Source organism: Haliotis rufescens, unplaced genomic scaffold, assembly GCF_023055435.1.
Source record: "Haliotis rufescens isolate VD_foot unplaced genomic scaffold, xgHalRufe1.0.p SCAF_8, whole genome shotgun sequence".
Lineage (NCBI taxonomy): Eukaryota > Metazoa > Mollusca > Gastropoda > Lepetellida > Haliotidae > Haliotis > Haliotis rufescens.
The window spans coordinates 42,635,042-42,757,379 of NW_025964372.1; the positions used below are offsets into that span (position 1 = coordinate 42,635,042).

At 40.8% G+C, this 122,338-nt stretch overlaps 4 protein-coding genes and 1 pseudogene across 7 annotated transcripts in view; 3 read left to right on the forward strand and 2 right to left on the reverse strand.

The window, feature by feature from the left end:
* Positions 1–64, forward strand: part of LOC124114979 — an 8,850-nt gene extending 8,786 nt beyond the window's left edge. Inside the window, exon 3 of the mRNA XM_046475749.2 lies at positions 1–64. This exon is cut by the window's left edge and continues 728 nt beyond it. The gene's annotated coding sequence lies outside the window, so the exon portion shown is untranslated.
* Positions 65–9,231: 9,167 nt separating this feature from the next.
* Positions 9,232–30,730, reverse strand: LOC124114981 (dual specificity mitogen-activated protein kinase kinase 7-like). 2 transcript variants are annotated; one of them, XM_046475750.2, is made up of 14 exons: positions 30,555–30,730; positions 25,763–25,861; positions 23,603–23,714; positions 22,689–22,818; positions 21,856–21,969; positions 21,047–21,166; positions 19,956–20,063; positions 19,435–19,486; positions 18,645–18,772; positions 16,875–16,955; positions 16,020–16,162; positions 15,485–15,530; positions 12,743–12,850; positions 9,232–10,892 (listed from the first exon to the last, which is right to left on the reverse strand). In XM_046475750.2, the coding sequence occupies exons 1-13, from the start codon at positions 30,685–30,687 to the stop codon at positions 12,755–12,757; spliced, it is 1,362 nt and encodes a 453-aa protein (XP_046331706.1). In that variant the 5' UTR covers positions 30,688–30,730; the 3' UTR covers positions 9,232–10,892; positions 12,743–12,754. The 2 variants fall into 2 exon arrangements, with proteins under 2 accessions (XP_046331706.1, XP_046331707.1); XM_046475751.2 differs by lacking the exon at positions 25,763–25,861.
* A 179-nt stretch (positions 30,731–30,909) lies between these two features.
* Positions 30,910–56,768, forward strand: LOC124114982 (folylpolyglutamate synthase, mitochondrial-like). Of its 3 annotated transcripts, none has more exons than XM_046475755.2 (13): positions 30,910–31,088; positions 36,812–36,943; positions 40,372–40,490; positions 42,933–43,062; positions 45,243–45,485; positions 45,937–46,014; positions 47,906–48,050; positions 49,528–49,629; positions 50,426–50,523; positions 52,160–52,215; positions 52,999–53,074; positions 53,694–53,763; positions 55,868–56,768. In XM_046475755.2, exons 1-13 carry the CDS (start codon positions 30,996–30,998, stop codon positions 56,311–56,313), a joined length of 1,788 nt encoding a protein of 595 aa, XP_046331711.2. In that variant the 5' UTR covers positions 30,910–30,995; the 3' UTR covers positions 56,314–56,768. The 3 variants fall into 3 exon arrangements, with proteins under 3 accessions (XP_046331711.2, XP_046331708.2, XP_046331710.2); XM_046475752.2 differs by lacking the exon at positions 30,910–31,088 and adding an exon at positions 31,211–31,465; XM_046475754.2 differs by lacking the exon at positions 30,910–31,088 and adding an exon at positions 31,211–31,465 and having other exon boundaries at positions 52,163–52,215.
* A 7,803-nt stretch (positions 56,769–64,571) lies between these two features.
* On the reverse strand, positions 64,572–67,008 carry LOC124114983 (annotated as a pseudogene).
* Positions 67,009–74,195: 7,187 nt separating this feature from the next.
* LOC124114949 (folylpolyglutamate synthase, mitochondrial-like) lies at positions 74,196–96,678 on the forward strand. The gene is made up of 13 exons (XM_048389649.1): positions 74,196–74,431; positions 78,958–79,089; positions 79,861–79,979; positions 81,634–81,763; positions 83,279–83,521; positions 83,809–83,886; positions 85,424–85,562; positions 87,227–87,328; positions 87,486–87,583; positions 89,498–89,550; positions 93,011–93,086; positions 93,717–93,786; positions 94,718–96,678. The coding sequence occupies exons 1-7, from the start codon at positions 74,384–74,386 to the stop codon at positions 85,541–85,543; spliced, it is 870 nt and encodes a 289-aa protein (XP_048245606.1). The 5' UTR covers positions 74,196–74,383; the 3' UTR covers positions 85,544–85,562; positions 87,227–87,328; positions 87,486–87,583; positions 89,498–89,550; positions 93,011–93,086; positions 93,717–93,786; positions 94,718–96,678.
* The last annotated feature ends 25,660 nt before the right edge of the window (positions 96,679–122,338 follow it).

Sequence of the window (122,338 nt, forward strand, 5' to 3'; positions counted from 1 at the left end):
AATATTAGCCCCAGAGTTGCTGGCGTCAGTGAAATATTTTGAAATAAACAACACAATACCATCAGGAATGGTTCAGCGCCATTTTGAATGGACACGCATCTTGAATGTATGATGAATATAGGGATTTATCTAGGATTGCAAACTGAGTGCCTTTGGAAGGGGAATTGGGGAAATATTGTGATATTGTTGAAACTGATTTTTTTAATGTTCTTATTTTGTGTGAATTCTGAGGAATTGGGAAATATTATTTCAAATTGGGAATTTTTACTGTCATTTGTTGCAGATTTGGTAACAAATATGAACCCCTGAAGAGATCTAGATAAATCCCAGAAACCAATTAAGTGAGTGAGTGAGTTGGGTTTAACGCCGCTTTTAACAGTATTCCAGTTATATGAAGGCGTGTCAGATTAATGTGGGAGGAAAGCCCGAAGTGATGCAGGCCTCAGACGTTTACCACTTCGGTGAAACCCACGAGCACAGATATGGTGCTGCCAAACCTAGAAACATAATCAAGGCGAACCGGGATTCGAACCCACAATCATAGGTTTCTGGCGTGCCCAAGGGACCAAACTCTGCACAGCAAATTGTAGTGCCTTAGACGATTAGGCCACCCATACCCCTGAAACCCATAAGGAACAGATGGCATTCTCTGTTATGCATATTCGGCTGATGTCAGTCCGTTAACCCTTTTGTCCTTGAGAATGTTGGAAACATCAAACATTATCAAGAAGTAGTAAAGATGTCTGATCTATACATTGGGGGGAAAAGATCACTCTGTCTTTATCAAAATGACATCACAGTCATGTAGATATTTCCAAAACAATAAATGGAAGCTCAGGACATATATAAATTTTATTTTTATTTTTTTAGGTCTATGTCTGTCTGTTGATTATGTTGATGTTGTAATTCTCCTGCTCAGTACACCAGGAACTATCAGGGATTTAGCTCAATGTTACAATATACTTTTTTCTATTCTTTGTGTGTCAAGGTAGTACTATTATGAGCGTAAGTTGACAACCTTGGTTCTCAGGCGTTGATGTTTGGTCTCAGATTCTGTGCAAATTTTAATGCTTATTTCCTATCCAGGGCCCGTTCCACAAAGCAATCTTAGCGCTGAGACTGTCGTAAGTCTATGTTAAAATATGGGACTTACGATCACCATAGTGCTACAGCTGTCGTAAGTCTATGTTAAAATATGGGACTTACGATCACCATAGTGCTACAGCTGTCGTAAGTCTATGTTAAAATATGGGACTTACGATCACCATAGTGCTACGACTGTCGTACGTCTATGTTAAGGTGTGGGAGTTACGATCACCTGAGTTCTACAGCTGTCGTACGTCTATGTTAAAGTATGGGAGTTACGGTCACTTTAGTGCTGCGGCTGTCGTAAGTCTATGTTAAGGTATGGGAGTTACGATCACTTGAGTGCTACAACTGTCGTATGTCTATGTTAAGGTATGGGAGTTATGATCACCTTAGTGCTACGACTGTCGTACGTCTATGTTAAAGTATGGGGGTTACGATCACTTGAGTGCTACAACTGTCGTATGTCTATGTTAAGGTATGGGAGTTATGATCACCTTAGTGCTACGACTGTCGTACGTCTATGTTAAAGTATGGGAGTTACGGTCACCTTAGTGCTGCAGCTGTCGTAAGTCTATGTTAAAGTTAGGAGTTACGATCACTTGAGTGCTACGACTGTTGTAATTCTATGTTAAAGTATGAGAGCTACAATCTTCTTAGCGCTATGATTGCTTTGTGGAACGGGGCCCAGGGATGCAAATTGACACCAGCACGGTAGCCACGATCTGTTTCTCTGGTTTTCAAGGTATCAAGAGCAGGTAGAATTCCAGCGATTTTAGGGGGTTGCTGTGATAATGTTAAACATACTCCAAGTGCCTTTTTGTTTTATATTAGTTGTGTTACAAAACTTTTGGCGTAAAATTCAATGAAGTTGGCCAAAGTTTTTTTTCCCTTCAAATCGATTGACAAAACAGGGGAAGGGTGAAGTGACATTTCTCTTCTCCCCTGTATCCATGACTACACATTGGCTGCATCTACCCAGCTGCCTTTGACATAATTACAGGATCTACATGTACAATCAGTATCACTCATTGTCAAACACCATAGCACCCAGTATATCGCAATATGCATCGCAGTATCTCAGTTTTGTTGCAGTACACTTTGGGGCCATTACACAGGCCTAGGCATTCATCATTTAAAGGATTGAATGTGGAGTTTTTTTGTTTCTTCGAGGTTTGAATCTAAAACCCAATGTGCATACTGTATGAATCTGCACAGTATAATAACAGTGATAAATGAAATGATATGATACCCTGGATAGATGAGGATGCTTGAAGCAGAGTTCACAGTTTTCCACTGCCACTTAGTTATTTTATGGCTTACAATATCAAGGATAGAGTGGCTAGACAAAAAACACAAATATAACTAGTTATATAATAATTCCTAATTGGAACTTTTCACTTGCATCGGTAGAATCAGAAAAACGAAAAGTTATAAAAGTTTACAGTAAAGATAAGATATTTTGGGGATGACAACTTCTTTATTTTATTACGATGCAATGTGTGGTATAGATGCTTATACCGTTGTCACTCTTGCTTGCATGCAAAGTTTCAATGCGCTGCGACATCTTTCACATCCGAGTCGCATTTGAGTGCCAGGGGTTGGACTTAGGCGCATTTTCGACCAAAAATGTCAAATCATCGTAGGAGTCTCAGACTTTGCAGGACGACTCCTTAGGTCACATGGAGCACCCTGAAGCGAAATTTTTTCGATTTGGAGCCAATGATGCCTTTAGTTTATTCATCAACCTCTTAAAATGCCAATCAAACAGTTTATAAAAGTGTATCCTGAGCATCTCCTGTCTTCAGATACCTTCGTCCTTCATGTCATGGACGACATCAAATGATGGCCATTAATACATTCATTGATTTTGTGAATTTAAACATCTTTTTTGTTTCTTTATTTTGTAATTTTTCACCTTGTTCTGCCTGGAAATTCATTTTTTAAAGACATTTCCAGAGGACTAATGTGAACCTTCTTTCACTAGCCCTCAGAGTTGTCATCCTGATTGAATGAGACAGACGTGTTACTGTTTTTGTTTATTTGTTGTTTAAAGCCGAACTCAGAAATATTCCAGCTATATGACGGCAGTCTGCAAATAGTCGTGTCTGGAACAGACAATCCTGTGATTGACATTATGAGCATCGATCTATGCAATTGGGATATGATGACATGCATCAACCAAGTCAGCGAGTCTGACCACCAGATCCTGTTAATCTACTGACCTATTCTTCACGGGTCTGTGTTTACATTTTCTATCACCTTTTTTCAGTTCCAGTTTATTGTAAAATTGAAGCATTGCTAAAATTCAGGTCAGACAAATAAGTCATTAATTAGGAAAGATTTGGTCAAAAATCTCACGAGATGTCTAAAGCTGGCTTGATAATTTTGACAATTTTTGATGTAATTCAACCACATTTGGTATTCGAAAAGTCTGTTGCCAGAAGAGGTGAAGGTCAATTGCCTGTCCAACGACTCAGTGTCAAGTAAGGCAGACGTAACAGGCTTGTATTGGCGTATCCCGATAAAGCTGATCAATGTTGATTCTTCAACCATATGCAATTTGTGTTAAAGTTGTCAGTGCCAAGCTGACACAAGAGCACATGCACAAAATAATGACAAGAACTTTGACTAATATTTATGGATTCCAAGTAAATTTAATTTTTTAATAAGTTTGTTTTGTTTTGGTTTTTGTAGGGGAGGGGTGTTAACGGATTTTCATAGCGAAAGTTTGGTCAGTTGGTCAGTTGTTGTTTTTTCAAATACATTGTACAGGAATTGTTTTATTATCTAAATTTTGAGGTGATAAAAAACAAACAGTATTATGAATTAAAATCTGACCGTGGCATGTCATTGTCATTTTTAATGTCTGAGCAATCTTTTCCATGGTGGTTTAAAAAAATCCTTGTCATTCTAATATTTTTGTTCTGACTTTTTTAGGTCAGCAGATCTGCAAACGAAGCAAATAAAATAGGAAGGTCAGTTCATGATTGGTCAGTAATTACAATGAGGTCATAGGTCATTTTAGATTGCTCTGTCACATATATACTTAATTAATATGTTGTTGTGGTCTATCTATTTGAAGAGTTCTTTTGAAAAATTCTTCGTTGCAAAAATAGTTTAGTTTATTAGCGCCATCATCATGATCATTGTTGAATTCATCAAATCGAAATGATTGCCCCCTTTGGGATTCTGTGTTTTATCTGCTGCCCAACATCATACTCTTATGTTGAAAGACCATGTAGTTAGTGGAGGTGAGGTGAAATGGGGTTTACTGTGGCATCCAAGATTATTGCACTTATATAACGACGTGCATGCATGTGTGTGGCTGTTTGTACTAGTCCGGACTGATGCCAATTTATAGTGCTAGCACACTGAAATACCATGCCGCAGTTTAACATGAATATCCCACTCAGACACAGTATACAGACTCCGAGCCAACTAGTCCTTGTTTTAGTCCCTTATGCCGAGCGCCAGACAGGGTGACAAAAAGTACCATCTTTTATTAAGTTTTAACGTCTTTTGGTATGACGCGGCTGGGACCCCAGACTTTCCGCTCTCCAGGCGGACTCTCTACCAGTAGACCACGAGAGGAGGAACTATTTAATGGATCTGGTGTTCATTTTTCATGATTTGGTCAACTGTGTCACCATACCCCGACTGCATGGGATGTGGCTCATAATATCAATCACTGGTTTGTCTGGTCAGATTTGAATATTTACAGGCCGCTGTAATACAGAGATGACGCCGCTGTAATACAGAGATGACGACACGTATACAACCGAAATAATGTGCTTGTTACATTCTGGAAGTAAAGTTGGTTACTTGCTTTGTTGTTTAACGAGGCACTCAGCAATATTCCAGCTATATGATGGCGGTCTGTAAATAATCGAGTCTGGACCAGACAACCCAGTGATTAATATCATGATTATCGATCTAGGCACTTGGGATCGATGACATGCATCAACCAAGTCAGCGAGCCTGACCACCCGATCCCGTTGGTCACCTTTTACGGCAAGCATGGGTTGCTGAAGACCTATTCTACCCCGGTTCTTCACTGGTTGGAAGTAAAGTGATGCACCTACAGTGAAACCCTATTTGACCAGATCCTGGTTGTCTGGGAACCCATGATTGGATACTCTCGGAATCTATTCTTAATCTCTATCACTACTGTAGTTCAGTATTCCTCGAGCACGGAAATGATGTTTGTTTTAGTGTGTAACCCCCACACTTAGCAATATTCCAGCTACAGGACGGTGATCTGTAAATAATCAAGTCCAGACCAGACGATCCAGTGATTGATAACATGGGCATTATCCACGCGATTGGGATACGATGACATGCATTAACCAAGTCGGTGAGTGAGCCTGATCACCCAATCCTGTTAATCGCCTATTACGACAAGCAGTCACCTTTTACAGCAAGCATCGGCTGCTGAAGACCTACTCTAACCCGGATCTTCACAGGTCCATGGTATTTAACACAACAGACAATTCACCTGAGAGTGTTTGTTTCTGTATGACATGCTTATTGAAGAACTTATTGATTAGGTATTTTCTGTAAGATATCCTCACCCAGATAGGTAAGTAGTCACATTGGTTCCTGGGCACCTGGCTATGTTTACAACTGTTATCATTACAACTGTATGGACCAGTGAAGATCCGGGTTAGGATAGGTCTTCAGCAACCCATGCTTGGCGTAAGAGGCGACCAACAGGATCGGTGGTCAGGCTCGCTGACATGGTTGATGCATGTCTTTGTAACCCAATTGTCTGGTCCAGATTGGCTGAGAGGCGACTGACAGGATCGGGTGGTCAGGCTCACTGACTTGGTTGATGCATGTCATTGTATATCCATGCCCATGATATCAATCACTGGATCGTCTGGTCCAGATTTGATTACTGGTATTTACAGACTGCCGTCATATAGATGGAATATTGCCAGTACGGAGTTAGACAACAAACAAACCACAACTGTTGACAACACATCCATATTGAACCCATCATTCTTCCAGAGAGCACCTTTGCTACATTGTACTTTCCATCAGTGAGATTTCATTTTGAACTTTTCACAATGGGTTTCTGAGATTACTGTTGACTCTACAGTTTGTAATAAAAAAATTGTATTCATAAACCATATTGTTGGCCTTTGTAATATTTTAATATGTATTTTTTCTGTTTTTGTGTTTTAAATTATTGGCAGTTCTGTTGTCAAGCCAAGCAGTTTATTATTAAATTTGTATTGTACACACCGAATCATCACTTTGTTATTCAATCACATACGCAATTGAATCCTATTTTTTCAATAAACATGCTTCTGTCTGAGCGGTGGGTTGGCCATGTGGTTAAAGTGTTCACTTGTCATGCTGCAAGTCTGGGTTCAACTCCCCGCCTGGATGAAGAGTGAAGACAACTTCTGGTATTCCCCGTCATGATATTGCCAGAGGTGAGGTGAAATTGGGTTTAACGTCGCGTCCAAGATTATTGCACTTATATAGCGACGTGCATGCACGTGTATGTGTGTGTGTGGCTGCTTGTACTAGTCCGGACTGATGCCGATTTATAGTGCTAGCTCACTGAGATACCATGCCGCTGTTTAACATGAATACCTCACTCAGACACAGTATACTGACTCCGAGCCGACCAGTCCTTGTTTTAGCCCCTTAATGCCGAGCGCCAGACAGGGTAACAACAAGTACAATCTTTTAACGTCTTTTTCTATGACGCGGCCCGGGATCGAACCCTGGACCTTCCGCTCTCCGGGCGGACGCTCTACCACAAGACCACGGAGGCGGTCTGATATTGCCAGAATGTTGCTAAAAGCAATGTAAAACTGTACTCACCCACTCGGGCTGACGCGAGAAGCCTCTTCTCCGACTCTTTGAGGTACTTCTCCCATGGGGATGCCAGGATAGAATTGGTCACCAGCAGCCTCAAGCTCATGAATTTTGTTTGTTTGTTTGTTGTCAAAAACCGAGACCACATGTGTCATTGAGCATTCAGCACTAAACACACTGGTATTATGAATCGTTATTGAATCATGTACATGTTTTGATTGTTTGTTGTTTAACGCCGCATTCAGCAATATTCCAGCTATATGACGGTGGTCTGTAAATAATCGAGCCCGTACCAGACAATCCAGTGATTGACATTTTGAGCATTTATCCACGCAACTGGGATACGATGACATGCATCAACCAAGTCAGTGAGCCCGACCACCCGATCCCGCTAGTCGCCTCTTATGACAAGACCCGCGAAGATCCGGGTAGAGAATAGGTCTTCATTAACTCATGCTTGCCGTAACAGGCGACTTGTTGTAAGAGGCGACTAAGGGGATCGGGCAGTCAGGTTCGCCGACTCGGTTGATACGTGTCATCGTATCCCAAATGCGTGGATCGATACTAATGATGTCAATCACTGGATTGTCTGATCCGGACTGAATTATTTACAGACCGCCATCATATAGCTGCAATTTTGCGGAGTGTGGTGTTAAACAACAAACAAACACAAACGGGGGACACAAAAAATAGGTGTCGCACATCGCAGCATCGAACCCAAGCCATCATCAGCATGACGTGTGATCACTAACCCCCTGGCTACCCCACCACCCCTCCTTAATAAAGAACAAAGCCAATGCCACTTTTGATATCAATTTAATCATACAGCAACGTATATGACAATAGGTCTACTGTGTGTCCACTTGCACTCACAAACATTCCCAGCCTATACACAAGTATGTACACTCAACATGTCACACAACCGGAGATCCACTCCGCTTCTCTCACAATGCTAAAGTTCACTCTAAATGCATTAAGATGAATTGGTCTGTTTTGGCCTGGTGTGTATGTAACGAACATCTGTGATCAACAAACTAAGGAAACGGGCTTCTCTGTGACATTATCAACATGTGATGGACATTTTGTTCAGCAAAACTGGGACACCAATAGGTTCCAAATTTGTGGAGATCTTCAGTGAGATCAACATACCATTCAGACACTTAGCCATCAAACAATCAGTTACAGTACAGAGAGTCAGTGGTTCTACGCCGCTTTTAGCAATATTCCAGCAATATCACGGCAGGGGACACCAGAAAATGGGCTTCACACATTGTACCCATGTAGGGAATCGGAACCCGGGTCTTCAGCGTGACGAGCGAATGCTGTAACCACTAGGCTACCCCACCGCCCACACATATTTTGAGAGTTTGGTCTTGATACAAAACACCATACAATATTAGGAACTTGACATGCTGAGTCAATGATTCCTATACTGCATCTCCAATGGTAAGGGGCAAGTTATATGGGTCAACACCACATTAGGTCTTTTACTGGTAGTCCATGTAGAGAGAGTGCTTCAGAAAATGACGGACAACTTTAGTGTTGTACAATGTCAACAAACATGTTTTCAGATCTGAGTGAGTGAGTGAGTGAGTATGGTTTTACGCCGCTTTTAGCAATATTCCAGCAATATCACGGCCGGCGACACCAGAAATGGGTTTCACACATTGTACCCATGTCGGGAATCGAACTCGGGTCTTCGGTGTGACGAGCGAACGCTTTAACCACTAGGCTACCCGACGCCCCTTCAGATCGTGAGTATTCTGGGCCTCTAATAAGACCCACACTAAGAATAATGTTCTTTATCTCTTCACTGGATCATCAAGGGTCATTCATCTTACCGTAGTTGACGTTTGCATTAAGCCTGAGGTATCCTCTCCTACCATGGAATGCAGACAGCATCCATTCACAGAAACTAGGACTGGGACGGGTAACTGTGTCGGGTGGGTACTGAGTAGGACCCGGGTACCCACAGAACTACCCGGACCCGTGGTTAGTCACGTGATATATTGTTTAATGACAAAAATTATGCACCCATTCCATCTGACTTTTCATATGGTTGAATAAAGATATGAACTTAAACTTCAATGTATGCATGACCAGATTGTTTAATACATGTGTCTCAATACGTTTTGCCAGGGTTATGGTAAAGAAATTCCCAATCGGACATTTTGTACCTATCTCTTGAGGCCTACAGCGGGTACCCGGGTAGGGTTGGGTAGTAGGGGTTGGGTAGTAGGGGGTGGGAACCCGGGTAGTAAATCAGGACTCGTCCCAGCCCTAACAGAAACAGCTGACAATGTTATGTTGTTTGTGTTGAACTTGTGTCAGGTAATGCCACAACTGACTTTGACCACATCTAAAGTTTGTATACCAGCATTCACAGGTTTTCATTCATCCATCGGCAGTGATCGAAGAGCAATTGAGGGGTTCATGTCATAACCCCAATGTTGACTGTTCGCGAATAGGGGGTCTCTAGGTTAAAACACTGTAGCAAACCCCCATGTCCCTCATGTAGATGGTGATTGGTTGGTAAACTATTAATGTAAATCGAGGGCTGGTAATTTGAAATCAGACTTTCCAAAGTATCATCATGTGAAATTCCTGCCGAAAAGAAACCTTCACTGTTTTCACCTACAGAAGGTAGAATGTCTCTTTGGTAATATTCATTACCAGTATATATATGAAATGTTAAGTGATATCAGAGCAACTGTTACAATATGATGACAGTGGTGTTTCAACAGGAATAGTATTTGCTTCACACATGTGATGGACCTTGCGTTTCCCTGTTCTCATGATCCCCACGAGTGAGTGAGTGAGTGAGTATAGTTTTACGCCGCTTTTAGCAATATTCCAGCAATATCACGGCGGGGGACACCAGAAATGGGCTTCACACATTGTACCCATGTCGGGAATCGAACCCGGGTCTTCGGCGTGACGAGCGAACGCTTTAACCACTAGGCTACCCGACCGCCCCGATCCCCACGAGTGTTTCTGTTGATGCAGGTAACCATCAGACCTATCAGCACATTATAATATCACTGAAGATGAAGCAAGCCCTTCAGTATGACAAGGTGGAATTGTTTCCAACAAGTCTCCATCATGACTGAAATTGTAAATAGTGGACAGCTGTCAGGGATTTATCTTGTCAAACTAAATGCGCCAAACTCAGATATTTTAAAAAGTTCCTTTTTACTTACTTACATTTGCTGCAGACTTTGGGCAGACTCGGGGCAGATTTGGGGCTGAATATCTGCCTCCAAGTCTATGGTGTCCCATGTTTAGTTTAATAAATTTCTGTGCTATTGTATTAAATATCTAAAATCTCACTACTTAGGGCAAATCCGATGTTTGTTTTTTGTTTGATATGAAGATTGTCAGGTTTTGTGCCCCAAGACATGGCTGGTTGTATAAAAGAAACAAAAAAATCCTTTTGAAAAATGTTTTTGAAGATGCAAATGCAGTGTGATGCTATCGTTATAGCTGTACATCTTACGTTCATCTTTCTGTCCCACTTCAGTATCAAACACTCACAGCTTGTGCCTCCAGGATTACCAACTGGTAACAGTCAGTACAAACCAGTTTAATGCTGAAGTAACCAACAGCAACACCCGAAAAGCAGCAAAACCGGTTCCAGTTCAGTCGTATCCGTTACAAACCAGTTCAATCTACTTATGTATCAGATCGAGTGAAATGGGCTTGGACATACAATTGAGGTGGTTTCTCTCATTCATCCACATGTTAAATTGCTCCGACAATCTCTCACTCACTCACTCAGTCTACCCTCCTCACGCTCCCCCACTCAGCACAGGTTACAACGCGTATAGTTCTGAGCCAGGTCTGATGATGGTACAGGTACACCGACTGTCTTCACCGCCCGTCTGACAGGCCGCTGTTGGCGGTCTAACTAGACGGTGGACGTCGGGAGGTGGTCGTCACAGACATCTGCAGCCGACCGTATCATTTGAGAACTGCAAGACAACATATAATGTTAGTAGTGTTTTAAGCCGCTTTTGGCAATATTTCAGCAATATAAGTGAGTGAGTGAGTTGGGTTTAACGCCACTTTTAACAGTATTCCAGTCAAATCACGGCGTGTCAGCTTAATGTGGGAGGAAAGCCCCAAGTGATGCAGGTCTCAGACGTATACCACTTCAGTGAAACCCACAAGCACGGGTATGGTGCTGACAAACCTAGAAACATAATCGGGGCGAACCGGGATTCGAACCCACAATCATAGGTTTCTGGCTTGCCCAAGGGACGCAACTCTGCACAGCGAATCGCGGCACCTTAGACGACTGGGCCACCCGTGCCCCCGTCAGCAATATAAAGAGAGGGAACATCAGAAACAAGCTTCACACATTGTACCCATGTGGGGAATTGAATCCGAGTGAACACTTTAAATGTAAGGCTATCCCACCGCCAGAAATATGTAGCAGGATACTGTATTGCTGTTGTCTTTGTGTTCACTGCACTCAGGAAAATTCCAGACATATGACAACGTTCTGTAAATAATCTAGTCTGGACCAGACAATCCAGCGAATGACATCATGAGCATCAATCTACGCAACTGGGATATGATGACATGCATCAACCAAGTCAGCAAGCCTCTTACAGCAAGCATGGGTTTGCCCCAGGGTACTCTGCACAGCGGATTTTGTCCCGTTAGGTGACTAGTTACATTAGTGAATAGTAAATTCATACTGAGTCGCCAACCAGGAATAGTGTCAATCAGTGATATCCGGACAATCGTCAAGTGTAAATTCTCTATGCATTGATACATTGTGGAATCATGCATTCAAACGTTAAAGTGCAAGTATTCATGATAGAAAACATATGATGTCCGAAAACCTATGATCCGATGAAAACAGTATTGTGTCATGAATAATAATAAAGGCAAACATATGATGCTGAAAGCTCTGATCGAAAACAGGACAATCCGCGACGTTTGTCCGAAAACACGATAATATTTTGCGAAGGATTTTTTTAAAATCTTTGATTAAATTTTTATACAGAGGATGATATTTTCCCTAGGACTACTGTTTTACAATCTCATTAAAATCAGATCTTAGTTCTCGCTATGCTCAACAAAGATCTGAGGACATCCCATTAAGGGGCACGTCAGAACGACCTTTCATCCAACCAATCAGAGCGTCGCTTACCAGATCATGAAAGTGACAGTCGGAATGTGTTTTCTTATCATGCAACCACGAAATATTTAACATGGGGTATTCCGAACGACAGTTACGGGTATCATGATTATATCCATACAATCTAGGCCATATATAAGCCATTCCAGAATGTTCTTATCAGTTTTATTTTGTTTAATCGAGAATACGTCAAAATATGTGTCGAAGCGTAGTCACCAGTTTGAAACTAGTGTCGTAAAGCTCAAGAAAGCTGCCTTCTGATTGGCTACTGTCGATTTCTTGTCAGTCACTTCATTGGTCGGTCAAAATTTGCTAAAGGTCGTTATGACGTGACCTGTAATGGGATGTCCTCAGATCTTTGTTTAGCGGTACCGAAAACTAATCTGATTTTAATGAGATTGACTGTTTTAAAAGATGTGATTTTCCACGTTTCCGTGGAGATTTCACATCCCTGCAAACTATGAAATGCTAACCTCAAATTATGGCAATTGGTAACATCTGGAAAATCACCAGGTGTACATATTCTATGCATGGATACATTGGTCAATTCATGATGTCAAAATTCCATACTGACACTATGACATTTGAAGAGATCCATGTTTGCATATCTAAACTGAGTGATTCCTAGCATGCTAACGATGTATATCAATTGTGTCTATCCTTCAGACTCACCCGACACAGGTGTCATGACGCCTTCGTCTCAATGAGTTTAGATATTCCTATGTACCACGATGCTACGTCTACATGTTCCTTCTCGTATCTCTTGATGAATGGATGCTCCTGGGGATCAAACAAAACATTCAAAATTCTAGTGGTAGAAATGTGAGTGAGTGAGTATGGATTTACGCCGCTTTTAGCAATATTCCAACAAGATCACAGTAGGGGACATCAGAAATGGGCTTCACACATTGTACCCATGTGGAGATTCGAACCCGGGCCTGCGGCGTGACGAGTGAAAGCTTTAACCACTAGGCTACACCACCGCCCCAGCAGTAGAAGACTTTTGATAAACATACTCATACAAGATACTTTCATTGGTTGAAGGTGCCACAAAACATTTCTTATTGTCACAGTCAACAATGTACCACCGGTCAGAGCTACACTGCACCATCCTACAGTGTAACACTGTGTTATCAATGTTACTGCCATATCGCACGATCTCACAGTGTAATGCTGTTTTCAGCAATGGTTACGACTATATAACACCATCCTACAGTGTAATGCTGTTGTCAGCAATGTTACAGCTATATTGCACAATCCGACAGTGTAACGCTGTTGTCAGCAATCATATGACTATATCACACCATCCTACAGCGTAACGCTGTTTTCAGTAATGATACAACTATACCGCATCATCTCATACTCTAAAACTGTGTCATCAATGTTACTGCCATACCGCACGATCCCACAGTGTCATGCTGTTTTCAGCAATGGTTACGACTATATAACACCATCCTACAGTGTAATGCTGTTGTCAGCAATGTTACAGCTATATTGCACAATCCGACAGTGTAACGCTGTTGTCAGCAATCATATGACTATAACACACCATCCTACAGTGTAACGCTGTTTTCAGTAATGATACAACTATACCGCATCATCTCATACTCTAAAACTGTGTCATCAATGTTACTGCCATACCGCATGATCTCACAGTGTAATGCTGTTTTCAGCAATGGTTACGACTATATAACACCATCCTACAGTGTAACACTGCTGTCAGCAATGTTACAGCTATATTGCACAATCTCACAGTATAATGCTGTTGTCAGCAATGTTACAGCCATGTCGCACCATCTCACAGTGTAACACTGTTGTCAGCAATGACATGACAATATCACACCATCCTGCATGGTAACACTGTTGTCAGCAATGATATGACTATATCACACCATCCTGCATGGTAACACTGTTGTCAGCAATGACATGACAATATCACACCATCCTGCATGGTAACACTGTTGTCAGCAATGATATGACAATATCACACCATCCTGCATGGTAACACTGTTGTTAGCAATGACATGACAATATCACACCATCCTGCATGGTAACACTGTTGTCAGCAATGATATGACTATATCACACCATCCTGCATGGTAACACTGTTGTCAGCAATGATATGACAATATCACACCATCCTGCATGGTAACACTGTTGTCAGCAATGATATGACAATATCACACCATCCTGCATGGTAACACTGTTGTTAGCAATGATATGACTATATCACACCATCCTGCATGGTAACACTGTTGTCAGCAATGATATGACTATATCACACCATCCTGCATGGTAACACTGTTGTCAGCAATGATATGACAATATCACACCATCCTGCATGGTAACAATGTTGTCAGCAATGACATGACTATATCACACCATCCTGCATGGTAACAATGTTGTCAGCAATGACATGACTATATCACACCATCCTGCATGGCAACACTGTTTTCAGCAATGACATGACAATTTCACACCATCCTGCATGGTAACACTGTTGTCAGCAATGACATGACAATATCACACCATCCTGCATGGTAACACTGTTGTTAGCAATGATATGACTATATCACACCATCCTGCATGGTAACACTGTTGTCAGCAATGACATGACAATATCACACCATCCTGCATGGTAACACTGTTGTCAGCAATGATATGACAATATCACACCATCCTGCATGGTAACACTGTTGTCAGCAATGATATGACTATATCACACCATCCTGCATGGTAACACTGTTGTCAGCAATAATATGACAATATCACACCATCCTGCATGGTAACACTGTTGTCAAGAATGCGACAGCAATACCACACCATTATGCAATAGTTGGCATGCATTCACAATAATCTTATCACTAAAGCCTTCCTAAGACATAATGTATCAACAAAGTATTTTTCAAATCTCAAAATGCAATCTGGCTTCTGTTCTACCCAGAATATTAATTGGCATTTTGTTGTTTGTTAGGTGAGGTGAAATGGTGAGGCTTAACGTCACATTCAAGATATTTTTTATTTGTTGAAAGTTGGGACTGGCAAAAATAAGGGGGACTGGTAATTTTTAGAGTTGCCAGTTCACAAGGACTGGTAGTTTCACAAGCCGGCGGGAACACTGATTGTACTAATCCACACTAATGCTTGTTTTATCCCACAGAGATACCATGGTACAGTTTAACATGAATACCCCACTCAGACACAGCATACAAACTCCTGGCCAGCCAATCCATGTCTTATTCCCTCAATGCTGAGCGCAAAGCAGTATAACAGCAAGTACCATCTTAAAATGTCTTTTGGTATGATGCAGCTCGGGATCGAACCACCAACCATAAACTCTCTTCTGCATGTTCCCCATGCAATCCAAATTAAAGGTAATAATCATGATAATCAAGGGCTGCAGCATGAACTTACCAATAACTTCTTATACTTTGGCCTTTTCTTGTAATCTTTCGTCAAACTGGAAAATTGAAAAAAAAAATCAGCTGCATGAACATTTTACCAGTTAGCATGGTTAGATATAATTGACATGTCAATAAATTAAATCATAACGTGTATTCATTGTATCACTATTATTTTCACTGCGTTGCAGAAGTTTGACAAACCTAACTGGCAGGTGTTCTTGCCCCAGTATGTAGACATGGAACAGGAACAATAATCTCAAAATGCCTGACATTTTGTTTTTTAAAATTTTAAATCCACACTCAGCAAGATTCCAGCAATATGATGTCTGTCTGCAAGTAATCAGGTCTGGACCAGACAATCCAGTGATCCATTAATATCTACCCAGTTGGGATACGATGACATGCATCAGCCAAGTCAGCAAGCCTGACCACCCACCCGATCTCGTTAGTCGCCTCTCACCAAAAAGCCTGAGTTGCCGAAGACCTATTCTAACCCGGATCATAATGATAACTAAATGCCTATCAAAAACACATAGAAAACTGACCAGTCTCGGACAAAGGAGCAGAAGTCGAGTGAGAAACTCTCTCCGGGTGGGAGGAGAGGCGGGTCCTCTTGCAGGACCTTGGTGAGAACTTCAAAATCTGTCTTACAGTCTTTGTACGGGAACTCCCCTGTCGCAAGCTCCACCTGGAAGACCGTGTACAAGTGAGTGAGTGAATGAGTATGGTTTTACGCCACTTTTAACAATATTCCAGCAATATCACTGCGGGGGACGCCAGAAATGGCCTTCACACATTGTACCCATGCAGGGATTCGAACCCGGGTCTTCGGCGTGACGAGCAAACACTTTAACCACTAGGCCACCCACAATAATGGGAAGATTTCCATCTTATTCATTGACCCAGAAGCAGTGACATATCATTAGACAGAACGCACATGGGCTCTGGTCTGATCATTCATAAGATATATTGACTTTTGTAAAAACCTAAGTTGAAACAACAGAACAACTGTTCTTGAAATGTGAAGTTTGCAATGTTACTTGGAAATATATTGAAAAATATCACTGGAAATTCCCTTATCAAAGCAAAATATCCAATTTTGTAGATATATAAAAGTACAACATTACACTGTCAATGTCAATATTCTCTACAGAAAAAACAAAAAACATTAAAAAAAGAGGTTTTGCCCTATTTTGAGAAAATCAAAAGAGAAATTGTTTAGGTCACTGTAGGTATGTGTTTCAGTTTTATACCATCCAAATCACATACACACCAACAAAATGTGACAAAAATTCCAGTTCCTGAATTCTCACAAAAGCATGACACGGGGGATAACTGATTCAAATTATAGACAACACTGATTTTCTAGCAACATTCAAGAAACTGGTTCTTCAAATTACCAGTGATATTCCCAGGCTCCAGACATCAGCTCGAATATCATAATCAGGACAGGCAGGATCTGGTGGGTCAATTCTCTCAGGCTGAAAAAGAAAAACATAAACATGTACATATAAGGCTAAAAATAATAATAATCTTGGTTCTCAGGCACCGCCCACATCATCCTAAAGTCTGCCGCAAGTTTAGTTTTTATTTCCATTCACCCCCCAAAAATAAAAAAATTCTAATACTTAGAAGCAATGCGATCCAATGGAGCACACAGTTACTTCCCTTTACATGTGCACCAATGTACTGAACATGTCCTGTAATGGTCATGGTTGCAATAGGAGTTTGTATGCTTGTTTATGTAGATAGGCCCTTTCCCAGGTTGACGGTACACAACTGTTTATCTGGTGACATACTAGTTTGAAGCAAATAAAAACAAAAACATCACCCGCCCGCACTATATTTTCAAAAGTCATTGCCTGAGAACTAATTCTTTTATTTTTTTAAAGCCTAATATTGAGAACTCTGAGAACACTAATGGCTACTTCACCCTGGCAACATAGGTCTTCTATATTCCGGCTATAGGATGGTGGTATGTAAACGATCAAGGTTGGGCCAGACAATCCAGTGATTGATACTATGAGCAACGATCCACACTGTTGACAATGTTTGAGGTACGATGACACGCCATAAATCATGTTACCGAGCCTGACCACCCGATCAATAAGGTCGCCTCTTACGACCAGCATATGTTGCAAGGGACCTATTGTTACCCAAAATTCACACAGGTTCCCAATGTAGTCACTCTCTGACAAGCAGTAGGGTGCTGGCGTCACATTCTCCACGGGTATTGTTATGAGTGTATCATTAGGCCACACTCTTTTTTTAATTGATCTACGCATCCAGCAAAGGCAAATTTTGTTGAAATGGAAAGAAATTTAATTCAGAATTTGCTCTTTTTTTCATCCCCCTACTAAGCTGATGGCATATTGCAACCAAAAAATATTTTCTGAAAAGAATCTACTGAAATTGACATATATTAAACATGGGAATCAAAAGAAAGTTTTTTAGTCGTTCCTGAAATTGATAGGATGCATAGATGCACAACTTTATTCCCGCTTGATTCGTCAGGTTTGCATTGCTTAAATCAACAGCTGTGTGGCAGGCTCTTCTCATACATAAAACCATTTTTATACCAGCCAACCCGTAGTGAAGTAGAAAACCACAAAAACAAATGTATTCCCTTTTTTTCCCCACCTACCGACAGGTCTTATCCTGTAAAAATCTGTAAAGCAAATAAAAAAGAAAGTGTGGCCTCACAGCACTACATGTTAATAGACCTAAGGCCACTTTTCACACAGAACTGAAGGTAAAATATTGTATTCTGTCTTCATACAAGGATGGATTTTCTTGTAACATAGTCCCAGTGTCACTGTTGAAATCACAATGACGAGGCTAAATATGGTGCCTAAAGATCACACTTGGTAATCAAATTTTTTAACAAATATAGCTTGTGACCTTATTTATTATATCATACCGTCATGTCAGAATGATAAGATCTGATTGGTCCATGTGATCTTGATAAAATACAATGTATCCCGCCTTGGAGGGAAATAATATATTCACTGGACAAACATATGGCCAGTAATAACCATATCAACACACGTAATGCACAATATAATTCACAAAACAATCCTGGGGATTCACAAGTTAAAAAGGATTATCAAACACAATGAAAAAGGAAACTTGTACATGAGTGCCCCTTTCTTCATGTCTAACCAACTCACTGCCATATATGCAGCACAGCCTGCTGTGCGAGTCTTGGCCTTCGAGTCCACCAGTCTACCACTGATGCCGAAATCACACAACTTCACGGATCCATTCTCATCCAACAGAATATTGGATGGTTTCACATCTGAAATAATAAAAAATCGACACAATTAAACTTCAAGACAAGAATTGATTCATCTTTACTTTATACATTTGTATATCCTGTTTTCTCCGTCCATCACCCGTGAATAGAGGGCCAACAGCCAATGAGAGGTGTAGTAATGAACAGTGATGAAGCAGCTCTATTTTCCGTCAGGTAATGCAACAATACAGTATATACCTCGGATTTCATTCAAATCAGATCTAAGTGCTTGCTATCACGACTCAAGGATGTGAGGACATCCCATTGCAGGTCATGTCGGAACAACCGCACACTAACTTTGACCAACCAACGAAATGACTAAGAGGGAGTGAAATCAGCCAATCAGAAAGCAGCTTTCTTGACCTTCATGGACTAATTTCAAAATGGAAACATCCATTCCAGGCTACGCTTTGAAAAATATTTTGACAAAGTTCTCGATTCAAAATTTGTAAACTGAACAAAAGAACAATCTGGAATATCTAATAGATGGCCAAGATTGTCTGGCAGTGCTTCCCACGGGAATCAAACACGGGTCTTCGGCATGACGAGCAAACACTTTAACCACAAGGCTACCCTACCGCCCCAGAATATGAACAGATAAAGAAACATAAATAGACATCAAGTAGAACTCAAAGACATAGCAACCGTCCATCATCCATGCTTACCTCTATGTATCACACCATGATTTTCTTTTAAGTAATGTAATGCCCTGACAATCTGTGGAAAGAGAAAACAAATATTAGTACCAAAACTATAAATATCTTACTGTATCAAAAACAGTCAACATTTGCAAAGACATAATGTTCTAAAAGACAAGTAAAACATCATTATGATCAGCTTGATTTAACAATGTTGGTAATGGATAATTCTGATTTGGGGATGAGTGGGTTTTACGCCGCTTTTAGCAATATTCAAGCCATGCATGGCTCAGGGCTGCGTTCGGGTGGACTGTTTTTTATTCTCTGGGAACACAGTTCAGGTAGTTTCCACTACCTTTCAGAGTGAGTGAGTATGGTTTTACGCCACTTTTAGCAATATTCCAGCAATATCACAGCGGGGAACACCAGAAATGGGCTTCACACATTGTACCCATGTCGGGAATTGAATCTAACTTTCGGAATTGAGATGAGATAAGCAAAAGGTATGAATCAGCATGAGGTGATGTAATGTTTGTCAAGTTACTCACTGCCACTGCCATTTTCCCCAGGATTTTTTCTGGAATTGATTTCCTTGTTCGTTTTAACAGTTTATCTAGACAGGTGGACATAAGCTCCATACAGATCCATACTTCGCTCTGAAAACAAAAATAGACATAACTAATTCTATATCATAACTGATGATAATAACTTATTAAGGCGATCTCATTAACGTAATCTCAAGTGACCTTGACCTTTAACAGCAGTCTGCTACAAATTAATCACACGAGTGAGCTTGTCTTATCGCAGCTGTGAACAGTATTCAGGCATGTCAAAGCATTTCAGCTAAGATTGAAGGGCTGGGACGGGTAACTCGGGTACTCAGGTTGGTTGGGTCCTGAATAGGACCCGGGTACCCACAGGACTACCCGGACCCGTGGTTAGTCATGTGACATATTGTTTAAAGACAAAAACTCACTATAGCTCAGTGTGACACTACATGTTGCTTATGTTTGCATCTCTTTCTGACGATACACACATTCCTTTTTGACTTGCATATGTTTGAGTAAAGATAACGCTTCGGTCAACTTCGTGAACGCATGATCTGATCATTTGATACATGTATCTAAACAGTTTTGGCCAGGGCTGCGGTAAAACAATTCCCAATCAGACAACTCCCAACTCTTGAGACCTGCAGTGTGTACCCAGTTAGGTTCGGGTAATAGGGGGTCGGATACCCGGGTAGTAAATTTGGACTCGTCCCATTCCTATTGGACTGTAAGAAAAGTCTGAAGTTATGCAGGTTTTTGACATTTGAAACCCACGTTCAAAAGTTTCTTGCAAGCCTTGGGAGAGGGTTAGAAATTACACTTGGTTAATGTCAACTTATTGAGATGTCAAGGTCTTAAAATGAGTGAGGGAGTGAGTATGGTTTTACGTCGCTTTTAGCAATATTCGAGCAATATCACGGAGGAGGGACACCAGAAATGGGCTTCACACATTGTACCCATGTCGGGAATCGAACCCGGGTCTTCGGCGTGACGAGCGAACGCTTTAACCACTAGGCTACCCGACCGCCCCAAAGGTATTAAAAAACCCACGAGGTTGTGGAGACCTGCCAGGACAGTGCTGGAAGACTCACCGAGGTGATGAATGTTCCTAGACACTGGACAATGTAGGGACAGTCGTGACTCTTCAACACAACATCCAGGTCCATGATGATACGTTTGTTCTCCTCCTTGTTGCCAGATCTTCTCATTTGCTGAAAACATATGGTGCGAGTCATAGCTCTTTTCATGCATATCACTCATTGATACATGAATGTCAAAGAAATATACATATCTTATAATATTCTCTGATGTTTGTTGTTTAACCCCATACTCAGCAATATTCCACGAGCACAGGTATGGTGCTGACAAACCTAGAAAACTTAATCAGGGCGAACTGGGATTCCAGCCCACAACCAAAGGCTTCTGGGGTGCCAAAGGGACGCAACTCTGCACAGCGAATTGCAGCGTCTTAGACGACCTGGCCACCCGTGCCCCCCAACAACCTGTATATAATTGAGTCTGAAACGGACAATCCAGTGACTGACATCATGTGCATCAATCTACACAATTGAGATCCAATGACAGTGAGATTCAAAAACATACAACTATGTCTTTAAGCCTTCTCCTCTTAACTGGTACTGTTAGTGAAACACAAACCAACTTCACAAAACTAAAACACTTTAATAACTTTGACTGAGAGCATTTTAATTTTAACTTCGGAATTTTTAAAGATATTTGCAGCAGATATGGGGCCAAATATCGGTATCTAGGAACGTCAAGATATAAACAGTGTTTAATGTCTTGTAGATGCCCTCAAGGCCAGAGAACGAAGACCTTGTGTTAAGTACTAGGTATACATAATTCCAGATAGTAGCTCTGGCAAAATGTGGATGACCCTGACCTTGACAGCCATGGGGTGCTGCGTAAGCTTGTGCCTCATCCTCACGACTTGGCCGCAGGTGCCGTGACCCAGTTCACCCAAGGGCTCCATGTCACTAATATCAGTTGGGTATTTCTGAAAAACAATTCATAATATCAATACTGACCCAAATCTACCACAATGGCAAAAGCATTACAATACAAGGGTAACGCTATTTTTCAGGGATTTTATCATTTGCAGAAGCCCGAGGTCATCCATTAACTCCCCGACGAAAGTTCCAAAGACCTTGTGAATTACAAAAGTGTGTGAATACATTGCTTAGCGTCAAATCAGCAATCTTACAGATATTCGTGAAGATATGAATTAGGGAAGAAATCTTATTATCGTATTTTAGTTGCAAATTCGTAACAAATACGAAAGAATGAGGAATGCATGAACAATAGCCATGTTGTAAAAAATGTTATATTTGGGATAACACTTTCTCAGTAAAGTACAGATTCTATGTCCTTTTTTTTGGGGGGGGAGGGGAAGGTTTGAGTTCCATCCGGGATTAGAACCACCATTGCCAGAGTGAGGCACCTAGTCGACAATCGACAACTCACAGAGTGGAAGCCATGGAAGCTTGGTGGCTGCGATCACTGACTTTAAATGCTGGTGATTAGGTGCCTCACTCTGGCAGTGTGGGTTCCAATCCCGGATGGGACTCAAACCCCCTCTAAAAATAGAGTACTACAATCTGTACTTTGATAAGAAAGTGTTATCCCAAATATAACATTTGTTACATTTGACCACTTTCTAAATGGCACTGTGTGTTTAATAGCCATGTTGAAAACGTGCAGCATCAGCGGACTCACGTTTCCGTTAATGGAGAGGATCCCAGACTGCTTCATGATTTCTTCATACTTCTGATCAATCTCCCCGCTGTCTGGTGCCTTGTGTTGCCCTCGTTGACAATCCAACTGCATGCCCGGGCGGCGCCGACCACTGAACAAGGAAATGGACACAAAAAGACATGTCACGTTTTTGTCAACTATGCACCTGTATGCATAAGAGTGAGTGAGTATGGTTTTACGCCGCTTTTAGCAATATTCCAGCAATATCACGGCAGGGGGACACCAGAAATGGGCTTCACACATTGTACCCATGTCGGTAATCGAACCCGGGTCTTCAGCGTGACGAGCGAACGCTTTAACCACTAGGCTACTCGACCGCCCCTGTATGCATAAGACAACCTCTTGGTACTAATGTGAAGAGAATGCAATTGTTTGTTGGTTTCAACAGTTTCAGTCATATCTTGACATAAAGTTCAACTTTGAAGGAAAGGTCAAACTGACCCATACGGCACCTAGTGTTGGAGACTGGTTGTAAAATCATTATTAAAGATTGGAATAATACAATACAATATAATGAGTGAGTGAGTTTGGTTTAACGCCGCTTTTAACAGTATTCCAGTTATATCACGGCATGTCAGCTTAATGTGGGAGGAAAGCCCGAAGTGATACAGGTCTCAGACGTTTACCACTTAGGTGAAACCCACGAGCACAGGTATGGTGCTGACAAACCTAGAAACATAATTGGGGCGAACTGGGATTCGAACCAACAATCATAGGTTTCTGGCGTGCCCAAGGGACGCAACTCTGCACAGCGAATCGCGGCGCCTTAGACGACTGGGCCACCCGTGCCCCCTACAATATAATGAATCCGTCTGAACTCCAATGGCATTCAACATGTACATGTGGCTGCACATCAACCTTAATTTAATCCTCACCTTTCCTGTGGAAATCTGTGACAATCAAGCTGCATTTCCGGGCGTCGCCGACCCGACGAGGGGGCGGAGCTTGACCGAGAACTGGTCCCGCTTTCCCCATGACTCCCTAATGCTGCAATGTTAACATTGATAAATACCTGATCTTGACCATGTTGAAGGAGAATAGTATCTAGGCTGGAGTGCTCTCTGCAGGCAGTTTGGGAAAAGTTGTTCAAAATCGGAAGTTGGGAATTCCAAGGTATTTCAACATTGTATATGATGCAAGAAAATATAACTGAGCATTAGGCCTCCTTCCTTCTTGGTCTTACAACCATACTGACAGGAATTGTTAAACTTTGGAAATCGAAACTGAATTTGCTGCAGCCTTGGAGCATACTATCTGCCTAGATAAATCCCTGAATTAACAATTTAGTTAAAAGACAGCATATTCATATCATATTTAAAATTGTCGGAGTATCATAAATGGGATGGCATGAATATATGCAAACTGCAATCTACCTAAACTTCAACTTAAAAGTAAGCCTAAATCTCAATGAATGGTCAATGGGTGTTATGTGGCAGTGTATATCATAACTACATTTCTGATGATTATTGTGGTGATTTAAATGAGGTGCTTGTAAACGTCTTAGCTTATTGCTAGTGTGGCAAAACTCCTTTTTGCAGCCCACAGCAGCTCACAAAACAGAGTGACCTCCCTTAGTTGCTTATTGTCCAAACTCGGTCCCAGTGCTTGACACCTTCAATAGCCTACCAATATGGAGCTCCGGTGTGAGCAGGATTGACTGGTCCCTTGTTTACAGTTGTTGACAGACTACATGGTTCAAGACCCCTCTTGAAATCTCTGGAAGGTTGGCTATACCTATGTTAGAGCCAAACGCGGTTGATTCAAGGCCTTTCATCTATGACCTGACTTACCTATTTGCCCAATGTAGAGAGCATACCTATCAGGAAAGTACCATTTTTGCTGCTGCCATGATGCGGTCATTGTATCATATGCCTTGACCATTGTATTGTCCTTAATGACTGTAAACCAAATCCTGTGTATTTCAATATAATTTGTTGACTGTTCATTGATCTTGTGTGGTTATTTACTGATTTCATAATTTTATTCTGTATACATGTACTGATTTTTCTGGGTTAACTTTCGCATTTCAATTGGCCAATCGACACAAGCAATGTGGCATGTGTAGAATAAATGTGTCAACACTAACAGCCATGACATGCATAGTTTCCTGGGTGGCATACAAGATGCAGAGATGGAAAGCCAGTTTATCAGATGAAGTTATAGACAGTGTCAAGTTGAGTAGTGAGGTATAGTTATGTAATTCATGCTGCCATGCTTTCAAGACAAGATTTCACTTGCAAATGAAATCTTTCATCTGATTAGTCGAGTCTCGTGTTAATTTCAGAAAAAGATAAATAGATTTTTCTATTCAATGACTTCGGTGGTGCTAGTTCAAGCATTCTTCCAATTCACGTAAAAATTCCAGTTGTCTTTTCTGATTAAAAAGTCACAAGATAAGTCATGAGAGGGAAACCTCTAAGGTAGTCTTACATGCTTCGTAACCATGGTAACCATGCAGTCAGCTCACCATCTCAAGTCTGTTAAGAACCATTTTTCGTGGGACACCTCAGTGTTAAAGTAAAACATACTTAATATGATTGTTCTACACAAAGGAGCATTGTAAGTATGTCTAAATATTTCATGTCATCATGACTCCTTCAATGGTTGTCTCCTACCACTGGAGTGAGTGAGTGAGTATGGCTCTACGCCGCTTTTAGCAATATTCCAGCAATATTACGGCGGGGGACACCAGAAATGGGCTTCAAACATTGTACCCATGTAGGGAATCGCACCCGGGTCTTTGACTTTGACAAGTGAACACTTTTACCACTAGGCTACCCCACTGGCCCCTACAACTGGAAATGGTTATCTAAACACTGGAAATATCTCACTAGCATCAAGAACAACCCGTTCAACCATGTGCACATACACTACCACCACATATTACAAATAATCGCAAAATATTCTCAGTCCATCTTTTCAAAATAGTTTAAGCAAACAACGTAACCATCCAAACAAAACACTAATAAGCTAAACAAGCATACTCAATTCATTTTTGAGTGAAAAAAATATATTAAAATGTCATTTTTTCCTACTTTCGTTTCTGGGGACCCGAAACCTGGAGACATCCCATAGGAAAGGTGAGTTGTTATCACAGGAGTTGTGATGATAGTAATCATTCCAGCTTGGGACGACTGGCAAACACAAGACAAGGAAATAAATGTTAGGCTGAAAACAAAGGTTGTGGTTTCAGTTCTAGAGAGTGAGTGTCTGTGGAGCTTCATGCTGCTATTAGCCATTCCAGCCATTTGCAAGAGGGGCAACACCAGACATTGGATTGCACACATGATGCAGAGCTCCAAATAAGCTTTTGGTGTTGTGGGTATTTTACCCATGCATTTTAAAATCATTGGGTATCAGTAATTCTATCTGGGTATTCAAATTTCTGTTACCCACTAGTTTTTACACATGTGGGTATTTAAGTTAAATATTTAAAAACACTATTTATCTAGTCCCTGCAAACTGGTGTCGTGTGGGTTCGAGAGCTTTATAGGACTCAAACATACCACGATACTTCCACAAGAAAGTGTGATGGGAAATGATCATGATGTAACTGTCATCGTGGAGTTTGGCAAGGTTGACGGAATGCCCGTTTATAATTTCAAAATAAGTTGCTGATTTGCTAATCGAATACGCAGGGTTACTTCACAATATTTTGATGATACGCACAAGTTTTATTTTTGTAGCGTATCTGTAATGTTCGTTGCGTATTTGATACGCTTGGATTTTATTTTACTGCGTATTTCTGCATTTCTGATGCGCATTTTACGCAGATACGCTGCTTATCTGGAGCTCTGATGATGAGAATCAAAACCAGATGTTCGGCCATTGTATTATTGGTTACTACCCACCAACCCTTGGTCAAATGCCAGACTCACAAGTTTAGGATATATACTGAATAAAGTTAGGGATCGTATTTTGGGAAATAAATTTTTGTAGTGAAGACTGAGCATTGTGGGGACAAGTTGCTACCCCGGATCCCCACGGGGCTAACAACCAATGGGGTGGGGGACACGTTGCTACCCTGGGTCCCCACGGGGCTAACAAGCAATGGGGTGGGGGACATGTTGCTACCCCCGATCCCTACAGGGCTGAAAAAGCAACGGGGTTGGGGGACACATTCTAGACTATCCTGGGTCCCCACGGGGCTGACAAGCAACAGGGTCAGGGGACACATTCTACCCCAGGTCCTCACAGGGTTCAAAAGCATGAAAACATAGTCAGAGGTTGGCACAAAGAAATCAGGGGTTGGTCTGGTAGGCAATATGATAAAAACCACAACATTTCTTTTATGTCTGAGCATCGAATCAACATGCTACAGCTTATCAAATGTTGGGCAATGATAAATCAGTTTCCTGTCAACGCAAAAAGATCATTTATGTGACATGTTTACAAAACATACATGTCAAATGACATCATATAATCACAATCCCTAGAAAACAATCGGAATAACTGTTTAACATGAGTCTTGTCAACAAACTCTTTCAAAATATTTCATTTTCAGTCCAGTTACATCTTCCTGAGGTAAGGGAGTTAACAGATTGTAAAAGTCCAGTTCCCATCCTTGCCGAACTAGGCTGGTATTATAGAGTTATATTTTGGCTGTACTAATGTGTCTATGCATATTCCAGTCAAAATCGCATAACGGAATCGATATACGGTTCGGAAACTGCCATGCAGATTTCGGTCGCTTACAGGATTTGCAAATCATGTGTACCTCAAACTCAGTGTCAACAGATATTTTCCAAATCGTTTCATGTTTTTAATCACGGTGCTCTCGTGATTTGATGCGAAGACCCGTTTTATTACAATATAGATTTGATTATCGTTCTACTCGTCTTGACTGGGCGCCGCTATTTTGTTTGAAGCAAATGTAAGCTATTTGAGAGGTGGAATCGGATTGGTCAGTAGGCATGGTAGGAAGGACATAGAAGGGACATAACTCGTAATAGCCACTGATTGCCTAGAAAATCCAGCCTAGTTCGGCAAGGGTGGAAACTGAACTTTAACAGTCAGTGAACGGACTTGCCTCTGGAAGATGATCCAGTTACCATGGTTACTGGTTTATCATACACCCATACTGTAAATATAAGACATAATATACTGCTTAGGCCTTTTATTTTTTATTGGTTGATTGACAAAACATTTCGCCAAAAATTCTTCAAAATAAGAGGTCGAAAAATACAAAAACTTCCAGATTAGCATCGCTACTTATGAATGAAAAACAAACAAGTTAAAAATGGTAAGATACAGTAAGTTATTTGTTTTTTGGGGGGTAGAATAAAGATTATTATATGTACGTGCCACCATTTCTTCAGACAGCGGTGATAAAATCTTGTGGGAAATTTTTTTGTCAAGTCATTTTATTTTGGTTCTAATTTCAGGTTCTTTTTGTTGGTCAGTCCGTAAACCAACTAAACAAAAACATAAGGCCTTAAAAAATCATTAGCTTCACAAAAAGCATGAACAATGGGTTCATTATAATATATGATCCAAATCAAAACAAAATGTTTCACTCAATCATCATCACATCATGACGATAATATGGCGTTAACTTACCAAGCTTCTATGATTTGTATGTATCACACAACAGCGGTAGAAACTAACATTTTTAGTCCACTAGTCCTTATAATGATAATATATAGCAAAATCCTTAAAAATGGCAAATATCTACTAGTCCTTATGATACCTTAACTATTGGGCAGTTGGGCAAGGACTATAGGACTAGTGCCAATTTCTAACCCTGCATATCACGACACTCCCTAAAAAATTCATTCTAAATGAGACAAACTACAGATTGATATTACAGAGCTCCAGATAAGCTTTTGGTGTCGTGGGTATTTTACACATGCATCTTAAAATCATTGGGTATCAGTAATTCTATCTGGGTATTCAAATTTCTGTTACCTACAAGTTTTTACACATTTGGGTATTTAAGTTAAATATTTAAAAACACTATTCATCTAGTACCTGCACACTGGTGTCGTGTGGGTTCGAGAGCTTTATAGGACTAAAAAATATGATACTTCCACAAGAGAGTGTGATGGCAAATGATCATGATGTAACTGTCATCGTGGAGTTTGGCAAGCTTGACGGAATGTCTGTTTATAATTTCAAAATAAGTTGCTGATTTGCTAATCAAATATGCAGGGTTACTTCACAATATTTTGATGAAACACACAAGTTTTATTTTTGTAGCGTATCTGTAATGTTCGTTGCGTATTTGATACGCTTGGATTTTATTTTACTGCATATTTCTGCATTTCTGATGCGCATTTTATGCAGATACGCAGCTTATCTGGAGCTCTGACACCATGTACACGACTAGTGCCAATTTCTAATGCTGTAGAACCAGCACATAAATATTTGATAAAGTATCAACAATGATCAAATCAAACTGACAGATCAATTTGACATGTGTAAGTAAATAATCGCATAGCACTGTTAGGTGTCAATGGCAGCATACTTCATGCAGTGGAATACTTGCATGCTTGTTTATACATATGACAGAAGGTTGATGAAGATTATGAAGCTGTAACATTCTTCCTAAAATGTCTCAGCATGTCTATAGTGTTTCTGTTTACCGCCATTTACTTACTGGTAAAATAGGCCATGAACCCTATCGGTCCAAAAATATTGAATGTACCAGTATTGCAAGTGCTGCTGTAACCGTTCTAGTGTACCGGTAAATATATAATTTGACTGAAACACTGTGGTGATTCACTATCATAAAAAAACATGAATTCTGAATGTCAGAAAGTTAAAGATTGATACCACCACAGAATGGCCAAGTATCATCTGGGATTTATTGACCGTTTGTTCCAAGAAAATGTTGTATTGGATTCCTTGGCTTCTTTTTGCGAATGGCCCACATTTATTTCATGAATAAGCCAAAAGGACCCTACCATTCTGGAAACCGGACTGTCATCATTGGTCACTGGCCAACATTTTAAAATATACGAAATGAACATAGTGAAGACTCAGTTTATCAAAGCAAGGAACTAGTCGTTCATGATGGGGAGGGGGAGGTGTAAGGGGGAATCAGGGAAGAGTCAACAAAAATATGAGGGTCATAAAAAGTAATGTACATGTTCGGGGAGGGTCATGACAAATATGTACAAGGACATGGAGAGGGTCAACCAAAGTATGAAAAGCATTAGGGGAGGGTCATTATTTTCTGTACTTTAGTGCATCAATGGGCTTCACACATTGTACCCACGTCGGGAATCGAACCCGGGTCTTCGGCGTGATGAGCGAACGCTTTAACCACTAGGCCACTAGGGGTGTGGGGGTGCACACCCCCTTTTTATTTCGAAAAAATCTTTATTTATGTATAAATTACCAATAGATCTTAGTTGTGCACCCACCCTTTCCAAAAAAGCTGTATCCGCCCATGGTCTGTGTATAAGTAAATGTACAAATGTTTTATAGACATGGGTTATCAGTATTGTTTGACAAGACCAAACAACTTTGTATTTTTAAATTCTGGTATGTAAACAACTGCTCAATGTTGTGAATGTCCGGAAATATCTAATATTTTCACAGTCTAAACTATGACAGTCCCAGAGAAAGATTTAAGATTAAGCCTAGAGATCACAGGTAAGAAAAGACAGCATACAGATTCAAATGAGTTATTTCATTCAGATAAATAGAAAAACGATTAACCAAAAGAAATATAGCAGTATTTGCTACCGTGTGAACATACTGTCACGAATTCATGTGATGCGACAGTTTTGGCCCTGAAAATGTCAAAACAGCAAATTAGAGATTCACAATCTACACCAGAACGCTTGCTTGTTTATTCAACCCACTGGCCATCAAACTTACTTGGCCGTCTGGGGCCCGGGGATCCTGACTGCAACGGTCTACCTCTTCTGTCATTTTCATGCAATCTGTTCTCTAATGTTAGCTTTTTCTCCAAGTCGTTCAGTTTTTGAGTCAACGATTTCTTAGACGACATGTTGGATTCTAAGATCACATGATCGAAATATGCTTAGTGCGTGGTGGAGCTACGCCCGAATTGTAGTTTCGTAGCATCATGAAGAACAAGAAATTATCTCGTATCAAACAATGCATATTATATATGTTATGTTAAAGATTGGGAAAATTGCACCACATTTTTCTTCTATTACGAAACCCATTTTAAATTAACTTTACTTACGTATCCATATAAATAATGAACAGATTCGGTTGTGTATCATTTGCGCACTATGGCCGCACGTGGGAGACTGGGAAATCCAGTAGAATGTAAACATTGAATGGTTTGCAATGAAACGTATGGTTTCTTTAATAACATTCAGTAGAAGAGTTATGACATCGGCAGGAACAAGTACACTCGAGTCCAAAATGCACTCATACAAGGTGAGGCACTGTTTCGTTCTGACGATCAGCCTTGACATTTGCCAACGCGCGTAAATGTCCCTTTGAGCAGGTACTTGTCGGTCACATGATTTTATCACGTGATCAGTTGACCTGACACACGTGTTGACCTAAATGTTGTCGCTGCCGACAATGAGATGGCAGTGTTACGATTTACTGGCACTTTAGTTATGCTGCATATTGAAGTATGAAGTAAACAAACAAAGAACAACCGTTCTTTATGACTAACGAACGCGAGAAAAGAGGAGGGTAGGATGACAGCATGTTTTCACGTTCTGAGGAGATTTACTGTAATGCCAAGTCGGAAGAGCAGTCGCGCAAGCATGGTGAAAACCATTGCAATCAGATGCGTTTGGCAGGTGTGTTATATGATATGTTTTTCTCAGTAATGAGCAAATATTTATTTGAGATATATCTGGACGTTACAAATATAATTGTCACTTTCATTTGAAGTTTTATCCATTGGTCAATATTTGTTACTTACGATATGTAATGTGCCTAGCAGACGCCATATCGGGACTTTAAATCGTCTCTAGCAGACACCAAAAATGCATCTATGCACAACATGTTTATTTACCCAAATCACAACAATAACACTAACATTGTTATGTAACCGCCCCATAATTAATCATGATTGTTTAGTCTGAAAATGATTTTTCTCCTGGTCAGACCAATAGACTTGCATTAGGACCTGATGTACAACTTACTAGTTACTATAAGATATAAGATAAGTCTGCTATTTTATCCACAAGCTCCAAGCCCTCTTTAGTAAAATGTCTGATGGTCTCGTAAGATCAACTTGTGGTAGTAATAGTCCATATACAAAACTAACATCTCTGAAAAATAATGCCAAATTACAAGTTCAGTCAAATATACTTAAATGGGGTTTTTTGGCTCAGACTGTACATTTACTCTTTTAGAACAAAATATGATGTTGAGGGTAGATAAATGTTTTTAAACATATATTACCATAATTACTTTTATATTTATTTGTTGTGTGACTGGGATTGAAAAAATAAGGTGCGGTTGGGTTGCCTACTGGTTAAAGCGTTCGCTCATCACAGCAAGACCCGGGTTAGAATCCCAACATGGGTACAATGTGTGAAGCCCATTTCTGGTGTCCCCCGCTGTGATATTGCTGGACTATATTGATAAAAGCAGCGTAAAACCATACTCACTCACTCACTGAAGAAAATAAATGTTAATCCAGCCCAGCCCTTGATAAACTACTTACTCCACCTTTGTCAAAGGATTGATTAAACTGCCTGGCATTGTATGTTATAATATTCAGAAACAAGTCCTCGTTTAAAGTCTTTGAAGTGCATTTAGACGTGATACATACAGATGGGTATTGGAGGTTTAAAGTGAATCACAATATTTTGCAATGTACAAGGCCGTATTGCAATACTTATCACAATATATTGTATAATTCTAAATTTTTAATTCAGAAGCAATCTGATAAATTAAGGTGTGAACTGAAGTTCACAAATGGAACAAACAAGATGCTGGTACAACATGATGTTTTCTCATTCAATAAATATGCCACTATCTTTGGGCCCCGGATGCTTGCTCCTGTGCAGCGAAGGCATTTGGCAAGTATATAACATTAAACACATGATCAAATTCCAAATTTGAATTCACCCAATATATCGAGCATGACAAAATTATATTGTGATATCTATTGTGGAAAGAATGAACCTCAATTTACCAGTAATACTTCACACATTTAGTGATACACATAAGGAAGAGAATTTATGGATATCATGCAACTTCTTTATTATCACAAGGTTTCGGGGTATATACTTACTCCGTCACAGGTTAATAATGTGAAACAGGCTTCCATTTGTCCATTGCCATTTTCAGTGTTAATTACCCCCTGCCTTCCGTTTGCCCGTTATCCATTGCCAATTACCAATTAGTGATAATTGAAGTCCTGGCTTCCAGTTGTTTTATCGCTATCACCAATCAGACAGGGCTAATTAACTGTTATGGGTTGGCTTCGATATGTCGGTTGCCAATCACCTATCCACCCCAATTAAAGGGGCACTAATCTCTGGCTTCTTCTCGGCTGTCTGACACGGGCCACTAGGGTTTACTAGCTGCAGTGAGTCGATTTGCTCGCAAACACACTGAGCATGACAAGAGACTGGGCTACCGTCTACAAGGACAGCTAAATAAACTTGGAGGCAATATTTGTTTTACGCATTTTTGAACACTGATTGGTTACCGTGATCTATGAAGATTTCAACAAAGGTGGATGTTAATTAATTTCCTTAGCCTATACAAACAGACAAAAAGAACGACAGAAGCTCATCTGATGTCATTATTTGGAAATACCCCTGATGGTTATAGTTTAATAATCAAAATAAGTTTCCCTGCAGTGAAAGCATTTTCGGATAATACGATTACTACTCCCTTGTTGTCATCCATGTTTTCTGGTATGACCCTACACTTGTGTATTTGTCGTCATTCACTTGATGCTCAGTTGATGAATTTACCATGATTACAGGTATAATTAGTGGTAGCACCACTCAGGTTACCTGATAAAGGTTCCCATTTAGCCTTTCTTGTGTCTGGGTTAATTATTCAATCTGAATCCAGGTTTGAAGTGAGGTGAAATGTGTGTTATGTAAAATCGATAATCAAGATCTATATATTGTCTTACATCGCTAAGTGCATCAAATCATGTGAGCACCTTGATTAAAAACATGAAAAGATTTAGAAAATATCTGTTGACAACGAGTTAGCGGTGCACATGCTTAGCGAATCCTGCAATCGACTGAAATCTGCATGACAGTTTACGAACAGGATTTCGATTTCGGAGCACAATTTGGATTGGACTATGCATAGACTCGTTAGTCCAGCCAATACCAGCCTAGTTTGGCAAGGGTGGAAACTGGACTTTTATAGTCAGTTAACTCACTTGCCTCGGGAAGATGTGGGACTCCTACAAATAAATGTTGTGAATCCCCTGGACCCCCAAAATGAATAACCCAAGTCCCAAGGTAAAACCCTGCAACTCATTGTCATTATGTGATAACTCCTCCAAACTTGAGAAAGTAAATTTTTGTACTATATTTCAAAGATTATGTCTACAATACATTACTTTTGGGACTGGCCATTTTTTGGTAGGGGAGGGGGGGGCGGGGGAGGGTGATAATAATTACCCTCCCCTATTCATGCTATTGCTTGTCATATTTTTGGAGGGCGGTTGGATAGCCTAGTGGTTAAAGCGTTCACTTGTCACGCCAAAAATTCCTGGTTCAAATCCTGACATGGGTATAATGTGTGAAGCCCATTTCTGGTGGTGTCCCCTGCCATAATATTGCTGGAATATTGCTTAAAGCGGCGTAAAACCATACTCACTCACTCACTCACTCACTCACTCACTCACTCACTCACTCACTCACTCACTCATATTTTTGGATGACCCTCCTTGGAAAGACAAAATAACAGAAGAAAAGAACTCTATATTTCATTATAAAATTATTTTTAAAATATTTTTTCCATGAACCTTCCCAAATATGTGTATTATTTTTTATGACCCTCCCCAAGAGACTGTCCAATTTTATAGTGACTCTCCCCTGAGTCCCGCTGCTCCATCCACTACTGTAATAAATGACCGGTCCCTTTGTTGACATGTCTGTGCTAGAAACTAAGTCTGTGGCATCTAGCACACAATAAACAAACTAAAAACAAACAGGCCTTGCCACTGCTGTCATGGGCTGATAAGCATGCCTCTGTGAGTGTGATAGCTTACTCTGGCCGTTGTCTTACGACGTACATTGATAATGCTCCCGATAACACTACCGTACTTACCCTTTATCAGCGTCACATAGCCTGATTTACCAGAATCACTGTTGACAGCTGAACGAGACATTAATTGATTTGGTAGTTACCATAGTGACTTCCCAAATAACTGTTACTCGTGATTGTAGGGTCTTTCAGTGGATTTTAGTGGATTTTCATTTCAAGAAATAAAATCCAGTTGAAGAAACTGGCATGCATTTATTTGGGTAACTACAACACTACAGCTAGAGTATTGTGTACATTATGCTAGTGCATGATTGCTTCATGCAGAGGTCACAGTGGATGTTGTTGGTGACAAGATGAGTAGCCGATTTCAGGTGTGTTCTCTATTTTTTCAATAGGCCATGATAGATTCCGGGGTAGAATAGGTCTTCAGCAACCCAAGTTTGTCGTAAAAGGCAATCGGGTGGTCAGGCTCGCTGACTTGGTTGATGCATGCCATCGATCCCAATTGCATGGGTCAATGCTCATGATGTCAATTACTGGGTTGTCTGGTCCAGACTCGATTATTTTACAGACCGCCGTCATATAGCTGGAATATTGCTGAGTGCGGCGTTAAACAACAAACAAACAAAATCATTAGGCCATGATAGATTGGTTATTAGATTTACGCACATATGGAGAAAATTATGCCTTTCTTAACTCTTCTTACTTTGTAGACCATGACTACGAGGAGTCTGATGTGGAGTGGATCTCCATCATCTCATCCTTGTTGTAAGGGCTTGGGTTACAGCACGTCATTGTTGGTCTTGACCCGTGAAGATCCGGGTTAGAATCGGCCTTCAGCAACCTACGCTTGCCGTAAAAGGCGACTGTGCTTGTCATAAGAGGCGACTAACGTGATCGGGTGGTCAGGTTGCTGACTTGGTTGATGCATGTCATCATATCCCAATTGCGTGGGTCAATGCTCATGATGTCAATCACTGGATTGTCTGGTTCAGACTCGATTATTTACATATCTCCGCCAAAAAGTTGGAATATTGATGAGTGTGGCGTTAAACCACAAACATTGTTGGTCTTGACTTTTTTAGACACTTTCAGTTCTGTTTCTTTGTAAAATCTAGTAACTTATCACAATTATTGTGAACCCAAATGTACTTCTTGACAGAATAGTAGTATATTAGTAGTGTGCAGATTGGCACAGAACTATATGTTTATTTGTATGTTTGAAGTCTCTAAAACTCCCAAAACCCAAGGGGCAGTCAGGTAGTCTAGTGGTTAAAGCGTTCGCTCATCAAGCCGAAGAACCAGGTTCGATCCCTGACATGGGTACAATGTGTGAAGCCCATTTCTGGTGTCTTTCTGTCCGTCTGTCCGCTTTTCAAACATGCCAAAGGGGACAGATTCTCTCAATAACTATTTGAGTTAGAGAAATGAAATTTTACACACTGATACACACTTAAAGAAGTTCAAAAATTTTGGTGTCTTAAATTTCTTTTTTGTAGAGCTATAGCCCTTGCTCCGTACTTTTCGACTTAGTGTGTACTACCCTTTCTCAGAAACTACTGAATGAAAGTTTGCATGCTTTTATAAGAGATACTTTGGTGTCATAAATTATTTTTTTACAGTTCTAGCCCTTGCTCCGTGCTTTTTAACTAAGTGCATAGTTTCTGCAATGGGGACAACCCTTTCTACCGAGGTTACATGAATGGGACACCTTACGTTAAACATAAGATGGCTGTAAGGAACAAGTCTGAACATTTTGATAAATTATATTTAAAAATTGAAATGTCTCGTTTATTTATATTTAATCGCACAGAAATCTGTAAAGTTGCACACAAAAGAAGTCTCTCATGATCTGATGGATTTGGGTTAAACTACATTTTATAAACAACATATTCAGCGTTGTCCTAGAAATAGTTCTTCTCTTGTTATTTATTTGTCTTAATTTGCAGGATGCCATCCAGACATTGAATACCCTTCAGTCAAATGCTGAGACGCTGGCCAAAATTGCCAGCACCCGGGATTCCAGGCGCCATCTGAACATACCGCACATGATAAACTACTTGAAACGATGTGATATAGAGGTAAGACATACCACTCATGATAAACTACTTTATCTTACCTCCATGTGAGAAAGTTGACATCTGATTGGGGGGATACATTTCTGAGTGGGACAATAAATTCCTTATACCCCGCCACAAAGAAAACAGGCTGTGCATGAATTTCTGAGCGGGACAGTAAACACTCAGGACAGTGTCAGGACAGTTTACATGTCCATGAAAGTCATGTGACACTGCACAACATGCACAAGTTAATCCCAGCTCACTCGAACAATTGTTGTCTATCTATTTTCAATTTGTTTTGATTCTTTTATAGTATCAAATTGAAACATGTCCGCAAGATATATTTGATGTAGCAGTATCAGTTGGGGTATATGTATGGTACACAGGGTATATGTGGTTTATTCACTGTGCAGAGTTGCGTCCCTTAGAGGTGCAGAAACCTATGATCCTGGAATCACATCACAGATTTGCCCGTATTTCTAGGTTTATCAGTGCCATGCCCATGCTCATGGGTTTCACCAAAGTGGTAAACATCTAAGATCTGCATCACTTTGGACATTCCTGCCACATCAAGCGAAGGCACCATGGCATGACCCAGTTCAGTCAGTTTGATCATGTTAATATCTGTCAAGGGGCGATCAGGGAGCCTATTGGTTAAAGCGTGTGCTCGTCACGCCGAAGACCCGCGTTCAATTCCTGACATGGGTACAATGTGTGAAGACCATTTCTGGTGTCCCCTGCCATGATATTGCTGGAATATTGCTAAAAGCGTTGTTAAGTCAAACTCACTCACTAATATCAGTCTATAGTATGTATTTGATGTGACTGTCGGACTGACATTCACCTGCTGGTAACTTGCAACACCAAACCTTCACACCAGCTTGCACACTGTGCTGGTTGGAGTATTCTACTCAAAAGAAGTTAAAGAACACCTGATTTTTTAATATGACTATGGTTAATATGTCATGAATTATTAACAATAGTCATGAAAAAAATCAGGAGTTCTCTAACTTCTTTTGAGTTGTATATATAACATGTATAATGGCAATCATTTTTATTTTCTTAGCTTTGCAGAGTTCTATTCAGAATACTGTTTTGGGTGTGGGCGCAGACTCTTTTTTTAAAAAATCTGTGAAGACATATAATTGCCACACGAAGGGCATTTGGCTTGTCACAGAATGGCATGAGTGGCCTTGAGGGGATTACAAGCTTGTTACATCAGATTGGAATAATGGAACAGGAGAAACATCAATAAATATGGAAATGGGCGTACACAGGGCCTTAGATTTTGTTAATGCATCCTATCAGTCAGCTCTAGGTTTCATGTTTTTTCAAACTTAGGGTCTGTTAGAAATAATTATTTTAGAACTTTCTTCAGAATTGTGCTGAGCAGATGCACTGGGCCCCGTTCCTCAACATGCTCAAAGCGATCTTAGCGCTAAGGTGATCGTAAGTACCATACTTTAACATAGGCTTACGATCATTGTAGATGAACGGGGCCCTGGACCAGACCACCTTGTTTCACGTTGACCCTAGCACTACTGCTAACGTAACTCCTGTACTCCAACATACACTTACGACAGTCGTAGCTTTATGATTGCTATGTCAGTTTTACCGCTGGCTTTTGAAACTACTGGCAACTCTAAAACTTGTTGACATGGTACTTCCGGTGTTACGCGCTCACAGTAATGTCTGTGTTGAGGGAAAACACATCCAAACTCTTCAACCCTGTGTATAAGACGACCCCCTTGAAAAAACCCTAATTGTAAGTACCAAAAACTCGCCTTTTACAAAGCGATATACCATGTATACGGTACCAGTCCCCCCTAATATTTTAGGACAATTTCATTTCTATACTTCTTTCAACATCATGTTCAATGCAATGACGTCATCTCTGAAGTAACTATGTTAGATCTACACATCATTCACACAAAGTTTACTCACAATGTTTTCCTCTTTTTTTTTTCAATATTTCAAGATGAAGTAGCTACAAATATAATTTTAACCTTGAAGCAAAGTGAAATGTTATTTCCTTGCACTAAAAATAGACAAAGGGGAATCCCTGACAACAGACAAGCTGAATTCATTCGAAAAATATATAAATATCTCTGTTTTCTTCAAGACCAAAGATTTATAAGGTATTTTATTTGCCGGTTCACTGGGACTTTCAGTCACATGAATTACCAGCCCAAGCCCAATTTTACTGGTAAAAAAAATGGTAATTACCGGTAACCGGGAACACTGTGTGTCAAACCAGATCTCGAGTACTGACAGCCTTATCTGTTACATAGGTAAGTCAATGTGTCATCTGAGGCGCCGCGATTCGCTGTGCAGAGTTGCGTCCCTTGGGCATGCCAGAAACCTATTATTGTGGGTTCGAATCCCAGTTCGCCCCAATTATGTTTCTAGGTTTGTCAGCACCATACCCGTGCTCGTGGGTTTCACCGAAGTGGTAAACGTCTGAGACCTGCATCACTTCGGGCTTTCCTCCCACATTAAGCTGACACGCCGTGATATAACTGGAATAATGTTAAAAGTGGCGTTAAACCCATCTCACTCACTCACTCAATGTGTCTTGTGAACTCAAGAACGAATTTATCAATTCAAAACTTTGATGTCAAGTAGAAAAAGTGATTCCCAAAGTTTTTAGATTTATCACGGCTCAAGTATTGTGATATGTACGGTACCGGTATGTGTGGGGTTATCATGACCCACCTCTGAACATGTCGACTGTACGGTGGTGTAATACATGTTGCAATGCTGAAGCTTATCTTTCTGCTCTGTGTTGCTAGGGGCTGACTTACAATGCTGATGTGTTCTTATCTCACAGTTCTATTATAAAACAATACTTTATCATCAGACACACCTCTTGGACATTTTTGTCTGGGATATCAAACTACCTGAGTGGCTGTCCTAACTTAGAATTTCTTTATAGGTCTTATTTCATAAATTCAGAGGTTTTGTAGGATTGCATTCAGTGTGATCTTTTGCTATTTTTTGGACAGTAAAATACTTATTACCGTATTCGACGTAATAAGCGCCCAAGGCGATATTTGCTAAAATATTGGCTAGTGAACAAATCAAAATTAGCTCACCTTCCGATTGATCAATGTACACAAGACTTATTTATTCGTGTATAATACGCTCTCGTGTGTTATATGCACCCTTAATTTTGGGCAATTAAATTCTGGAAAATATATCTGTTATGTATGATACGCACATACTTTTCTTTTGTATCATTTCAGGCTGTCAGCATAAACCACAAAATTTACGATCTTTCAACTCTGTTTTTGTTCTCATCACAATTATATTCTGATAAGATCCCACTATTTCCAATTTTGAGAGCGTCCTGGGCGCTTATTACATCAAATACGGTAACTTAGAAACACTAAAACATAAGTATAATAACGTTGTGTATGTACTCCATTGTTAAATGTTTTTATGCTTAGGTTCCTGACCTTGAAAAACTGTCGGTTATTCATATCAGTGGCACAAAAGGCAAAGGGTCAACCAGTGCATTCTGCGAGAGCATTCTTCGTCACCATGGTTACAAGACAGGCATGTTCAGGTAATTATTCTGTTTACATGAGTGTTCAAATGACAGTTCAGATCAGAAATTTAGTCAGTATAGAACTTTCAAATCTTTCACGAAGATTTGCCTCTATCTCCACTGTGGGTTGGGATCGGGTGGTCAGGCTCGCTGACTTGTTTGATGCATGACATCGATCCCAATTGTGTGTATCGATGCTCATGATATTAATCACTGTATTGTCTGGTCCAGTCTCGATTATTTACAGACCGCCGTCATATAGCTGGAACATTGCAGAGTGCTGTCTTAAACAACAAACCAACCAAATTGTATTGTACTTGTATGTATCAGGTGGTTGGACTTGGGGGTTTGATCTGTCTCAAATCAAACCTTTTATTTGAATACAATACCCCTCTGAATGAAGATCTGAGGACACCCTCATAGAATGTCACATCAGGTGAACCCCGAACCAACTTCGACTGCCCAGTTTAACTCTTTCAACACCGTAGGCCGGTTATCCGGCCAAGAAGCATCGAGTCCCCAGACACCGCAGTCCGGTTATCCGGCCAAGCCGTAGTCACGTCAAAATAGTATATATTTTTATGGACCTACCTGTAATGTCATTCATTTATTAAATCTATCACATTTCACAATGTCTGAAATACATATTCCATTTCAATATAACATTTTTTATCGTTAAATTAAAAAATTATTCACTATTTCTCGCGATGTTATTGAAAATAAAATTCTCGGACACACATTTCGACAACGGGTCCACATCGAACACGTCAAAGAGGAAAATAAAGACGTTTTAAACAAATCTTTAAATATATTATACAAAGTAATAAATAAAATCAACAAAAATATATCTAAAAGTAATCAAACTTACATCTAAGTTATTATTTCCATCTTTTCGTGCGATCGCGTGTAATGTAAGTCAAATGACATCTCGGCTTTCGTCGCCTTGAATTCCCGGCTCGGACACGATGTTTAATGCAAAAATATATGCATAAAAAATCTTTGTCACAGCTCGTAACCTAGCACGATACATTCACGATGTTCCATATTTTTAATATATATCGTGATTTCCTGCTCAAAACGTTCAGAATAACACGATTTAACAAAATTCTTTCGCAAACTTCTGTAATTTATCGAACACGAGCTTGGTATCACAGCTGTAATTTGATTGGCTGCCTTAGGTCATTTGCTCAAAATTGACCAATCACGAAACTTGTAGCAGATTTCAGCAAGAAAGCGTCATTAGAAACCAATTTTAATCCAATGAAATCGCTTGTTATAACTATGAAAAAAAAACAGTCGATGTTACGAGCGTGTAGATGAAGGAATAAGCTTTCCAGCGATGTGTCATATGCCATTCTTCGACGAACGTGTTATTCATACGAAACCTCGAAAACGGGGGTATTTCTTCATTTTACTGAGCGGACAGTCGCTGTTATCGGGAAATGGGTGATGACAGAAACTATTTATAATTCTTTTTAAAATGATTTTCCAATTACGTAAACAATGAAAATAAAACAGAAATAGGTACGTGGATATTATGAAATCATATATTTGCCGAAAATCGTCAAGTTTTCGCTTCCTTGGTCCTTAATCTGGATGTTAACAACGTGTTAGCATACATTTTTTATTTACAACGAATTTTATTAAGTTGTAAATGCATTATTTTAAATAATTTGAAACATATAACTTTCATATTTATAAACCATAGGATCAGACCTTTCAAATGGTGTATAACATGTAGTAGCAAATATATTTTACAAGCAGGTATTTTCTTTGATAAATGTTGGCTTCATCTATCACACAAGAGTCTCTGGGAACTCGGTGTCCCAGCAGTAAACACTTCTGGTTGACTGGTGTTGAAAGAGTTAAGGGAAGAATGCATGGGTTCTTGAAGCAGCCCAGTTTAAGCCTTCCAGTATGGTTCAGGGTGGTTGGGCGGCCAAGTGGTTATAGTGTTCATGCAGAAGGCCCGGGTTTGATTCCTCACATTGGTACAATGTGTGAAGCCCCTTTCTGCTGTTTCCTGCTGGAACATTGCTGGAACATTGCTAAACATGAAAAGCGATACACTCACTCTCACTCACTCACTCACTCACTCACTCACTCACTCACTCACTCACTCACTCACTCACTCACTCACTCACTCACTCACTCACTCACTCACTCACTCGGACTGCCTCCGTGGTCTAGTAGTAGAGCGTCCGCTCGGAGAGCGGTAGGTCCGGGGTTCGATCCCCGGCCGCGTCATACCAAAAGACGTTAAAACATGGTACTTGCGGTATGCTAGCACTATAAATCGGCATCAGTCCGGACTAGTACAAACAGCCACATCCACGTCGCTATATAAGTGCAATAACCTTGGACACGCCGTTAAACCCAATTTCACCTCACTCACTCACTCACTCACTCACTCACTCACTAAGGTAATCTCAGATGTGATTAGTTTTGCCATGGTTTCAGCTCTCCCCACCTGGTGACTGTGAATGAGAGGTTCCGCCTGAATGGGAGGCCGGTTGCTAAGGACTTGTTCAGCCAATACTTCTGGGAAGTGTACAATAAGCTGGAAGCCACCAAGTACCAAGTTAAAGGCGTAAGTCAGAGCACAAGATAAGCTGTGTGTTTGCCGTTTTCCTGAGGTGACAACATGGCAACTGCTATGCAGATTTTGGTGGTTGATTGCAGGATTTGCAAAATGTGTACCGTCCTCTGGGCATCGACAGATATTTCCCAAATCTTTTCATGTATTTAATCAGCTTGTTAAATAGATTTGATGCACTTCGGATGTAAGACTCATTCGATTACAATGTGTATCTTGATTATCGATCAGATCGTCTGACTGGGTACCGCTATTTTGTTTGAAGGGAGATCAAGTGATATGAGGGGTGGAATGTGATTAGTCAATAGGATGGGCATAGAAGGGACATAACTCTTAACAGCCACTGGTAGCACCTCGATTGGGTCACTAAATTCCAGCCTCGTTTGATAAGGTTGGAAACTAGACTTTTATGGTTTGTTAACTCTTTCAACACCGCAGACTACGAAACCGGCCACGACATCATGTGTTCCCAGACACCGCAGGCCGTAGCCACATCAAAATAATATATGATTTTATTAACCTACCTGTCATATCATTAATTTATTAATTCAATGACTTTTCACAATGTCTGAAAAATACATATTTCAATTCAATTTAACATATTTTGTCGACATATTTATAATTTATTAACTATTTCCCGCAATGTTGTTGAAAAAAATAATCTGGGACACATGCTTCTACAACAGGTCCATATCAAACATGTCAAAGAGCAAAACGAAGACATTTCAAGCAAATCTTTACATAAGTTATATCTAGTAATAAATAAAATCAACAAATATAAATGTAAAAGTTGTCTAAGCTACTATTTCCATCTTTTCCTGTGATTGCGTGCAATGTAAGTCAAATGATGTCTCGGATTTTGTTGCCTCAATTTTTTTGCTCAGTCGCAATGTTTAATTCAATAATGTTCGCGTGAGAAATTCAGGGTTGTAGCCTAGTACGATATGTTAACAAAGTTTTCAATGTACATCACAAGTTCCTGCTTAAAACGTTCAGAATAGCATGATTTAACCAAAACCTTTCGTCTAAATCTGAAATTTATCATATATCCATTGCCATAATTTGATTGGCTGCTTGAATTTGACCAGTCACGATCCTTGTAGCAGATTACAACGAAAAAAGGGGCATTAGCAACCGATTTCTATCAAATAGTATTGCACGTTACAACTATGAAAATACTCCAGGGGAGGTTACTACAATATTATTGATGTTCAAAGCTTTCTAATGACGCCGAACATCAATGAATCGTTGCACGTTATTCATACAAAGCTTAGAAAATGGAGGTATTTCCCAGGATTTTCTCATATTACTGTAGGGGGCACGGGTGGCCCAGTCGTCTAAGGCGCCGCGATTCGCTGTGCAGAGTCGCGTCCCTTAGGCAGGCCTGAAACCTATGATTGTGGGTTCGAATCCCGGTTTGCCCCAATTATGTTTCTAGGTTTGTCAGCACCATACCCGTGCTCGTGGGTTTCACCGAAGTGGTAAATGTCTGAGACCTGCATCACTTCGGGCTTTCCTCCCACATTAAGCTGACACGCTGTGATGTGACTGGAATACTGTTAAAAGCGGCGTTAAACCAGACTCACTCACTCACTCACTCACTCACTCACTCACTCACTCACTCACTCACTCACTCACTCACTCACTCACTCACTCACTCACTCACTCATATTACTATGCTAAGAGCCACTGTTAGCAGGACATGGGTCATGACAGATAATATTTTTTTTAATTTTTCATGTAATTTTCTGATTACATAAACAATGAAAGTGAAAAAGAGATAGTGTATAACATGTAGTAGCAAGATGTTTTACAAGCAGATAATTTCTTTGATAAATGTAGGCTTCATCTATCATCCTCAGTCTCTGGTAACTCAATGTCACAGCAGTAAAAGCTTCTGTTTGACTGGTGTTAAGAGTTGTCTCCCTTGTGTGTTTGCATAAAATAGCAATATGTTGCTATCCATTAGCATTTTAGAATTGCTATTGTTTTCTATTCCCAACATTAATTTTTATTGTGACTCAAACAAATTGAAAGTTTTAAGGAGTTTTTAAAGAATGAAAACAAGCCTTCATTCCTAGACAAGCATGATAGTACAGATAATGGTTCTCGGTAACATGACAATTGTGAAAGTCAATTCAATTTTTATCACCTTTGCCTCATGTTCCCTGTAGGATCCTGATGCCCGTGAGATGCCAGCGTACTTCTCCTTCCTCACCGTCATGGCTTGCCACATGTTCCTCGAGGAAGACGTTGACGTGGCCATCTTTGAAGTTGGCATCGGTGGAGAATATGATTCTACCAATTTCCTCCAGGCCCCAGTTGTGTGTGGAGTTACCTCCCTTGGATTAGATCACACATCAGTCCTCGGAGACACAATAGACAAGATTGCTTGGCAGAAAGCAGGGATTTTCAAAGTAATAATGAATGAATGTATGCTTTAACATTTAAATTGAAAAGTCAGTTGACAGATATACTAAACTTGTTTACTTTGGGGTAGATATTTGTGAAGTGTCTTTGTGAAAGGATTTTCACATGCCAGACTGATCTTGTGGATTTGTATGGTGAGGATGAAGTGAGGTCAAACGAAGACATAGAAATGTTGTGTAATTTTAGGTTGATTTCTTTCAGAAAATGTTTGAAAAAAATCAAATCATTCTGTTAAAAAAAAATGTCGGATTTTTTGCTCTGTTTCTTGCTGAAACAAGAAACGAATTCATCTGGATGTATTGAAATTTTTAACTGAGAACGTCACAATGGAGCATGGAAGATCACACTGATCTCTGTTTGATGACTTGATTCTGTAATTCATAACGTTTACAATAATTTTAAGACTAACTGTTACATTCTTTGTTTCTATGGTTACAGCGTAATGTTCCTGCAGTCACAGTTCCCCAACCAGCAGCAGCCATGAATGTGCTTCTCAACAGAACGAAAGAGAAGGGGGTACGTCAAGTGTGCCATGGATGATTATTTATGCCCCCCACAGCAAAACTTCCTGAGGCAAGAGAGTTGACTGATTTTTAAAGCCCATTTTCCACCCTTGCCAATTAAACTAGGCTGAAAATTTCTGGGCTCAATGGTAGCGCAACCATTGGCTATTACAAATTATGTCCCTTCCATGTCCCTATGACCAATCAGATTCCACCTCTCATATCCTTTGCTCTTGCAACCCATGAAGATCCGGGTTAGAATAGGTCTTCAGCAACCCATGCTTGCCGTAAAAGGCAACTATGCTTGTTGTAAAAGGCAACTCATGGGATCGGGTGGTCAGGCTCGCTGACTTGGTTGATGCATCTCATCGATCCCAATTGCGGGGATTGATGCTCATGATATCAGTCACTGGATTGTCTGGTCCAGACTCAATTATTTACAGACCACCGTCATATAGCTAGAATATTGCTGATTGTGGCATTAAACAACAAACCAACCAACCAAATCTTGCTCTTGCTTCAAACAGAATGGTGGAGTCGAGACGTTTTTTCGATAATAAAGATCTTTGTTTAATAAAACAGGTTTTACCTCACAAAGTGCATCAAATCACTTGAGCACCTTTATTAAAAACAGGAAAAGATTTAGAAAATATCTGTCAAAACCCAGTTCACTGTACACATGCTCTGCAAATCCAGCAATCGAAAGAATTTGGCAAGGCTGTTGCCATGTTGTATATGAACCAGATGCCAATTTCGTTACGGGATTTTGATTGGACTGTAAAGACTCATTCGTCCACCCTAAATACAACTCCATAATTCCAGCCAAGTCTGGCAAGGGTATGTACAGGACTTTTATAGTCGGTTAACTCGCTTGCCTCGGGAAGATGCCCATAGCCACACTAGAACTCTTTTAGGCTTAGTTTAGATACCACAGTTGGTGTTAGTGTCTCCAGAACGTCTGCATGCATTTGGTTCATTTTTGGTGCGGGGCGTTCGGGTAGCCTAGTGGTTAAAGCGTTGGCTCGTCACGCCGAAGACCCGGGTTCGATTCCCGACATGGGTACAATGTGTGAAGCCCATTTCTGGTGTCCCCCGCCGTGATATTGCTGGAATATTGCTAAAAGCGGCGTAAAACCTCACTCACTCACTCATTCACTCATTTTTGGTGCCATGGTGTCTTGAGGGTTGTTGCAGACCCCAGGTGATAGTATTATCCATGACTTTATTTTCAAGTTAGGTCAAAGACCTTTGCATACAAAACGAGATACAAATACACACATTCTTCAGATGCCGTATCAAATTGGAGAAAATGACTGGGCTTTTTAACTCTTGCCTAAATAATGACAACATGTAGGCAAACTGACAACAACAACAAATATCTTCTACTTCCTTAGAGAGTTGTCAGATCATTGACCTGGGTGATTACTGGTGTTGCTGGGGGCACGGGTGGCCCAGTCGTCTAAGGCGCCGCGATTCGCTGTGCAGAGTCGCGTCCCTTGGGCACGCCAGAAACCTATGATTGTGGGTTCGAATCCCAGTTTGCCCGAATTATGTTTCTAGGTTTGTCAGCACCATACCTGTGCTCGTGGGTTTCAGCGAGACGTCTAAGACCTGCATCACTTCGGGCTTTCCTCCAACATTCAGCTGACACGCCGTGATATAACTGAAATACTGTTAAAAGCGGCGTTAAACCCAACTCACTCACTCACTCACTGGTGTTGTTTCGTCCTACCTTGATTATTGCAGGCAGCCATGTTGTTGTGGAATTTTCAGTATTCTAAATTCATGCTAGTCTGCTAGCCCGAAGCCTTTTCTATATGCACTTTCTTTAAGTGCTGATTGTTAGCTGTAAGATTAGTAGTGAGTCCTAGGTAATGATCTCTACCAGTTCTTTTCGACTGCAGGCTAGTCTGTACGTGACGCCGTCCCTGGACTCGTACACCAGTGGCAGGGAGCCCGTCCACCTCGGTATTGCTGGCAACATGCAGCAGTTTAATGCCACCCTAGCAATGCAGCTCTGTCGGATATGGATGGACAACCACAAGAAAGGTACAGCTGAATCCAGTGTGCCCCATTGGGTTTCAAAACAGAATGTGTCCCCACAACTTCATGTGACCGGAGATGTAATGTTTCCTCAGCCCCCAGTGGGTTGGGTCCTGGCGTAGAATGGGTCCTCAAACCCCATGGGACCAGGTTAAGAATGTGTCCCCAGTATCCCATGTGACTGGGGGTAGAATGTGTCCCCAGCACCCCTTGAGACTGGGGGTAGAATATGTTCCCAGCACCCCTTGGGACTGGGGGTAGAATATGTCCCCAGTATCCCATGTGACTGGGCGTAGAATGTGTCCCCAGCACTCCTTGGGACTTGGGGTAGAATGTGTCCCCAGAACCCCTTGGGACTGGAGGTAGAATGTGTCCCCAGAACCCCTTGAGACTAGGGGTAGAATGTGTCCCCAGAACCCCTTGAGACTGGGGGTAGAATGTGTCCCCAGAACCCCTTGGGACTGGGGGTAGAATGTGTCCCCAGAACCCCTTGAGACTGGGGGTAGAATGTGTCCCCAGAACCCCTTGGGACTGGGGGTAGAATGTGTCCCCAGAACCCCTTGAGACTGGGGGTAGAATGTGTCCCCAGAACCCCTTGGGACTGGAGGTAGAATGTGTCCCCAGAACCCCTTGAGACTGGGGGTAGAATGTGTCCCCAGAACCCCTTGGGACTGGGGGTAGAATGTGTCCCCAGCACCCCTTGAGACTGGGGGTAGAATGTGTCCCCAGAACCCCTTGAGACTGGGGGTAGAATGTGTCCCCAGCACCCCTTGGGACTGGGGGTAGAATGTGTCCCCAGAACCCCTTGGGACTGGGGGTAGAATGTGTCCCCAGCACCCCTTGAGACTGGGGGTAGAATGTGTCCCCAGTATCCCATGTGACAGGGGGTAGAATGTGTCCCCAGAACCCCTTGGGACTAGGGGTAGAATATGTCCCCAGCACCCCTTGGGACTGGGGGAAGAATATGTCCCCAGCACCCCTTGGGACTGGGGGAAGAATATGTCCCCAGAACCCCTTGGGACTGGGGGAAGAATATGTCCCCAGCACCCCTTGGGACTGGGGGTAGAATGTGTCCCCAGTACCCCTTGGGACTAGGGGAAGAATGTGTCCCCAGCACCCCTTGGGACTGGGGGAAGAATGTGTCCCCAGCACCCCTTGGGACTGGGGGTAGAATGTGTCCCCAGCACCCCTTGGGACTGGGGGTAGAATGTGTCCCCAGCGCCCCTTGGGACTGGGGGAAGAATATGGCCCTAGCACTCCTTGTTGATGTGTTTATGAGAAAAGTAAATATCATAAAGAGCTTTGGTATCTTGTTTTTATTGTTATTCCAATACAAGGAAGGAATTCTTTATTGATTATTTTCTATTTGTTTCACACGATTGATTATTAATCTAGCATCAGTGTCTATTTTCCCAAACCAACATTCATTTTGAATTTTTTACACAGCTTTCCGACACATCACCTTGTTGAAATCTTTTTTCAGATTTATCAAAGAGAAAGTGGATTTGTGATCAGTCGGAACTCCATGAATGGGAAAAGATTCCAAAATTGGATAGCACAGTCCTCACAGAAGAAATGAGGAATGGTTAGTAGCATGTACTGAATTTTACACTACATGATATCTTCTTAAATACCTGCCAACGTTAAGATCAAGAGTTGTCTCCCCCTGCTTGTGGCACGTGCTACACTTTCAATTCACTGTTAGGGGGATGGGAACGTTTTGAGGCATTCAGGAAGACATGGGGATGGCTGCTTCTGATTTTGCAGGTAATACTAACACTTTACTGGTTACATGGTGTAAGAATAGCAACATGTAACCATGATGCATGATTACCTCCATTGGCAACAGACCCATGAAGATCCGGGGTAAAATAGATCTTCAGCAACCCATGCCTTAAAAAGTGACTATACTTGTCGTAAGAGGCGACTAACGGGATCGGGTGGTCAGGCTCGCTGACTTGGTTGAAGCATGTCATCGATCCCAATTGCGGGGATCGAAGGTCATGCTATCAATCACTGGATTGTCTGGTCCAGACTCGATTATTTACAGACCGCCGTCATATAGCTGTAATATTGCTGAGTGCGATGATAAACAACAAAACAACCAACCAACCCTTGGCAACTGGGTAAACTGACTGGTGTGTGTTGTGGAGGTTAACATTACTGCAGGGATAAACATGGCCACTAGTCCCAAGACCAGTGAAAATCTAGAGGGACCAGTTATTATGTCCAGAGATTTAATTATTTTGCATAGTCACTTGTCTGAATGAACTGCGGACAAGTTGGATGTGACAATTGTGTCTTCCCTGTACTGTGTGTACTGTGAGGTATTATAGGCTTGGTCCATATAGATATATTCTCCATGTTCCATGTTGTATCAGGTTTGTCCAAGTGCTACTGGCCTGGCCGTAACCAGATTTTGAGTCGACCTGGTGTGACATATTACATGGATGGAGCTCACACCATTGAGAGCATACAGGTGAGTTGTAGACAGGGTTGGATATTCGTTGTTGTTGTTGTTTTCTTATCTCCAAAAACAATGTGAAGATTCCGGGGTAGAATAGGTCTTCAGCAACCCATGCTTGCCGTAAAATGTGACTATGCTTGTCGTAAAAGGCGACTGACGGGATCGGGTGGTCAGGTTCGCCGACTTGGTTGATGCATGTCATCGATCCCCATTGCGTGGATTGATGCTCATGATGTCAATCACTGGATTGTCTGGTCCAGACTCGATTATTTACAGACCGCCGTCATATAGCTGGAATACTGCTGAGTGCGGCGTTAAACAACAAACAAACCAACCAACCAACCAATCTGCCACAGAGTTACCAAGGTGGTAGTTGGAGGTCGTGTAGATTCAGAAAAGAACTTCACCCAGAAACTTGCTCCTCATAGGAGCAAAATAATGTCCAAAACAACAGCTTGACCATTGTCTTGTCATTTATAGTATACACGCAGTCTTTCATTCTCCTCCCTTATCTGTAGTTTCCACTTTATTTCACCATGTTCACATTGTGTCAACATTTTAGAATTTTTTAAAAAGTTAACTACATATATAGAGAATCTCACCCTCGTGTCTTTTGATATCAATTATATGTCAACACGAGTTGATAAAAGTGGGAAAATTCTGACGCTTGCCGAGGATTTTTGCCACTTTTATCTACGAGTGTTGATATATTTGATATCAAAAGACACGAGGGTGAGATTTTATTTATCTTCCAACATCGTTCTTTCAGCTTTTTCAATTTGTAGACAGTAATTAGCAGTGTCTTCAGTGTAAAAAGTACTGCAAACAGCTTCAGTAGCAGAGCCATTAGTGATGTCATTTGATTGTGATGTCATGGTAACCAGTAATGTCACAATGGTCTGCAAAGCATTGTGATGTAATTTCATTGCAGCGATATCTACAGTGTAAATATCGCTTGACTCATCCAAGCGATATCTCCTGTGGGAGCCAGATTTGGATGATAAATCACATTAAAGAATGAACAATAACTTGTAATCCATCAGTTAATCCGGTCTTCATCATTACTAAGTGCCTGTTACAAATATTGTTGTGCAGTTCGTGTTTCTTGTTTTGTGTCGCTACACTGCATATGGGCCTCATGTATTCATGTGTGACGGACGAACGTAGTGTATACTTAACGATTGACTTTGTATTTCTTTCGGTTCATTGAGGTATGAATCGAAAAACCGATGTGCAAACTGTGTGAATCTGCATAATTTAATTATATGCCCATTTGGTAGTGACAATGATGTTCATGTGCCAAAGGGGCGGTCGGGTAGGCTAGTGGTTAAAGCGTTTGCTCGTCACGATGATGACCTGGGTTCGATTCCTGACATGGGTACAATGTGTGAAGCCCAAGGTGTCCCTTGCCACAGCGTTAGAAATTGGCACTAGTCCTGTAGTCCTTACCAAACTGCCCAATAGTAAAGGTATCCTAAGGACTAGTAGAAATTGGCCCATTTTAAGGGTTTTGCTATATGTTATCATTATAACGACTAGTGGACAAAAACTTAGTTTCTAACCCTGTGCCATGATATTGCTGGAATATTGCTAAAAGCAGCGTAAGGCCGTACTCACTCACTCACTCATGTGCCATGTTCTCTGCCAGCAGCAGTGTATGGAATGGTTCCAGCAAGCATCCAAGAAAGAAGCCTCTAAACACAAGTGAGTTGACTCCAAGTGAATGGATCAATGGCCGACAGATTTGATCACTTAGAGGCCTGCATGATGCAGCTAGACCATTGCTGAGTGCTGCGTGCTGCAATAATAGAGATATGAATAAAAAACTTAACAAATTATTCATGCACTTATGTACATGGATATCGTTGCCTTTATACCACATTTTGTTATTTTTATTTAAATATTCTTGAAATAAGAAAAGGTTTCACAAAAGATGCCAACTCATGGGGTCATTTTTTTTAGAACATCAAACAGTTCACACAGAGGAACATCCTTAGAAATTGCAAGAAATATGGGAATTAATTGCATTGGAACCGAGTATACTTGATGCAAATGGACCATTGATATAAAGTTTGTGTTTACCATTTTCGAAGGGCCTCAATTGTTTGTCATCCTTGATAATCCAGTGTATTGCATCTCTATTCTATTATGATCCATACCCTTACCATGATAGCTTTATTTCAGAAAGGGCAGTGGGGTAGCCCAGTGGTTAATGCGTTCACTCGTCACCCCCAAGAACCGTATTTGATTACCCACATGGGTACAATGTGTGAAGCAATATCTGTTGTCCCTTTCCATGATATTGTTAAAATATTTTGATAAAAGCAAGGTAAAAGCTAACTAAATTCGAAGAGATTTCCCCAACTTCATCTTTCTTATCTCCAAGCACAGAATTTCTCTTACCCATAAGCTTGAAATCAACATTCTTCATTTGAAAATTGTAATGAGTCTGGTTTGGGTGTCTAACTGAGTTTCTTGTTCTGACAGAGGGCGAGTTTGTCGTATTCTAGTCTTCAATGCAACCCGAGATCGCAACTCCACAGCATTGTTGTCAATATTAAAGGTGAGACATTTTGCCACAAAACCATCTCTACCAGAAATTGTGCGTGGGTGCCAGTTATCTAACATACAGCCTTATCTCCCTTTGGGCAGTGTTTTCGTCATAAATCAACACTCTGCAAATCTCTCATCTCAAACCAGATTGTACATGGCTTACAGTACACAGTATTTGGTAAACTCTGGATCTCTGACTTCTGTGACCTGTTCATGTTGCTAGAAGCAAATACATCAGATCAGACCAGACCCGAGAAGATCCGGGTTACAACTGGTCTTCAGCAACCCATTCTTGTCGTAATGCTTGTCGTAAGAGGCGACTAACGGGATCGCGTGGTCAGGCTCGCTGACTTGGTTGATGCATGTCATTGTATCTTAGTTGCGTGGATGGATGCGCATGTCAGCCACTGGATTGTCTGGTACAGAATTGATTATTTACAGACCACTGTCATATAATGCTGACTGTGGCGTTAAAGAACAGACGGGAAAAAAAACAACATAAGATCAAGTGTTCAGGTTTTGTGTTTTGGTTGATTGTCATCTTCCCTCATTCATAACATCAATCATTGGTTTGTCTGTACCAGACCCTAACAATTACTGAATTATTCTGTATTTTATTTTATTTTCAGCCTTTGAATTTTGATGCTGCAGTGTTTTGTCCAAACTTGGCCTTCACAGGAAACGTGGGCAACGCACCAGGTGAGGTGTTTCTTCATCTGACTTTCACAGGTCAATGAGTGCCTGTCTTTGGGAGGATATTTTCCTGAATAGGGTGGACAGAGATCTACATTGGTCTATCTATTTCCAGGGACTCTCAGTGATAACCAGAGAGAGGAAAGTCTGTGGTTCAATCCCCCTCTCTCCCCCCCTCCCCACACACACACACTTCGTGCCTACAGACGTTAAAAGATAGAACTTGTTACCGTTCCTGACACTTAGTATTAAGGGGGCAAAATAAGGACTGTTCATCTTGTATTCAGTATAAGGTGGGAAATCCATGTTAAACATTGGAACAGCATCTCATGGTATAGCACTACAAAACCAGCTCTAGTCCAGGCTAGTCCAAGGAGCCACACACACATGCATGTTTGTAACAATATTGATGAAATAACCATATACGCATAGTAAAACCCAATTTCGCCTCAACACACCTGAGTGAAAAAGGGGTCCCCGATGCCGACATGTGGCACCAATCACTCGATCTCCAAGAATGTTGGTGATGTCATGTCACATGCTCAGAATCTTTATGCCTATGATGGAAGGGGGCTTCATTGTTAGACTGAAGAAAATGGACCAGTGACATTTTAGACCTGGGCCCACTTGCACAAAGCGATCTTAGTGCTACGACTATTGTAAGCCTATGTTAAAGTATGGGAGTTACGATCATCTTAGCACTAAGATCACTTTGCGCAAGTGGGACCTGGACTAGAATAGGTCTTCAGGCACCAGTGCCCGTCGTAAGAGGTGACTAACAGGATCGGTTGGTCAGGCTCACTGATGTTGTTGATGCATGTCAGTGTATCCCAATTGCATGGATCAATGGTCTTGATACAATCACTGGATTGTCTGGTCCAGATTCCATTATTTACAGACCGCCATCATACAGCTAGAATATTGCTGAGTGCAGCTTTAAACAACAAACAAACCCACAAACTAAACTTTGAGTGTATTTTCTTACCAGCACACATATGTTGATTACATGAAATGTACAATCTATATGTTTGATAAACTTTGTGATTCAAACAGTCATACTTTTTGTGCTTCCTACAGAGCTCATAATGCATTCTCATTTGTATGCAGATAGGGTGAGATATTTTACGTCGGATAACCATGGATATTTTACATCGGGTAACAATGGATATTTTACATCGGGTAATCATGGATATTTTACATCGGTTAACCATGGATATTTTACATCGGGTAACCATGAATATTTTACATCGGGTAACCATGGATATTATACATCGGGTAACCATAAATATTTTACATCGGGTAACCATAAATATTTTACATCGGGTAACCATGGATATTTTACATCGGGTAACCATGAATATTTTACATCGGGTAACCATGGATATTTTACATCGGGTAACAATGGATATTTTACATCGGGTAACCATGGATATTTTACATCGGGTAACCATGGATATTTTACATCGGGTAACCATGGATATTTTACATCGGTTAACCATGGATATTTTACATCGGGTAACCATGGATATTTTACATCGGGGAACCATGGATGGAATCCCTTCAGGGCCAGTAATTGTCTGCAGTGGCGCCTCTACGGTGGCTAATGGGTCAAGGGTATACCGGTATTTCATGATCAAACAAGATAGGATACACGGCAGTGGTGGAACGATACACTGATGCATCAGTGGATCACAATATTTCACATCCATATACAAGTATCAATCACAGTTGCATAGTAAGAAAATAGCTAGATTCTTACCTTAAATGTATTCTTTTATAAATGTTACACCAAACACTCATTAGTAGTGAAAAATTAAATATTTTCATCAATTGCGCCATACTTGACACTGCCAACTGTAAACATCAGTGTGTCAGATATTTGAATATCCTGTCCATAAAAAATATGGGTTACTAAACTACAGATACGAGTACATACAAGTATCGTGATACGTATCAGATTGCACAGTTGGTGTATCGTTCTTCTTCTTCTTCTTCTTCTTCTTCCTCTTCTTCTTCTTCTTCTTCTTATTGGTGGTGTTGTTTGTTTCTTCTTGTTGTTGTCGTTGTCATCATCATAACTTAAACTTAACCCTTCCTTTTTCCCTTCCAGACCAAATAAACAGAACCGTCACCAAAGAAAAACAGCTCAACTACTCGCTGGTCAATAAGGAAATCTGGGACCACATCAACGCTCACAGTAAAGACGTACCACCGGCATCTAGCCACAACTCCACAAGCGATAACCCTGAGCTCATCGACTCTGCACTGCACAATGGGGCGTTGAATTCCGACCAGATTGATCTCAACAGTAACAACTGCAATTCCAAAGACCTCCCCTCGGAGGGCAGTGCCGAGTCCCATGCCTTCCCTTGTATCCTCCAGGCGTTGTTTTGGGCGGGGCAGGGGCGCGACACCACGGTCAAGCTGCCTGCTGATGTAGACATTCCTCCAGTATCAGACAAGCTGCAAGGCAGCGCTCACATACAGATATTAGTCACGGGGAGCATGCACTTGGTGGGGGGTGCACTGGGGCTGCTCAACCCAGAGCTGTGGTAATGAAGATTTTCACTAGCCAACAACAAATTTCCTCTCTGGATCTTTTGGAAAAAAATTAGAATGAATATTTTATATTTTTAATGACTTTTATTGCTTTGAAATGGTTGAAAATTTCATTGTTGAAATTGTGTTGATGTTTCATAAATTAATTGAATATAAAAGAATAGCAGTGATTTTCAAGACTGAGAGAAGAGTAACCTGTGGCTCTGTCTTTCTTAATATTCATTTATATATGGCTAAAAAAAATGATAGCCTTGGTTCTCAGGCACCGCCCGCATCATCATTAAGTTCGTCGCACGTTTTGTTTATATTTCAATTATTAAAAATATATGTATAAAAAATCCGTAAATATTCCAAGTCCAACTTGTATTCCAGTACCGGTATCAAGGAATACATTTATGTAGGGAGGCCCTTTTTGGTTACATACAAGTTTGTACAACCCATTCCCCCCCCCCCCCAAAAAAGACACCGCCCGCCCGCACTACATTTTCAAAAACCATTGCCCGAGAACCAATTCTTTTACTTTTTTAAGCCTTTGCAAGATGAGAGTTATTGTACCTTAGTATGAATCACCAATATTTCACAGATTTGTATACACGACGTTCCTTCAATACCCATGAATACACACCAGGGATTCACCTTGGAATTCCAAACTAAGTGCCCTTTGACAGGCCAACTGGGATTTTTGTTAATTTTTTCTTCTTCTTAAATTGGGAGGTATTTTAACTTTGCAGTCAATGCAATAGTGTTAAACTAGGGCTAAAGCCTTTTCTATCCTTTTTATTGGTTCTGTTATCAGTGAAATACAAGTCAGCAATACGTCGGCCATAGCATTGATTATAACTAGAACTACATGAATTGGGAAGTTTGTGATTCCAGTGTGGTAGTTGCACTGACATTGGCTGCAGACTTGGCAGGTCTGGAGAAATCTCTTCATATGGATGTGTGATGGTAATGTGTGTCTTTTTTTACTCAACTTATGAAATTAGGCTGTGTATACTCACAATAAGTCAGCTGAGACCTGACACGTACAGGGGGCACGGGTGGCCCAGTCGTCTCAGGCGCCGCAATGTGCTGTGCAGAGTTGCGTCCCTTGGGCACGCCAGAAACCTATGATTGTGGGTTCAAATCCCGGTTCGCCCCGATTATGTTTCTAGGTTTGTCAGCACCATACCCGTGCTCGTGGGTGTCACCGAAGTGGTAAACGTCTGAGACCTGCATCATTTCGGGCTTTCCTCCCACATTAAGCTGACACGCCGCGATATAACTGGAATACTGTTAAAAGCGGTGTTAAACCCAACTCACTCACTCACTCACTCACTCACTGACATGTACGTGAGATTTACGCTGACCCTACCATTGCCTTGAAGCAAGGTGTAGAGCAGATACCACTAGGCTATGGTTCATACTGTGCGTGATGTCAGGCCGAAAACGGTGCTGTTTTTTATGTTAACTGAGCTCTCATTGGTCTGAGTACATGCTGTAAGCGATGTATACTGAGCACTCATTGGTTTTCATCTCGTTGGAACTAGGTTACCTTTTGATTTGTTGGTTAAAAATAGCGACTGCATTGAAAAGCAGTTGTATGAATTCATGGTGATGAACGTATGTCATCTCTACATGCCAATGAAGTATTGAAGATGTTTAGTCTGATAAACTGCTCATTATCAGAAAATCAGTCCCGCCCCCCCAAAAAACAAAAACAAATTGTGATAGAGGATTGGGACATTCTGAACAAAAGTTAATTTGTTGTGGCCGTAATGGAAAACCTCCCTGTATATAGTCTATGTCATGATTAGTTCCACTAGTAGAGAAACAGTCTTTGTTATAGACAACTTGTACAGTGTTTAGATGTCACCACAGCCTGTGCCTAAACAATTGGTTCAGTATTGGAACGTATGGTTGTGTTAGTAAACAGATTAATAACCCAACCATAGAATCTGTTTAAAGTCACATCTGAAAGGTAAACATGGACAAACAGTTGACATACTGTATTCCACGTAATAAGCACCCACGGCGATATTTGCTAATATATTGGCAAGTGGACAATCCCAATTAGAATCCCTTCCAATTGATCAATGTACACAAGACTTATTTATTCGTGTATAATACGCACTCATGTGTTATATGCGCCCTTAATTATGGGCAATTAAATTCTGGAAAAATATATCTGTCTATATAAGCAGTTCAGACCTTCAGCATAAACTACGAAATTTATCTTTCAACTCTGTTTTTTCCACCAAAATAATATTCTAATGAGAGCCCCCTATTTCTAATTTTGAGAGCACCCTGGGCGCTTATTACATCAAATACGGTATTTGTGGCTCAAAATTGTAACCAGTTTGTTTTAAGATATGGGGTTTCCACAAAGTAGGTATGCCACATGTACCTAGAGATATGAGCTACTAAATTTCTGATTGGCATTCTCTTTGAGCTAATGTCACTAGAAGCTCAAGAATATTTTGTGTTTCAATGCATAAAAATCAGTTCATTTTGTCTTTCATTGCAGAATACTGTTTATAAAAAACAGTACATTCTTTGAATAATATAACAATTATTTCATTCCTCCTGAAACAGAAGTTTGATATTCAAGATTTTCTTTTTACTGCTGTCATGACGGTAAATTACTTGTTTTAAAGAGTAGATTAGCCCATGCTACTGTACAAATACCAATTATCCTGCAATTTAGTATTTGTTAAAACTGATGATGCCTCAAGCTGCTTTGTTAAAATCAAGAACGTATGGCCTTCCTTGGAGATACCTCTCTGTTATGATACATTAAACATATCATATACACTGCCACAGACAACTTGGTTCAACTCTATCTACGATCTGCTCACATGTATTGATTGGTTGAACAACGTTTAGGTCATTTTATGCTTTGGTTTGTAACAGAAATTGGGGGCACGGGTGGCCCAGTCGTCTAAGGCGCCGCGATTTGCTGTGCAGAGTCTGGGCACGCCAGAAACCTATGACTGTGGGTTCGAATCCTGGTTCGCCCCGATTATGTTTCTAGGTTTGTCTGCACCATACCGTGCTCGTGGGTTTCACCGAAGGGGTAAACGTATGAGACCTGCATCACTTCGGGCTTTCCTCCCACATTAAGCTGACATGCCTTGATATAACTGGAATACTGTTAAAAGCGTCGTTAAACCAAACTCACTCACTCACTGTAGCAGAAATTTATTCCATGTGGGCAAGGAAATTATCTGTCTTGTATTCCAGTCTCATTAAAATCAGATCTTTTACTCTGATATTACTCTGTCAAGATCTGATAACCCTGATCAGAGCCCCGTTCCACAAAACGATCTTAGCGCTAAGATGATCGTAACTCCCATACTTTAACATAGGCTTACGACAGTCATAGCACTAAGCTCGCTTTGTGGAACAGGGCCCAGAGCTCCAGATAACTTTTTGAGCACTTGAGTTTTTACTCCAGGGTTTTTGTTTTAATTGGGTTATTACATTTTTCATTGGGTACCCAATATTTTTTCACTCCTCTATTCATCACTCTATTGGGTTTATTATTAGTGAACATTTTAAGATTTAAAAGAAATTCAATGATGTTTTAGATGTATATAACTGTTCTAAGTATATAGGCTTGGCTCAGAAAGTAAATTAGCTCGTAATTGTTTCTCTGAAGTTATCCTCTTTGTACACATGCTGGAAAAGCTTCATTGGGTATTTACGCAAGCTGTTTGTAGACATTTGAGATTTTTATTTAATGCATGCATTTCTGTACGCAAGTTAATTGAAAGTAATTGGGTTTTGAATATTTGGGGGGGGTATTTTACGCAAATACACTGCTTATCTGTAGCTCTGCCCTGATATTGCCGATGTGACGTTAAATTTAACTCTCTCACTCACTCTGATAACCCTGACAAAGGTTGCATTGGGTGAACTCTCTAATCAGCTAATCAGTGTGGAGGCTTCTGAATCATCAGTGGGCAAAGTAATCAGACAAGCATGTCTTTTTTCTGTATCCTGGAAACGAAAAGAAAAAAACAGTTCCGAATGTGACTAATAAAGGCCACACCGTTAAGTTGAGGATATTTTATACAGCTTGTTATTTCAGAGTATCATAGCATCTTTAGAATCATAGCATCATAGAATATTTGTGTTATCATATTTTATTTTTAAATAAAAAATTCCAAATCAAGGTTGTAAAAGAAATGGAAGACAAATCATTTTTGAAAGCTGACATCTGATTGGCTCAAGAACCCAAGCATCCTTGATGTAGATTGGGCGGTTCGCAGGGTTCAGCTGACACGACCAATGGATGGGTTGTCAGATCTTCAAGCCGAGGTGTGGGAGTAAAATATCTGATTTGCATGAGATTGTCTTGTAGTCCATTTTGCAGGGACCACAGCCGTTGTCATGGTAATGTAAAGCAGAAGGTCATTGCTTGCACTTGTGTTCATGCAGACAGCTGTAATGAGTACAAAACTACCTCATGTCATGGAGCCCTTGTCAGCCAGTGTCAGACCTGGCATTGTTTCCTTGTTTCACAGGAGGCAAATTTTAAGTTTCTTGGTTTGTTGTTTAGTGCTGACTCAGCAATATTCCAGCTATATGACGGCGGTCTGTAAATAATCGAGTCTTGACCAGACAATCCAGGGATTGACATCACGAGCATCAACCAAGTCAGCGAGCCTGACCACCCTGTCCCGTTAAACCTCTTACGACAAGTACAGTTGTCTTACAGCATGCATGGGTTGCTGAAGACCCATTCTAATCTGGATCTTCATGGGTTTCAATATTTCAATATCACTTGGTTGATGTACATCATTGTATCCCAGTTGTGTGCTCATGATGTCAATCACCATATTTTTGGTGACCCAAGCTATGTCCTTGTACCTTTTTTTCATGACTCTTCCTTGAAGCGTCAAATTTCAAAAGCACCGCCATAATAAATGACCAATTCTTAAGGGGATGTCCAGCTGTGTTGTCACTCTTTGACTGGTGATGGTTCAGGTTACTTTTCACTGCTTTGTTCATATGATGATGTTTAGCCATTTACCTTTACTTGATGATGTTTTAATTGTCATTTTAAAACAATTTATATGTATTGAACAAGTAGGGTTATGGAATATGAATATTTTGGGGATACCTTTTTTTGTAGTAAAGACTGAACACACAATTTCTGAAAAAATAATTAAAATATTCATGGTCCCAAACTTTTTTTGAAAGGGATCATGAATACTTTAGGGATATTTTATAATACTCTGGGGATATTTTATAGTAGACAAAAATGTGCACACAATATTCTAAAAATATCCCCAAAAATATTTTTGATCACTAACATTTTTGTTTCGTATATTTTGAGTGATGTGAGTGAGTCTGCAAGTGTGAAACACCAGTGTCTTAGTTAATGAACGTAGTTAATCTGAACATTTCTGTTGAAAAAAAATCAATAAATATGAATTATGACAAAGGATTGGGTGGTCAGACTTGGTTGATTGTTTGTCATCGATGGATCTGATCCTGATTAAGTTATTTTCAGACAGCCTTCATGCTGCATTAAAACAATAAACTGCCTTAATCCACTGGTCCTGGGGTTAAATAGCAATGCACAAGGCATAAGGGCCCTTTTATACCCACAGGATCTGCATAATCTAAGAATTGAACTTGAAAACTCTTTTGAAAGTTGTCAGAAATGTATTCATTTTGTGAGGACTGAACTTTGTTCAGGAAAGGATGAAAGGTGTTTTAAAAAATGGAATTTAAAGGTTTTCATGAAGCATGTTTCTCATAATTGAAAATGAGCAAGTCGATTTTCATAGATGTTGATAAAAACAGCACAAACATATGGTAAAAACATCGTTTTGGGTCACAGACATATTTGGTCGAAACATATCCGATAACTTTCATACCAATATTTCAAATTTGTCCGTAACTGGAAAATCTAAAATTTGCAGTGAGCCAAAAAGGGCGCCTATCCCCCCTCCTGTTCTGATGATGATCCTTGGTGTATCAGCACCCATGATGGATGGCTTGTCAAAGGGGAAACCTATGCAATGTATTCAGGCTTTGTGATTGTCCTGAAGATGTCTTTTTGCTTAGATGAGTTCCATATTAGCAAGGTTCCATTGAATATGTGAAGATGTAAAATTGTGTTCCATAACTACCTGTGATCAAGAGAAAACGATGTAATAAATGTCTCCTGTCTGGGGGTGTTGTTCTGCATTCTGAACCACTTGGGGCAACATGGTTTAAATTAGTCTAGAATGAAAGGGAGGTCAGGCTTGGTGACATGGGGTTGATTGTGTGTCATTTTACTTCGACGATGTGGATCATTGCTCACAATACCTCACTGGACTGTCTGGTCCAGACTTGATTATTTGCGGCCAATGTCATATGGTTGGAATATTGTGGAGTGCTGCGTTATACAGCACACAAACACTTGCTCATCTTCCCGAGGCAAGGGAGTTAACTGACTGACCGAACAAGGCTGGAATTATGGAGTTACATTTTGGCTAGACTAATCCGGCTATACATAGTCCAATCAATATCGCGTAATGAAATCGATATCCGGTTTGTAATCTGCCGAGATTTCTGTCGACTGCAGGATTTGAGATATTTTCCAAATCTTTACATGTTTTAATCAAGATGTTGACGTGATTTACACTATACATATGAAGTATCGATCAGATCGTCTTCACTTCACTTTGTTTGAAGCAAATGCGAGTATTATGAAAGGTAGGATCGGAATAGTCAATTGGAGGGACATAGAAGGGACATAATTCGTAATAGCCACTGGTGGCGCTATGGTCGATCCCAGAAATTCCAGTCTGGGTTGGAAACTGGACTTTTACAGTCCGTTACACTCCCTGTATTGATGTATTGATCAAACTTAATAATTAATGTGCTATCGATTTCCCCAACCCGAATTGGGATTGAGGGGAAAAAAAGACATCCAAATTAAGAAAGTATTCATACGCAGTAAAAAGTCAGAAAAATTGCTCGATCCAATCCGGTTTCGTATAATGTTTTCAGAAGAACACACATTCATTTACTTTACGATTAGGCGATAAACATAATGTTGAGCTAGGTTACCTATTGATTTAAAAATCATTGGATTTGGAACCGAACGCGCGAACTACCCTTCGCTACAAATAACCCACTCAACACATGTGACAGCACATACGAATAAAGAAATGTGCCAAAATGTCAACTCTTTTAGTCGAATACTTATCACGTTTTCTTGCAAAACATGTATTACCGCGTGGTAACCTACAAAAACCTATAATCGTACGTAAAGTTATGTCAAACTCACTGCGGACCTTGATTGAGAAAGAAATACGTTTCTATAAAGAGTAGCTTCCACGGTGATGCAATAATCAGCGGGGGTTATTGTTATTTGAAACCTCTGACCAACCAGAATCAAGTATTTTCAAACATTGGTTAGAAATACTAAAATCATTTGACCCTAAATCCGTTCTAGCATAAAATCAACCTGCGGAGCGTACGCACGCACGCACGCACGACGGTCAATGTGGGTTATAATGGCTTTTCTTCCACACATTACATGAAAATACTCATACTTTTACAATGTAAGTTATAGCAGGATCACGAGGGGTACATGGGGTTTTATGCGTCCCACGTTAGGTTTTATACCACTCGACTCCGGCTCAAGGGTAATTCATTTCTCAGCGGGGGGATAAATTTCTTATACCCCGCCACGAGCATTACAGGCTCGTGGGATAAAACCTAACACGAGACACATAAAATCCCATGTACCCCGAGTGATCCTGCTACAACGAATTTATCTTGCCGACATGTTTTAATGTGACATTATAAAATAATTTGAATACATTCCAAATTGATAGAAAACAGCTGCTCGATTGCGGTGAGGTTAGCTTGCGCTATATCACATGACATGCCTTGGCTCGGAAAAAGCGTGGGGATTTTTGCTTTGAAGCGGGTTATGAAGGATTTATTCTGTCTCAAAAGTGTACGTGCAGCCAGTAGTGCTCGTGGCGGGGTATACGAGATATATTCCCCCGCTGAGAAATTACTTACCCTCCAAAGCGGGTTACACAGTATTTTATCAAGATTACGTGTATCAATCCGATCTCATCAATCTGACACGGAGGTATAATTGCATGTTTGGTCCCATGATATACAGGTCCCCTAGTATCTTCAGTCACGTGCTGTTCTTCCTACAGTATTATACCTTATAGGTTTTAAAGATGGTTTGCGAGATTGACAGACAAAAATCCTGAAATTAGGAGAAAATGAAATAACTTTTGTTGAAACACATTTTATTCTGACTGTTTTACAATTTGGCGAAATAAAGACACGACATTTTATCACCGCTGTTAGTTAGAATAATACAATCAACTATCTTTCGGCATCTTGTCATTTTAAAACTTGTTTGTTTTTCATTCATTGGTAGCAGTACCAATCTGGAAACTAAAAATTAATTTGTATTTTCTTCGACCACCCAAACTGAATTTTAGGCCAAAGATTATATAAACTGACTAATGAAAAATACAAGGCCAAACACACAAAAGGCAAAATATTTTCGAGCTGATCTCATTGGTCAGGGAATTGCTGCCAACCAGTGGCCAACGCCAACTGTCACTGCAACCACCTCAATCGCTGCCCCAGCCATAACTCCAGCATCGTGACCTAAACGATTCACATCAGGTTCAAGGCGAACCCACTCTTTGCTCTTCGAATCCATGATCATATACAACTTAGCACTGTTGACGCCAGGCGGTGGCATGAACGGCGGCCTTCTGACTCTAGGGAGTCCGGCGCTTGAAAGCGATCCTGATTTGACGCAGTAGTTGATCTGACAGCCCTGGTCTTCGTCGGCAAGGTGTTGGCTGTATCCATATGGACATCGCTTTGGCCATGTTTCGGTCGCACTGAAAAATGACCTAAGAGATTTGGGGCTTGAATTGACGTTCTTTTGGTTGCTGTTCAGCGCCAGGGGGTTACCAGCTTCACAACTGTAGAAACCGCCAAATGGCACTGCATACTTAGCTCCAAGTTCATAGTCATCGCTGATGCAGATGTTCAGATCAAGGGCTATTTTACGAGGAACATAGGTCACGGGGCAGCTCCTGGATTTCGTTAGTGGATTTAGGATGCTTGAAGTGTACAATCCACCGAACAAGTACCCATTCCCATGTGTCCTGTCTTTTGCGGCACACCAGTAAAGGGAGTATGTACCTGAACTGTAGCGGTATTTTTCGTATCGTTCACCAATGCAACACAAGAGGAAACCACACAGAACGCAACCTGGATTTGGTTTTGGTGTAGACAGGGTTGCTGTATGTATTTTGATGGATTCATACCCGATCGGGCAGGAATAATCTCCTGTTTTAGGGTTCCTCTGGTTCATGTCGTTCTTGGAGCAAATATCCCCGTTATTTGACCTTATGTCAAGGCTGCATGTTTGATATACGCCACCGAATGATGTGTTCGTGAAGGACAGCTCGCACGTCCCATCATCAACATTGGCAGCCGGGCTGAAGTTGGGAGAATCAAGTTTCATGCACCCACGGTATGTATTAAACTCATAATATAGACCCACGGCTTTCTTCACAAGGTTAAAAGTTTCACTGACTAGCACTGGTGACAGTTCTGGTAGGTTCGCAGGGGTTATCAGGTAGAATATCGGATCTCCCTGTCTGTCAATCGCTACCAAGTTCTTCTCAACTCCGCTGACCCAATCGTTAGCAGTGTAGTTACTGACCTTGAATTCAGGACCTCCAAAAGCCTGGACCCGCGAAGATGACCTCTGCTTCTGATATTTTTCAATAGCAGTTTTGGCAGACGAAGATGTGTAAGAAGTACTGAAGTGAAAGATGCCGAAAAACGATGCCGATGCCCCTATCTTCATCTCAGTCTTCGTCACATCCTTGCTCTCAGAATAGTCAGATGAAATCTGGTCCTCTTGTACCTAGGTAGCTCCAGCATCAACCGAACGTAAGTAATGGGTTCCAAAGTCTCGGACAAGCAACTGACTCTTGTAACGAGCGTCTTGCGTTCTGTTACCTTGCAGATCATTCGCGATTTCTATCAGACGAAATTTAAACCCTGGAGTTAGTTTGACCTCGTCCTTCAGTCGAGCAGTGTACCTCTTGTATCTAAGCTGAACCCGTGTCGTTATCGTCTTGTCCCCAATCTGCTGACTCTTAGCATGCTGGAAACTGTCTGAGAAGCTTCCCCCAATACTAACCCCAAATAGACTGAATCCGGCATCAACGTTGATTGATCGTGCCGTGACACTTTCATAGTCAGAATAATGGGATATTATCTCCGCATACGTGTCCACCTTGCTGGTCTTCCTGGGAATGGTCTCAATACAGTCGGGAAGGAGGAACCGCCCGTCGAGGGTTGTTTGACACAGGGAGTAGTTGTAGACAACCACGCTCACACCGTCCTCGTTACGAAGGTTGTCCCAACCGATTCCAGGTAAGACTTCGAAACGCTCGGCTTTTCCTGACTGACAAGCTCTTGGGTCACCCAAGGGGAACTGGGTGAAGTGTTTTGCTGTTGCATTTCGGTCAACAGGCTGGACAGAGTCATCTAGGTGGGCAGTGAGTGTCCTGACTGATAGAAGGAGGACGATTGCCGGAAACATCTTCCACTCTGATGGCCACCTTTCTAACATCTGGCCTCTGCAGCAAAACCTTATTTTAAGAAGTTGTGTGTGACGTCAGGTCACGAGGAGATTTTGGAAACACGTGACTCGGGACATTTCCTGACACCACAGCAACGCCAAATGTTGAACTTCGACAAATAGCCACCCTTATCAGCAACGTACAAGGAAAAACTTGAAGACAGGATATTATTTATTCATTAATAGGATGATAATTATGCATGAAGCGTTGAAATGAACACTTTCCCTCAGCAACCATTCTTCCTGTTTTCGGGGAGGTGATTACAAGATTGACATATAACTTAAGGAACACTGGATTTTTCCCGTGACAGATTAACTATAGTCATACGAAGAAAACATGACGTATTGACTGAAGTATGAAAAGAATCGGGTGTTCTATATCTTCTTCTGAGGTATATGTCAGTTTGGTAACTCAAAGACAGCGCGTCGCTATATGCAAGGCAGACGCGAGAATCACGTTCAACCCACTCACTCAGTGATAATGTACCGGTACGGCTCAAGTCACTTGTGGACCTGTTACCCACTCATGACACTTCTCAGACATCAAGTGGTCGATTTGGTTGGAAATAAATGCGAAAAATCCATTTCCTTACCCATAAGAAATGTCTGCCAACGGCAGAGTCCACATTACCATTCCGCCCATATCACAATCATGTCTGTAAATGACCATGACATCATGAGCATCGATCCGCACAATTAGGATACGATGAGATGCATCAACCAAGTCAGCGAGCCTGACCACCCGATCCCGTTAGTCACCTCTTACGACAAGCATAGTCGCCTTTTACGGCAATGCAGGAAACGATGTCAAACTCATTGTTGAACATCATTATTCGAGAGATATCCACAGACAATCGAACATGCTTTTGTAAAGTGACCTGTGCATATAAATATATGCGACAGATCACTTTCCAAAAATAAGACCTATCTGTTAAAACGATTCCGACTCTTTTGATGAGCATGTGTTTAGGAACCACTATCAATTAGCGATGCTACCGGGTGTTCGCGAAAACACGAGCGCCTCCTACGTCGCCGGAAGTACTCGTCACAAACACATGCAAAGGCAACTGCCAGTCTTCTGTTCATTTTCAAATACACGGGAACATATGGTACAGGTCAAAACAGAGAATTACATAGGACATAATTTTATCACTGATGCGCCAAATTTATAAATTTCCTCCACATGTCTAACATAAAACCTGTTGAAAGATTTGAATTTTGTAGCCCTGATCAAACAACCTTTGTGTAAGAGCTGTTCCTTGTGATACTATACATACACTATAAACCAATCTCATTAAATCAGATCTTAGTTTTCGCTTCCGCTAAACAAAGATCCGAGGACTCCAATTACAGGTCACTTCAGAACGACCTTTCGTTAATTTTGACCGACCAATTAAATGACTAGCAAGAAGTCGACAATAGCCAATCAGAAGGGAGCTTTCTCGAGCTTTACGACACTGGTTTCAAACTGGTGACTACTTTCGAAACATATTTTGATGTATTCTCGATTAAAAATGTTAAACACTGTAAACATATACTTGAATACATAAATATCCTACACTGTACGCAAACGGGCACGCACACACACACACCTTGCAAATCGCAAGCTTTCCGTGACGACAGGTGTAAGGTCAATAGAAAGCTCAATATAAACTGGGCGGCAAAAGAAAGTATAGGTCGAGTTCCATGATCGATAAAAAAAATAGCAAGAAGAGGTTTTGTTGTGAATTATAACATACTCTAGGGAAGGGTAACAAATGATTGATCAACCACAGTTTGAATGAAATTGTGCACTCACAGGTAATGTAAGCTCAAGGTAAACAATGGTGGGGTAAGAAATTTCATTTTCAAAAGTTATCTGAAATGTCACCAAAAAATTGTCAGACACACTACAAGTTCATTGTCGACACAGTCGCCTTCAATAGCGTTTATGGCCTCCAGCTGCCTCAATGCATGCTGTGATACGCCGCCTTATCGATGACGTCAGTCTTTTTGGTGACATGGACTGGAATCCGTTGCCACTCGTCTCTCAGGGCTGCAATTGTTGTCTGTTGACGGGAGGCTGATGGCGTGCTCTAATCTGTCTGTCAAGATGGTCCCACAGATATTCATTAGGATTCATATCGGGTGAGTGGACAGGCCAGGGCAAAACGTCAACGTTCTGCTGGTTTAGAAAGTCCTGAGTCAGTCTTGCAGTATGGGGGCCTGGCATTGTCGTGTTGAAACAATGTCCCCTGCTGTTGGTTTTGTAAGGACGTAAGCACAACTGGCTGCAACTCTTGGTCTCTGTAGTGCACAGCGTTCAGGTTTCCCTGTATAATCACCAAATCAGTCTTCTGATCTCCAAAACACCGCCCCACACCTTGACACCTCCCCCGCCGAATGGATGGACCTCTCGAATACACGCCGGAGCCAAACGTTCCCCTCTGCGTCGATAAACTCGTTCTCTGCCGTCATTTCGAAACAAGTTATACCGACTTTCATCAGTAAACAGCACTCGACGCCAATTTCTCACATGCCAGCGTCGAACCTGCCTCGCCCATCGCAGTCTCAGACGTCGATGTTGAGCGGTCAGTACCATTCCTCGGAAAGGACGATACGCTCGGATTCCAGCAGCACGAAGTCGTAGTACTGTACGTTGGCTAATGGAATGTCCTAACGCTGTTGCTTCCGTTGCCGTTACGAATCTGTTTCGCAGGTGAATGAGCCGTATCTGACCGTCTTCCAGTGGTGTTGTCACTCGAGGTCGTCCGGTTCTAGGCCTGTCCTTTGTCCCCCCTGACTGCCTGTACCGTTGAATCAGCCTGGCTACCGTCAATGGTGTAGTTTTCTGGCAATTCGGACCTGTGTTGCCCCCATTTCGGCCATACCGATGGCTCTCTCTCCCTGTTCCTGTGACAGTCGTGGCATTTCTTTTGTGTGCTTTCATCACGTGTGGTTATACCCTGCAGACGAACGCATTTATACAGCTAACATGCGCGTGTAGTTTATGCCATAGGCGGGAAACCTGTTTCACCATTTTTTTTTGTCACCGCACGAGCGCCGTCAAAGGTGGCGCGTTCGGGTGAGATGTTTTTTGGTACCTGTTCCAGGGCAGTCATATTCCCAATACCAACTTTCCACCAGTTATCGCTGTTTTTAGGAAAATTACAAATTGCCAACCTATACTTTCTTTTGCCGCTTAGTTTAGTTAGCTGGTAAAGGCGTATATAGACGCTTCAGTAAAACACCCAGCATTGATTTAAACATTGATCGTAATAAATTCTATAGGAGAAACTTAGTTCCCGAATCGTGATCCCTTATCTTGAGGAAACTGTTACACCTTTAGTTCACAGTCTTCGTAACACTAACATAAGACGTAATCATATATTTACATATGATTATGCTTACACGACACCCGTGAAGATCCGGGGTAGAATAGGTCTTCCAAAAGCCATGCTTGCCACAAAAGGCGACTATGCTTGTCGTAAGAGGCGACAAACGGGATCGGGTGCTCAGGCTCTCTGACTTTGTTGATGCATGACATCGTATCCCAATTGTGTGGATCGATGCTCATGATGTCACTCACTGGATTGTCTGGTCCAGACTCGATTATATATAGACAGCCGTCATATAGCTGGAATATTGGTGAAATACTATCGCATAGGTAACATAGGTTTGCCTTGAGGGACGGACCATAAACACCCACCCACCCAGTCCCTTATCTGGTCTGTCCGTCCGTCCGTATTTCGACTCGTAGCATAACTTGAAAACCGTGAAAGATATACCATCCAGACTTGGTACATGTATATTAATCAGGGACTAGAATGGTGCCTTTTGCTTTATCGTGGGCCGGGGACACTTATTTTCGAGGGTGAAGGAGGATGTTCCTGGGATATTGAAATGTCATAAAAAAAACACCTTGGGTCTTACAACAAAAAACATTTTTCACATGTCCTCACGTGCGTGTCAATCACAAAGAAAACCAACCCGCTTTCTGTGCGAACTTAGGGGGCACGGGTGGCCCAGTCGTCTGAGGCGCCGCAAGTCTCTGTGATGAGTTGCGGTCCATGGGCACGCAAGAAACCTATATATGAATCCCGTTCGAATCCCAGTTCACTCCGATTATGTTTCTAGGTTTGTAAGCACCATTCCCGCGCTCGTGGGTTTCACCAAATACCTGCAACACTTCGGGCTTTCTTCACACACGCTGACACAGCGTTATAGAACTAGAATACTGGGGTCTAAGGTACTGTCGTACATGCTAGAAAACTGCATTTGCCTGTTAAAAAAGGATATAATCTTTCTCAGACTGTTGTTTTTGAAATATCGAGTAACTACCGATCGCCCTACCTGTGGTTTGAAGTATTTCAGTCACAAGGAGTCCTATCGACAAGTTTACAGGAGAATGATGAGTCCAATGATGACAGTCTGAAACGGACTGTAGAAATATGCGCACGTGACTCCGTTATAATGATAATAATGTAGTCTTCATAAAACATCTAATCCACACACAAAAATCATTTTGAGAAAATTATAGATGTGCATCTTCTAAAATGACAAAATGACACTGCGATTTTTGTTGTTGTTGTTAGTATTGCTCCCATGATGCATGTTACATTTCCCTTGCATAGCCATAACCATGGTACACGATATGGAGTCTGTACTGGGAAATGTGTACAAGTTCTTTACACTTTAGAGAGATAGAGGGAAATCATTTATTAATTTAGATAGGGTGAACTACCGAACAGCCCAAGCTATGGGGTTTTCAATTCATACCATCAAGTCTACGGTATGATAAGAAAACGAAACAGGTATAGAGTGGTCTCAAAAACAAAACTGGGGCGTAAAAGGATATTAGACAGCTTTGATACAGGGTGATTAGGCGTATAGTGTACAAGCTTTATTACCAGAAGGTAACCCTGACTTGTCGTTGAATTTGGGAGGAATTAAAGATACTAACTCTAACTCTAACTATGCTCTCCAAGAGATGGAATTTCGACACACTGCGCGTGGCGATGACCGAGCACTTTTCATGGGCAAACATTGCATCCTGTCTGTGAGGTCAGATTATCTCCGAATCATTCATAACTATCACAGTCAGGGCGTCCAGATAATTTACCTTGATGAATCATTCCACTGACTACATGTGGCTATTGGCAGATGGACAAAAAGGACCCATCGACCATCAGGTAAAGGTCATCGTGTCATTGTTTTGCACGCTGCAACCCATGATATGGGGCTTATTGATGGCTGTGTGCTAGTATTCGAGGCGAAAAAGAAAACTGGTGATTTTCATAAGGAAATTATAGGAGGTGATGTGCTCATAGACTGGTTGGAACTTCAGCTATTGCCTATTTTAAACAACGCCAGTGTTATTGTCATGGAAAACGCCAGTTGATATAACGTCCGGGAATCAGATACTGTCGCCCAAACCATGAGTAGTCTGACGGCGACCATACAGGGATATATGACATTGTCGACTTCAGACCATATGAAACGAAAGTTCAACTCATGGAGAAAATACGGCTGAATAAGAAACCAGTAAAGTACAAGACATATGTGCTGGCGACACAACACGGTTACGTTGTCTAACGTACGGCAGTCAGACATTGTGAGCTCAACCCTGGTGTGCCCATCTTGGCTAAGTGTAACGGGTTCGTGGCAAGACATAACACAACATTCAAAAGTACAGATTCATATACGTCATCAGTGGAGATAAATGCTACCTCAAGAAACCATCTGTAGAACTTCTGGATTCCGAAACCGCAACCTTCCAATACTCATCCCGTTACATAGCTCTCAACTTGTCCATCATGTTTCCAAGCAAATATAAGCCAGTAAATATCCTAAATTGTTACCCCATCAACGCATGCGAATTAAGTCCAATAACAGCAAAACTTTGAGACCAACTCGGTGAAATTTGCACTTTGGAGAATGCACGGGACGATGTGAGGTCATCACCTCTGGACAGGCGGGGGACACCAGCAATGGGCTTCACACATTGTAACCATGTCGGGAATCGAAGCCGGGTCTTCGGCGTGACGAGCGCTAGTCATATGGCTTAAATACTGCCGATTGACATTTTGACTCACTCACTCATTCACTCACTTACTCACTCATCGATCAAAATCCCAGTTTGTCCAGAGTCCAGGGTCCTGTATAAATGAACGTGTCTAAAAGCGCCAAGCTAGCTGCGCGGACAAACAGAAGAACCAGTTTAAACCGAGCTCGGTTTTGACAGGTGACATGTAGATTACCCGGAAGTTGAAGCCAATCGTGTTGGGTTCAAGGAGTGCGGCAGTTTAGTGTTGGCATGTCGCCGGTCACTTGTTACGGGTACTGCGGTGAAACAATTTTAGAAAATTCAAAACCAAATCGAGTTTGATTGGGATTCTGCTACCTCACAGGATTGGGTGAGTGAGTACGGTTTCACGCCGCTTTTAGCAATATTCCAGCAATTCCACGGCGGGGGACATCAGAAATGGGCTTCACACATTGTACCCATGAGGGGAATCGAACCCGGGTGTTCGGCGTGACGAGCGAACGCTTTAACCACTAGGCTACCCGACCGCCCCCTATTGCACAAATAAATAGAAGTGCAGATCATCAGCATTTGGTCGTAGGGAGAACTTAGGCAGAATTCTTCTATTAGATGGCATTGTGAGATTTGTTTGTTTGGTTATTTGTCATTTAACGCCGCACTCAGCAATCGTGTTGGGTTCAAGAAGTGCGGCAGTTTAGTGTTGGCATATCGACTCGATGTGTCGCCGGTCACATTTTACAGGTACTGCGGTGAAACAATTTCAGAAAATTCAAAACCAAACCGAGACACCAGAATTGGGCTTTACACATTGTACCCATACGATGACATGCATCAACCAAGTCAGTGAGCCTGACCACCCGATCCTGTTTGTAAAAATGTTTATACAATGGCCGTCTTCTTCTACGTCAACGCATGCGGTTGATGCATGTCATCGTATCCCAATTGCTTGGATCGATGCTAATGATGTCAATCATTGGAATGTCTGGTCCAGACTCGATTATTTACAGACCGCCAAGATATCTGTAATATTGCTGAGTGCGGCGTTAAACAACAAACAAATATTATAAACAACCCACCACGGTCCAGTCAGTAAACAAACTAGATTTGACCCGGATGTACTTGGCAATCCGTCCGTTGTTGATATGTCCTCTTTTGTAGCTGTGGTGTGTTCTAACTATAACGCGACGAGCGCTCGTGCGAGTTGCTAGATACTCATATATCTTTTGTAAACACTGATAATGTCTATATACCATGCTACTTCAAAATGAAACCGACTGCGGAAATTACACATTTCGCCCGGACGCAATCGATATCGCCAACCGCGACATCAGGGGGTTCCCCTCTGACGTCAACGTAGTTTCATTTCCACGAAAAAGTCGTTACACATAAGGATTTATTATGTACGAATGTGTGTAAAAATCACAGGAGATATGTTTTCGCCCTGCTACAACATGGTAAGGAATGTTTTAAACATTACTGTACAAGTTGAATAAGAATTTGTAACCACAACAATTCAGGAAGTCGATTCTATACAGAAATAGTTTTCGCGTGATCATACGTCACAGGATTACACGATGTAATAGCATGGTTTTACAGTTACAATTGACGTATTAATTGATATTAATTGGTTGATGCAAACTTGTTATTCGCTTAAGGCTATTAACCACGTTATTATTTATCACATTTTGGGGTAGTGAAATGGCCGAACAATCACTGCTATAGAAACACACGGTCGGTGGTTAGAATATGTCCACTCGGATCTATTTCAATAAGGTGGGTGAGGTGAAATTGGGTTTAACTTCGGGTCCAAGATTATTGCACTTCTATAGCGACGTGCATGCACGTGTGTGTTTGTGTGTGTGGCTGCCTGTACTTGACCGGACTGACGCCGATTTATAGTGCTAGCTCACTGAGATACCATGCCGCAGTTTAACATGAATACCCCACTCAGACACAGTACACTGACTCCGAGCCGACCAGTCCTTGTTTTAGCCCCTTAATGCCGAGCGCCTGACAGGGTAACAACAAGTACCATCTTTTAACGTGTTTTGGTATCGAACCCCGGACCTACCACTAGACCACGGAGGCGGTCCTATTTCAGTAAAGGTCTCGTGACATGAGACGGGAAGTCCGAATTTGACGACACGATATGAATCGAAAGAGAAACACAGACTTCATTGTATTGTGATGCTCGCGATGGGGAAGGTTGGTTGGTTGGTTTGTTGTTTAACGCCGCACTCAGCAATATTCCAGCTATATGACGGCGGTCTGTAAATAATCGAGTCTAGACCAGACAATCCAGTGATAGATATCATGAGCATCGATCCACGCAATTGGGATCGATGACATGCATCAACCAAGTCAGCGAGCCTGACCACCCGATCCCGTTAGTCGCCTTTTACGACAAGCATAGTCACCTTTTACTGCAAGCTTGGGTTGCTGAAGACCTATTCTACCCCGGAATCTTCACGGGTCGCGATGGGGAAGGAGATTTGAAAGAACATACGACTTAGAAATGCTATTCTGTCAAATATATTTGGTGCAGGATAATCGGTCAAACTGTAGACTTAGTGCCATTTCTTTACACATTTCAATTACTTTTAAAATTGAAATTTTCAGTTTTTCTCAAAACCCATATTTTGACAGTATTCCGGTCATATCACGGCGTGTCAGTTTAACGAAGGAAAAAAGCCCGAAGTGATGCAGGTCTCAGATACAAACACATATTCCATGGATGCCTTTTTTTAAACTACTAACTTGATGTACATGTATTTTCTGCGGAATTCTAGTTTCTACAACAAAATGTGTAGAAATAATGGGCGCTGTGGTAAACTGGTCCATTTAAAATTGAGAGAAAACACTTTGACGGGGCGACAGACCCTACAAAGGATGGTTAAGCTATAATTTCAGTGTATAGCCGCACAGGATTATTGAGTAATCAATAAATTACGTTAAACGCTGTTTCAGATGAAATGTAATTGCGATGGGTCACTTAAGTTGCTGACCCTGCACAGACCAAATGTCCAGAAATTTGTCACTGTCCAATATCTTGAAACAGGCCTGTCACCGTTCTTGAATCCAGAATAGCGTTGGAAGCTGACATGAATTCGGTGTTCCCAATAGCTATCCAAACCGTAATTGGCATGTAGATGAAAAAACAAAAACAAGTCAAGTCGAAAAGACCTCGAATCGCCCCCTTGTTGCTCATATATAGGCACATCCAGCCTTCTAGAAACTGCCCCATCCAGAAACTTCTCGAACGAACAACCCTGTCATCTTTATCTATACAACCAGGGGCGCATAACTCTAAATTCCATTCAGTCGCTGTTGTCGACCGCGGTTCAAATCTGGCTCGGGTAGCACATGGTATTTTGTACCAGTTGTTTAATCATCTCCTTCACCCGACAATTAGCACAAATACATTTACTAAAACCACTAACATTACTTACACAAAATAAAATATAAAAAATGAAAACCTTTTGTGACTTAATTGTGTTCTGGAAACGAGCCAATTTGCTTCCTTGAAATTGCGCAAAATCTACAAAAGTGCTATATTCCTGAATAGTAAAGGGCCCCAGCCCAGCACTGACCTGATGATTATACATAGTTTCACAATTAATACAGAATACGCACAGCTGAAGGGTTATGCTCTGGAAAAGAAATATTCTAATTTTAACATTCCAATTGTCCGATTGGTGGCCTTGAAAAAACACACAAAAAACCCTCAAATGTACAAATAGCAAAAGGGAACCCGTTTTCCAATTGTACAGCAATTTTTTTTTTTGAAGAAATATTGCACAGTTAATGAGAAGTTCAGGAAACTAAATGAGACGGACGGACGGACGGGGCAAGTATCTCTATCCCCGCTTGGTGGGTTGTAACACGTTTTATATGACACGGAAATAAAATCGTACTGTAAACTACGCGTTATTGTTTGTTAATGAGTTGTGGTTCAATATTTGAACTCGGGAACATTACAAAAATAGGACCTGTTAACATGAAGCGAACGAGTACAGTTAAATGTAAATAATCACGTGCGGTCTTGTGATCAATAAAAAACATTCATTTATTTCGTTCCGCTCATAACTTTAACTTTCACCTCAGAAAACAGAAAGTCCTAACACCATAACATTATCCTGTTCGCAAACTCCGGTTTTGAACAATATTCCACTGTGGCAGGTATATAACAGCGTGTCAGCTTGACATGAAAAGAAACTGCGGCCTGAAGCGATGCAGGTCCTACACGTTTAATGCTTGGTGAAACCCACGAGCAGGGATATGGTGCTGACAAGCAAGATCCCTAATCATGGCAAATCTAGAATTCGAACCTTCGATCATAGTATTCTAGTTGCACAAGGGACGCAACTCTTCACAACGAATTGCGGCGTTTTAGGGGACGTGACCACATCCCACAGTGACTAGACTATGGTTTAGTTAATATTTGAACATCAAGAGTTACATGACATATTTAGCGGGCAACTATGTCCCTGTAAAATAAAAAAACACGTCTTTTGTTTCCGGATTTAACAGCTATTGTACATATTGTATGTTGTATTTATTTTCCGACGAAACATGTTTCCTTTATTATTTGTTTGGCACACTCAAAGGCGGATCCAGAGGTGGGGTCCAATAGTTATTTAACTGCCCGACCCTCTCCTCTGATTCTTCACGGGGGCACGGGTTGCCCAGTCGTCTGAGGCGCCGCGATTCGCTGTGTAGAGTTGCGTCCCTTGGGCACGCCAGAAACCTATGATTGTGGGTTCGAATCCCGGTTCGCCCCGATCATGTTTCTAGGTTTGTCAACACCATACCCGTGCTCGTGGGTTTCACCGAAGTGGTAAACGTCCGAGACCTGCATCACTTCGGGCTATCCTCCCATATTAAGCTGACACGCCGTGATATAACAGGAATAATGTTAAAAGCGGCGTTAAGCCCACTCACTCACTCACTCACTCACTCACTCACTCACTCACTCACTCACTCACTCACTCACTCACTCACTCACTCACTCACTCACTCACTCACTCACGCACTCACTCACTCACTCACTCACGCACTCACTCACTCAGACTCTTCGCCTTATAAACTACCGGTCAAAGTACACTCCCGTGTTTGATGGTGGCTAAAACAAGAGCTGGTTATTCGATGGTGATGTATTTAATACGGGCATCATAGTTGTGTTTTCAACCTGCAGTGTTGCGGTGACTGTTTATGATATGATTGCGACCGTCTTGAGTGAGTGAGTGAGTGAGTTGGGTTTAACGCCGCTTTTAACAGTATGACAGTTGTATCACGGCGTGTCAGCTTAATGTGGGAGGAAAGCCCGAAGTGATGCAGGTCTCAGACGTTTACCACTTCGGTGAAACCCACGAGCACGGGTATGGTGCTGACAAACCTAGAAACATAATCGGGGCGAACCGGGATTCGAACCCACAGTCATAGGTTTCTGGCGTGCCCAAGGGACGCAACTCTGCCCAGCGAATCACTGCGCCTTAGACGACTGGGCGACCCGTGCCCCCCGCGACCATCTGGAGGAACATACAATGTTCATCAGGAATTGATGTCAATTTTATATGTCGATATTTCCAAAAGTTTTGTTTGTTTGTTTTTTAACGCCGCATTCAGCAATATTCCAGTATATTACGGCGATCTGTAAATAAACGAGCCTGGACGAGACAATCCAGTGATTGACATCATGAGCATCGATCAAACGCAATTGGGATACGATGACATGCATCAACCAAGTCATCGAGCCTGACCATCCGATCCCGTTAGTCGCCTCTAACAAGCATGGTCGCCTCTTATCACAAGCATGAGTTGCTGAAGACCTGTTATAACCCGGATCATCACGGAACTTATATTTCCAATAGATGCATGGAATTTCGGAATATATGAACATTAATAAAGGGTGTCTTTGTCCCAGGTGTATGTTTGTTTGGTTTCTTCATTCATTCTTCATGTTTGGATATTTCATTCGCAGGACACAATGAAGGCATTGGACACGCTTCGGACAAATGCTGATGTTATAGCCAAAATAGTCACTGCAGGAGACGCTCACTGTCGTCTCAACACACAGCACATGATCAGTTACTTGAACCGATGTGATATTAAGGTAAGTGTAACATTAGGATACAAATCACATGGCCCCTGAAGATCCGGGGTAGGAAAGGTCTTCAGCAACCTATGCTTGCCGTAAGAGGCGACTAACGGGATCGGGTGGTCAGGCTCGCTGACTTGGTTGATGATGCATGTCATCGTATCCCAATTGCGTAGATCGATGCGCATGATGTCAATCACTGGATTGTCTGGTCCAGACTCGATTATTTAGTGTAAATAATTGTGTCTGGACCAGGCAATCAGGTGATTGATATCATGTACATCGATCCGCGCAATTTGGGATATCGTCGAATCACACCTAGCTTCAATACTGACATGGTACTTCTGGATATTGCTGAGCGCGGCGTTAAACATCAAACAAACCATCGGTTTTAGACCTTACCTTCGTTGGAGTACTTCACTCATAACACACGTGAAGATCCGGGGTAGAATAGGTCTTCAGCAACCCATGCTTGCCGTAAAAGATGACTATTCTTGTAAGAGGCGACTAACGGGATCGGGTGGTCAGGCTCGCTGACTTGGTTGATGATGCATGTCATCGTATCCCTATTGCATGGATTGTTACTCATGATGTCAATCACTGGATTGTCTGTTCAAGACTCGATTATTTACAGACTGCCGTCATAAAGCTGGAATATTGCTGAGTGCGGCGTTAAACAACAAACACGTATTCTGTTTGGCTCTGTGTAAATGTTTCAATCATGGTATACCAGTTCGAACCATTGATGCTGAAGTGAAAACAACAACAATCATATTTTATTAACAGGTGGATGACGTTGAAAAACTGCGTGTCATTCATGTCAGCGGCACAAAGGGCAAAGGGTCAACTTGCGCTTTCTGCGAGAGCATTCTTCGTCACCATGGCTACAAGACAGGCATGTTCAGGTACTAAATGCGAACCCAAACTTTGAAATTAAAAAAAGGAGGGTTAATCTTAAACAGTGTTAATATTTTTGGACACCTGTACGTTGAAAACATTGTGGAATGTAACCTTTTATATTTATTCTGTTTAGAACGTTTTGGTTTTGTTACTAATAACGTGATGTCATTATATTGATGTAAATACGCCCGGAAAGAAGTGAACAACAATAACTATATATTTCCATTTTAAAAAGCCATTTTTAAAATGCATCTGTGTTACATTTCTGACGAAATATATTAGTTTTGTATTTTTTACAATATGACATTCATATTGTAGAAATGCAGAAGCCAAAGTCGATAAACTAATGACATGTTTTGTAACTTTTTAATGACAATAGTAACTTTACAACTTCCTTCTTTGGTCTGTCAACCCGTGAAGATCCGGGGTAGAATAGGTCTTCAGCAACCCATGCTTGCCGTAAAAGGCGACAATGCTTGTCGTAAAAAAGGCGACTAACGGGATCGGGTGGTCAGGCTCGCTGACTTGGTTGATGCACGGTCATCGATCCCAATTGCGTGGATCGATGCTCATGATCTCAATCACTGGATTGTCTGGTCCAGACTCGATTATTTACAGACCGCCGTCATATAGCTGGAATATTGCTAAACAACAAACCAACCAACCAACCAAATCTTTGGTCTGTCTGTTTTTTGCATCACATGATATGACTCAGTACTTGTGGCCATCTGGAGAAACATGCAGTGTACACCAGTATCCGTGGTATTAGACAGTTATCAAAATATGATCAATGCTATATGTAGGTATTTCCAATAGACACGTGACAGTTCGGGATATAAGAAAATAAAGAGTGGGTGAGTAACGCCGCTTTTAACAGTATTACAGTTATATCCGGCGTGTCAGCTTAATGTGGGAAGAAAGCCCGAAGTGATGCAGGTCTCAGACGTTTACCACTTCGGTGAAACCCACGAGCACGGGCATGGTGCTGACAAACCTAGAAACATAATCGGGCGAACCGGGATTCTGAACCCACAATCATAGGTTTCTGGCGTGCCCAAGGGACGCAACTCTGCACAGCGAATCGCGGCGCCTAAGACGACTGGGCCACCCGTGCCCCCCAGAAAATATAGAAAGGACGGTGCTTACATTTGTTCATATATACATGTAACACGCAACAATATTTATATGTGTATTGTTGCGTGTTACGTGTTGATTCCCAAATTGAAACAATGTGTTTATCCAGAAATCAGTACGTAATAGAACTTAGTGTGAAACCAACAAACAAACAACAAGCGGTATACAACCAACAAATGTTTTACAAAATTCACTTAGTTTACATATCAATACAAATTACTGCACAGCAATTACAATGGCAGTTAACAATAGAGTGGTAGTACAATATTCAATTGCAATAAATATTATGATGACAGTGGTCAGTATCAAATACAAAAATACAGTGGTGATAGCAAAAGTCAGTGATAATATTATCCATATTCACTCACCGGCGACAGTGGTCAAGCTTATGGCCAAACACAATGGAAGGAGCGTCAACCGAATCTCAATTGAAACAATATAACAGTTACTAGCTTTGTTAAACAATAAAATACACTGCCGTGCAACAATATACTGGTATAAAATCAGGCGTTGCCATGGTTTCAGCTCTCCACACCTAGTAACAATCCATGAGCGGTTCCGTCTGAATGGGAATCCTGTTTCTGAGGACTTGTTCTGCAAATGCTTCTGGGAAGTGTACAACAAGCTGGAAGCTACCAAACCACAGGTTGAAGGTGTAGGTATTCTCAGAATCCAGACCATTTCTTACGCGATATGATAACATTAATCTTTGAGACCCTGTGATGTTGATGGGTTAAATATCCGGAAATTTCATTTGATAACACCTGAAAATCTGAAAACACTATGCTTGTCGTAAAAGGCGACTAACGGGATCGGGTTGTAAGGCTGGCTGACTTGGTTGATGCATGTCATCGATCCCAATGGCGTGGATCGATGCTCATGACATTAATCACTGGATTGTCTGGTCCAGACTCGATTATTTACAGACCGCCGTCATATAGCTGGAATATTGCTGAGTGCGGCGTAAAACAACCAACCAACCAACCACCCAACTGAAAACCGATTTTCATCGACATTTATATTAGCAGTCCTTAATTATCAAAAGCATCCTATTAAATGTAATCGGGTAAGTGAAGTGTTTAAAAGCCGTATCAGTAATCTCGCCGCTATTCGCATTGGGGAATAAAGATGTAATCGGCTGGCCCAAAAAACTATAAATGAAGGTGTGTAAAGAAGAAAGAAATACAGTAAAGGTGGTGAAATGGGATAAGAAGGCTTAGTGACAGAATATGACGCTGTAAGAAAACTAATCTATTGGGAGCACCTAATGGGAAAGATTATGATTTAAAGTGATCAGTTAGGCTGATATGCTAGTATAATAATATAACTACTATGAAATAATAATAAAATAAAAGTGGTGGGTTGGGAAACCTACTCTAATAAACGTTGGGCCTGCTTGGTTATGGGGGGAGGGGGGGGGGGGGGGGTGACGCGGGAGTCATGGGGGGCTGGGGTGGCAGTAGTGAGCGAGTTGGCTTGGCTTGGGTTGGCGGCTGGATTAACGAGCATGGTTATATGTGGCTGGATGTGGGCGAATTTATCGCGCGGACGTCGGAGAAGGAAATCCGCGCTAGGAATTTGGATTCCGATCCTAAATTGCAAAAGTGGTGATTTTGTAGATGGTGGTTTTAGCTGAGATTTGTTGGGATGGTTCTAATCACCTTAACACTCCAATGGATTTATAGCGCGTAAAAGATCATTGCATGGAGGCACACGCATTGAGTATTTGTCATATCGGAAATGTAAAAACAACACAGACGTAGAGGAGACTTCGGAAAGTGTGCAAAACACCTTCTTAATTTGACATCTACTTAATGCAAGCAACATCCGCCATTCGTCACACAGCCCTCAGTCAACATTAGGCTCGTAATAATGACATGCGAAAATAAAATACCGCGATTGATTGTTTTACTTTTCAGCCATGTTGCTGACGCCATAATGGACGAATGTAGCCGACTTTCTCTCCGTTACTCAGTTTTGTCGATATTTGTCATCAACTTTGAAAAGCTTTGAACTCAAGTTTCAGAAGGTTTGAGCACAATTTCCGCGGACAATCTGGGCTATATATACTTCTGAGTTTAACAGATAATATGAAGTGAAGTGCCGCCAGTGTCAATGTTTCATTGCAGGTGTATATCACATGTCGTACAAATGGCTTATTTCCCTTCAGGAATCCGAAGACTGTCCGATGCCTGACTATTTCTCCTTCCTCACCGTCATGGCTTGCCACATGTTCCTCGAGGAAGACGTTGACGTGGCCATTTTTGAAGTCGGCATGGGTGGAGAATATGATTCTACCAATTTCCTCCAATCCCCAGTTGTGTGTGGAGTTACCTCCCTTGGGTTAGATCACACTGAAGTCCTTGGAGACACAATAGACAAGATTGCTTGGCATAAAGCAGGGATTTTCAAAGTAATATTTTCAAATGTAAACTTTCACAGCCGTTTTAAAAATAAAGTGGTCTTAACTAGTTTTAAGCATCATTTAATGTTAAATATAAATATTTATTATAAAATATATCCAACACCCTTTCGATAACAATCAGAAGCATCTGCTGAAGGCATGGTCCACTGTAGAATTATGAGCATGTGAGCATGTATGCATGTATGCATGTATGTATGCATATATGCATGTATGAATTAATGCCCATATCCTGTAAATTATGCAATTGTAATCTAATGTTGTTACCATGGTTACAGCGTAATGTACCAGCTGTCACAGTGATGCAGCCAGCAGATGCCATGATGGTGCTGTTCCACAAAGCGAGGGAGAAAGGGGTAGGCTGATAATGAGTATCTGGTGTTGCAGAGATGAGGAATATTGGTTTAATCAGCGCTTCAACACACACATTCTCTTTTCTCCGAAAGGAGGAGTCAAAAGAAAGACCTTCCAGAACGTAATTTTGAAGACATTACCATTCCTCTTTTGTACTGGATTCCAAAGCTCCATCAAAGTCCGAACAAAGAGTGAGTGAGTGAGTGAGTGAGTTGGGTTTACCGCCGCTTTTAACAGTATTCCAGTTATATCACGGCGTGGCAGCTTAATGTGGGAGGAAAGCCCGAAGTGATGCAGGTCTCAGACGTTTACCACTTCGGTGAAACCCACGAGCACGGGTATGGTGCCCATACAAAGAGAGACATATTGCTGGATCGAGCAAATGTACGGCCTAATCCCTGTCTCAGCGAACAACCATAACCCTTAATACAATCAAGGAAGGACTTTCTTTTTATTCACAGAAAGTATTTGAGATTTCAAAGAGCGTCATACAACTCAGAAGTTGTTTGATCACGGTTACAACGTTCAAGGCCTCATAAAAGCTTTCAAAGGGTTCATAGTAGACACGAGGGGGACATTTCCAAATTTAACGCATCAGTGAAAAAAAATATGTCCGATGCAATTCCCATTTTTGACTTGTACCACATGTTGCGGTGTGTTTTTTCAGGCGAACAGTTGACTTGCCTCTGCATGTGTTTGTGACGGTTGCCACCGGTGGGGCAGGATACGCTCACCTTCTCGAACACCTTGTTTTATCACTATTTGACAGATTTGAACTAAACACATGCTCATGATAAAGTCGGAATTGTACAATCGACTCTGTTTTGGGCAGAAATGTCTTATGAATATGAAAAGTGTTTTGTCGCCTTTGTTTTCCATCATGTCCAGCGAAAGTTCCAATTGGTTTTTTTCAATCATTTTCTGGAACAGATTACTTTTTACCAAAAAGAGTAATATTTATCAAAATTGTAGATTGCATGCCACATGTAACTGACATTTCTATTCTAATAAGAAACGCACTTCTGATAAGAAATACAAGTTAAGATTGTCAAATGGTTATTCTCTTCAATCTAACATTGGAATACTAGTACCTACATGTAAATTATCTACAGTAGGCTTAAGCCTTTTATGCGCAAAGATATGACATAAATAAAGGTCCTCGGAATCGTGTGACCCCTATTATTCAAGCCTTGGACCCCCATATTCAAGCCTTGGAACCTCATATTCATGCCTTGGATCCCCAAATTCATGCCTTAGACCCACATATTCATGCTTTAGACCTCCATATTCAAGCCTTAGACCCCCATATTCATGCCTTAGACGTCCATATTCATGGCTTGGATACCCATATTCAAGCCTTGGATCTCCAAATTCATGCCTTATACCCTCATATTCAAGCCTTAGACCCCCATATTCATGCCGTGGACCACCATATATAAGCCTTGGGCCCCCAAAAATATATTACTGAGATGACCATGGACGCGAAAACAGACATACACCAGTACAACGTGTGACTGAATAAATATGCTTCCACTTCAGGCGAGTCTTTATGTGGCACCGCCTCCAGACAACAGTGAAACGGAAGAAGTCCATCTAGGTATTGCTGGGAGGGTCCAGAGATCGAACGCCGCACTTGCCTTACAGCTTTGTCGTATATAGCTGGACAGTCACGATAAAGGTTTGTTTCTTTGTTGTTTAAAGCCGCACTCAGCGATATTCCAGTGATTGACATCATGAGCACCGATCCACGCAATTGGGATACGATAACATGTATCAGCCAAGTCAGCCAGCCTGACCACCCGATCCCGTTAGTCGCCTCTTACAACAAGCATAGTCGCCTTGCACAATTAAGTTAAAAAAGGGCCACTCATAGGTTTTCAAATTGGTTTGAGGTGAAATGGGGTTGGACGTGTGTGCTTGTGCTAGTCCGGACTGAGGCCGATTTATAGTTTAACATGCATACCCAACTAAGACACTGTAAACCGACTCTGAGCCGACCAGTGTTTTAGCTCCTTAATGTCGAGCGCCAGACTGGGTAACAACAAGTACCATCTTTCAACGTCTTTCAACACGGGAAAAAAACACGGGAACAGATGGTACAAGTCAAAATAGGGAATTGCACTGGACATCATTTTTTTCACTGATGCGTAAAATTTGGAAATGTCCTCCACGTGTCTACTTTGAAACCTTTTGAACGCTTTACAGAGGCCATGCTTGTTGTAGCCTTGATCAAACAGCTTCTGAGCATAAGTGGTATGACGCTCTTTGACATCGTGGTACAAAGAGCATGGTCGATTGTACCTCAAAAGTTGTGAAATGTAGACACCATGGGCTGGAGGTGGAGGAATATTGCTCGTCATGAAGGGAAAGTCGACTATCACGGCGTGTCAGCTTAATGTGGCAGGAAAGCCCGAAGTGATGCAGGTCTCAGACGTTTACCACTTCGGTGAAACCCACGAGCACGGGTATGTTGCTGACAAACCTAGAAACATAATCGGGGCGAACCGGGATTCGAACCCACAATCATAGGTTTCTGGCGAGGCCAAGGGACACAACTCTGCACAGCGAATCGCGGCGCCTTAGACGAATGGGCCACCCGTGCCCCCTTATGTTATATGAGGCCTTGTCAGGTGGAACTACAACCTTTCCATACAGGGCAGTCAGATGTTGGATGACAGCTGGTTGGGGCCGGATGGGTTTGCTCAATTTCGGTTTCCTCTTTGTCAGTTTGGGCATTCTACCAAGGACAACATCACACACTGACTTAACCCACTCTGAAAGACATTCAACAGGTTCTTCTCCTTTGGCCCATTTTTGGCATATGCTTCGACAGCATCCATAATGTGATTTTATGGTTGTGTTTTTAACGTTTTGAGGATGCCGTTGTAGGAGGGTAAACTCGATTTGGGGATAGTTCCATATCGGTCTGGGGCGGCATTGCATTTCCGCATAACATTTTCATATTGAGTTTCTGTTTTCAGCTTCCATCTACTTACTGTTCTCTCTATGTCAGAGGGGCGGTTGGTTACCCTGGTGTTAAAAGCGTTCGCCCCTCACGTTGAAGGTCCGGGTTCGGGCCCTCACATGGTTAACAAGTGATTACCAAACTACAGTAAACTACGGTTATAACGAACACGCTTATAACGAACTGACGGATATAACGAACTTACTTTTTTGGTCCCGACTATTTGCTGCAGTTATGCTGTATATATGCTTATAACGAACTACGGTTATAACGAACTAAAATTAGTAGTCCCTTTGAGTTCGTTATAACCGTACTTTACTGTATTGCTCAAAGCGGCGTGAAAACATACTCACTCACTCACCGGCTCTCTATGGCAGGTGTGTACAGGAGACGATGGGTTTACGATCAGTCAGATCTACATGACTGGGACGAGCTTCCAAGATTAGCCGGATCTGTTCTGTCAGAAGAAATGAGAAATGGTTTGTAGGCTTACATTTTTATTTGCAGATAATATTACTTTCACATAAGGAGAGTTAGATATTCAGATAAAACCAGTCGACTAAGCTTTGATGCAATTGTTCCTCATTCCATCTTTTATCGATATTAATATATAACCTTTATTCCATCGGGTTTCAGGTTTGTCAGCATGCTACTGGCCTGGCCGTAACCACACACTGAGTCGACCTGGCGTGACGTATTATATGGACGGAGCTCACACACTGGAGAGTGTGCAGGTGAGCTAACCGACAAGTAACTGTAGCTTCAGTTTTGGCATTTTTCATAACCAAACCTCCCTTAAAACTGCCCCTGTCCCTAAACTTTAAATATTATTAATCCATGTGAAGAAGGGACCTTTTCAAGTCGAATTTCATTTTTGTGCGACATTCCAACATTTTATCCACGTCATGCTACACATAATGTGTCAGATGCGCAAGGGGAACCTACTCGTCTGCTCCATGGCCTCGGGCCCACCGCTTCATACACCGAGCAGTTGGTGTGAGTCCACAGAGGTCACGTTGTACATTAGTGTCAAGTCTTTTTTTCTCAGTTTGTGACCTACTTAAATATTGTAAAGTAATGTAAGTCATTGATTAAGTGAGTGAGTTGGGATTAAAGCTGCGTTTAACGGTATTCCAGTTATATCACGGCGTGTCAGCTTAATGTGGGAGGAAAGCCCGAAGTGATGCAGGTCTCCGACGTTTACCACTTCGGTGAAACCCACGAGCACGGGTATGGTGCTGACAAACCTAGAAACATAACCGGGGCGAACCAGGATTCGACCCTACAATCATAGGTTTCTGGCGTGCCCAAGGGATGCAACTCTGCACAGCGAATCGCGGCGCCTTAGACGACTGGGCCACCCGTGCCCCCAGTCATTGATTAAGAGTCAATAGGTTAATATTGGTAACTTTCCGGAGTCTGGCCCTACACCTTATCATTCTCACCTTTACTAAGAACCAAGGACTCCATACGTCATAATATCTCCATACATCATATCTTGATATGTCATAATATCCCCATACATCATGTCTTGATATGTCATAATATCCCCATACATCATATCTTGATATGTCATAATATCCCCATACATCATGTCTTGATATGTCATAATATCTCCGTACATCATATCTTGATACGTCATAATATCTCCATACATCATATCTTGATACGTCATAATATCTCAATACATCATATCTTGATACGTCATAATATCTCCATACATCATATCTTGATACGTCATAATATCTCCATACATCATATCTTGATACGTCATAATATCTCCATACATCATATCTTGATACGTCATAATATCTCCATACATCATATCTTGATACGTCATAATATCTCCGTACATCATATCTTGATACGTCATAATATCTCCATACATCATATCTTGATATGTCATAATATCTCCATACATCATATCTTGATACGTCATAATATCTCCGTACATCATATCTTGATACGTCATAATATCTCCGTACATCATATCTTGATATGTCATAATATCTCCGTACATCATATCTTGATATGTCATAATATCTCCTTACATCATATCTTGATACGTCATAATATCTCCGTACATCATATCTTGATATGTCATAATATCTCCGTACATCATATCTTGATATGTCATAATATCTCCTTACATCATATCTTGATATGTCATAATATCTCAATACATCATATCTTGAAATGTCATATCTCCGTACATCATATCTTGATATGTCATAATATCTCCATTCATCATATCTTGATATGTCATAATATCTCCATACATCATATCTTGATATGTCAAGATATCTCCGTACATCATATCTTGATATGTCAAGATATCTCCTTACATCATAACACCTCCATAGTTCAAAATATTTCAAAACATAATAATATCTCAATCAATTATATGGCCATATATTATAATATCTCCGTACATCATAATATAACACATATAATAAGTGACGGACTTGGATTTTGTCTGGAGATTAGTAATTTTTTCAGCAAAGAAATGTAATACTATACATGGCCGTGAAGTCTTGACGATCCTATCATTCTGATGTACCATGGTCTGTGCCAGCAGTGTAATACAAAACATACCCGTGAAGTATTGACGATGCCACATATTGATATGCCATATTCTGTGTCAGCAGCAATGTATGGAATGGTTCCAAGAAGCATCCAAGACAGAAGCGATTAAACACGAGTGAGTCTTGTATTTGTTAATTGGGTTCATGACTGCTACATACACTCTTAAAAAAAAAGAAACGCACAGGTAGTATGTAGTTTATTAAACATGGCAACATCATATGATATATGTTATTGGAAAATGTTGGTGGGTTGATATTCTACAAACGGTGCGTCAAGATGCAGCCATTGTCGATTTGCAATGTCTTAAACGGCATTGTTTTTAAACTTGTTTAAAAATGACAAGGAGGAAAACAGTAAAGCTCAATGCACCTGCAAGTTATGACATTCGTAACTCGTGGTAGTGGCTTTAAAACGGCAAGCATTAGCCAATAATTTGTCATTCAATTGTCAACATTTGTCAAGTTTGAAAATGCCGAGACCCAGCGCTGTCGATCGGAACATCGCCCTAGGACGTATCCAAAGAGAGGAATCGCAGTCTTCTGTTGCACGCCACTTCATTGTCCACCACAGCACCATTTGCCGCCTGTTGGACCGATACACACAGTTCAATTCAACTGCAGACCGCCCAGGAACCGGCCGACAATGAGTTACCACCCCTGCACAGGATCGCTATATTCGCCTGTTCTACCTACAATGTACGTCATAACAATGCCACAGCTACGGAGACTGCAGGACGCATCCATGGTTTGAGGAGGATATCGGACAAGACTGTCAGGAACCATCGAGGCGGGCAACCGACCCAGAAGACCAGTTATCGTCCCTGTTTTGCAACAGATCCATCGACAGCGACGCTTGCGTTGGCACCATACCTTACAGCCTTGGAATTTGAGAAACTGGAGACGAGTGTGGATGAATCTCAGGATTTCTTCTTCACCGGCGAGAAGGAAGACAAGGTGTTTATCGTCGTCGAAATGAGCGTTTTGCCCCACATTGTGTACGTAAATTCGACAATTTCGGTGGCGGTAGTGTCATTATGTTGGGGGCCATATCCTACACCACGAGATCTGACTTGGTTGTGGTTCAGGGAAATTTGACAGCAAATCGCTACATGAATCAATTTCTTCAACCTCACCTTCATCCAATCATTGACCGCCAGAGAGAACTGTTTCAACGGGACAACGCTCCATCTCACACAACTCGTGTCACGGTAGACTACCTTCATAATGCCAACATCAACGACTTGCCCTGGCCGTCGAGATCTCCAGATCTCAACTAGATCGAACACCTCTGGGATGAACTCGATCGACGAGTAGGTCAACGTCAGAACACGCCGCAGACACTCCCACAACTGGCCAACGCGTTACAAGCAGAATGGCGCAGGACAGAATTCGTACACTTATCCAGTCAGTGCCGAGCAGATGCAGAGCCGTCATTGCTGCCCGGGGCGGTCACACAAGATACTGAGTTCAGCGCAACCTTGTGGTCTTATGTGACATGACAATGAACAGTTTTCAATGCATTTGTACAACAACAACATGTGACTATCGAGCTCCAAAATTTCATATTTATATCTATGATATTAAATCAAATATATAGACTTTATTAGGTACAATACATTTACTCAAAATCTACCTGTGCGTTTCTTTTTTGGAAGAGTGTATATTGTATCGTTGGCAATACACGGGCAATATTTAGAGAATATCTTGATATATTGATATATATTGTTTTGACATAGTATTAGGTGTCACTCCCATGTGATTTCCGGGTTAGAAAAGGTCGCCAGCAACCTGTGCCTGTGGCGAGGCGACTAATCTTGAGGAACGTGCAGTAACTAAGAACTTGAAATTGTTGTTTGGACTCAAGCTGGAATAGGTGATCCCAGATCACAAATTGTTGCGAAAACCTTTCTGGATAAGATTCAAACAGAGATAGATCACCACCTGGTGCGTTACTGAGCTGTGATAATAGAATGTACTCTTTTCTGGGAAATGCCCACTGAACTAGCAATATGACGCTCAGTCATTTGCCGGTCGGTCGTCACTATATAGTGGATTCTCTGCATCATTTCTTGTGTTGCTGACGTCACAGGCCTTCCAGGGAGGGGGTCTTCTGCTGCTGCTGCTGCTGCTGCTGCTGCTGCTGCCAACGTTTTTACAATGACACAGGTGTTGTAGTCTTTTCATGGTTGGCTCTTTGATGTTAGGTCCTTTTTCTGCAGGTGCACATTTCTCAGGTTTGTTCGACGCCTGCTTATTGACTGATTTGTCGCAGCGAAACAATTTGCTCAATTTTTGTGCATATACCTCTGTGACATTACATATTGTCTACGAGAAAATATGTTACTACTACACAACTCTTTCAATGTGAGGCTCAGAATCAAACAATCAACCCTCGTATATCCCGATGGCCTGTAAGTAATCGGGCCGTACCATGCAAACCAATGCTTGGTAGACACAGCACTGGGTACAATGACTCACCATTAACCAGGTCACACATTGTGCCCTCCCAATCCTCATTATGTCGGCTCCTACGACAAGTGAGTGAGTGAGTTAGTATTTAACGTCACGTCGGGAATATTTCAGCAATATCGTTTGACATTTATAATATATATATTTAGATTGAATAAACACCTGGCAGCGATGGATAGTATATCTAGAGTATCACAGTTTCGATTTTAAAACTAGTTGAGAATATTTAAAAGACGAAATTCATATACGACAACACAATATACATATGGCCACATCCACCAAAGTGAGGCCACCACACTAGGGACCGTGGGGACTTACGATACTTCTGCTACCTGCACAGTTCCCAGCAGGATTTAAACCATCCCTTCAGCTGCTGGCGATTGAGGGCACGTTTAGGCTTCAGTGAGTGAATGAGTATGGTTTTACGCCGCTTTTAGCAATATGTCAGCAATATCACGGCGGGGGACACCAGAAGTGGGCTTCACACATTGTACCCATGTCGGGAATCGAATCCGGGTCTTCGGCGTGACGGGCGAACGCTTTAACCACTTGGCTACTCGGCCGCCCCTTAGGCTTCAGAGTAAAATGACAAAATATACTACTTTTTAAATTCTGGTATGCATAAAAATACTTTTACATACCCTCTCAGGCGGACAATACGTATACGTTACTATTATGATAAGCACGGGATACTTGCACTAATCCGGCATTCCTTCGGCAGAGTGTAGTGAATTTAATTATTTGTATGCTTTGTTTTGTTTTATTGTTGCTTAATACCACACTCAGCAATATCCCAGGTGCATGACAGCCCTCTGTAAATAATTGAATCTGGACCAGGCAATCCAGTGATTGACATCATGAGCACCGATCCACGCAATTGGTATACGATGACATGCATCACCCAAGTCAGCGAGCCTTACCACCCGATCCCGTTAGCCGCCTCGTACGACAAGCATAGTCGCCTTTTACGGCAAGCTTGGGTTGCTGAAGACCTTTTCTAAGTCGGATCTTCACGGGTCTATTTGTAAGCATTTACAACTACATGAAAGTATTTATGTCTTCCTATGTGACACATTTTATAGCTATGTACCTGTATTAATCTGACAGAGGGGGCGTGTGCCGTATCCTTATCTTCAACGTGACCAAACACCGCAACGTTAAAGCAATGTTATCGATACTGAAGGTAAGATATTTGACAACATATATATCTGTCTGACGTTACATTACTCATTTTAACGCACCTGCATAGAATTTTTAGATTTAGGATCTTTTCTTGTGGTATTGCGTATTTGATGCTCGGAAAAACAAATCCCAAGTAACACAATTTAAGTTAAGTTAAAGTTAAACAGTCGTCCAAGATTCGCCTTCCACATTGTGATATGACTTAAATACGATTCATGGGTGAGTGAGGGGGTCGGGGTAGGTCGACGCTGACAACAGAATTGGAAGTCACCTTTTTCCTGAATTTTTCAGACCGCCTCCGTGGTCTAGTGGTAGAGCGTCCGCCCGGAGAGCGGTAGGTCGTTCGATCCCCGGCCGCGTCATACCAAAAGACGTTAAAAGATTGTACTTGTTGTTACCCTGTCTGGCGCTAGGCATTAAGGGGCTAAAACAAGGACTGGTCGGCTCGGAGTCAGTATACTGTGTCTGAGTGGGGTATTCATGTTAAACTATAAATCGGCATCAGTCCGGACTAGTACAAGCAGCCACACAAACACATACACATACATGCACGTCGCTATATAAGTGCAATAATCTTGGACGCAACGTTAAACCCAATTTCACCTCACCTCACCTCACCTGATTTTTTCAGCCCTTAAATTTTGATGGTGCAGTGTTTTGTCCGAACCTGGCATTCGTAGAAAACTCTTTAAACACACCAGGTGAGATCTATCATTATGATTTATTCTTTATTGTTATTATATACTCTGGCTATTCACCACAGAGAGAATTGACAGTGTAGAATCACGTGTCGGCAGGAGGGAATCTGAGAGATGCAGAATGGGACAGTTATGCTGTGTGCATATGCACACGCTAGGGGTGTCACAATAAATCGAAATATCGATATATTGCTATTGGTAAGCACTTACAGTCAATAAATCGATTGTTTAATCAGTTTCCGATCAATAGTATCGATTTCAGTTAGGAATATCGATAGTTTCGATTGTATTTACCATATCATGTGATTGAGTCACCGAAACACGCTCGCGAACGCATCCGAGTGAGGATTAACTGCCCTTGATGCTTAGCAACCGGTCTTTCTTAAAGTAAAATGGCGGAGGGTGACAGTCAAGTGGAGTTTGTGACAAACTTGGGTGGGAAATGGAGTTTGGAAGTTATCACATTCAAAGGAAACTTCAGTTCCAAGGTTTAATTCAACTCTAAAATCCATCAAAAATGATACACTGAAAACTATCGATATTTATCGCAATAGTTGCTTGCAATATCAATAGTTATCGCAATAGTTTCTTTCAATATGAACAGTTATCGAAAAAGTGATTTCCAGACCAATAGTCACCCCTAGCCCCTAGTCCTATTTTGTTGTGTACTGTTCTTGAATATTCTAGCAGACATATTTCTTTCAAAACCATACATGGATTAATATGGTATTGTATTTCCATAGTAATCACACCTGTTAATGTATCCATCTCTCGACCAGATACACGGCAAGTGTTTTTTCCAGTATACTTTGAAATAGGAATACCAATGTTAAGTTTAATGGTTGAACCGTACTTTCAACAATTTCCCTATGCTGCGCCACGTTAACTTTACGAGTTAAAATTCTGAAATAATACTTCCTAATTCATCTTCCAGCCCAAACAAACAGAAAAGTCAACAGCGATGCAAAACCTCAGGAAAATCGGGAAATCTGGGACCAAATTAAGACTGACTTGGAATCGTCATCGTCCACACACCAGACCCCCTACAACATGCCCCCTCAGTCCCATATCTTCCCCTGTGTCCACCAGGCACTGTGTTGGGCGGGCCAGGGCCGTGACGCCACCCTGACGCAACCCCGCACTGCTGACTTGCCGCCTATATCTGATAGACTGACACGCGCTTCTCAAATACAGATACTCATTACAGGAAGCCTGTATCTGGTAGGGGGCGCTCTCGAGCTGCTGAAGTCGGAGTAACGGTGAAAACCATTAAACATGGTAGGGGCATCATTCTTCTACCATTTAGCCCTGTGTTGGGTTCTGGGTTAGGATAGTTCCCGAGCAAACTATGCTGGTCGTAAGAGGCGACTAAATGGACCGGATGGTCAGGCTCGGTGATTTGGTTGATTGCATATTATCGGACCAGGCGGTAGAAATTGTTGCTCATGATATCAATCACTGTGTTGTCTCGACTATTTCACAAGCCGCCTCCACGGTTGGACTATTGCTGTATCTGACGTAATACAATACCCAAAGACAATCAAGATTTTAACATAATGTACTTTTAATGCGTGAGATGATTGAATATGTGTCGACCCAGTGGGTTAATGCATTACTGTAAAGCTGTGTCCTCGTGACTGAACCACGACATTCTAAATCCGTTATCTAGTTATTTGCTTGCATTACATAATGAATATTGACATTGATCCTGTTGAAGGAGATATTGTCCCCTGCTTCCCTATCTTTGGTCCGGTGATCTTAAGCCTCGTTGTCACAGAAACGACTTGAAGTATTGGTCATTTTTTAGCATTTATACTTAGTTTATTTATTACAAAACTGTGGCATGTACCTTACTGGTTTCCAGAAATTGCAGTAAACTTCTAAAAGACAAGGATGCAGAGTTGGGGACGGGTGCATGTGTCCATATTTAGAATGGACATTTTTCATAATTTCATTCAAAGTGAAGTCACTTCATCCGTAAATTCTTTCTCGGAGATGCTTCTATGATCGGAGGGGCGGTCGGGTAGCCTAGTGGTTAAAGCGTTCGATCGTCACGCCGAAGACCCGAGTTCGATTTCCGACATGTGTACAATATGTGAAGCCCGTTTCTGGTGTCCCCCGCCGTGATATTGCTGGAATATTGCTAAAAGCGGCGTAAAACCATACTCACTCTTTGATGGGAAGAATACTGGAGGAAACATGCTACCATGTGAAGAGCATAAAGCTGATTTGGCACCACATAGAATGCCCCGTGGCGGAAGTCACGCTTCAGCATCACAGAGATGTCGCTCTCTGCCCTGCTTTTGGGAAGTTGGGGAAATCCTTTTCGTCTGACCTGGTAAACAGAAGGTCGGTATGGATGCAACAGCAGTCTTTGTCACCTCGGTCCAGGGATCATCCCACAATCGGTGGACTTTTTCACAGTACAGAGCTGGTGTAGAGCCAATCTCATTAATATTAGAACTTAGTTCTCGCTGCCGCTTAACAAAGAGGACATCCCATTACGGGTCACGTCAGAACGACCTTCTATCCGACCAATCAAAGCGTCGCTTACCAGATCATGAAAGTGACAGTCGGAATGTGTTTTCTAATTATGCAACCTCGAAAACGTTAACACGGAGTATTCGAGCGACAGTTACGGCCCGTTCGACTGATTTCGTCAAAATCTCTCTTTCGGCCATCTTTTGCTTCCGAGGGATAAACATTTGAAAGGAGGAGGCATTGCATAGTACATGGGTAATCGCAACCATATATAAGCCATTCTGGAATGTTTCACTGCAAACACGAAAACGTCGTTTTTTCCCGTATATGGTCATTGGACGGAAAAACGACGTTATTTGGACGTTTTCAAACCATCGTTTTTCCGTCCAAATAACGTCGTTATTTGACATCGGAATTTACTGGGGGAGAACGATAGCGTTAAGCTCCTCCCTTTCTTGATTGGCATTGTCAATCAAGCAACAGCGTCTACCGGTGTTTCTACTTCTCAGATTTCATTGGTCAGTCCCGCGTGTTAGATTACAGGCCCGCGTTTGACGCTGCACTCGAAGCGCTTAGCGGAAGTACTGAAATCAATCGTTCTGCGCATGCGGATTACTTAATGCCTTGACCAAATTTTCCGTTCTGTGCATGCGCGATTTCGCGTATTGTTTCCTAGATTTACTGTCACCGCTATTTGACAATGTTTCATAAACACAGTCACGTGAAGGTTCGGAATCGTAACGAGTAACTCCATTTAAATTGAAGAGGATCCCCAGTGATATGGGAGATTCCAAGATGAAACTATTCTATGGCTATCTAGGCTGCCACCCAAACCGATCTAAACGGGACCCGATAGCTTATCGTATGCTGTATAGTCATATGGAAGTGGACAAGAACTATACATTGTATTCCGGCCGATTGTTCTTGCATTTACTTATAAGTCAGGAAAATGGACTTAAAAGGGGAGTTGTTGAATGTAATTATTTTAATTATTAAATGTTGCCTATACACTAATCTGGACGAACTTCTCATTGTTCTGTTTATGTCATCCTATATACTATTAGTATGTTACCGTTCTAAAGTCAACCTCTCACATAACATTATATTGTTCATAGTATCAAAGTTTAATCAACAATATCAAGAGCAGCGATTTAAACCACTGAAACACCCAAACACAAGGCTGTTATCAAGCGCTAGTGCAGACGTGATGCATCGTAAAAACTGTATCGTGATGTCTTCAGAAATTCAATTATACTACGAGATAGTACGGCTAACGCTGACTCACCGGTGGAACAAAGACAATATCGCTAATACAGATATAACGTATTTGAATGTTAATACTAAAGACAAACAATCATTATTTTTGCAGTGACGATATAACACGTATACACGTTTATTGTTAACTTTCATCAGTTTTGCTCTTCATTTTTATAACTTTGTTTTCACATATATATGTAGCAATACCCGACAAGCATGTCATACATAATTATGGGGCAGTTTTCAATCTTGTACTGACTTACTCTGGTGTTAATGAGCGAAGTTTATTGGCTTGTGTGTAAAACCCCGTTTTTCTGGTAATCCTATTATTACTTAGTTCATTTCTATCTAATGACACCCTGTTCTCTGGATCATGGCTCCGTGACTATCCATAACAGTCAAGATGAACATTCAGTTCAAGTAAATGAATGAGTTTGTTTTGACGCTACAGTAAGTCAAAAAACCAATGATGTGAGGTTTGATAACACACTTCTACCATGTCGAACATCGTGGATCCTCATTTTCTGCCTAAAGAGAATCATAGTTCATATGCTAATCCATCTGCGAATACCCTCCCACTCAAGATGACCTCACATGTTGCTAAATCTATCATCTATCCCCCCAATCTCTACTCGCGCTCACATAAAGTTGTAGTTATTATGTCACTGTTTTATTTCTTTAAAAATATATTACATGTTCAACAATAACAATTAAGATGAACATTCAATTTCCGATATAAGTAAATGAATAAGTGTGTTTTACGCCACAATCAGTCAAAGACCAACGTTGTCCGGTCTGATGACACACAATCTACCAGGTAGCACATTGTGTACACCCTATCCCCATTGAAGTCTCCACTGTGGGTATTCCTGGGGACGAAAAGGCCCCATGTACCTAGGAATTTCATCAATACATTCATGCGCGGCATTCTCTGCCTAAAGAAGATCATATAGTTAACATGCTAATCCAACTCGAACTACCATCCCGCTCAAGATGAATGTTTTAAGTAACATCCAACAGGCCCACATTTACGCACGCACGCACGCACGCACGCACGCACGCACGCGCACACACATATTTGGATTTCACAATCCCTGAATTGAGAAGACGTGCGTTACGAAGCTCCTCCAAGTCATCATCAATATCCGTATATGTCTGTGATATCATTACCCATCCAAAGCCGAATATACATTTATTGTGTTTTCTTGACAACAAATGTTATAATTGGGATAACACTTTCTGAGTAAAGTACAGATGGAGATAATAGACGTTGATGGTTGATTATCAATGGACAAATTAAAGCCAAAACTTAACTTATGAATGATTGGTAATGGGAAATGGACAATGGGCAAACAGGAGGCGGGGTAATCAGCGCCATGCCAGTTATCTGTTGGCTTCCCTTGTTGCGTTCCCTTCTTTGCTATCTTTTTACTTTTGTTGTTCTTACAGGTACAAATATATGTTCTCTGTCTCATATCATTTAATAATATGCACCTGATGAAGGAGAAAGTATATATTCCGAAACGCAGTGTTCCTCCGTTGACATCCATAAATAGTTTTCCTTGTGTGTATCAGTTCGTAATGCCCTTCAAAGACTCAATCTAGCTTTGTTTTTAAATGTGGTGATATTTGCGTAGAATATAATATGGTCATGCCTATATACATTTGGGTCTTTGTCTACATAAGCATTTAGACATACAATTTAGAGCTAAGGACATTGCAAATTCTGCAGGCATGAAGTACATGTCATAGCAAGCTGTGATCTTTATTCATACTTTAGATATTCGAAATGGAGATCTGTAACTGAAGTTTACCGTAATCTTCCGCAACTCTCACCTCCTGACCAGTTGAACGTCTTAGTGCATTCAGATGCCATTGTAAAATTCCAGGCTGCCCCTCTTTCTGTGATGTTTTGACGGATGAAATCTATTGCGTTATAATAATCTCTGTTTGCTGATATATAATATGTACATGTTGTAAAATATTTACGATATGTTAAACGTGTAATTCGATGCATATGCAATGCAATGTGAACATAAGTGCGGATGCACGAAGGCGGTTATAGTCATAGTTATACTGCGATGGATGTAGGGGAATGGTAGAGGGGTGTGTGTATGTATGAAAGCACGAATACCGATACATGAGGGCGGATATAGTTATAGTTCGATGGATGTTGGGGAATGTAGGGAGGATGGATTATGTATGAAAGCATGCGCATGGATCCATGATGGCTGACGTAGACATAATGGTGGGGAAAGAAGAATATGATGTGTGTGTGTGTGTGTGTGTGTGTGTGTGTGTGTGTGTGTGTGTGTGTGTGTGTGTGTGTGTGTGTGTGTGTGTGTGTGTGTGTGTGTGTGTGTGTGTGTGTGTGTGTGTGTGTGTGTGCGTTGTGATACGAGGGTTGGCGAACATGTTGTCAGATGATTGTGTGAGTAAGTTAAGTGGTTGAGGATGTGGCAGGTATGAGTATTGATACATGCAGACTTGGGGTTGGGGGACTGGGTGTGCCTGTACTGAGGTCTTTTGTTTCACTCACTTATAGTGTTTTCTTTCACTCAAATACTGTTTTACGCATTTTAATGACTGAAACTGTAGTGACTCAAAGGTCATACTGGCCGGGCATTCAACATATCTAACCCAACTACATACGTAGCCATTTTTATGGTGTACAATTCTTCTTCTACCTCACACACACACACACACACACACACACACACACACACACACACACACACACACGCATTAATTGTTTTATTAAATGTATCTTCGAGAGTCAGTAAGAAACTAGAAATAACTGCCTTTGTTCGGTAAACCTCACCAAGTTTCAGCTTTCGCCTCTTCCTTTGTGGACTGAGGTTTCACATTTGTAAAATGATCTCTCTTATCTGTCTGTACCATCAACTTAACTGCCCTCACCCCCTGCAGTTTTCCCGTCCCATATTGCCAAGCAGGTGACCCACAAGGAGGAATACCGCCCTCCCTCAGTCCAGTGATACTGTGCCTAGCACAATATGTTGGGGATACGTAGCCTTGCTGTGGGCAAACATTTTGTAACAATTTGGCAAACTTTGATATGTAAACAGCAAATATTATTCAGTTTTATTTCAACAAAAACGGAAAAAGTCGGATCCTACTTATCTTGTGGATACCATAACAATAAATCAAGCCAATATATCGTTTGAGCTGGCATGAATATAAAAAATAATTAGCAAGTCGATAGTCATAATTCCCTCTGTTGGTCCCACGTGAAATGTTCTTCATGAATAGAATAGATGGCTGATAGACGTTCGACCGAATAATATCATTTGCTTACTTCAACTGTTCATCTAATTTCCATGAATGTATGTTACATAGTTCATATGTTCATGGGCTTCTTCACTGAATGTATAGTGTGAAGGACTACTTCACTTGAGGATAAGTAACATAAATAATGATGATAATTATGATAGTATTGCCATTATTATTCCTTCAGATTATTAAAAAAAAAGAAAAAGAGAGAGAGAAGAGGTATGGAGATTGTGAGATTATTTTTAGCATCGGAATTGTTAACATAATTCTTAAATATATTATGTTTTGTTTGTTTGTTGTTAAATGCTGCACTCAGCAACGTAAGGATATTAAAACATTACATTTAGGTTCAGTTGTATTTTTATATTTGTATCATTTTGCAAATGTTACAGAGACCTGATAAGGGATATATAATAATGTATAGTCGCTATTCTTAAAGTAAGAATATGTTAGATTTATCAACCAGAAATATTGCACACAAGAGGATAATCAGATTTCATGACACTATTCAACGTCGAAGTCAACGATATTTGTGTATGTTATTGCTACATGACACGGATACGTCATGATAAAGCAATTAGAAATTGGCATTTGATGATATAAGATAGCTACGCGATAAATCACAAAGAACAAAGAAGGAAGCGATATTTATTTCACGATAAAACATTGTTCTATCATGACGTCATTTATTGAGATTCGAACATGCACTCGCAACTTGAAAAGTAAAATTTGTAAATTTGACCTTATTTTTGAGAGGTATGTGTCTAGTGAGTTGTTCCCAATATATGTTGCTGGAGAATCCGAAAATGAGAGTGATATGACAATCGGTATTGGGAGAAAAGGTACAGATGATTGACGAGAAAATTGTGAGAATATGCGGGACCAAACTCAAATCCTAAAATGGATTTATCTAGCATGGCCGCTGTCGGATTCTATTCAAGGAATCATCATTATTTAAGTACGGGTAAATATTGTAAAGCGTGTATTTTTTCCTAATTTAACACCCTAAAAGAGGCTGTACGTAATGTTGATATCTCATATAGAAATAAACGAGTCTCGGTCGTTGTTTATCGTACAATAAACAACTCCCACTCGTCGTTTGTTTCTTAATTACATGACCATATACACTAACATTATATCTTTTCATGATTATCGGTCAACAAAAGCGACATAAGCATTTCCATTATCATGAGAAACCCTTGCCAAAAGTAGTGCCAACTGCACCATTGCGACATCAGGAGCATGTTTCATGATTCATCATAATAAATGATGACATTGGATGCTCGCAAAAACGCGAGCTCATTCCGATCCACTAGTGGCACCCGCCACAAACACATCCAAAGGCAAGCCAATTGTTCACCCGAAAAGGCAGAAAATTGCATCTGACATCATTTTTGTCATTGATACGTCAAACCTGGAAATGCCGTCTACACGTCCAACACAAAGCCCAAGCCAGGACCCAAATCCTTCAAACCCGGCCAAAGTTCTGTGAATTACATACATTTCCCCCTAACCTTAAATAATCTGTACTAGTTCTGAAGTAAATCGTATTTACCCGTATGAATCGTCTTATGTTATTTATTACCGATAAACAGAATATGCACACTTTCTGAAAGTACTGTGTGATAAGTCACGCACCAAACCTATACTCTCGATATACATGCTGCTCTTACTTAAAAAAGAATATTGGGTTAACAAGATACGTATATTAAAGTACCATGCTTTCCTGATGTGCTCTCATTCTAATTTGAAATAATGGCATAAATAGTTACCACTCATCTTTCAATATTTTTCAAGGTTGGGTTAATCACGAACATATTTGAATATGTACAACATCTATACTTACTTATGTTTATACTTAAAGGCATCAGGTTTGTCTGTCATAAGACCCCGAAACAAATATGTCCAACACAGCCCAATATTTGGCTCTTGGCGCCTTGTTCTTATATTTTATAAGTATTGTTTAAACAACTGTTTTTTTCTGTAAAATATGTTCATTTCAGAAATTAGATGTTATTCCAGCATTAGGTCTGTGGTACGTTTACTGCATCAGCATTACATTAAAACGATATTACATTATATAAATCCATACAGAGGAAATGCTTAACATTTATCTTTTAAGGAAGAGTGCAGGACGACTTGCTTTATACATATAAATGTGGACATATATGTATGGACATTTGGCTGATACAGATATACCTCCTTAAAGATAGTGTTCGTAGATGACTGTAGAAAATGGAATAATTATGTGAGTAATCGGGTTAATACCACGTTCAGCAATATTTAGCCATATTGCGATATTGGTTTCCAACATACAAGACGGACCATAAAATTATGACTTGAATTTGGACCTGGCTTTCTGGTGTGATGTAACACCCCAGAATCTCCGGTAGAAAAAGGGCTCAAAGCACGAATTAAGATCACGAAAATACTGATGTATGCATCTTGACATATATTTGCGTAGTATTACTACCTTAATTCATCAGTATATATGTATTTTGCATAAAAGGATATTATAGGATCGACGCGGACATGCGCATATAACCTATTCACCAGTGCTGTAATATTTCATTTCTTCTGACACATATCGACACGAGAAATTATATTTAAATTTAAAAGGAGCCCAAGTGGGATAGAAATTTGAGTCTGAACCTGTTGAACAAGGCTTGTTTCATTTTGGGCTATAGCATTGCCGCAAGGCCTGGGCGGAAGGGAACACCTGTTTGCACCCATCAGATACCAATCACAACTTCTCTCTCCAAACCAAAACAAAATACGAAAAATGTCGGAAGTGTATCCTTCTAATTTTCTATTTAGATACATGTTTTAACTTTAAAGTAATTATATGTATCTCATGTATTATTGGTATCTGTGATGCTGGTACCGTTTTGTTGCCATTATGTAGCTTTTGTGGAGTTATTATGAATATCAAATACATGCCTTGAAATATGGACTTGTGAAAGAACTCATCATTGAATCATTTGCATTTAAATTAATGCATATACCATTTACTTGGCGTGTATGGACATATTATCCATCTACTTATACACACTTATTATGGACATATACAGAATTTCATTGTACCTTATTATTTAAAAAAATACCCGTGAAGATCCGGGTTAGAATAGGCATTCAACAAACCATGCTTCTACGAAGGCGACTTGGCTCGCTGACCTGGTTGATGCATGTCATCGTATCCCAAATGCGTAGATCGGTGCTCTTGATGATAATGACTAAATTGTTTTGTCCAGACTGGATTATTTACGAACCACCGTCATATAGCTGGTATATTGCTGAGTGCGGCGTTAAACAACAAACAATCAAACAAAATCTATATAATTATTAAACACCTTCCAACAATGAGAAATTAAACTTATATTTTCTAAATATTCTGTAATATTTCTAACATAATTTGATTCATAATTTAATTATTGCGTTGCTTTCTTCCCTGTCATTCAATGTGCATGTTCAAACCCCTAAACTTTTAATATTTCATTTTTCATAAATGGCTACGTTAGTGCGTTGCCTAGATCTCTCGTTACCTACTCGCAAGAATAGATTAAAATAATTTGTTTTACTATCATATTTCTGTTTATCTAATTCATAATACGAAATTGATAATTCATTTATAATAGTATAGATCATATTCGTGTATATCACTATCTGATGCTAAAGTTTTATTTCAGAAAATATAATTAATTCAAAATGTAGAAAGATACACAATTTGCCATTATTTGACTTTTAAACTGTACAAAGTATGATATAATGATCAGAATGCCTGTAACGGGTAGTATTTAAGAAAGAAATATTTGTCGAGAAGTCCCATATTTCAGATATGCCCTTCGGTAGTATTATTGCATATCTCCAGAGAGAGGTTTACATTGTAGTTCTCATTATTTGTGGATAATTCAAAAAGCAACAAAGAAAATATATATGCTACCATGACGAAAGAATACAGAGTATACATAACTCGCAATTCTATATATTCAGCAAACTGCCCAAAACCGAAACTCCACAACATATCCGATTACACTGATTAAGGCTGTCCCAGTTCTCCATGCGATACTGACGCCCGTTCGTTTCCCAGACCATACAGAATAAATTTAAAAGGAATCCAGCTCAAGTCTAGAACGATTTGGCAAGCCTAGATTGCCTTAATTCTATCCATGAAAGTAAGTATTAATAAAAAAATATTGTTCTTGTCTGCTTCAGATTATATTTTGTAGATACTTATTTTAACTAGGAAAATTGTACTGACACCGGCGCTGTCCCTATTGAAGCTATCCATAAGAATTTCGAATTGCCGTCCATTGTTCGATGTCAATACATCGATGAAAAGTGAGGATATCATAAAGTAATCGTTGATGCCGCGCTACACTTTGATAAAAATTATAATCAAGTTGACTGGTGTGTACATTACTACAGTGAACATGTACATGATCATGCCCTAATAATCAAATGCCGTAATGTCAAATACTAATTTATTATTGTGTGATGAATTTAACTGGATCAGTGGTAACATGTGATATTAATATTCCATCAATTTCTTTCCTGGTTGGTCCATCCATGTCTACAAAATGAAAATAGTACAATTAAAATGGAGCATAGAACAATTCTTAATTTCAGGCTAGAGCTGTGGAAATCTAGACTTTCCCAATCATTATAGACTTGAGTTGGTCTCATGTTTTACATTATTCTCTTGGGTCAACGTCACAGCTCATACCATACACTAACAAGACCAGCTTGCCCCCCGCCGGGGCGCCTGGATTTTGGTTATATCATCTAACATGGCCAACTCTGCTCTTAAGTAAACAAGAACCTAATCAGCGAGGGGTCCTTTATCATCCCTATGTGGCTGCTTATAAAAATCTGATATCTTTCCCCAAAGACCTGGTTAATAATATATTTTCTGCTGAATATTCGAAACAAATAGAGTGAGTTGGTACTACATGTACATGGCGTGGGAAAGCACGGCGTCGGCTGGCGAGCAAGGGTGGTGGTGGAAGCTGGAGCTTACTGTTTCTCCCCAGCCAGGAGCCTCCTGTCTAGGTCAAGCTCCCCTGGAGGGAGAGCTTGGAACAGTGCGGTGGTGAGGCGGGCGGCGGCGTTGGTGATGAAGAGGGGGCTGACTTGAAGATCGCAGTCGACCAGGAAATCCGAGAGATCCTGGTAGCTGTGGATTTCATGTTCAAATCTCTCTTCTCCCCAGTACTGCACCAGCACCATAGGTGGGCGTGGGCGTTTGCTGGGGTATACCTTGCCGCTCTCATGCTGGTAGCAGGGGTTAGGGTGGACCTTGTGCTGCTCCAGGATGAGGCTGGCCTTCTGGGCAAGGTCGACACGGACGTCTTCCTCAACAACTGGTTCCGGAACCGGGTCGGTTTGGACTTGGCTGGTGTTGAGGGAGGGGCCTGGTGTTACGGCGGTCTGTGTTTCCGTGGTCTTGCTTGTAGGTGGTGTTGGGAGTGGGGGAGTCAGGGGAGAAGATACTTTTCCTCTTTCTCTTCTTCCTTCCATGTCCTGTCCCTACAGGCGTGCGAAAGGGCTCTGGATTCGAGGGGAGCGAGTTCCCATGCTGCTGTTGGGGGCGGAGGGGTGGTGGGTAGGCTCTCCTGGATCTCCATGGCGGCGACTGGTGGAGCCTTCTTCACTTCTGTCCCGGGCGTGGTGCAGCAGGGATAGGGGCCGGGGCGGTTTTCTCCTTAGGCTTGGTCTTGGCCGGAGCTTTGACCAGAGACCTTTTCCTTTGACCTAAGTCAAAGGAGATGGAGAGGGTGGAGGAGTTGGACTTGTAGGAAGTCCTGAGGGAGTAGTCACCAACCCTGAAAGCCAGTAACTAGCTCCCTCGGTAGCGGCAGAGCGATGTCTCTCATAGTTGAGCGTGGGTAGCGAGCTTGGAAGGACACGTCTGCACGGGGCGAGTGTCCAAGCCGAGATGACTGTGTATTGACTGTGTGTATTCTTTGATTAGAATGCTTCTCACCGACCTTGGCGTGTAGGGGTGTGATGTCCTGGGCAGGAAACGACAGTGTTTTGACTACTCAAAACGTGTTGGGCATCCCTAATTAACCTTTACTAATTCGTGTTAAACCAACACAGGATGTTTTCTGGAAGTGGATATTCGCGAATGTCAAAGGACTGACACGACACGTGTTAATAACTGTCCAAGCACTTCTCAAGTTCCTAAGATTCTTTATATCCAAAGATTAGTATTATATCTAATTATATACCACTTTATTGTCTCTATCAGAAGTGTTTGGCTTGTGTTGGGTCCGACATGGCCCGGGCTGTCAAAATGCACTCTAAACACACAAATGTATCATCAAATGTCTTTAAATCTATAGACTAGCACTATATCTACCTATATACAACTTTATATTGTTTCAGTTCGCTGTATTTAAAGAAAACAAGGTGCTCAAAGTGAAGCCCTTTTCCCTCTACATTCTCAACATAGCCTATTTAAAGAAAACTGGTCCGTTAAAGTCAAACACATATCCTGTATTTTCTTAAGAAAATCCCTGTTAGAAGTGTTCGGTCCGACTTGGCCCGGGCTGTCAAAATCAACTTAAACCTCACAGATGTATCATCAAATGGATTCACATCTATAGATTACTATTATATCTACCTAAATACCACTTTATAGTGTCTCAGATCGCTGTATTTAAAGAAAACAAGGTGCTCAAAGTGAAGCCCTTTTCCCTCTACATTCTCAACATAGTCTCTATAAAAAGTGTTTGGCTTGTGTTGGGTCCGACTTGGGTCGGGCTGTCAAAATCAACTTTAAACACATAGAAGTATAATCAAATGTGTTTACATCTATAGATCAGTTTTATATCTACCTAAATACCACTTTATAATATATCAGTACATCGTCTTTAAAGAAAACAAGGTGCTCAAAGTGAAGCCCTTTTCCCTCTACATTCTCAACATAGTCTCTATAAAAAGTGTTTGGCTTGTGTTGGGTCCGACTTGGGTCGGGCTGTCAAAATCAACTTTAAACACATAGAAGTATAATCAAATGTGTTTACATCTATAGATCAGTTTTATATCTACCTATATACCACTTTATAATATATCAGTACATCGTCTTTAAAGAAAACAAGGTGCTCAAAGTGAAGCCCTTTTCCCTCTACATCCTAGACATAGTCTCTATCAGAAGTGTTTGGCTTGTGTTGGGTCCGACTTGGCCCGGGCTGTCAAAATGCACTTTAAACACACAAATGTATCATCAAATGTCTTTAAATCTATAGACTAGCATTATATCTACCTATATACAACTTTATAGTGTCTCAGTTCGCTGTATTTAAAGAAAACAAGGTGCTCAAAGTGAACCCCTTTCCCTCTACATTCTCAACATAGCCTCTATCAGAAGTGTTTGGCTTGTGTTAGGTCCGATTGGTCCGGGCTGTCAAAATCTTCTATAAACACAAAAATTAGTATTAAATCTATCTATATACCACTTTATAATGTCACGGTACATCGTATTTAAAGAAAACAAGGGGCTCAAAGTGAAGCATTTTTACTGTATTTTCTTAAGAAAATCCCTGTTAGAAGTGTTCGGTCCGACTTGGCCCGGGCGGTCAAAATCAACTTAAACCTCACAGATGTATCATCAAATGGATTCACATCTATAGATTACTATTATATCTACCTAAATACCACTTTATAGTGTCTCAGATCGCTGTCCTTAAAGAAAACAAGGGGCTCAAAGTGAAGCTCTTTTCCCTCTACATTCTCAACAGTCTCTATCAGAAGTGTTTGGCTTGTGTTGGGTCTGACTTGGCCCGGACGGTCAAAATCTACTTTAAACACACATATGTATCTTCAAATGTATTTACATCTATAGACTAGTGTTATATCTACCTATGCACCACTTTATAATGTCACAGTATATCGCATTCAAAGACAACTAGACCGTTAAAGTCAAGCACTTTTACTGTATTTTATTAAGAAAATCCCTGTTAAAAGTGTTCGGTCCGACTTGGCCCGGGCTGTCAAAATCAACTTAAACCTTACAGATATATCATCAAATGGATTCACATCTATAGATTAGTATTATATCCACCTAAATACCACTTTATAGAGTCTCAGATGGCTGTACTTAAAGAAAACAAGGTGCTCAAAGTGAAGCCCTTTTCCTTCTACATCCTAGACATAGTCTCTATCAGAAGTGTTTGGCTTGTGTTAGGTCCTACTTGGTCCGGGCTGTCCAAATCTACTTTAAACACATAAATGTATCATCAAATGTGTTTACATCTATAGATTAGTATTTTATCTACCTATATACCACTTTATAATGTTTCAGTACATCGTATGTAAAGAAAACTGGTCCGTTAAAGTCAAACACTTTTCCTGTATTTTCTTAAGACAATCTCTGTCAGAAGTGTTGGGTCCGACTTGGCCCCGGCTGTCAAAATCAACTTAAACCTCACAGATGTATATTCAAATGTATTCACATCTATAAACGAGTATAATATTAACCTATATACCACTTTAAAGTGTCTCGGTTCGCTGTATTTAAAGAAAACAAGGTGCTCAAAGTGAAGCCCTTTTCCCTCTACATTCTCAACATAGTCTCTATCAAAAGTGTTTGTCTTGTGTTGGGTCCGACTTGGTCTGGGCTGTCAAAATAAACTTTAAACACATAGATGTATCATCAAATGTGTTTTATATCTATAGATTAGTATTTTATCTACCTATATACCACTTTATAATGTTTCAGTACATCGTATTTAAAGAAAACTGGTCCGTTAAAGTCAAACACATATCCTGTATTTTCTTAAGAAAATCTCTGTCAGAAGTGTTGGGTCCGACTTGGCCCGGGCTGTCAAAATCAATTAAACCTCACAGATGTATATTCAAATGTATTCACATCTATAAACGAGTATAATATTAACCTATATACCACTTTAAAGTGTCTCGGTTCGCTGTATTTAAAGCAAACAAGGTGCTCAAAGTGAAGTCCTTTTCCCTCTACATTCTCAACATAGTCTCTATCAAAAGTGTTTGGCTTGTGTTGGGTCCGACTTGGCCCGGGCTGTCAAAATCAACTTTAAACTCACGGTTGTATCATTAAATGTGTTTATATCTATACCTTGTTTTCTTTAAATACAATGTACTCTGACGGGAACATAAACATCATAATGATAATGATGATGATAGTTGATTATGATGAGGATGATAAACTAGTGTCCAAAAGAAACGATACCACCTGTTTGCAACGACATAAAAGAAAAACTAAACAATGCAGAAGTTTAGGATTGGTGTTATGCTTTTGAGAAATCCTTTCACAACATCTGTACAAAAATTTCATTTCAATAAAATCTGTACAACCAATATGACAAGCCTTTAAAGATGGGTGGGGTCGAAAAATGGACATTTCGTTAGAGCACTGATCACAGAAACAACGGGAAATGTCACACCACACGTCTCAAAGTCAAGTCAGTAGCGGGTATGTCCAGCGTGAGCATCAATACATGCCAGAACACGCCTACGGACTGATGACGTCAAACGTCTGATGACGTTGGGAGTGATGCGTTGCCATTCCTCGAGGAGACATCGTTCCAAGTCCTGGACGTTGACTGGAGGCACACGGCGACGTCGGATTTGCCGATCGAGGTGGTCCCATAAGTGCTCGATGGGATTCATGTCCGGTGAACATGCGGGCCATGGCAAAACCTGTACGTTGGCGTTGGCAAGGAAGTTCTGTGTCAATCTTGCTGTGTGTGGCCTTGCATTGTCATGTTGGAAAAGGAGTCCACGAGGCTGTTGCTGAATAAAGGGCACCACAACAGGCCTTAGGATGTCATCAAGACAACGCTGTGCATTCAGGTTTCCACGAATTACGACAAGCATCGTTTTGACGTCGCCACATATGCCACCCCAAACCATTAACCCTCCACCTCCAAACGGCCGGACCTGTTGGATACAGTTAGGCGCCAAACGTTCACCAAATCGTCGGTATACAAGCTGCCGTCAATCGTTTCTGAAGATGAGGAATCTGCTCTCATCAGAGAACATAACACGTGCCCAGTCCCGCCGTTGCCAACGTCGAACTCGCCTGGCCCAGATCAGTCTGTTGTTCCGGTGTCGAGGCGTCAGGAGCGGTCCGCGGTAGGGATGACGTGGCCGGATACCATACTGCCGTAGTCTCCTGTAGACGGTCTGTCGACTGATCCTGTGTCCCAGTGCTGTAGCCGCCGTGGACGTCGCTGTTACGGTGCGGTTCCTCAGGTGTAATACCCGGATGTAACGATCTTCACGGGGCGTGGTTACTCGTGGTCTTCCACTCCTGGGCCTGTCTGACGTCTGACCTGTCTGACGTAACCGCTGCATCAACCTGGTGATAGTGATGCGTGCGCAGACCAACCTTCTGGCGACGTCGACGTGTGACGCTCCTTGTTGGACCATTCCAACGGCTCTCTCTCTCTCGATGGCTGTCAAACGTGGCATATCTTGTGTTCTTTTTTGTTGCTGTGATATCAACGTGTCTGATCAGCCGTTTTATACAGTTTTTCTGCACGTGCATTACATGCTAGAGAGGGAAATGTCACTTTCACGAAATTTACGTTTTTTCCCGGAAGTGATCACGTGTTCCTGGTATTTTTTATCGACTATGCTGTGTTTGGGATGTGCAATACGAATTGGCATGTTTTCATACTTGACAATTCACTTAGTAAAAAACAATTTTGAAAATAAGTTGGTATCGTTTCTTTTGGACACTAGTTTATTTTAACGTCTGTGTTGTGATTAACAAGGAGGCCTTTCATGATTGAATTTTATCGTGCACTATTGCACATATTTATTTATCTGAAGATCCTCTTGTGAAGCATGTCAAGACTGAAAACAAGTCATTCAATGGATTTTCCTAAACGACCCATTGATGCAGTACTGAATATCAATGTTAATGTTTATTTTGTTGATGGTGCTGGACGGTACAGAAATGAGTGTCAATCAAGCGAAGTGCCATATCAAATCGACCATGAACCAGTCACTTGCTACTCGAAAACGTCAATGTGTGATTTTGTGTCAAAGTTGATGCCCAGCTTGACACAAACACAGTATCTTTGGCATGGTTCGATCCTCTTGTTACCGTAATGTGTGGTTTTGACTCCGAGACCATCAATAGTACGACCCAAAATATGCAGAGGGCGTCGTGGGAAATGATAATTACATATCAAATTCTTTGGAATACGCCCACATACAGAGTCAGACGTATCCAAGCGAACAAACCTGATATGGTCCTTTTTGATAAATCCAATGAAAGCATTGTATGACCGATTTATCTGTTTCTTTTGAAACTAATGAGATTCAGGAGAAACAAGGCAAAGACAGTATGAGGACCGTATTTACGAAATGTCAAGCTAGCTTCCCAAGTTGTTATACTCGCCATTCATGACAAGAAAAATCCCGTTTCCTGACGCTTAAAATAGTGTTTATATTAATTAAAATGCACACATTTCAATATATTCGAAATATTCCAGTGTCCATACCGTCCACTATCCTTGAAGGATAATGATGACGTAGACGACAAAAACGACAACGACAACAACGATGTGCTGGATTGACTTTCAGAAAGCATATGATTCTGTCTGTTTGGGAATGTTTGGACATGTTGTAGAAATTTTCGTCAGTGTCCACATCGTCCACTATCCTGGAAGGTGTATCTTGCCACATATGTTTGCGGGTAGAGACACAAAACCAAATAAAGACATGACACATGTGTATGCATACAATTTGGAATAATATGGACAGTTTACAATCCTAGACACATTCCACATTAAGCCATGTTAGATCATGTTCACACTGCTGTTTTATGTATGAGAACACAAGAAAGTACGGATTTGTCAGTCATTCAAATCTCGGGTTCAGCAAAAGTTTTCGTATCTATTTTTAGTAAAAATCGTTAGGAGTTTTGCGATCAGGGTGTTAGTTGTCAATTTTAGGTGCTTAAAATGCACTTTAATGAATCCTTGGAGTCTGTAACCTTGAGAAACGTGTAATGTTATTAATACAAAAATCAGTAAAAGATAAAGCATATATTTTGTGACCGGAACTAGTATGTTCGAGGTAAAGCTTACGTTTTGTGTACTATCAAAAGCATGCCAGTGATGACATTTCTTCAAAACATGACAAAATCCCTATCATCCACAACATGAGAGATATTGACCACGAATGTGTGTACCGAACTCTCGAACCTATTCTCCGATCACGACCGCCTCACCATAAAAATACATATAGATTTGGACCTGTGAAGATCAGGGTTAGAACAGATCTTCAGCAACCAATGCTTGTATTAAAAGGTGACTATGGTTGTCGTTAGATGCGACTAACGGGATCGGGTTGGTTGTCAGGCTCGCTGACTTGGTTGATTGGATGCATATCATCTTATCCCAATTGTTTGGATTGATGCTCGTGATGTCAATCACTGGATTGTCAGGTCCAGACTTGATTATTTGCATGACCTCCGTCATATAGCTGGCATATTGCTGAGTGTGGCGTTAAACAAAAAAACAGACAAACAAACAAAACATATAAATTTAACCGCTTATTCCAAATTCGAGATAAAAATACATAGCGCCAATTCGAACTCCCAATCTGACTTTACAATAGAACTGTGTACCACGATATCGCAGTTTGAATTTGCCACCGTGACAGCTTTAAGAAATCTTAATTAGAATTTTACTTAACTGTAAACAATTCTCCTCGATACAGGTTGAGGAATCCGTAATGAAGTCAAAGAAAGTGATCATTTGCAACATTGTCAAACTTAGTTTCATCCACAGAAACAACGGACCTTTTTCGCAAAACTGAAATTCAACTCAATCCTTCACTTGTTTTTCTGTCACAATGTTTATTGATTTTTACCTGCGAAGTACATTTCAATTAGTCATCGAGATACATGTCAGTTAGCCACACCTTACACCTGTCGTATTCTGAATTGATCGTCTATGCAATCGTATTTCTATGGATCTATAAAACACAGTCTGTTACTCAGTTTTATTTCGCTTGTCGACTTTCTACATAGGTGAACAGGGAAATTTATTTTACATGCAAACAACACGTTATTCAGGAAAATATAATTACATGATAGGGGTTTGTGAACACACAAATAATTATTTATTCAAACACCTCTTCCTTTAAAAAAACATATATATTAACACACACAAATGGTTTTTACAAACAATAGTTGATTTTATGCTTCCAAACAAACCACACGCAAGCTATTGTTGAATTTTAAAATATAGCCAAGGTAAATGTATCCACAATCATATTTAATCACAAATATCGTTCTGTTCTATATAAATGTAACAAGTGAACTAACCATTTCAGTGGATCTCAACATGGACAAAACTGTTGGAGATGTTGAATGAGTGAATGTTTATTCAATGAAGTAAAAACGTAGATTCTTTCTTTTGGTAAATACATGTAGCTGTACATCTTATAGATGTTCCAAGACAAAATGATATAATATCTACCTGTATACCACTTTATAGTGTCTCAGATCGCGGTATGTAAAGAAAACTTGGTGCTCAAAGTGAAGCCCTTTTCCCTCTACATTGATGATACAGCTGTGTGTTTAAAGACTATGTTGAGAATCTAGAGGGGAAAGGGCTTCACTTTGAGCACCTTGTTTTCTTTAAATACGATGTACTGTGACATTATAAAGTGTTTTATAGGTAGATACAATACTAAGCTACAGATATTAACACATTTGATGATACATCTGTGCGTATAATTGATTTTGACAGCCCGGGACAAGTCGGACCGAGCACCACTTCTGATAGAGACTATGTTGAGAATGTAGAGGGAAAAGGGCTTCACTTTGAGCACCTTGTTTTCTTTAAAAACCGCGATCTCAGACACTATAAAGAGATATTTAGGTAGATATAATACTAATCTATAGGTGTGAATCCATTTCATGTTACATCTGTGAGGTTTAAGTTGATTTTGACAGCCCGGGCCAAGTCGGACCGAACACTTGTGAGACTTGAGAGTATGGGGAGAAGAGGTCTACTTTAACCAACGTGTCTGCTTTATACACGATGAACAGTGACATTATTAAGTGGTATTTACATAGATATAGTACTATCCTATAAATATAAACACTATGCCGACAGATGGAAATTTGTATCGCGAGAGCTAGAAGTATTTGATACGTTTCAAATCTTATTTCGTTTAACGATTGATCTTTTACATGTTGCCTAGATCAGCGACGCTTACACACAAGGCCAATTGTCGCGCTTTTGTTAATTTTGACACGTTTTGCTTGTTTTTGTAAAGGCGTCAATGCGACAATGCGACAACGAGACAATGTCCCTTCCATAGTAATCCGTGCAAATAAAACTGAGTAATGAAATAGAAGTCTGACATGCCAGTTAAAAGATAGAGTGTTGCAGCTTCTGATTTCATAGATCTTCAAGAAGGGTTATCAATAATGGGATTGGTGATGAGTTCAACTGCATACGCTGTGATTAACAATAATGCTCCGAGTCAATACATTTTGTCAAATGTATGACATGTATTACGTGAATGAACATATTGTTTATACTCGTCCATGTTTTTGACGGACAAAATAATTTACATGCTCGGTAAAACCGAGGACGGGCATGATTGTGTGTGTCCGTGCTTTGTTCAGGTGAACAATTGACTTGTCCTTGCATGTGTTGGTGACGGGTGCCACTTGGGTGGCAGGATACGCTCACCTTTTCCCGAACACCCATTGGATGACCTGAACCACTTCGGATTTTTATCCCACATCAGTCTGATACACCATGATATAACTGAAATACTGATATACTGTACAGTTGAAAATGATGTTTAATGCGATTACCGTAGTGTGTTACTGCAACTGTTCATATTTTGTGCAGTGATGTTATGTAATATGTAAAAGAAAGCATATTCAATTAGCCAATTGATTTGAATAGAATATACTTTTCGTCAGTGTATTTTATTAACGCCCCAAATCGTAATTTAAACACATAAAATAACAGATCACGCATGGTGCCTTGACTTACTACTAGATTTAATGGGCCACCCCGGAATAAAATAGTTCCCCCCAAAGCGAGGAACATATGTTTTAGTATGTTTACAAGAAATATATTCCAAACAATATCCTCATTAGATGAGAAGATCTTTTACAGAATTACCTCAGTAAGTCAATTACAATGACAGAGCGTCGTAATACATTTTCATCAAGTACAATACGTCAAAATGGCCGACACGAAAAACGTGACGGGAGATATTTTCGAAGTTGTTAATTAACCTGTGGCTATTTCAAGCCTTTGGCATCACTGATCAATTGGCCGATCATTGAAAGGTGATTGTGAAGATGTGTCAAATAGATACTAAGGTAAATTCATAGATTTCTGTAAATTGTCACTGCGACAGTTTGGATTTTTTCGTGTTTTTTTCTCTCTGGGATGGGTTGTAGGGAGGGTATCCTTAAATGGGCTTGCAACCACGCTTCTGTATGAATTCGTACCAAGGAATTCCAAGGGTTTTCCCCAGGAATGTGGAAGTAGTCAGTGTTTACGCCTTTTCAAGAATACAGTCACGTGAAGAACGTCATGAGACCGACCTCGCGTCCAAGTCGTATATCTTGTAAACTTCACATTAAAAAAATAGTTATTGTTACAACCAAATGAAACACAACCCATTATCCGATTGGGGTAACTGTACATAGCCGTTACCACAATAAACTTAGTAACATTGTTTGGTTTGACTTCTTGGCGCGTGTCTGAATTCCATTAACATGTAACATATCCTAAAACTAGCTTATCAGCAAATCTCGCTGCACTGCGCGCGAGAGAAACTAGAGCAAGGCATGCCAGAAATACGAAACCTAAAGCTTCCGAAAGGAAGCCTTCGACATCACGTGCGTCGGGGGACCAGCGCCATCTGATTGGCCGTTAACAGTTGTACAAGGCGGAGCAAAAAGCATCGTTTTTCCGTCCATTTTACGCTTGAAAAACTCGACCCTTTTCTGGACACTTTCTCTGAGACGCTGACCAATTAATAAATTTTAATGAATTTTTAGTCGTTTTTCCGTCCAATGACCATATACGGAAAAAAACGACGTTTTCGTGTTTGCAGTGTTTGTTTGTTCAGTTTTCAAAATTTTAAACGAGAACTGTGTCAACATATCTTTCAGCTTGTCTGAAATGGAAGTCGCCAGGTTGAAACGAGTGCCGAAAAGCTCGAGAAAGCTGCTTTCTAATTGGTTGATGTCGACTTCTTGTTAGTCATTTCAGTGGTCGGTCAAAGTACGCGCAAGGTCGTTCTGACGTGACCCGTAATAGGATGTCCTCAGATGTTTGTCAAGCGGCAGCGAGAACTTAGATCTGATTTTAATGAGAGTAGTGTAGAGCAAGTGGCCTCGGGGGCAAGATTCTTGATGATCTCTATTGTTTCCTTCATTGCTTGAATTATTGCAATCTCAGCAAAGAACCAAGTTCAAATCTGTCAAAACATTTGATTTTTCAACTTTGTTCATCCATATCCCTCAAGGCAAAAACTTGAAAATGTTGTTGATCAGGTAACAATATTCACGGCCGAGTAAAATTTTCTAAACATTTATGGTTGTCATGTGGAGAATATTTCCAAATTTGACGCATCAGTGACAACATTATGTTTAATGCAATTCCCTATTTTGACTTGTAACATATGTTCACATGTCTTTTTCAGGTGAACAATTAACTTGCCTTTGCATGTGTTTGTGACGGTTGTTACCGGTGAGGCAGTAGAGGTTCATCTTTTCGCAAAGATTTCTTATCAAGAATATTTAAACAAAATAAATCCATAGAAGGAATCCCGAAAATCATATCAAATTATTTAGCATTATTTATAAGTTACACAATAAAATATTGTTTAATTACATAAAATAGAGGTGAGCGTCATTTGATGTGTCCTCACTAGTGACAATGTCCCTTCGTATCCAACCCAAACATAAATCCTTGATCCCTAGTCGCGATACCAGCATATCGGCCGTGAAGCACTACCTGCTTGTGTCAGTCCAACACCTGGGGGGCACGGGTGGCCCAGTCGTCTAAGGCGCCGCGATTCGCTGTGCAGAGTTGCGTCCCTTGGCCACGCCAGAAACCTATGATTGTGGGTTCGAATCCCGGTTCGCCCCGATTATGTTTCTAGGTTTGTCAGCACCATACCCGTGCTCGTGGGTTTCTCCGAAGTGGTAAACGTCTGAGAGCTGCATCACTTCGGGCTTTCCACCCACACTAAGCTGACACGCCGCGATATAACTGGAATACTGTTAAAAGCGGCGTTAAACCCAACTCACTCACTCACACTCAATCCAACACCCGTCGACCCCTCAGCATGCCACTCTTGCCAACGCACCATTCTCAAAACAACTTAATGGTTGTATAGGAAGAAGACAATTGTTTAATCCTGCTGTTGACTTTGTTGTACTGTCATATCGATTTACGGACGAATTATTTCGACCTTTTGTGTTAAGCTTAACGAGGGAGGCGCTGAGACCAATGTCATTCTGTCACTCCCCTTCTGTCAACGTTATAATCAAACATCTCTCTTTCATTACGCACCATTAGCAATGTACTGGTTATTATGATCTGCTTGATTACATTTACAGCACGTTATGACCAGGTAAGTGTTTGTCACTAGGGATGATCTGTCAGACTGATTCTATTGGATGATATTCAATCCTATTAGATCAGTGTGCAAAGTGATTATGGTTGCCCTGGCCATACCATGCATGAACGATTTTAATACTGATGGGAATAGCACTACCATTCAGGGTTCCAAATAGTTTTTGAGGCGTTTAGTATTTAATCACATGTTGTCATTCGCAGTGGGTACTGATAGATTTCTGTATTTATAATATACTTCAGTGTGAACGACTGAGTTTTCTGAAGGTGAGCAAATTGGTATTTTCATTGCAGTGAACATAACACTTGATATTATAACTGTGCATTTCTCATTTAACTCGTCAATCGAGACTGTTCGTTTCACAAAGCGGCATTATTGTGACTTGACCAGCGTGTACTCTCTCGTTTCCAACTACGGTCTCGTAGATTTCAAGAATTGGGGAATTTGATTTCGAACAATAATCATATCCAAATGTATGACAAAGAATTTTATTGACATGAAATATTTTTTGTTACTTTTGTTTTAAGATTTTGCAAATACGGAACGTTTCAAGGTTTTACCTGTGTAATTTAAAAAAAAAAAATTTCCGGTTGACAACTGCACAAAAAGTATATAATAAATAGGATATTCCATGTGTCGAGTAAAATATCATGTTACTTCTATCTCCTGACGGGGCAAAGAGGATATTTTGGAGCAAATATGTCCTTTCCCCCGTCACTCGATGAGAGAAACATGATAAGTCACTCGACACATAGAATATCCTCCATACATAACATATATATTATATACTTACTCCTTTGAGTCAAGTCTATTTATTATTGTAAAATCAATGTTAATAAGGTTTATATATAATTATGATTAATAGAAATAATTAATCCAGTTAAAATGTTTCTGGTGACAATTTGTTCAATATTCACTGCAGTAGAGTCACATATATGTGGAGCCTGCGTTTGATCAATAAATAAATGTAACGAAATACACGCACGCAAGCTGCAAAGGATATATATCCGAAAATTACGCACAGTGTTATAATACTGCTGTTAATTTAATGTTTCATTGATATATTTGTCCGCGACTGCCTCCGTGGTCTAGTGGTAGAGCGTCCGCCTGGAGAGCGGAAGGTCCGGGGTTCGATCCCCGGCCACGTCATACTAAAAGACGTTAAAAGATGGTACGTGTGGATACCGTGCCTGGTGCTCGGCGTTAAGGAGCTAAAACAAGGACTGGTCGGCTCGGAGTCAGTGCATGTGCATACACGTTGCTATAATTGTCCAATAATCTTGGACGCGACGCTAAACCCCATTTCACCTCACCGACCCACATAACAGGCTTCTCTACTCCATTGTTACTACATCCTTATCTACTCGACTGCATAAACACTGCCTCATACCTATATATTTATTTGTCAACCATACTCTGTACATCCCTTGCTTGATAACGGTGATAAAGGTAAATAAAATATTATCACCTCTTTTATATGCAGATGATACCGTTATGTTTGGAGATAACCCTAATCGCCCTAGAAACCGTTAGATGATCATTGCTCAGACTGGAAGCTAGATGTCAATATCGCTAGGAGGTAAATTGTTGTGTTTGCCGGAGGGAAAGCAAAAAAAAGATCAACTATCATTCAAACATGGAAATAGGGAACTCTAAATAATAGACTCTTATGTATATCTTATTATAAAATTTAATAAAAAATATAACATTTGCACATGCGGTTAAGACCTTGGCAGAGAATGCCAGAGGAGCTTCGTTTGGTTTACCTAGAAAAGCTAGAAACATAAATCTCCCTCTTTATTGTCTTCTAGAGCATTTGACGTCATGATCACACCAATTCTATTACAGTAAACTACGGTTATAACGAACTCAAAGGGACCTCTAACTTTAATTTGATATAACCGTAGTTCGTTATAAGCATATATACAGCACAACTATAGCAAATAGTCGGGACAAAAAAATCAGTTCGTTATATCCGTCAGTTCGTTATAAGCGTGTTCGTTATAAACGTACTTTACTGTATATGGTTCTGAGGTCTGGGGATGTGTCGACGCTGATGTGATTGAAAAAGTTCATTTAAAGTTTCTCAAACTTGCTGCTGGTCTAAAATCCACAACCTCTAACTTCCTGGTATATGGTAAACTCGGAAGGGTACCTTTAATCAATTATTTACAAAAGAAAATGATAAAATACTGGCACAATACTGTAAACCATATTGATACATAGAAATTGTCAAATACGTTATGCAACTTTTTATTTGCCGATCGTAACACAAATTCAAAGATATACCCAAAGTTAAACTACGTACAGAAATTACTCAATAACTGTGGTCTGACTGAAGTATTTAATGCACCACATTGCTTTAATAGTCATTGGATTGTGAATACTGTCGAAAGAGTTGAAAAGGATATGTTTTATCAAAATTAAAGAAGCAATATAGAAACTATTTCAGAAGGAAAGCATTACCAATATTCAAGTGACCTACCTTCACTCAGTAAATACTTACTCTTCCTAAAATCTATATCATACCCATGTTTTAAAAATATTTTACTACAGATAATAACACCTATTGAAACTGGCCGCTGGCATCGTATTTCTAGGAAGAACAGAACATATTCATTATGTAATTCCCCAGCAATAACAGACGGATTTAATTTTTTTTTGCGATGTCCAGCTCTCAAAGAACACAGAGGACTATACATCCCAAATAAAATATATTCAAAAAAAATTAATTTGGCCTGATATTATGTGTTTTCATCTTTGATTCGTTAAACTTTAAAGAAATTAAAAACTTAGCAAAATTCATAATTATCATATTCACAAAACAGAAAATATCCAATTAAAGAAAAGTCATCTTGATGTCCATCTTAATGACACTTGTGCATTATTTGTCTCATTTCCTCTTGTACCACCAGTGGTGGTTTTACGGAGGACTAAAAGTTTGAAGTTTGAAGCTAGAACCTACCCCGAAAGACCTGCTGCCTAATTGTAATAAAGAAGTTGTTCATCCATTTATCTTATCCTTACCTACAAATAGTATATTGTTCACAGAGGAGTGGGTGCCAAACCCTATGTAATTAGGGTAATCACTGCTACATTGATTTATATTGTGGTCAGACAAAGTGATTTTCAATGATTTTCAATGACTTATATTAGATATGCTTGGCGGTGTCCTCCCATTAGTTAGACGTCCCAATAGTTAGACAGATTATAACAACACTTTAAACGGTTGAGTGCACATTAATCCTTAGGCTTGTCACCTCAGACTTTAAAATGGAATAGTCCAGATAAGATCTGACAAACAAAGCCAAGTAGCTTTAAATAGATACTTTAATATTATACTTAACATTTAATAACTTTTACAGTTTATTTATCCCAGACGAAGCAAGTGTCCACAAGCATCTAAATACTCAATAGCAGACTTGTCACCCTGCTGCAGCTGATTTTTGAGGCGTACCAGGCGGTTCTCTGTCTCTCTGTAGATTCTCTTGCGGCAGCACCAAAGTTCAATTGCATCACCTTAGTCCTTTCACTGAACTCGACTTTCTGGATGACTTCAATGAATCTGTAGACGTTAGGGTGAACATGTGGCAGTAGGTAGTTCAGTCGGCTGTGGAATCCCTCAAGGTTGTTGTTGGTTCTGGGTCCATCAGTTCCGAAATGGTTCCACATCTCCAATGTGTTTGCCTTTCGCGGTTTCTGTTGTAAATATATCCATCTAATATCAACTGCTTACTTCCACGCCGAGAGGTGATGTACTCTACTTTCCTTAAACCAGCCATATCGATACCGATAATGACACGTACCCCAAGATCATTTTTATTTGTTTGATGAGTAGATAATCTAAACTCGACTCCTTCAACTGATCGATCATATAGTAAGACAATTAAGCTACTCCATA

Bases quoted from the DNA above. Each gene is read 5' to 3' on its own strand.
- LOC124114981 (XM_046475750.2), bottom strand. From the start codon at position 30,687: ATGTCGTCTAAGAAATCGTTGACTCAAAAACTGAACGACTTGGAGAAA. The intron at 16,956-18,644 runs GTGAGTTGGTTA...TTTCTTTTTCAG, and splicing joins GCTGTGCTGCATATATGGCA to CCTGAGAGAATTGACCCACC. The intron at 15,531-16,019 runs GTCAGTTTTCTA...TCAATTTTCCAG, and splicing joins TGCTCCTTTGTCCGAGACTG to TTTGACGAAAGATTACAAGA.
- LOC124114982 (XM_046475752.2), top strand. From the start codon at position 31,361: ATGACAGCATGTTTTCACGTTCTGAGGAGATTTACTGTAATGCCAAGT. The intron at 40,491-42,932 runs GTAATTATTCTG...CCATGGTTTCAG, and splicing joins TACAAGACAGGCATGTTCAG to CTCTCCCCACCTGGTGACTG. The intron at 53,075-53,693 runs GTGAGACATTTT...TTTTATTTTCAG, and splicing joins CATTGTTGTCAATATTAAAG to CCTTTGAATTTTGATGCTGC.
- LOC124114949 (XM_048389649.1), top strand. From the start codon at position 74,384: ATGTGTGTAAAAATCACAGGAGATATGTTTTCGCCCTGCTACAACATG. The intron at 74,432-78,957 runs GTAAGGAATGTT...TTTCATTCGCAG, and splicing joins TTTCGCCCTGCTACAACATG to GACACAATGAAGGCATTGGA. The intron at 83,887-85,423 runs GTAGGCTGATAA...CTTCCACTTCAG, and splicing joins ACAAAGCGAGGGAGAAAGGG to GCGAGTCTTTATGTGGCACC.